General features: G+C 43.4%; 3 protein-coding genes across 6 annotated transcripts in view; 1 reads left to right on the plus strand and 2 right to left on the minus strand.

The window, feature by feature from the left end:
- Positions 1 to 2,038: 2,038 nt before the first annotated feature.
- nadkb (NAD kinase b) lies at positions 2,039 to 51,954 on the plus strand. Of its 4 annotated transcripts, none has more exons than XM_078564351.1 (12): positions 2,039 to 2,237; positions 9,009 to 9,308; positions 20,494 to 20,577; positions 25,424 to 25,553; positions 31,984 to 32,092; positions 32,580 to 32,665; positions 37,995 to 38,097; positions 40,540 to 40,700; positions 45,456 to 45,555; positions 46,864 to 47,021; positions 48,289 to 48,371; positions 50,027 to 51,954. In XM_078564351.1, exons 2-12 carry the CDS (start codon positions 9,016 to 9,018, stop codon positions 50,184 to 50,186), a joined length of 1,467 nt encoding a protein of 488 aa, XP_078420477.1. In that variant the 5' UTR covers positions 2,039 to 2,237; positions 9,009 to 9,015; the 3' UTR covers positions 50,187 to 51,954. The 4 variants fall into 4 exon arrangements, with proteins under 4 accessions (XP_078420477.1, XP_078420478.1, XP_078420479.1 ...); XM_078564352.1 differs by having other exon boundaries at positions 2,062 to 2,237; positions 9,009 to 9,258; XM_078564353.1 differs by having other exon boundaries at positions 2,066 to 2,237; positions 9,009 to 9,280.
- A 521-nt stretch (positions 51,955 to 52,475) lies between these two features.
- On the minus strand, positions 52,476 to 107,595 carry sec62 (SEC62 homolog, preprotein translocation factor). The gene is made up of 9 exons (XM_078564356.1): positions 107,485 to 107,595; positions 78,979 to 79,087; positions 77,238 to 77,343; positions 76,123 to 76,330; positions 64,280 to 64,375; positions 59,368 to 59,428; positions 58,577 to 58,696; positions 56,635 to 57,096; positions 52,476 to 52,840 (listed from the first exon to the last, which is right to left on the minus strand). The coding sequence occupies exons 1-9, from the start codon at positions 107,587 to 107,589 to the stop codon at positions 52,824 to 52,826; spliced, it is 1,284 nt and encodes a 427-aa protein (XP_078420482.1). The 5' UTR covers positions 107,590 to 107,595; the 3' UTR covers positions 52,476 to 52,823.
- A 21,240-nt stretch (positions 107,596 to 128,835) lies between these two features.
- The window catches only part of samd7 (sterile alpha motif domain containing 7), a 22,320-nt gene continuing 6,976 nt past the window's right edge, over positions 128,836 to 144,179 (minus strand). Inside the window, exons 3-8 of the mRNA XM_078564585.1 lie at positions 143,846 to 143,967; positions 142,270 to 142,348; positions 139,753 to 140,450; positions 136,155 to 136,273; positions 134,369 to 134,479; positions 128,836 to 129,180 (exon numbers count right to left, since the gene is read on the minus strand). Coding sequence (XP_078420711.1) covers positions 128,923 to 129,180; positions 134,369 to 134,479; positions 136,155 to 136,273; positions 139,753 to 140,450; positions 142,270 to 142,348; positions 143,846 to 143,967 — 1,387 coding nt within the window. The 3' untranslated portion in view covers positions 128,836 to 128,922. The remainder of the gene's footprint in view (positions 129,181 to 134,368; positions 134,480 to 136,154; positions 136,274 to 139,752; positions 140,451 to 142,269; positions 142,349 to 143,845; positions 143,968 to 144,179) is intronic.

A 144,179-nucleotide genomic window follows, 5' to 3' on the forward strand; every position in this document is an offset into this window, starting at 1 on the left:
TTAAGAAGGAAATAGATAGATTTCTAGACTCCAAAGGCATAAAGGGGTATGGGGAGAGAACGGGAGTATGACATTGAGATAGAAGATCAGCCATGATCACATTAAATGGCGTAGCAGGTTTGAAGGGCCGAGTAACCTACTCCTGCTTCTATTTTTCAATGTTTCTATACGATAAAGTACTCTGCACTATATATGGGGTCACTTGACCTGGGGGTTGAAGGTCAGATAGCACATGTTGGAGCCTGTCTTGATAGAGTTCAGACACTGCAGATATGTGTTCATGCAAGGAAAATGTGTTATCAATAAAGTTAGCTCAGCTACAATGTTGATGGCATTTGTGCATAATTTAAAAACAAAAACCAAGAAACAAGACATAGAAGACAACAACAAACCACTGCAGTACTTTACCAAATATAATCAGGGACCAAACCAATGGAAGTCTATAGCTGTCAATCCTTTTTAGTGCATGGTACCTGAAGGAGGAGGAGGTTTCCTATTGTAGTAACCATAGTTTTGATAAACAGGACTGTGGCTTTAAGAATAATCCAGTGGTGAAAGATTACATGACCTGTGTAAACCAATCAATTAGCAGCATGGTGAACCTCTAGGAGAGACTTCTTTTAGTTATAGAATTTGATGCACACATATAATTGCTACTGTTGTCTCATAAATAAAGTTCAATGTTTCCACCAAGAAAAGTTACCTGGAAAATCAACTCTATAACACCTATAACATCCAGCCATCGCCCCTTGATGTTCAATGGCATTACCATCACTGAATCCCCCACTATCAACATCCTGGGAGTTACCATTGACCAGAAACTGAACTGGGCTAGACATATAAATACTGTGGCTACAAGAGCAGGTCAGAGGCTAGGAATCATGCGATGAGTAACTCACCTCCTGACTCCCCAAAGCCTGTCCACCATCTACAAGGCCTAAGTCAGGAATGTGATGGAATACTCCCCGCTTGCCTGGATGAGTGCAGCTCCCACAACACTGAAGAAGCTGGACACTATCCAGGACAAAGCTGTCTGCTTGATTGGCACCACATCCACAAACATTCACTCCCTCCACCACTGACGCACAGTAGCAGCAGTGTGTACTATCTACAAGATGCATTGCAGAAATTCACCAATGCTCCTTAGACAGCACCTTCCAAACCCACGACTGCTACCATCTAGAAGGACAAAGGCAGCAGATAGATGGGAACACCACCTACTGGAAGTTCCCCTCCAAATCACTCACCATCTCGACTTGGAAATATATCACCGTTTCTTCACTGTTGCTGAGTCAAAATCCTGGAACTTCCTCCCCAGCAGCACTGTGGGTGTATCTACACCACGTGGACTGCAGCAGTTCAAGAAGGCAGCGTGGTGACACCAACTTCTCAAGGGCAACTAGGGATGGGTAATAAATGCTGGCCTACCCAGCGAAGCCCACATCCCGTGAATGAATTAAAAAAAACCCTACATTACAATGCTTCAAAGGCACTTAATTGGCTGGAAGGCACTTTAGAATGTTCTTGTGGGTGGGTTAAAGGGTGTAATCTAAATGCAAGTGTTTCTTTACTGTTCAGTTCCAAGGAGGTCAAATTGGACTGTATCTCTCTCCACAGATGCTGTCAGACTCCAGCACTTTCTGTTTCTATTTCAGACCTCCAGCATGCGCAGTATTTTGCTTATATTTTCGTGTTTCTTTCCTGTGATGTGTGGAGGATAAATAGCAACATGGACTGGTTGGGCCAAACATGATATATTTTGGAGGATTTTTATTTAACATGTGCAATTAAAACATAATTCAGTGATTTGCAGGCACAAGCGCACCCCAATTAAAAATAGTTAATGTTGCTGATTGGGAAGAAAATGTTCAGCGTCTCACACTGAAACGCCAATCAGAGCGGAGCAGCATCGTCCAATCAGAGCAGGGCCTGCTCTCGCAGCCCATTGGATAGACTTAGGAGGACCAATCAGCGGGCGCTGTTTCGGTAACCAATCCCGAGAGACGTAACTGAGGTGCAGCGGCGAATGGGAGCCGCCGTTCTTGACGCGTGGGCGGTGAGGGACGCGGTCGAATTGTGGGACCGAGTAACGGCGGCGACGGCGGCGGGAGCTGGGAGGGACACGGTGAGGCCGTTGGGTCCGGCCGGGCCGCGGCAGCTGCTGCCGCTCTCACCTCCCCCCATCCACCCCCCCTGTGTTTCAGGCGCTCGGCGTCTGGATTCTCCTCGATCCGCAGGTAAAACGATGGAGAAAAGTTTCCCTCCCCCCCTTGGCCCACAGGCCTTCATCCTGTCCCAGTCACCCACTTAATGTGAATAATGGTCATCGATGTAAATTTAATTCTGTCAATCATTAGCTTTAGATATTAGATTGTATTGCAAATGTAAATATTTACAGTGTCAAATGTAAACGTGACACTTAAATGTTAATGATACTTGGTACATTTAAATGTGTTAATGCCAAAGCAAAATTTGAGTGCTGGAATAAAAACAGTGTAAACTCTCAGCAGCAACAAAAATACCTGGAAAAACTCAGCATCTGCGGAGAGGAACACAGTTAACGTTTCGAGTCCTCATGACCCTTCAGCAGAGCTGGCTTATATTTCACCCCTTTTCTATTTTTCCTTAGTTCTGTTGAAGGGTCATGAGGACTCGAAACGTCAACTTTGTTCTTCTCCGCCGATGCTGCCAGACCTGCTGAGTTTTTCCAGGTAATTCTGTTTTTGTTGTGAAATATAAGCTGGTTTAAGGGGGTGGGGGGGGGAACAAGAAACTCTCAGCAGGCCTGGCCACCTCTGTGGTGAGAGACTTCATACTTCAGGTTGATGACCTTTCTGAAAACGTGACTAGAGAGCTGGACGGAACCGTTTGGGGAATGTCAATTCAAATCCCGCCAGGGCAATTTGAGAATCAGCATATTTTCTCTTTACGTGGTGTATTTTAATGTTGAATTTAAATATTTCAGTGCGATTAATTGAAATGTGCTGTCAAGAATTGAAATACTTATCACTATTTACCGTGTCTGGTAGCAGTTATGCTACTGGACTAATAGTCCTGAGGCCAGGAGGTCCAAAGAAAGTGTTCAATTCCCACCACTGCAGCTAGCAAATTTAAATTTGGTGAAATAAGTAATTAAATCTGGAATTAAAAAGTTGGATTTAGTAATGGGAACTAAGGTTGATGTAAAAACCCATCCGGTTCACTTAATGGCCTTTTGCAAGTTGGTTGCCATTGTTTGGCCTCTGCAGTACTGTGGCTGACTCTCCTGAAATGGCCTAGCTATACCAAACTATTATGACAAAGAACAAAAAAATCAGACCATCTGGCAGTGATCTAGGCAGTTGATTCAGACATGACAAAGGCACACCTAGCCCAGGTGAGCTCTGCAAAGTCCTCTTTGCTAACATTTGGGGTCTTGTGCCCAATTGAGAAAGCCATCTGACAGCAACAGCCTGGCATGGTCCTACTCAGAATCATACCTCATGGTCAATATTCCGGACTCATCCAGGCATAATGATGGAGATGCCCAGTAGGAACGGTGACACTGTGGTATAGAGTTGGGAGAGAGTGGCCCTGGGAGTTCTCAGCATATGATTCAGTAGCCCATAAAGCCTCAAAGCACCAAACCAAACATGGAGAATGAACCCACCTACTGATTTAACACTTACCCGCCTTCCTCAGCTGATGAACCCGTACTCTGCGTTGAACACCGCTTGGAAGAAGCTTTGAAACAAGGGCACAATATATTCTGGGTGGGAAACTTCAATGTCAAGGGTGACTCTGTAACACCACTAATGACCAAGCTGGCCAGGTCCTGATGAACACATCTGCCAGACTGAGCTTACAGTAGGTGCTGCAGCAGGAACCAACAAGGGAGGAAAAAAACCTCTTTGACCTCGTCCTCGTCTATATATTGCGGATGCATCTATCCATGGCGATCTTGGTAGGAGTAGCCACTGCACATTACTTGTGTAGATGAAGCCCTGCCTTCACAATGAGGACTTACTCCATTGTATTGTGTGGCACTACCAGTATGCTAAATGGGATAAATAGGCTTCTGCAATACAGGAATACATAGATGCCAAACAACTGAAGCAGCATGCTGTAGTCAGAGCTAAGCGATCCCATAATTAGTGGAGCTGATGAAAGCTCTGCAGTGACCCATTAAGTTGCAAATGGTGATGGACAATTAAGTAACTATCCAGAGGCTCTCTGAATATCTCCATCTTCAACAATGGCAGAGTTTAGCAAGAAAATGCTGAAGTGTTAGCAGATATTTTTAGCCGGAAGTGCCAAATAGATGATCCATCTCTGCGTCCTGTTAAGAAGTCAGTCTTGAGTAAAGTCAATTCACTCCACGTGATATCAAGAAATGGTTGAGTGCAGTGGACTCAAAAGGCTATGGATCATAACAACTGACTGGTGGCAGTGCTGAAAATGTGTGCTCCAGAGCTAACTGTACCTCTAGCCAAACTGCCCCAGTACAGTGACAACACTGCCATCTACCTGACAAGGTAGAAAATTGTCCAGCTATGTCCTGGCCACAAAAAGCGAGACCAATCCAAACCGGCCAACTAACCTGGGAGTATTGTGTACAGTTTTGGTCTCCTTTGCTAAGGAAGGATATATTTGCCATAGAGGGAATGCAATGAAAGTTCACCAGACTGATCCCTGAGATGACAGGATTTTTTTTCTTCTTTATTCTTTCATGGGGTGTGGGTGTCGCTGGCAAGGCTAGCATTTGTTCCCCATCCCTAACTGCCCCTTGAACTATGTGGATTGCATTTCAAAGGGCAGTTAAAAGTCAAGCACATTGCTGTGGATCTGGGGTCACATGTAGGTCAGACGAGGGATGAATGGTAGATTTCCTTCCTGAATGGACATTAGCAAACCAGATTGATTGTAAAAACCCATGATAGCTGTCATGGTCAGAGTTACTGAGACTAGCTTTATATTCTAGATTTATTACTTGAATATAAATTTCTCCATATCCCATGGTGTCCTAGGGGGGAATATTTGCTAGAGTGGTTGGGGAGGGTTTAAACTAAAATGGCAGGGGGATGGGAACCTATGCAAGAAGTCAGAGGAGGGGGAATCAAGGACAAGAACAAAAGGCAAAGGGGAGTAAGAAAGGTGATAGGCAGAGAAATCAAGGGCAAGGATCAGGGCCTCAGTGAAAAATAGTGGGAACGGGACAAGTAATGTTAAAAAACGATTTTTCCCCCTCTTTGTTTTTTCCAATAACTTATATAGATTTTTCTTTTCCCACCTATTTCCATTATTTTTAAATGTATTTCCATCCATTGTTTTATCTCTACCTTTTAGCCTTTTTTGATTCCTTCCCCCCACCCCACCCCCACTAGGGCCATCTGTACCTTGCCTGTCCTGCTTTCTACCCTTAATTAGCACATTCCTTTAGATAATATCACCATCTTCAACACCTCTTTGTCCTTTTGTCTGTGACATCTTTTGGTTATCTCCACCTATCACTGGTCCTGTACCTAGCTCTTCTTGTCCTAACAGCCCCCCCCCAAACCAGCTTATATTTCACTCCTACTCTTTTTAAATAGTTCTGTTGAAGAGTCATGCGGACTCGAAATGTCAGCTGTGCTCTTCTCCACCGATGCTGCCAGACCTGCTGAGTTTTTCCAGGTGTTTTTGTTTTGGATTTCCAGCATCCGCAGTTCTTTGCTTTTATCTTAATGTTAATAAGACAAGCCTTAAGGCTTTGTGCCTTAACGCAAGGAGCATTCGCAATAAAGTGGATGAATTAACTGCGCAAATAGATGTAAACAGGTATGATATAGTCGGGATTATGGAGACGTGGCTGCAGGGTGACCAGGGATGGGAACTGAACATCCAGGGGTATTCGGTATTTAGGAAGGACAGACAAAAAGGAAGAGGCAGTGGAGTTGCGTTGCTGGTTAAAGAGGAAATTAACGCAATAGTGAGGAAAGATGTTAGCTCTGATGTGGAATCTGGATGGGTAGAGCTGAGAAACACTAAGGGGTAAAAAAATGTTAGTGGGGGTTGTGTATAAATCCCCAAACTGTAGTGGTGACGTTGGAAATGGCATTAAACAGGAAATTAGAGACGCATGCAATAAATGAACATCTGTAATTATGGGTGACTTTAATCTGCATATAGATTGGGCAAATCAAATTAGTAACAATGCTGTAGAGGAGGAATTCCTAGAGCGATATGGGATGTTTTTCTGGACCAACGTTGAACCAACTAGAGAACAGGCCATCCTAGACTGCGTATTGTGTAATGAGAAAGGAATAATTGGCAATCTAGTTGTGCGAGGTCCCTTGGGGATGAGCGACCATAATATGATAGAATTCTTCATCAAGATGGAGAGTGGTGTAGTTGATTCTGAGACTAGGGCCCTGAAAAAAGGAAACTACGATGGTATGAGGCACAAGTTGGCTATGGATTGGGAAATGTTACTTAAAGGGTTGCCAGTGGATCGGCAATGGCAAACATTCAAAGAGCACATGGGTGAACTGCAAAAATTGTTTATTCCTGTCTGGCGCAAAAGTAAAACAGGAAAGGTGGCCAAACCATAGCTTACAAGGGAAATTAGAGCAGTATTAGATCCAAGGAAGAGGCATACAAATTGGCTTAAAAAAACAACAGACCTGAGGATTGGGAGCAGTTTAGAATTCAGCAAAGGAGGACCAAGGGATTGATTAAGAAGGGGGAAAATAGTACGAGAGTAAGCTTGCAGGGAACATAAAAACTGACTGTAAAAGTTTCTATAGGTATGTGAAGAGAAAAAGATTGGTGAAGACAAAAGTAGGCTCATTACAGGCAGAAACAGGAATTTATAATGGGGAACAAAGAAATGGCTGACCAACTAAATACGTACTTTGATAAAAGCAAAAAACTGCGGATGCTGGAAATCCAAAACAAAAACAAAAATACCTGGAAAAACTCAGCAGGTCTGGCAGCATCTGCGGAGAGGAACACAGTTAACGTTTCGAGTCCGTATGACTCTTCAACAGAACTAAGTAAAAATAGAAAAGAGGTGAAATATAAGCACCTCTTTTCTATTTTTACTTAGTTCAGTTGAAGAGTCATACGGACTCGAAACGTTAACTGTGTTCCTCTCCGCAGATGCTGCCAGACCAGCTGAGTCTTTCCAGGTATTTTTACTTTTGTTTTAAATATATACTTTGGTTCTGTCTTCACAAAGGAGGACACAAATAACATACCAGAAATGTTGGAGAACACAGGGTTTAGTGAGAGGGAGGAACTGAAAAATCAGTATTAGTAGGGAAATCGTATTGGGGAAATTGATGGGATTGAAGGCCGATAAATCCCCAGGGTCTGATAATCTACATCCCAGGGTACTTAAGGAAGTAGCGCTAGAAATAGTGGATGCATTGATGATCATCTTCCGAGATTCTATAGACTCTGGAACAGTTCCTACAGATTGAAGTGTAGCTAATGTAACCCCGTTATTTAAAAAGGGAGGTAGAGAGAAAACAGGGAATTATAAACCAGTCAGCCTGACGTTTGTAGTGGGGAAAATTCTAGAATCTATTATAAAAGGTTTAATAGCTGGGCACTTGGAAAACAGTGGCAGAATTGGACAGAGTCAACATGGATTTACGAAAGGGAAATCATGCTTGACGACAAGTCTACTGGAATTTTTCGAGGATGTAACTAGTAGAGTTGATGAGGGGGAGCCAGTGGGTGTGGTTTATTTGGACTTTCAGATGGCTTTCGACACAGACCCACATAAGAGATTAGCGTGTAAAATTAAAGCGCATGGGATTGCGGGTATTGTATTGAGATGGATAGAAAACTGGTTGGCAGATAGGAAACAAAGAAGGAATAAATGAGACTTTTTCTGAATGGCAGGCAGTGACGCGTGGGGTACCGCAGGGATCGGTGCTGGGACCCCAGCTATTCACAATATATATTAATGATTTAGATGAGGGAATTAAATGTAATATCTCCAAATTTGCAGATGACACAAAGCTGGGTGGGAGAGTGAGCTGTGAGGCGGATGCAGAGATGCTTCAATGTGGTTTGGACAAGCTGAGTGAGTGGGCAAATGTATGGCAGATGCAGTATAATGTGGATAAATGTGAGGTTATCCGCTTTGGTAGCAAAAACAGGAAGGCAGATTATTATCTGAATGGCTATAAATTGAGAGAGGGGAATATGCAATGAGACCTGGGTGTCCTCCTACACCAGTCGCTGAAGGTAAGCATGCAGGTGCAGCAGGCAGTAAAGGAGGCAGATGATATGTTGGCCTTCGTAGAGAGAGGCTTCAAGTACAGGAGCAGGGATGTCTTGTTGCAATTGTACAGGGCCTTGGTGAGACCGCACCTGGAATATTGTGTGCAGCTCACCACCACCTTCTGGAGAGCAATTGGGGATGGACAATATACATCGGTCATGCCAGTGATCCCCACATTCAATGAATGAATTAAAAGAAAAAGTGCTCTGTCCCAGAGTGGGTCCTAACTCATGTCTCTTGCATGTGATTTTTGAACCACTTAACAGGGAGGAGTAGCAGTTGTGGTTTCCCTTTGCCTTCCTCATGGATTTTTACCTTTGGAATATTTTCTCCTAGGTGCACTTTAGTCAAGACTAGGAAACCCGAGCAACCCTTAAACTTTACGCAAAGGATAACTGCCTGCAGTCATAGGGCAGATGCATCAGGAGTCAGTTCATAGCTGATGCTTTGTTCTTCACTCACTGGGCTGTCGAGGAGCCTGAACCCAACCTTTATAACTCCGAGATAACCATATAGCAACAGAACCAGTGGTCATTCCCTGTTTGGATGCAAACACCCTGGTAAAGATCAAATTCCTAATCTCCGCCCGCCTGGGGTTGTTTTCGGTGGGGTTCGCCTTCTGACCTAGAGGCAGGATTGCTACCACCATTTTGATGTTTTAACTATTTTTGATATTTCAAATTGTGCAAATAATGTAAATTATGTTGGTGTTTTATTTTTAATGTAAATCATTTTATTTTGTACCCCCCATTAGTTGTACAATGGATGAAGCAGATAAAGGCGGTGCCCTGAATGGGGAAGAAACGCTCTCAACCCCCTCAGAGTCTAGGCCTCAGCCTGAACCTGAACGTGGGCCTTGTCCTGGCGAGGAGAATTGGGATCGTACTCGATGTGGACGCTCGTCCAAGAAGCGAGAGGAGACATCACCATCGACCGCTGAAAAGTTGGACTCTATCTCACCAACAAAGAAACGGGACCAAATGTCACCCAAGAGGCGGGAGCAGGTAGAAAAATCACCGCGGAAAAGTAAGACCCATCGAAAGGGTGGACACAGGTACAGTAATGGTACCTGCATGGGGATAGCTAGCACCCTCGCCCTCCTGGGAACATAGTCAGCACCCTCACCCTTTAGGAACAGCCAGCATTTTGATATCTTGGGGAAAGTAGTAATTTCAACCGCTAGGAACAACCAGTACTGTAACTTCGGAGAGGGTGTATGGAAGATTTACCTGAATGGTACCAGGATGACTTCTGTTATGTGGAGAGATTAGAAAAGTTGGGAATGCCCTTCTTGGAGTAGAGAAGGGGGGGTTTTATATATGTGTTGAAAATTATGTGGCATTTTGCTAGAGTAAATGAGAAACTGTTAAATTAGAGGACGTAAATTTAAGATAATTGGCAAAAGAACCAGAGGGCAGATCAGGAGATTGTATTTTATGTAACATGTTATGACCTTGGCTACACATCTGAAGGGGTGGTGAAAAAAAGATCCATTCAGAACTGGATATGTATTTGAAAGAAAAAATTGCAGATCTATGGGGGAAGTGCAGGGGTGTGGATCTAATTGGATAGCTCTTTCAAATAGCTGACGCAGGTATGGTGGAGCAAATGGCCTCTTTCTATGCTGTGCTATTCCATGATTCACTGTGACCCCCTGTGAACAGCCTTTTCTTGTCCCATAAGACAATATTCCCTTTCAAATGTTGTTGTTGTGTGAGCCAGCTTTTCAAAGTTGAGAAGATTTTCTTTGGCTACACAGAAATGACATTTAATACAGAACAGGTACTGTGCGGTACCTTCTAGAGTGCTATGCAGCGAAGTACATATGCAGCGTAACAGGAACATTGCTATGGGGATCTGTGGCACCCAATCAATACGACTAAAGGCTGTATGGTTCGGTTCACGTACGCTGCAGATGACCACCTGGCACAAATTATAATTCCCCTTTGCCTTTGCAATTAATTTCTTGCGTGGAGCCCCTCTTTCAGCAGTTTAAAGTTCAATATTTAGGAGTGAATACTGGAATATTGCACCGTAAACTCTCAGGCAGGTTTGTCGTCTCAATTTCTCTGCTTCTCTCACCCACTCTAACCTGTCTCTCTCTGAACTTGCTGCACTCTGGTCTCTCAGGTCCAACCCTGACATTGTCATCAACCCTGCTGACAAGGGTGGTGCTGTTGTTTTCTGGCGCATTGACCTCTACCTCGCAGAGGCTGAGTGTCAACTCGCAGACACTTTCTCCCTCCCCCTGGACCATGACCCCACCGCTGAACATCAAGCCATTGTTTCTAGGACTGTCACTGACCTCATCTCCTGTGGAGATCTTCCTTCCTCAGCTTCCAACCTGATAGTCTCCCAACTTCAGACGGCCCGCTTCTACCTCCTACCCAAAATCCACAAACAGGACTGTCCTGGCAGACCGATTGTGTCATTCTGTTCCTGCCCCACGGAACTCATTTCTTGCTATCTTGACTCCATTCTCTCTCCCCTTGTCATGTCTCTTCCCACCTACATCCGTGATTCCTCTGACACCCTACATCACATCAACAATTTCCAGTTCCCTGGCTCCAACCGCCTCCTCTTCACTATGGACGTCCAATCCCTCTACACCTCCATCCCCCACTGGGATGGTCTGAGAGCTCTCCACTTCTTCCTCGAATAGAGGCCCGAACAATCCCCATCCACCACTACTCTCCTCCGTCTGGCTGAACTTGTTCTCTCACTGAACAATTTCTCCTTAAACTCGTCTCATTTCCTCTAAATAAAAAGTGTGGCTATGGGTACCCGCATGGGCCCCAACTATGCCTGTCTCTTTATGGGGTATGTGGAACATTCCTTGTTCCAGTCCTACTCCGGCCCCCTCCCACAACTCTTTCTCCGGTACATTGATGACTGCTTCGGTGATGCTTCGTGCTTTCGTTGGGACCTGGAAAAATTTATTAATTTTGCTTCCAATTTCCACCCCTCCATCATTTTCACATGGTTCATCTCTGACACTTCCCTTCCCTTCCTTGACCTCTTTGTCTCAAGTTCTGGCGATAGACTATCCACCAATATTCATTACAAGCCTACTGACTCCCACAGCTACCTTGACTACAGCTCCTCACACCCCGCTTCCTGTAAGGACTCCATCCCATTCTCTCAGTTCCTTCGCCTCTGTCGCATCTGTTCTGATGATGCCACTTTCCAAAACAGTTCCTCTGACATGTCTTCCTTCTTCCTTGACCGAGGTTTTCCACCCACGGTGGTTGACAAGGCCCTCAACCGTGTCCAGCCCATCTCCTGCGCATCCGCCCTCACACCTTTCTCTCCCTCCCAGAAACATGATAGGGTCCCCCTTGTCCTCACTTATCACCCCACCAGCCTCCGCATTCAAAGGATCATCCTCCGCCATTTCTGTCAACTCCAGCATGATGCCACCACCAAAAACATCTTCCCTTCACCCCCCCGGCGGCATTCCGCAGGGATCGTTCCCTCCGGGACACCCTGGTCCACTCCTCCATCACCCCCTACACCTCAACCCCCTCCCACAGCACCTTCCCATGCAACCGCAGAAGGTGCAACACCTGCCCCTTTACTTCCCTTCTCCTCACCGTCCAAGGGCCCAAACACTCCTTTCAAGTGAAGCAGCATTTCAGTTGCACTTCCCTCAATTTGGTCTACTGCATTCGCTGCTCCCAACGCGGTTTCCTCTACATTGGAGAGACCAAACGCATACTGGGTGACCGCTTTGCGGAACAATTTCGGTCTGTCCGCAAGCATGACCCAGACCTCCCTGTCGCATGCCATTTCAACACACCACCCTGCTCTCATGCCCACATGTCCATCCTTGGCCTGTTTCCACCCCTCCATCATTTTCACATGGTCCAGCTCTACCTGTCCCACCCCACTTTAAACCACTTCTTTTCTATTTTTCCTTTAGTTCTGTTGAAGTGTCATACAGACTCGAAACATTAACTGTATTCTTCTCCGCAGATGCTTGTCAGATCTGAGTTTTTCCAGGTATTTTTGTTTTTGTTAAAAACCTGCTGACCACTTTAAAACAAAATAACCCACTTTAAAAAAAAAAACAACAACAAATCAACGCAGCGTGGATGATTTTTATTTCAGGCAATGTTGGAACCAAGCAGTGAATGACTCTTATCTCCATAAGAATTCACACTATTCTTTGAATTCAGGCAACACGGTGATCTATGAAGTCAGTGAAGTTGAAGTTCCAGCCTAAAGGCACCTTAAACAGAAACAAGATGTCTTTTCTTTCACTTGCGCCCTCAATCAGTCACTGGAGCAGTATATATTTGTGTGTTGCCGGGGAGAACTGTCAGATTCACCTGTGATGCTTTTTGGTTATAAATCATTAGCTAGACTCGTGAAGAATAGCAAGTCCATGGACTGCATCCTAGTAAGTGCCTGTACCTTTAGGCTTGTGGGGAATAGGGCTAGGACCCAGAAATGTAGCAAGACAGCCACCAAATGAGCTAAGAAGTGTGGCCCTCTTCCATGAAGTTCGACGTAGAGCTTTCAGGTTTTCCAGGTCAATATTTATACCTCAACCAACACCAAGTTACAAATGATCTGGTCATTTATCACATTGCTGAAAAAAGAGACACGTCGAAGTTTATTGTCTTGCACTCATCGGGACACTCGCAAGACTATCAATATAAGGGGGAAAACAAAAATTTATATTGCATGTGAAGAGAGCGCTAATTGTTTGGCAAGTGACATTGCCATGGACAATGCACCACTGATGCTTGCAAAACTCAAAATACAGCATACAGCATTAGATGTGATTCTGCGATTGGACAACATTTGATCCTAAATGATCCTCAATGTTCTAAGGATTACATTGACAACCAATTTAAGATTCAGTTGGGCTCGCAATGTGGCTCATATGTATGTTCTGGAAGCTACACATTAATACACAGGGCCCTGTCCTTTGTAGACAGAATATACATTGCACCTATTTCAGCTAAACAAAATAAGTGACAGCTGTTCGCTGACCCATTCCTCAGGGCAATGCCTTGACCAATCAGGGTAAAGCTGCCTGGTTTAAATTTCAAACACTGCTTGGCAGTTGACTGTCCGTCACCATCAGTGGTGCATTTTCCATGGCAGGGAGGGTGTTTTTTTTGCATCCAACTTGTTCTGTCATAATACAAATAAACCTTGGGTCTGAACTTCCTTGGAGTGACAGTCAGCATTGGATTGCCACTCCATGCCCAAACACTTAACTCCTTACCTGATTTGACGACTCGACCCTATCTCGCCCAGCTTTCCAAGTCAGGCCGGGAGAGATCTGGGCAGTGCAGCACAGGCCCAGTGTTGAAGTGCAGGAGAGTTGAAGTGAAGGAGGCCATGCCCCCTGTTTTACGGCACTAGCTGCCATAAAACAGGTAAGTTTAAAGGTCTGTTGAAATTTAAAGGTCCTTGACAGGCCAGGGAGAAGGTAAGTTTAATTAAGTGGAGAGGGGATGGGGGGGGGGATTTTTTTCTCATTCATGGGATCTGGGTTTTGCTGGCCAGGCCAGCATTTGTTGCCCAACCTTAATTACCCTTATTCAGAGGGCATTTAAGAGTCAACCGCAATGTGTGTCTAGAGTCACGCGTAGGCCAGACCAGGTAAGGGCGGCAGATTTCCTTCCCTAAAGGACATTAGTAAATCAGATGAGTTTTTAACGACAATCAGCAATGGTTTCATGGTCATCATCAGACTCTTAGTTCTAGATTTTTATTTAATTCACATTTCATCATCTGCCATGGTGGGATTTGAACCCTGGGCCCCCAGAGTGTCTCCAGAATGCAAGCCCAGTGACAATACAACCATGCCACCATCCCCCCAGAGATCTGGTCAGTGGGGTGGGGTCGGAGGTCGGGTCGGGCGGGGGGTGGCGGTCGGGTTGGATGGGGTTTGGGGGTCGGGTGGGGCGGGGGTGAGGTTGGGTTGGGTGGGATCGGACGTCGGGTCAGGGGGATTGCAGGTTGGAGGGGGAGATGGGAGGTTGGACTTCTGGGGTGGGGGAGCAGTTGGAATTGAGCCCCGGGTTAGGTCCGGTCGGGCCTGGGGTGGGGGTGAGAGTTGGGCGCTCTTGGTGGGGCAGTGGGGAGGGTGGGGTTGGAGGAGTCCTGTATGGGTGGGGAGAATCTTTGGTTGGGGGGGCGGTGGTTGGTGGAGGGTGTAGGGGAGTGACGAAAGGTTGGGGAGTGGGGGAAATCCCCTGGGGGGTTGGGAGGTGTGGGGGTAGCCCTGTGGGTGGGGTAGACCTCTGAGGGGCCGGAAAGGTGAGGATGAGGCAGTTGAGGGGTGTGGGATGAGTCCCCTGGGGGGGGGATAGGTCTGTACAATAATTACCCAGAAGATTGAAGTGTTTTTTAACCCGTTTAACTTTCTCTAGGTAATTTGATGTAATTCAGTTGGAAGCATCAGTGTTTGTGACTTAAAATGCATTTTTGGATGGCCCCCAGTACAAGGCAATTTCCCAAGGAATGTTTACAGTTCTGGGCAGTTGCCGTGCAAACCTTACCTGTAAATTTCAAAGTGGATCCCCCAGTGCCTCTTTGGGGTGCCCCTGCTCCTGCCACAATCCAAGGATGGAAGTTAAGGCCCCTCATTTGAGTAAAATCTAAGTTGGTGTATGTTTCTCCTATTTAAATGAAAGTTCGCTCATGATATCGGGTGAATGTTATTATAACTAGTGACCAACTAGTATCGATGTTAGGACTGTGTTTTCGGTGAGTGTTTATGCAATCGTCCATTACTTTCCAGCTCCAAAGTACTTTATGAAGCCTCCTTCCAACCACCTTCGTCTAATTTCATCAGTGTATCCTATTACTTTCTCCCTCATGCTTACCTAGCTTTCCCTTAAGTGCATCTGTGCTATATATTTCAGCTATTTCTTGTGTTAGTGAGTTCCACATTTTAACTATTCTGAGTAAAGCTGTTTCTCCTGAGTTCCTTATTGAGTTTATCAGTGACTATTTTGTATGTAGGGCTCCTAGTTCTGGTCTCCCACATGCATCTAACCTATCAAACCCTTTCATAATTTTAAAGATCTCTATCAGGTTATCCCTCAGTTTTTTATTTTCTAGAGAAAAGAGCCCCAGCCCATTCAATCTTTTCTGATTGGTATAACACCTCAGTTCTGGCATCATTTTAGTAAATCTGTTTGGCAGCTTCTCCAGTGCCTCTATGACCTTTCATATAGTATGGAGATCAGAACTGCACAGCAATCTTAAACTTGTACAGACCACCCTTTTTAACATAACTTCCTTGATTTTTAATTTTATCCCTGTAGAAATGAACTCCTGTGCTTTGGTTGTTTTTTAATGGCCTTATCAACCCAAGAACCCCCTGTTCCTTGATGCCTTTTAGGCATTTTTCCTCGAACTATGTGGCTTGCTTTTCCCCCTATCTCTCATTTATGTTGAAGTTCATTCGCCAATTTCACACCCGTTCTACAAGTTTATTAATGCCTTCCTGTGTTTTGTTGCAGTTCTTCTCTGTATTAACTACACCTCCCACAATTTGATGTCATTCATGAATTTTGAAATTGTATTTCCAATTCTTGAGTCCAAATCCTTTATGTAAATGGTGAACAGTAGTGTTCCCAGAACGAATCCTTCTGGAACATCATTTATTGTAATTTGTAAGTTTGAGCAAATTCATTTAACCCCTATTCTGTTTTCTGTTTTGTTGCCAGCTAGCTATCCATTCTGCGAGCTGCCCCTGTGACTTTGATAAGGTACCACATTATAGACTCACGAAGGGAGTTTTAGATATACATTGCATCTACTACATTACCCTTTTCTACCCTTTCTGTTACTTCAAAGAATTCAATGAGATTGGTCAAGCATGACCTACCCTTTTGGAATTGGTTATTATATTTTCAGTTTCAAGATGCTTCTCTGTTGCATCTTTGAGTAAGGATTTCACTATCTACTGTGATACACAATTGAGAGGGAGTGCCCTGGGAGTCCTGAGCATTGACTTCGGACAACATGAAGTCTCATGGCATTGGGTCAAACATGGGCAAGGAAACCTCCTACTGATTACCACCTACTGCCCTCCCTCAGCTGATGAATGGGTACTCCTCTTACTGGGCGCCCCCCCCCCCCCAAGCTGATGAATCAGTACTCCTCCATGTTGAACACCAGAAGCACTGAGGTGGCAAGGGAACAGAATGTACTCTGATTGGGGCTCATCAAGGTCCATCACCGAGTTGCTTGGCAGCACTGACCGAGCTAGCTGAGTCCTGAAGGGCCTAACTGTGAGACTAGGTCTGCGGCAGGTCGTGAGGGAACCAAGAGGGAAAGAGCTACTTGACCTTGTCCTCACCAACCTACCTGTCGCAGATACATCCATCCATGATGTTATTAGTAGGAGTGACCATCGCACAGTCCTTGAGAAGTCGTCCTGTCTTCACATGGAGGATACTCTCCATCGTGTTGTGTGGCATTACCACTGTGCTGAATGGGATAAATTTCGAATAGATCTAGCAACTCAAAACTGGGCATCTATGAGACACTGTGGGCCATCAACAGCAGCAGAATTGTGTACAATCACAATCTGTAACCTCATGGCCTGGCACACCCCTCACTCTACCATTACCGTCAAGCTGGGGGATCAACCCTGGTTCAATGAAGAGTGCAGAAGGGCATGCCAGGAGCAGCACCAGACGTACCTAATAATGAGCTGTCAACCTGGTGAAACTTCAACACAGGACTAATTGCATGCTAAACAGCATAAGCAACAAGTATTAGACGGAGCTAAGAGACCCCCCCAACCAACAGATCAGGTCTAAGCTCTAATCCTGCCCCATCCAGTCCATGAGTGATGGTGGACAATTAAATAATTAACCTGAGGAGGAGGTTCCATAAATATAACTGTTTAATGATTGGAGAGTCCAGCAGATTTGTGTGAAAGGCAAGGCTGAAGCTTTTGCAACCATCTTCAGCCAGAAGTGCCAAGTAAATGATCCATCTGTGCTTTCTCCTGCGGTCCCCAGCATCGCAGATGCCCGTCTTTGGCCAATTCGATTCACTCCATGTGATATCAAAAAACAGCTGAAGGCACTGGTTGCGACAAAGGCTTTGGGCCCTGACAACAAGCTGAAGCATTGAAGACTTGTGCTCCAGGATGAGCCTCGCCCCTAGCCAAGTTGTTTCAGTACAGCTGCAACAGTAGTCTACCTGGCAATATGGGAAATTGCCCAGGTATGGCCTGTCTACAAAATGCAGGACAAATCCAACCCAATCACTTACTGCCCCATCAGTCTACTCTTGATCATATAAATGATGGAAAGTGTTGTCAACAGTGCAATCAAGTGGCACTTACACAGCAATAACCTGCTCACTGAAACTCCAGTTTGAATTCTACCAGGCCATTCAGTTCCTGACCTCATTACAGCCTTGGTATAAACATGGACCAAAGAGCTGAACTCAAGGGGTGAGGGTGGCTGCCCTTGAAATCAAGGCAGAAATTGACTGAGAATAGCATCAAGGAACCCTAGCAAAACTGAAGTCAATGAGAATCTGGGGGAAAACTCATAGCAAGCACAAAGGAAGGTGTTTGTGGTTGTTAGAGGTAAATCATCTTCATCCCAGGACATTGCTGCACAAGTTCCTCAGGGTAATATCCCAGTCCCAACCTCCTTCAGCTGCTTCATCAATGGCCTTCCTGCCATCATAACATCAGAAGTGTGGGGATCTGTCTATTGCATGCTGGGCAAGATGCAGGCTTGGGCTGATAAGTGGCAAGTAACATTTCATACTAGGCAATAACTATCTCCAACAAGAAAGTATCTAACCATCTTCCCCCTGAGAGCCAATGGCATTACCATCACTGAACCCCCTATTATCGACATCCTGGGGGTCATCCCATTGACCAGAAACTGAACTGAACGAGCCATACAAATACTGTGGCTACATGAGCGGGTCAGAGGCTAGGAATCCTGCGGTGAGTTTGTCCACCATCTGCAGTTAGGAGTGTGATGGAATACTCTCCACTTGCCTGGATGAGTACATCTGCAAAGACCCCACCCAGGGCAAAGCAGCCTGCTTGATTGGCATCCTGTCTATCACCTTAAGCATTTACACCCTCCACCACTGACACACAGTGGTAGTAGTATGTACTATCTACGAGATGCACTGCAGCAATTCATGAAGGCCCCTTTGACAGGACCTTCCAGACCCGCAGCCTTCACCACCTAGAACGCTGAGGGCAACAGATGCATGGGAACACCACCAACTGCAAGTTCTCCTCCAAGCCGCACAGCACCCTGACTTGGAACTATATTGCCTTTCCTTCACTGTTGCTGGGTCAAAACCCTGGGACCCCCCAACAGCACTGTGGGTGTACCTACACCATGTGGACTGCAGCAGTTCAAGAAGGCAGCTCCCCCATCACCTCAAGAGCAATTAGGGATGGGCAGCTAGATGGCTAGCCTAGCCAATGACGTCCACATCCTGTGAAAGAATTTTTAAAAAATTCCTGTCACCCAAGTTAAGCTAATTGATCTTGATCCCTTGACTTGTTTGACCTCCCTTTTTATGTGAGTACGGAATTTTATTTTTACAAATCAAACCTACAGGCAGTGAAACTCCTTTTGGGTGATGGCTCAAGACAGGTGATGGTGAACCGGAGCGTGACTTACATTTCTCAGGACATTCTTTCCATTGAAGTTAGTGGGGAAGATCATTGGGTGAAGGCTAAAACAGGCTGTTGATTTGCTACTACCCTGTTTAAGCTATTGCCTATGTTGAATTTTGTCCCAAAATCTAAAATATGCAGTGACTGTGCTTGAATAAATGTTGTGCATTTTTCCTCAGAACTTAAGTTTAAAGGGGAAAGTTTTAAAATAGAAATACTGAATCAGATTTTTTTTCATTTGCCTGTTTCCTTCCTTCCTTTGCATTTCTGTTCTGTACTGCATATTACTTATTTTATCTCCAATTTCTTTCATAATGCAGAGAAAAAAGGTAAGGCACACTGTCAAGTTCCTGAGTTCACGTTGTCTTTGAAGTGTTTGTCTGGTAATGGGAAGGCAAAGACGAGAATGCCTCTGCCCAGTCAATTGCCTTAGAAGTAACTGACTGCTGCATATGCAAATACGGCAGCCATTCTACTCCAGTACTGTTCCACAAACAATCGTAAGCGGGGTGATCAGTTACTTTATATTTTTGGTTATACAGGTTGAAAGAAGAATGCCCAGTGCACTGGGACAAAGAAGGAATTTGCATTTGGATAACATGTTTGACAATCTCAGGATGTCCCTCAAATGAAGTTTTTTTTTTAATGCACTTATTTTTGCTATTACAATGTAGGGTATGTGACCGCAAATTGAGTGATCTGATAATCTGTCTTCAATTGAATTATGTTGTTGAGGGATTAACTTGGGAGAACTACCCTGCTTTTTTTTTTTTGAATTGTGCTGTTGGATCTTTTACGTCCACTTGAGATTGTAGATTGAGCCTTTGTTCAATATGTCACCCAAAAGGTAGTGCCTCTGCCAGTGCTGCATGTCAAGATGAACTGCAGGGTAAACGGAATTCAGATAGGATGTGAATGGGTGAAGCAGTTTCTCCTGAATTCTTTATACAAACCCAGAGAGTGATTAGAATGTGCAACTGACTAATACAAGGTGGTGTTGGGGCAAATAGCATAAATTAAGGGGAAGCTAGAAAAGTAATTGAGGGAGTAAGGTATGGAAAGATATACTGGTAGGATGAGATGAAGTCGGGTGGGAGGAGATATGTGGAAAATAAACCTAGGTCAGTTGGACTGAATGGCCTGCTTCTGTGTTGTTAATTTTATGTACATCAATGCCAGTTTTTAATAAGGAATGCAGTATTAGAAGCTGCTGCCCAGATGCAGAGTTCCTGCGTTCCTAATTTCTAGCATGGCCTGTTTTTACAAAATCCCTTCATGGCCTAAATAAAACTGATTTGCTATGTGGTAGTGACCCTCTGCGTTAACGGTGCAATGCAGCTGCTGCCTTATCAAAAAATTTGTGGGCTTAGCCTTGTTTTGTTTGCAGCTGTCCAGCCTGCCCTTGACTTATGAACCAGTGTACTATGTTTGTGCATTTTTGGTTCATATCTCTGTTCGAGCTGCTGTTTCTTTTGGCTCTTTGCAGAGGTTGGGGAGGGAGGCAGAGGACTGGGCGTGAAAGACAAAAACCAATGATGGAAACTGATATTGTAGAAAAGGAACAAACTAAGTGTACCTCCTCCTCTCCTTTCAGACATGCACACTTCCTCCATGGCCCGTCTCCTGATACACACTTTGGACCTAAAGCCTCTATTCTGCAGAACTCCACCAGCATTATGTAAGTAAAAAACATTTTTTCCCCTCTTCCCCTCTTAAATTTGGTTGAACAGAATTCTGGATAATTGAGTTTCATCTTGTCTTTTGGAGTCAGTTTCTTGACTCTCAAAGCAGCAGCTATATTGTGCTGTTGGGGGAGTTTGAGGTCAATGAATGCATTTTTTGCATCACTCTGAGAAACAGTACTGGGTGCAAATAGGAACAACATTTAACTGCTGTCAGATCTAAGAGGTTGCCTTGCGTCGCTTTGGAGTTTGTGTTAGTGTAAAGGCATATTTCAAAAGTGCTCAGGTGATGCCTTCAGAGGCTGAGCCACCGCCTTGAGGAATGGGATTGTGGTCATCCTTGAGCAAGCAAGGTGCTGCCGTCAGATGAGGTAAGTAGCAAGTGCTGGTGACGCTCGCCATCTGTGTTGTTACTTTATCTTGGACAAAGACGTAGCTTGTTCGTACGGAGCCACCCTTTGTCGTCCTAGAAATATCCCTGGCTTGAACCGCCCATTACTTTATTTTCGCACAAGTGCAAATATATGCACATCTTCAGATTGGTCTCTGCAACTAAACAGGATGAATTCAGAACACAGGTAAGCACAATGGTTTGCAGAACCAAATCCAGTGAAGTAGCTGCACAATTAAGTGATTAGTCGTGTTGTCTTTATGCCTGACCTACCAGTACAGTGCTGTGGGTGGGCAACCTCAGTTGTTCTACCTGCTCAATTTCCAGCCACATGATACTTCTTCCCACGAAGCAAATTTTCTTAATGATGTTCATTAGTGGAAGGTGAAGAAGAGACATCACCATTCATGCTGCAAGAGGGCTAATTTTAATCTAACTTGCTGGGCAGGAAGCCCATGGGATTGGATGGGATGCCAGTTTTATTTCCTGCTTATTGATTGCAGTGGAGAGCAAAATTGGGCAGGGCATAAAATCAGCATTGCACCTGATCCTGTCAATTCCCCAATTTTAACAAAAGTTGTCCCCCAGTAGTTTACACAACAGGGAATGGGTGTAAGTAAAGATAAAAGCAGAAAAGGCTAGAATTGCTGCAGTGCAGAGGGCAAAAGAAAGGCTAGGGTTTTGGCTAGAGACTTTTTGTCAGAACTTTTTTTATTTCATATCCATAGAAAACTGGAGACCCATTTGTTAGGTGAAGTGTCCAGAGTTGATTCGGCTACTCGGCAACAACTGTCAAATGATATTCGACGTTTGCTGACCCATCAACTGACCCAGCAACCGAGAATGACCTATTTCTGAAGAGTCATATTCAATTCAAAATATTAACTTTTTTTTCCCCCTCCATACAGGCCTGCTGAATATTTCCAGAATTTTCTGTTTTTATTTCGGATTTCCAGCATTCGCAGTATTTTGAGAATTACCTGCAGTTTTTGTGAAATGTTTACTAGATTTTCTTTTTGAACAAGGGTATCCACAGATGGGTTCAAAGCTGTTTTTTTAGAAGGGTAAAAGGATTACATATAAACATATGAATTAGGAGCAGGAGTAGGCCACTCGGCCCCTTGAGCCTGCTCCGCTGCTCAATAAGATCATGGCTGATCTCAACCCCACATTCCTGCCTACCCCTGATAACCTTTCACCCCCTTGTTAATCAAGAATCTATCTAGCTCTGTCTTAAAAATATTCAAAGACCCTGATTCCACTGCCTTTTGAGGAAGCAAGTTCCAAAGACACTCAACCCTCAAACAAAAAATTTCTCCTCCTCTGTCTTAAATGAGCGACCCTTATTTTTAAACAGTGACCCCCAGTTCTAGATTCTCCCACAGAAGGAAATATTCTCTCCACATCCACCCTGTCAAGACCCCTCAGGATCTTAAAGGTTTCAATTAAGTCACCTCTTGCTCTTCTAAATTTCAGTGGATATAAGCCTAACCTGCCCAACCTTTCCTCATAAGACAGCCCACCCATTCCTGGTATTAGTCCAGTAAACCTTCTCTGAACTGCTAATGCATTTACGTCTTTCTTTAAATAAGGGGACCAGTACTGTACACAATACTCCAGATGTGGTCTCACCAATGCCCTGTATGACTGAAGCATAACCTCCCTACTTTTGTATTCATTTCCCCTCACAATAAATGATAATATTCTACTTGGTTTCCCAATTACCTGCAAACTAACCTTTTGTGATTTGTGCACTAGGGCACCCAGGTCCTGCCGAGTCCCAGAACTCTGCAATCTCTCACCATTTAGATAATCATTTTTATTCTTCCTGCCAAAATGAACGATTTCACATTTGCCCACATATACTCCACTTGCCAGATCTTTGCCCACTCACTTAACCTATCTATATCTGTTTGTAGCCTCCTTACATCCTCTTCACAATTTACTTTCCTACCTATCTAGCAACCATTCCTTCGGTCCCTTCATCCAAGCCATTTATATAAATTGTAAAAAGTTGAGGCCCTAGCATTGAACCCTTTGGCACACCACACGTCACATCCTGCCAACCAGAAAAACATCCAACTATGCCAAATCTCTGCTTCCTGTTAGCTGGCCAATCTTCTATCCATGCCAATATGTTACCCCCTACACCATGAGCTTTTATTTTCGGCAATAACTTTTGATGTGGCACTTTATCAAATACATTCTGGCATTTTATGCTTGGGTTTTCGAACACACGGTACTTTTTGCTTTTAGCCCTGGAGATTTCCAGAATCACTGCTTCATCCTAATTAAAAGTACCAGCCCTGGCAGTTTCAAGGATTGAAACAGAAAATCATATACCTAAACCTTTATTGTTTTTAACTTGCGTTTCCTCCCCATTCATGTCCCAGCTGCCTGTCACCCAGAAAGCGCTGGCAACGATTGGTGGTTCTTGATTCTCTTCCTGAGTAGAGGCGCATGAGAAGCACATGCTTGCGTTTTTTTTCCCACAGCTAGTTTTTCCTGGAACAGGTTGCTGGCCTGTCACCTGTAGAGCTATGGCTTGAGGGGAGCCACTCGCATCAAGCATGGCTGACCAGGAGACTGGTCCCCTCTTAGCACCTGCCATTGGAAGGATATGAACGCACATTCTGTGGTCGTCAAGTTCTGGAGTGGGATTTGAACCCAGAGCTACAGGCTCAGAGGCAGGGATGCTACCCAGTATGCCGCAAGACCTCCTACAGTGTTTGATTAATCCCAGTTGATTTCACTCCCTGATTATGGAGTGGAGCTGACGGTGGTAGTGGTGTACTAGACTAGGTTCCATGCTGTGAATGGAGAGCTGCACTATGTAGTATGGCTCCGAGTCATACAAAGTAGCTTGTCTGCTTCGCTCCTTGGCCTGTGCAGAGTCAGCAGACCTCAGCCTAGGAGTCATGTGATTGGCCTTGTAATCCAGAAGAAACCAACTGGAGTTCCTTTACCATCCATCAACTCTGACTGAAAGTAGATAATGTGTGGATGTCAAGAGAATGTGGACTGGCCTCTGCTATAAAGCCCAAAAAACCTATTGGTGCACTTTGTCTGGGCTCAAACATAAAATAAGGGCACTTGAGGGCTGATTGTAATTGCCCAGCACTCTGCATCAGTCGGTGCTTCGAGGATGTAAAGGATGCAAGCTGAACAAGAAAATAGAAATTAAGGAAGAAGTACAGTGACCTGTAGCCTGAATTATGTCCACACTGTTTTGACTTGGTTATCTCTTTAAGAGCGCAGCACAATCTATTTCCTGTATCCTGTATTATACCATGCAATATGCAGCATTATACATAAGTGAAGTTGAAATTGATTACCAGAGAGCTAGTCTTATTTTAAATACTGCAGTTTTGTATTTGGTTTTCTGCTTGAACTACCCATCTTTTCATCATACTCTTCTTTTGAAACAAACTGCTCATACTTGGATTTGGTACTGATACCTTGTGAATTTGGTCACACCAATCCTATGTAGCACTTGGCCATGATTTACATTGGGCCCTTTGAACGTTGGCTAACTTTATTTTACTGTGGTTGGATGGGAACTCCCTGACCTAACACTGTTGCGAGAGCACTTGCACCACATTGATTGTAGCGGTTCAGGAAGGTAGTTCACCATCACCACCTTGGCCTCTAAGGATGGACAATAAATGCTGCCCTTGCCAGTGACGTTCAGATTGCCCGACTCTTGCCCCGACTTGACTTAACTGCTGCCGAAGAGGGTCTTCTATACCTTTATTCCCTCTAGACTTGACTATTCTAACACACAATCCTGACCAGCTGGCATTTTCCACACACTGTAAACTTGAGGTCATCCAAAGTCTGATGTCAAAGCCCTAACTTGCACCAAGGGCCTTTCAACCATCACTACTGTATTCGCTGACCTACACTGACTCCCAGTTAAGCAATGCTTTGATTTAAAAATTCTTATCTTTGTTTTTTTACATCATTTTCTGGCCTTGCTGCCCCCTGTCCTTAACCTCTTCCAGGCCTACATCCCTCACATCTCTCCTCCATTTCGGGCCTCTTGCACATCTGTGATTTTAATTGCACCACATTGTCTTCAGCTGCCAATGTCCTAAGCTCTGGAATTCCCCCTTTAAACTTCTTCTATTCTGTACCTCTCTCCTGTTTAATGTGTTCTTTAAAAGCTACCTCTAACCAATCTTTTGGTAACATTTCCTTATATGACTCAGTGTCAAATGTTGTTTGACACTGCTCCTGTGAAGCTTTTTGGAGTGTCTTACAGCATTAAATACACTATGTAAACGCAAGCTGAATCAGTACCTTTGGGAGAGGGGTAAAAATGTTTATAAAGTCATGGGTACCTTGTTATTGTGGTGGAATATGGTCTCTGTATCCATGTGGGATCCTCAGTTTGTTGAAAGGCTTCATTTTATTTAGTTCTAATTTTATTTAGTTCTAATTCTGTTTAGGCATATTCAGGATCCAACTAGTCAAAGGCTGACTTGGGACAAGCCACCGACAAATGTACTGGTCATCAAAAAAGTCAAGGATGAAGCACTTTTGGAGCCATTCAAAGAATTGTGTACCTTCCTCATTGAGGTGAGACAGACACTTGATACGTTATCATACCTTTTGGTGGCGGGTTAGTACTGAACATTATTTTACTGTAATAAAAACATAAAATGCTGGAAGCGCTCGGGTCGGACAGCATCTGTGGAGAGAGAAAGTGTTACTGTTTCTGGTTTATGACTTTTCTTCAGAACTGGAATAAGTTGGAAATGTAATAGGTTTTAAGCAAGCATAGAGGAAGAAAAAGTAGGTGGGGGAAAGAACCAAAGGGAAGCTGTGAAATAGTGAAAGACAGGAGAGATTAAATGATGAGGGATAATGGTGCAAGGCAAAGTATGTTAATGGGACAAATAAAGAAACAAAGGATGGGAGTGAAGGAGGTGTAAATGGCTATAGCTGAATCTTTACCAATAGCTGCTGCCTGAAAAAATCTGGGAGCAGAGGTCATGATGAAATTGAACTTGGCAGGCCATAAAGTGCCAAATCGAAAGATGAAGTATCTGCTTCCTGAGCTTACATTGAGCTTCATTGGAACACTGCAGGAGCCAAGAACAGAGGTCAGGGCACTCCTTTCGGGTGCAGCAGCACTTCACTTGCACCTCCTTCAATTTGGCCTACTGTATTCGTTGCTCCCAATGTGGTTTCCTCTACACTGGGGTGACCACTTTGCGGAACACCTCCAATCTGCCCACAAGCATGACCCAGACCTTCCTGTTGCTTGCCATTTCAACATGCCATCCTGCTTTCATGGCCACATGTTTGTGCTTGGCCTTCTGCAATGCTCCAGTGAAGCCCAACCCAAACTGGAGGAACAGCACCTCATCTTCCGATTAGGCACTTTACAGCCTTCTGAACTTAACATTGAGTTCACCAACTTCAGATCATGAACTCTCTCCTCTATCCTCACCCCTTTTTTAATCCTCTTTTTTCTGCATTCATTTTTATTTTTTATCCACTTATTTTTATTTTTATTAATTTATCCATGGTTTTACCCCCTTTTTTATCCCCCTTCTATCCCATTTTCTATCCTTTTTCCCCCACTCCATCCCCAAAAGGGCCATCTGTTACTTTTTCCATGTTGCTCTTTCATACAATGTTACCCTTGTTCTGCTATTATCACACTCTGCCTTCATACCTTTATGCCACTATCAGTGCCTTTTTTAGCCTTTTATCACTGCCATTAACACTCCCTTTTATCCTTTAGTTCATGACATCTTTGTCAATCTCTCCTTAGCCCCCGCCTATTGCTGGCCTTCTATCTAGATTCACCTGCTCCACCCCCACTTAAGCAGTATAAATTTCATCACATTTCCACTTCTCTTCACCTCTGACGAAGTATCATATGTATCAGTGTATCGAAATGTTAACTCTGTTTCTCTCGCCATAGATGCTGCTAGACCTGCTGGGTTTTTCCAGCATTTTCTGTTTTTGCTTGTGACAGAGGTCAGATTGAGTGTGATGGAGAATTAAAAGGACAGGGTCAGGGTTGCAGACTGAGCAAAGGTGTTGTGCTGAGACCTTTTCCAATGTGTGTTTTTCTCTCCAGTGTCAAAGAGACCATGTTATAAACAACGAATACAGGATGCTAAATTGAAAGAAGTCCAAGTTAGTCATTGTTTCATCTGGCCAGAGTGGGCTCCTGGTTGGTGGGAAGAGAGGAGGCTAATGGACATGCAGGTGTAGCATCCCCTTTGCTTGCATGAGAAGGTGGGTTGGGAAGGGGGAGGGTGCGGTGTTGCAGGTAATTGAGGAATGGAGCAAGCTGTTGTGGCTTGGTCTCCTCGGAATGCTGAAAGGAGAAGGGAAGATGTGTTTTTGGTGGTGGCATCATGTTGGAAATGTTGGAAGGGTTGAATGTGGCAGTTGTGTGGTGTAAATTGATAGTGTGAACCTTTTTGTGTTTCTGAGTGGAAAGGGAAGAGGTAAAAACAGAAATGTGGCAAATGGAATGAACATATTGAGTCGATTCCTTGGTTAAGGAAAAAGCTAGGTGTATTGGAAACGCTGGCATGGAAGGTTGCACAGTTAGAACAGATGCAACAGAAATTAAGAAACTTGGAGAACAGAATAGAAGTGGGTGTGAGGAAGTGCTGCCAAGGTAGCTGTGGGAGTCATTGATACAGCTTAGCCCTAGAAATAGTGATAGAAAAGCCAAGGAAGGGAAGAGTTTGAGATGGACCATGTAATGGCAAGAGAAGGAAATTGGAGAAACAAAGTTGATGGAAATTTTCTGGGCAATGGCACTGATTACTGTAATCAGTGCACTGGGAAAAAGAGGTGAGGGAGAGGACCCGCATAGGATTAGAACAAACATGGATCCACATATCCCATGAAAAGGCAGGCATAGCGAGGACTCATATGGGTTCCCAACATCTTTTATTTGAAGGAAGTGATGTCCTTTAAAGGAGTTGTTGCTCACTATAAGAGCAAGTTCAGCCAACCTGAGGACAACATTCCCTCTAACTTTATTTGGAGTGTGCAGCCCTTTTAAATTTTATGTGGCTGTGCATGTGTTAAAGGTTGGTCTGCACAATGATTTTCAGATTGCTCAACAGCTGCGCAGCTTAAGAAAGAACATTGGTAGAGGAGAATGGTGCGCAGATAAGGACTTGTTATGCCGCTGTTCGGTTGGAGATGGTATAGAGTATTTGGACACATATGGTGAAAGGAGATGTTTAGTGCCAGGAAACTGGAAACAATAGAAAAGGCTCGAGGAACTCAATGATTTTCTCCTGTGCTCTTGTATTTCTAAGTGACGGAGGGCATCTGAAGATTGTGGATTTAGGTGGGAAGAGACTGGACAAGGGGAGTCTAGACGGGAAGAAATCAGTTCTGTGGGGCAGGCTGAAATGATGTCTACTTGGGAAGGAGGTGGAAGCAGACTCTGAGATTGGGGGACTGAGGTAGGAAGCTGTGAAGGGAGATCTCCAGTGGAGATAAGGTCAGTGACAGTCTTGGAAATTATGCTCGGTGGTAGGGTCATGGTCCAGGGGAATTTTTTTTAATCATTCCTGGGATGTGGCCATTCCTGGCTGGGCAAGCATTTATTGCCCCATCCCTAATTACCCTTGAGAAGGTGGTGGTGAGCTGCCTTTTGAACCGCTGCTGTCCATGTGGTATAGGTACACCCACAGTGCTGTTAGAAAGAGTGTTCCAGGATTTTGACCCAGTGACAGTGAAGGAACGGTGATATATTTCCAAGTCAAGATGGTGAGTGATTTGGAGGGGAACTTCCAGGTGGTGGCGTTCCCATGTGTCTGCTGCCCTTGTCCTTCTAGATGGTAGTGGTCATGAGTTTGGAAGATACTGTCTAAGGAATATTAGTGAGTTTGTGCAGTGCATCTTTAGATGGTACACACTGCAGCCACTGTGCGTTAGTGGTGGAGGGAGTGAATGTTTGTGGATGTGGTGCCAATCAAGCGGCTGCTTTGCCCTGGTTGGTGTCAAGCTTCTTGTGTTGTTAGACTCATCCAGGCAAGTGGAGTGTGTTCCATCACGCTCCTCACTGCCTTGTAGATGGTGGACAGGCTTTGGGGAGTCAGGGGGAGAGTTACTCATCGCAAGATTCTTAGCCTCTGACCCTGCTTTTGTAGCCACATTATTTATATGGCTAGTCCATTTCAGTTTCTGGTCAATGGTAACCCCCAGGATGATGTTAGTGGGGGATTCAGCGAATGCAATACCATTGAGTGTCAAGGGGCAATGTTAGGAAGTAGTGCTAGAGAGCTGGGGTTGGAGCCTGAGCAAGGTAGAGATTGGTCCACCAAGCAAAAACAGCACCAGCCTTGGTAACAGTTTTAATGACACTGCTAGGGATTGAGAACCTGAGAATGGAGTGCAGAAATTTCTGAGGGGATATGTTAGTGAGTGAGGGGAGCAGAGAAATTGATTGCTGCTTTCACACTGGCAGTTCCTAATCACAGAATCACAGATTTTTAACGGCACAGAAGGAGGCCATTTGGCCCATCATGTCCTGGCTCGCCAAATGAGTATTATGACCTAGAGTCATTGCCCTGCCTTTTCCCTGTACCCCTGCGCATTGTTTCTATTCAAATAATCATCTAATTCCCTCTTGAATGCCTTGATTGAACCTGCCTCCACTACACTTCCAGGCAGTGCAGCCCAGACCCGAACCACTCATTGTGTGAAAAAGTATTTTCTCACATTTGCTTCTTTTGCAAATCACTTCAAATCTGTGCCCCCTCATTCTTGATCTTTTTTACGAGCAGGAACAGCTTCTCATCTACTCTGTCCAGCCCCCTCATGATTTTGAACATCTCTATCAAATCTCCTCTGAGCCCCCTCCTCTCCAAGGAGAACAGTCCCAACCTCTCCAATCTATCCTCATAGCTGAAGTTTCTCATCCCTGGAACCATTCTTGTAAACCTCTTCTGCACTCTCTCCAATTTGCTCACATCCTTCCTATAATGTGGAGCCCAGAACTATACATAATATTCCAGCTGAGGTCTAACAAGTGTCTTATATAAATTCAGTATAACCTCTTTGCTCTTGTACTCTATGCCCCTATTAATAAAGCTCAGGATACTATATGCTTTATTAACTGCTTTTTCCAACTGTCCTGCCACCTTCAATGATCTATGCACATATACACCCAGGTCTTTCTGCTCCTGCACCCCCTTCAGAATTTCACCTCTTATGTTATATTGTCTGTCCATGTTCTTCCTACCAAAATGCATCACCTCACTTCTCCACATTGAATTTCATCTACCGCCTATCTGCCCAGTCCACCAACTTGTCTATGTCCTCTTGGAATTCTACGCTGTCCTCCTCGCAGTTTGCAACAATCCCAAGCTTTGTGTCATCCGCAAACTTTGAAATCGTCCTCTGCACACCAAGGTCTAAATCAGTAAAATGTATCAGGGAAGAAAAGGTCCCAATACTGACCCCTGGGGAACTCCACTACAAACTTTCCTCCAGCCCAAAAAATATCCATTGACCATTACTGTCTGCTTATTTTTCAGCCAATTTTGTATTCACATTGCTACTGTCCCTTTTATTCCATGAAAGGATCCAGAGAGGTTAAGGGGCCAGATGGAGGGGTCCAAGAATTAGGAAGATAAGAGAGAGGTCTGCTATGCGTGGGCAAGATTCCTGGCCAAAGATATGAGCATAGAGGCAAAGAGGATGGAAGAGTTGAGTGTTGTGTCGAGCTTGAAATTGAGGTGGAGTGCACGGTGAAGCTGAGGCCTTTGCTGAGTACTTTACTTTCCTGTTTGTAGTGCTGGATTAATATGGAACACAACTGCCCTGATTATTATGACAGGTTAATATGAAACACTTACTAGTCTGTTTATGGTGGCATGTCAGTAGGAAGCACTACTTTTCGAATTAAACCTCAACTACAGGACTGTGGTGAATCCTGGTACTTTTTACCTTATTTTAGTTAGTGCCCCTTTGAATCTTGCCACAACAAATGATTAGGAAAAGAATAGTAGTAGTTCAGATACCAGCACCAAGCTAATTGAGATATCCTCATGGGTTTCATCAACTGTTGACTTAGTAATTCAAAAAGTGATATGATGCTGAGAGACTGATTCAATTTGCATGTGATTGACAGTTCCTTGTTGAGAGATCAGATCCAGCAAAATCCAGGAAGGTTTTAGCTATGCTTTTCTAGGATCTAATAAATACCTTTTCGTTTAATTGGGCAAACTTGAAAAATCCTACAAAGGCAGTCGTTTGAAATCTCGTACAAGTTGCCAGTCAGTACTTATCAGTTTTGTTCCCTGGCAACATAGGCACTGGAACAGATCATTCAGTCCCCTTCAGCCTGTTCTTCTATTCAGTTAGATCATGGCTTATCTGCTCCTTGACTCAATTTATTTGTCTCTTTTCCATGTCCCTTGAGGCTGATTTCAAACATATGTGCATTCTGACAGCTTATGAAAAATCTTCATGAAAAGAGAATGTCCTTCCAGCAATGAGAAGATTTATTTTGTGAATATAAACTTCTTTTGAGGATGATAGCTATTTTTCAGTGATTTGCACATTTCCCTTGGGCACCATGATGTTTGAGAAACAACAGATTTCTGACTATACAAAGTGATTTTGCTGTTTTTTTTGTAATCTTGCCAAATGAAACCAGAATACTACATATTATAGCACAAATGATGGCACTCTCCAGAGAACTTATTACCAGTCTCTACTGTTTGCAGATCTGCCATCATAAGTAGATTAGATTCCAACTGACACAAGTGTTGCTGTGTTGCAAAGCAAGATGGTACAGGTGAGTTGCATTTAGAGGAATAATAACCTGTGTATGGGTTTAAATGGTACACTTGTTCTCCTCCTGCTTCCCACACTTATGAGTAGACTGAGAGTACCTTCCAGCAAAGTGTTCCATGGCAGCATTTGTTCACAGCAAGGGAACTGGATGGGATTGTTGGCCTTACAAGTGAATTGTGCTTTTTTTCATATTTTCTTTTTCCTCTTGACCCAGGAGAAGCACTTGGTAGTATTTGTTGAGAAAAAGGTGGTGGATGATGCAGCACTCGCTAAAGATACAAACTTTGAACCCATCAGGCAGCAGCTCAGCCCTTTTCGAGAAGGTGAGATGGGGGAAGAAGGTAACTTCACTGTTTGTAGACTACCATGCTGAGCAGGTCTATAAATGCTGGAAATGCACACCAGATCAGTCATCCCATGAAAAGAGAAAAGCTAGGGTAAATATTGAAAAGTGAGGAAGAGTTTACCTGAGAAGAGAGAAATTCTGTATAGAGACCCTTTTCTGAAAACCCAGTGTTACCTGAACTGTTGGCCTAACTTTCCCTTATTCAGCTGCTAATGGACTCTAACGTGTAATTTCTCGATTGGCTATTGTATCAAGAAGTCGATGAACTTTGAGCTTTTAATTTGTACTCCATACGGTGTTCCTCATCTATTCCTGAATATCGGTCTGACCCTGTGCTAAAAATGTAATTGGAAGACAAGAAATGACCCTGTAAATTGTCCAGACATTTTTCAGGTATTGCCATCTTATTTCTGAAATAACGGCTGGAATGAGAGATTAACTTGCCCATTTTGTTTAAATCTCAGGTTACGACGAGTTGTCTGGCTGCATAGACCTAATCATTTGTCTGGGTGGTGACGGCACACTGCTATATGCCTCCTCGCTCTTCCAGGTATCAGGCCATTCTTCTCTGAAATGTTTGTGGCTCTTTTATTTTAGCATTTTATCACAGGACTCAGTAAAGCTAGATTAAAGGGCAAGTGTCTCTACTGATGCATGCAAATAATCAAGAAATTCAGAAGCTCACCACAGTTACTGGGAAATCTTGTGTTTGGTGTCTGGACAATTTGTGTGCACTCTGGCTAGTGTGCAACTAAAGTGATCTATATTTGAGGAGTTCCCTATCTTTGTACCTAAAGACTCCAGGGGAAAAGACTATGACCCACTTATAGAAGCTTCAGCACTTACTTCACACTCCAGTGAACTTCAAGTTTTGAATTCAGTCTATGCTGACTGTTCCAAGGTATGCTACTATAGCACACAGACAAGGATTGGAGACTTGTGAGAGGGGAGCAGTGTCAGAGGGATCATGAAGAATGGTAGCATTGGGTCAGGAGGAAGATGTGTTCTCTGGTGTTGGAACTTTTTCCCTTTGTTTCTGAGCTGGATTTAAAAGGAAATGAGAATGGCTGAGAGAAAGTTTACTCATTCTGATTACCATTGCAGTCCCTCGATGAAATGGGATTCATTTCCAGACTACTGGACATAATTACTGCATGTATTTTTAAAAAGTTGTAAAGCTGTGCAGTTCGTCTCCAGATAGCCAGCTAGTGAAGGATAGTACTGGGGCCAGTCTTCACTCATCCTTATTTCATTTTGAGAATTAAACATTACAAATTTACACCTCTGAACTTACCACCTCACAGTATCAATAGGTGTCACTTTATATGTGCTCAAATGAAGCCCAGTTAATGTTCACCACCTGCATATAATTAAACACAATTAATAGACAATTAACATGCACCAGCAAAGACCCAAGTTCCAGCAGTGTTAAAAGCCCCCTATGTACAGACTGTTTTCAATTCATTTCTGATCCTTGCACCATAAAGATGAGCTTATTTGAAGTAGTGAGGCATCCTCTGGTCCTCATCATGAACTGGTTCCCTTCTTTGCCAGTGTCCTGATGGTATTGACTCCTTTGTCATTTTGGTTGCATGACCACACTCTTTCAGCCATGTTTACTTGGGCAGGGATTAGCAGTAAGCCATTCAACTCAGACCTATGTTCTCGCAACTGAGTGGGATCCTCTCCTTAGCTGACATCCGGCGATATGTGACATTTCCAACAGGAGTCGCCAGATGACTTGGATGATTGACCCTCCTTAAACTTAATGCATTGCCTACTGTACCACCCCAGGTTTTCGAACGGGTGCAGCTATCAGCAAGATAATTCATATGAATAGTGATAAAAGATAATAAATGATCTGTTAGACTAATAGGTGTAGTCTACAGACCACCTGATCGTGGAAGGGAAGAAGAAATATGCAGACATATTAGGGAATTGAGTAAGAAAACAGAATAATAATCATGGATTTTAATTACCCTGATATTAATAGACAGAAGAGGTATGTAAAGGCAATAAGAGAATGGAATATGTTGAGGACTCCTTTCTAAGCCAATATGTTAAAAGCCCAACCAGGGAAGAAATGCTATTGGATCCAGTAATGGGAATGAAGCAGAGCAGTAAGGGAACATCCCGGTTACAGTGACCATAATGTATGCTTTAAGATGATTATAATGAAATACATATATGTATGAGTAAAAACAAGTTAATAGATTGGAGAAAAGCTGATTGAGAAGCTGAGAATAGAACTTGAGGGAAAATAAAATGGGCAACTATGTTGGCAACAGTGATGTAGAACAGTAATGGGAGACATTTAAAAGTGTTCAGCGGAGTGCAGGGAAAATATATTCTACTAAAAGGAAAGAACAAACTAAACACTATTGGGGCATTGTGAATAAATAAAGACATAAGGGAACAATTGAGGGTCAGGAAAGAGGCATACATTAAATACATAGAGATCAGAGGAGTGCGTCAGAGAAAATACAAAAAGGTTAGAAGTTTAAAAAAAAAAGAAATTTAAAAAAAAACTTTATAATGGCAGATCTGCAGACATTAGGGACTGGTAATAAGTTCTCTGGAAGGCAAAGAGGAACTATGAAATTAAATTATCAAGGAACATAAAACACAATAGTAAAATATTTTACAGGCATATCAACAAAAAAGGCTGTGATGGGAATAGGACCAAGGGATAGACAGGATCTTCTCACAGGTAGCGTGAGAGAGAGAGAGAGAGAGGAGAAATATTAAAGAAAAATTCCACTTCGGTATTTACCAGGAACAGGTGGACATGACATTGAATGATGCAATGAGCAATGAAATAAGTGCAATTAAAAATGAAAAAAAGGATGTGTTGAATAAGCTGAACAAACTGAGGTTAAAGATAAAGCCATTTGTCTGGATGGATGGCATTCACATATTTTTAAAGAATCTAGGGAAGAGATAGCAGAGGCATTACTATTCATAATTAATAATACATTAAAAAAAGATATAGTGCCAGAGGACTAGCGGATAGCTAATGCCATTCCTTTTTAAGAAGGAGAACTGAACAAGTCCAGGGGAGTTATAGATCAGTCAGTTCAACATCAGTGGTAGGAAAAATAATGGAATCCTTACAAAAGGAGAGAATAGAAAAATCATTTAAAAATTAGGAAAATCACAATGAATAATCAGCGTGGATTTCAAAAGCGAAAAGCTTGCTGACCAACCTTACTGAAATTTTTGAGGAAGTAACAAAGAGTAGACAATGGGATTGTGGTGGTTGTAATTTATCTGGATTTTCAAAAGGTGCCCTATAAATCAATGAATAAGGTCAGAGAAGGCAAAGTCAGCGGATAGGCGGTAGAATGGATTGCTAGCTGGCCTCAAGCCACAAAGCAGAGTGCGATAATAAAGGATAGGTATTCAGAGTGGCAGAAGGTGGGTAGTGGTGTCCTACACGGATCAGTGCTGAGACCAGTGCTATTCACAATTTACTTTAACATTTTGGATCTTGGAATCAAAAGCACAATTTCTAAATTTGTGGATGACACCTTGGGGTGGGAGGGGATAGTCAGTACTGAGGAGGACTGCAACAAATTACAGAAGGACATTAATAAACTTGTAGAATGGGCAAATAATTGCCAAATGAACTTCAGCACAGATAAATGGGATCTTGGAGTACAAATACATCAGTCATTAATAGTTACACCACAGGTTAGCAAGACCATAGAAAGAGCAAACCAAGTACTAGGTTTTGTTCCTAGAAGGATAGAATTGAAAAGTAGGAAAGTTATGCTCAAGCTTAATCGAACCTTTGTCAGACCAGACTTTAAATGCTGCATGCAATTCTGGTCACCATATTATAAAAAGGATATAGAGGCACTGGAGAGTGTGCAGAGACGTTTTACGAGGATGATGCCATAAATTATTGGGGATGAATGTCAGGAAAGGATTGACAGGCTGTGTCTCTTTTCTCTTGAAAAAAGAAGGCTGAATGGTGACCTTATGGAGGCCTTTAAAATGATAAGTTTTGATAGAGTGGATTTTTATGATCCCAGCTGATGTTACTACTGGACAAGCCAGACCTCGGGGTGGAACCTGGCTTGATAGATCCTAACTTTGAGTTTTTCTTTAGAAACGTGGAGGGGGGTGGCTACTGAACAGTCACGGAAGTCAGCTAATAAACTTTTAACAAAAGAATAAAACATTTATTAAATGAGAAAAGATGAACTATATTACAACATTCCTTCACCCCCAGCTATACTTTTACAGATATATACAAATTTGTAAGGATAACACAAGTTATAAAAACTATCATTACACTCTAATATTCACAGTAAGTACACAGACCATGTAAGCCAGTAGGCGACCTGCATTCTGAAACCAAGTGACAGATGCCACCCCAAACAGGTGCTATGACCCCTCTCATCAACTCCCCCCAGATGCTTGTCACACTGTGAGCCCAACCGGTCTCACTGAACTCATTCTTTCACACGAGGGTTTGCAATCTCCACTCTCCAAGAACGTGCTTTGGAACCTTCTCCCAAACGATGCTTTCTCTCAGATACCTTCCACAAAGTTCCAACTCCAGTGTTTTGAACCCTCCTTCCAATGGTCCTCTCCCCTAGATCGCTACAGGCATTCAAGCTTTGTCTTCCATGCACTCTCTCAGAAACTTAGCCGTGCCAACAGAACACCACTGCCTCTCAGGCCCATAATGCGTCACCAAGCTTTGGCTGTCTCCTTGGATCTTCTGGTTTCTTACAAGCCTATTTTGCTTTAAGTCTGCCTCCTGCAGCTTTCTCACTTTCTGCTTGGAGCCTTCCTCTGCTCTTAACTCTTAACTTCACTTAATAGGACCTTTTCCAGATTCCTATTCTTTTCCTTTGACTAGAAGGTTCTCTTGGGACTTTATATTTTTGTCCCACTCCCTGGTTTTTGGGACCTTCTGTTATGGGAAATCTGCTCTCTGTAGTTCCCTCTCCCTGTCCAACTCCTCCTGGCTCCTGGTTTCAGCTGAACTGAAACTACTTATCTGTTTTTTTCTGTCTCTGTGGGTCCCTCTCTCTAGACCCCTGTTGCTAGGCAACAGCATAGTTTTTCTACTTTGTTTTTAACTTCCCTTCAAGAGTCTTAAAACCTCATTTAGAATGGAGGCACCTTTTAAAGTGAAACCAAAACTCAAGTTCCCCCTTTTCTTAACACACATACCGAAGTACAAATTAAACTTAAACATAAAGCTAAAGCTTATTCCTAACTCCCACAAATATAAATATAACATATTTAAACTATCTCTTCCTAAAAAGATAGAGAGAAAGTTGTTTCTTATGGATTATAGCCTAACTAGAGGCCATCATTATATGATGGTCATCAAGAGACCCAATAAGGACTTGAGAAGAAACTTCTTCACCCAAGGAGTGGTAAGAATGTGGAACTCTACCACAGGAAGTGGTCGAAGTGAATAGTATAGTTGCATTTAAGGGGACACTAGACAAGCATATGAAAGCGAGGGGAAGAGATGGTTACAGTGGTAGATGTGGATGAGAGAAGATGGGAGGAGGCTGAAATGGAGCATGAACACTTGTATGGACTGGTAGGGCAAAATGGCCTGTTTGTGTCTTATATCCTATATAATCCTATATCCTACATAATCCTATGTACAGCAGACCCACAGATGAGATGAGGAAAACACCCACTGGTAGAGAACTTTGGGAACCAGAAGTCCAAGATCATCTGTTTTCCCAGTGCTGCTGAAAATTTGCACTGTGATGTAACTGACTGTTGGCGTGTAGGTGCTCATGGGTCCCAGATGAAAGCAGATATGGAGTTATTTTTTATTACGCTCAGTATGAACGTGGAAGCTCGGTTTTATATGGCTAACTGTACTGTGGTTTTTCCAGACCAGCGTCCCTCCTGTCATGGCATTTCACCTTGGCTCACTTGGATTTCTCACACCTTTCAAATTTGAGTCTTACAGAACAGAAGTGACTAATGTGATTGAAGGTAAGAATGGAATGTCTTGGAACCTTTTTTCCTGTGTGGAATGCTGTCAGCCTTTGTTAGATAGTAGGTCCAAGGTTCAGTTTGACTTTTATTTGATGGTAAAATTAATTTCTCTATCAGAAGGATTCCAGAAAACCATGATATATGTAAACTTGCCCAACTGTATTGAAAAACACCCAGAAATAAGATTATAGATTCCGTCTTTGTAGACTTGGGTGGTGTCTGGAGAGAGAATTATGAGCTATATGGCACTTGGCTGACATACTGATGCGTTACTGATCTATTGGCTGTGGCAGTGGTGGGACCGATTTGAGATGATGCATTAAGATGACCATGGAAACGTATTGATTTGAGATATTTTCTTTTCTCCCCTTCAGTATGTCTGGTAACCCAGTTGTGCTGCTTGTTGTCAGCAGTCTTTAGACAGGCTGTTACAATTAAATTAATTCTGCTTCTTGCCAAATTGTGGTACAGTTGGCAGTTTGCATTGTGGGACTGAGCAAATAGTGGTAAATCAGTGGGTAACTGAATTGGCAGACTAGTGATTTTTGAATGGCTTGGTTGATGTTGGCAGTAAAGGTATTGTAAAGTTACAATGAATTAAAATAATGTAATGTTACAGCTTAGAAATGGGCCATTTGGCACTTCAAGTCTGTACCACTTTTTCCTCACGTTGCAGTTGGTCTAACCCCACTTTTTCCTGTATCATTCCTCATAGCCATCATTATGCCTCAACTGCAAGGAACTGTTTTAAAATTATTTTTGGAAGATTAATGGACTTTAGATATGAAAGAATGAAACCTACAATTGCCGGTGGTGCAGGTGACATTGTGAAGGGGAGACTGTAACATGTACAGATGCAGAGCAAATATTACAGCTTTTGTAAAGTAAATTGTGCTTTTATATTAGAGTGCAGACATTGGCAGTACTCTGGTTTACCATGGGTGTAGGTCATTGTGTTCCATCATACCATTAGATCATTGTTAAGCAAGGGGGTGAAAGCTTATTGGAGCCAGGCGGGATTGTGGAGTTGAAGTTATAATTGGATCAGCCATGATCTTATTGAATGGCAGAGCAGGCTTGAGGAGCTGAGTGGCCTACTTCTCCTAATTTGTATTTTCGTATGTATGGTACCTCAACTCCATCTACCAACATTTGATCTGTATCTTTGGTACCTTTGCCTAATAAAAATGTTCTTGATTGCAGTTGTGAACATGTCAATTGACCCTCAACATCGACAGCCTTGTAGTGAGGAGAAATCCACATTTCCACTTCCCTTTGTTTGAAAATGTTCTTGATTTCACTCCTGACTGGCTTAGCTTTAATGTTAAGATTAGGCTTCCTTGTTCTGGATTGCCTGAGCAGAGGAAATAGCTTCTCTGTATGTACCCTATTGAACCCTTTTATTATTTCTCTATTAAATCACTGAAGAAGTCATACAGACTCTAAATGTTGACTCTGTTTCTCTCTCCGCAGATGCTGCCAGACCTGCTGAGTTTTTCCAGCATTTTCTGTTTGTTTCAGATTTCCAGTAACTGCAATATTTTTGCTTTTATCTTAGTGTGTTACTGTCCAGTGGTTTCACTGTTCCTGGACCATGGAGGGGGTAGCTTTGCTGTGGCTTTCCTGCTGATGGCTTTCCACAGACTCCTTCTGAATGATGTGGGCAGTGGTCCCAGTGTTCGAGTTACTAGTTAACCCTGTTCAGCAGCCCAAACCACTTTTATTATGACCAATATAAATGTCGTCTTATACCAGGTGTAGAGATGCAGGATATCCATGTACTAAATCCTGACCTGGGCTCCGTATATCTTTCTTTACACTTCCCAGACTTCAAGACTGCTAATTGCAGAATTTATTTCTGTATCAGTAGTAAGTCTCGGGTCATGAAATGGTAGGTTATGGTGACCACAATTATTGTTTCCAGATTTGATCATTGATATTGGAAAATGTTCAAGTCTCAGTGCAAGTACAGAGAAAAGTCTCAAAACTGATTAATGTCAGCACTGAGCAACAAAGTGAAGCTTGGCCCCCTCTGTTTTGAAGGGAAGTAACTGAGAGGGGACCTGGGAGAGGGCTTGTAAGTTGGTAAATGGTACCCAAGAAGCAAGCTTTACTTCAAGGTATGCCATGAAAGTAGGTGAAAGTGAAAATAGAAAGTAAAAATAGACAGATTTAATGCTCTGGGTGTTCTTCACATGCTGAGCAACCAATGCTTGGGATGGACTTCTGATCGAGTACTAGAGGTAAAAACCTTGATTAAAGGACGGTGGGATTCAGTGATGGGAGGTGGTTCAAAATGTGTTTATTTTAGATAGATGAGCCAAGGTGACCTGCTGCTTCCTAATCTGCACTTGTCTTGCTATTTTAACTAGTAGGAGAGTGATCAATACTGGAAATCTCAGTGAATGCAGCTTATTTTGGTACCTTGTCTTTGATCAGGAGATGCCAGGATAATTCTGAGGAGTCGCCTGAAGGTGAAGGTGGTTAAGGAATTAAAAACAGCAGAAGTGGAGAGGCAGTACCAAATGCAGGATAACGGACTGGTCCCACAGAGTCATATTGACAACGAGGCAGGAAAAGTCTTCATGCAAGTACTACATGTATGTGTAGACATGACCATTAATGCTTCTGCAAACTCCTACCCTTAATGGAATGTAGGAGGGGAAAATGAGGCCTAAATCGTAAATTAGAGAAAATGCAACCACCATTTTGTTTGTACCAAACTATAAAGTGAATAGAAATTTTAAAAATATAAATGTTCCAAGATATAGTAATCCCATGTACTCTTCATGATAGCAAGTTCTATATTCTCTCAATTATTTGGAGAAAGTAGTTTCTCCTGAATTCCTGATTCAGTAATAAATCTAATCATATTTATGACCCCTAGTTTTGCTCTCCGGACTCCATCTGTGTTGCTTTGAGAAAAACTGTTTCTTAGTATAAACATTTGATATGTGGAATGTCCTGTCCCAAAAGGCCATTGATGCAAAGTGTTTAAAAGGGAGTTGGGTGCTTATCTAGGAAACAAACTCATCGATTAAATGGAGGAGTGGAAATTAAAAAGGTGGAGGATTTTAATGCCAATCCCACGATCACTATTTTATTTCAGAAATTGAATTCAAATTCTTGAACTGCCATTTGAATTTGCACTTATGGGATTATTAGTCTATGGGTTACTAGTCCAGTAATATAACCATACCCGGAGTGATTAAAGTATTCGTTGTGCAGCATTCTGCAGCTGAAATGTTCAGTGCTAAGGTTAATTAGTTGCATGTTCATCCTCTTGCCCTCCTTTAAGGCGCTACTTAAATCTGCCTCTTTGACCAAGCTTTTGTTCACCTGTTCTTATTTCTCCTACGGTACTTAAAATAGAATTGGCCATTCAGCCTTTCAAGGTTGTTCTGCCATTCGATGAGATCATGCCTTGACTCCATATCTCTTTTTACCCTTGGCTAGCAAAAATCGATTGATCTCAGATTTAAAATGATTAATTGAGCTAGCACTTACTGCTTTTTGTGAGAGAGAGTTTTGTGCTTCTTCTACCCTTTGTGTGAAGGAAGTGTTTTTTAACTTCTCTTCTGAATGGCCTGGCTCTCGTTTTCAGGTGATCTCCCCTTGTTCTAAACTGGGCCAGTGGAAAATAATTTCTTTATCTACTTTATCTACAATCAATTCCTTTCAAAATCCTAAAGGTGACATTCAAATCATTCCTTAACCTTCTATTCTCCAGGGAATACAAGCCTGGTTTATGTAATGTCATAGATAACTCACTGAGGCCTGGAAACATTCTGAATCTGTGCTGCCCTCCTTCCATGGCTAATGTAGCCAACATAGATGTAAGTTTTTTTTTTTCTGATTTTGCTTCTCTGAGATGCCTTGGGATATTTTGTTATGTTAACTGCTGTATAAATGCAAGATGTTAGTGAATGTTGAGGCAAGGTGTGTGGACAGCTTAAGGGGGTGAGAGGAAATTAATTTAAAAAATTGGGCAGAAATAAATTACATTTCTAATTTTTTGTCCCCCTCCTGATCTTGCAAGGTCAAAGTCTTGTGTTTTTAATAGAGATGTGCATGGATTCCACAAACAGTGATGACCTGACTGCTACGTGCATGCACTTTCTCTTATACTTGATGCTGAGGCAGTGCAAGTTGTAGCCAGTAGGTGGAGCTGGAGCTTGTGAATATTTCTGCTTCACTGATGAGAGGTGTTGTCAACATGCTGATTTGCTAATGGGGGCAAATGAATGTACGTAAAGTTCAGCATATTGGTGTCCAGACCCTTCCCTGTATAAACTGTTAACCAAAGCAGAGCTCCGTACCTGAGTACTTCGAGCACTGTGCCATCTGAACATTAAAACGCATGAGGCGTGCCCTGTTGGCAAATGTAAATAGGATCCAACAAACTCTGGGAGTATTTTAAAGTTTTATTTTTAAATTCCCTTCTCACTCTTAGGTTAAACTGCAGCTAGTTTCAAAGCTGAATTTGCCACCTCTGGCTGGTCTTGTATTTCATTTGATCAGCAGTGTTGGGACGAGATCAGCTATTTCAAGCTGGAATTCTGTCAGGTTCTGCATCTGTGTGATGAGAAAAGCTATCTTGAACAAACAGAAAACTTGCACTAGAACTTGCTGCAGTACATTCTGTGTAATGTGACATTCTAATCTTGTTAAATAAAAATTTAATTTGGATAACAACCTGCAGCTAAACACTGAGGATCCACTGAGCAACTAATGCAGCTCTGCCTAAATGAGTGTAGCTTGATCTGTAAATAAGGTTGGTTAGAAATTCCACACTTCACTGTTGCTAGGAGATGGCTGTTTCCAGTGTTTTAATGAAACTGATGTACTCAGTGTTAACAAAGAATGCAGTCCCTTTAGCTAAAAGATGTATTTTTTCCTTTCATGCTGGTAGATTTCCAGTAACATGAATGCATTGATCTACCATTTTATAAAAGAAAGGAGCGAAAACCATGTAAAGTAGGTCATTGATTTTACAGCACAGGAGGAGCCCATTTGGCCCATTGTGACTCTGCTGGCTCTCTTTTTCAACTCTTTATTCACATCCCTTTTAAAAAGCTATGAATTTTGCTTCCACTTCTGTTTATAGTAGCCTAACAATCTTCTGGGTTTTTAAAAAATCAGCTCTATATGTTAAAAGAAATTCCATATTCCTCCCAACTCCTATGTTCTGTTGGTGATACTTATCCTCTCTAATTACTAACTCAATGACTGAAACCTTTTCAGTTCCCTTCATAATTTTGAACAACTGTCTGTAAATCCCTTCAGTACTGTCATCCTGCTCAATTAGTGTTCCCAAAGCACAACCCAGTATTCTTCTATAACCCAACTAATGATTTGTGTAGGTTTAAAATTCTTTCTTGTACATTCAATGCCCCATTTGTAAAACCATGAATGCCGCATCTTTTCATTTTGTTTTACACTGATATCAACTTCACTTCCTGCTTCTAAAAGTCTCTATCTCTAAGCCCCTAGGTTTCCCTGCTCCTTTTTAAAGTTTGTCCTGTTACTAAAGAGGAGCTATGCACTGTTAAGGCCAAAGGTTCAGGATATTCAGATTTTAATCGTTATTGTTTGGTCACGGAGCTTTGCATCTTGCTGCATTTGGACATGAACTGCTTCAGTACCTGAGGAGTTGCGAATGGTGCTCAACATTGTGCAATCATCAGTAAACATGCCCACTTCTGACCTTATGTTGGAAGGAAGGTCATCGATGAAGCAGCTGAAGATGGTTGGGCCTAGGACACTACCCTGAGGAACTCCTGCAGTGATGTCCTGGAGCTGAGGTGACTGACCTCCAACAGCCACAACCAACTTCCTTTGTGCTAGGTATGACTCCAACCAGTGGAGAGTTTTCCCCCTGATTCTCGTTGACTCCAGCTTTGCTAGGGCTCCTTGATGCCATACTCTGTCAAATGCGGCCTTGGTGTCAAGGGCAGTCACTCTCCCTTCACCTCGGGAGCTCAGCTCTTTTTTTTGTCTGCAGCTATGATCTGACTATACAGTGTCTTGTGAAAATTCAAACTTGATTGCTTGCTTTATTTTCTATATTCCCATTTGTCTACCTCATGACCTTTTCTTTTGTTTTCCCATCTTTGAAGATGTACATATTGAATCTTTCTGTTTCTGTACCAAACCTCCTGCCATTTGATTTATTATCATTGTCCTTTTTCAGAAAGCACTTGAGTGTATTTCTCTACATGAACTACATCTGCCACCTCCTTGTCCACCTTTCTCTCTCTGCTAACCTGTGCTTTTCTGTGATTTGCATTCTACTAGTTAACCCAGTGCCCTAATTTGGATGTCAGCAAATATCTGTCATCTTGTGCCTATTTCCAAATCATTTACATAAATGGTCCACAGTACAGTCCACATCTTAACAATCCATTTGCCCATTACAAAGTGCAAGTTAGTTGGAATAACTTCACTGCTGCCATGTATCCTTGATTTTGTTTAAGTTGTAATAGATTTGGGTTGTTTTGTAGTTTTCGTAAGTAATTGAAGAGAATCCAGGCACCATTGAAATATTTATTTGGCCTTTGTGATCTGAAATATTTTTATATACAAGGTGTATATTTTTATTATGGGTATACTGTATTCTTTATTCATTCTTTGGATGTGAGCCTTACTGGCAAGACCAATGTTTATTGTCCATCCCTAATTGTTCTTGAGAAGGTGGTGGTGAGTTGCCTCTTGAACCGCTGTATTCCATGTCTTGTAGGGCAACCCACAGTGTTGTTGGGGAGAGAGTGCCAGGATTTTGACCCAATGACAGTGAAGGAATGGAGATATAGTTCCAAATCAGGATGTTGTAAGACTTGAGGGGAGCTTGCAGGTTATAGCATTATCTGCTGCCCTTGTTTTTCTAGGTGATAGAGGTGTTTGAAAGGTGCTGTTGAAGGAGGCTTGGTGAATTGGGGGAGTGTATCTTGTACTATACCAATGGTAAAAGAGTGAATTTTTAAGGTGGCGGTGGATGGGGTGTCAAGCAAGCGGGCTGCTTTGTCCTGTGTTGTTGGAGCTGTGCTCACCAGGCAAGTGGAGAGTATTCCATCACACTCCTGATGTGTTCCTTGTAGATGGTGGACAGGAGGTGAGTTACTTGCTGCAGAATTCCCAGTCTCTGATCTGCTCTTGTAGCCAGAGTGTTTACATGGCCTGTCCAGTTAAGTTTCAGTATAAGTAACACTAGTAATGTGATGCGAAATATTTTTATGTAGAGCGCATTGTGATGTACTGTAGTATCCTTTGTTTGATGTGATCCTTTTTCCTCCAGTCTAAGCCTATCATTTGATGTTGCCATGGGCATTGATTCTTCTGAATGGATGTTGTTGCAGGTGCTGAATGAGGTGGTGGTGGATCGAGGCCCCTCCTCATATCTCTCGAATGTGGACTTGTACCTGGATGGGAGACTCATTACGTCTGTGCAGGGAGATGGTAGGATGAATAATGTATTTTTGTAACTTATTTACATGCTAGTTGTAAATTTTTGGAAGCAGTTGGTGAGCCAACATTTTTAAGAAGTGGGTTATTCTTTCTGCACCCATTGTCTTTTCCTCCCTTTCTCAGCTCAGATATTGCATGGGTTAGATATCACACGATACTTCTTTGGATCATCCGACCATGCATGCAGCAAGACCTGGGCAACATCCAGGCTCAGAATGATAAGTGGCAAGTCACATTCGTGCCGCACCAGGTGATAACCATCTCCAACAAGAGAGAATCTAACCATCTTCTCTTGCTGTTCAACAGCATTACCATCGTTGGATCCCCCACCATCAACATCTTGGGGGTTAGCATTGACAAGAAATGGAACTGCAACAGCCATAAAAAATATATAAATACTGTGACTTCAAGTATGTTAAACAAATACTAAAAATGAATATTAAAAAATCTAAATCACTAGGACTTATTGAGTAAGAAATTGAGGCCAAGTTCCAGAGGGCAATAGTAACTGATTAATCCATCTAATGCTCGTCCACCAAGAACATGCTGTCCATAAGTCATCCTCCTTCAGGAACTTACCTGGCTTCCCTTTGACAGACCATAGTTAATTAACTCCTGCCCAGTTTCAGTGAACAGCGATTCTGAGTAGAAATAACATTCTAAATGTATGTCCATAGCCCTACCATTCCTCTCCATCTCAAGCAATTCACACAGCTGCTCAGTTACATAGAATTGCTTAGAATGTACAGCGTGGAAACAGGCAATTTGGCCCAAGCCAGTGTTTATCCTCTACATGTGCCTTCTCACATCTTACTTCATTTAACCCCTCTATTCTTCGATTCTCTTCTCCTTCATGTACTTACCCAGTTTCCCCTTGAATGTACCAATGCAGTTCACTTCAACCACTCCCTGTGGTAGCAGGTTTCTCATTCACACCACTGAGTAAAGAAAAAAACAAAATACTGTGGATGCTGAAAATCTAAAACAAAAACAGAAAATGCTGGAAAAACTCAGCAGGCCTGACGGCATTTGTGGAGCATGAAAAACACAGTTAACGTTTCAAGTCCATATGACCCTTCTTCAGAGCTGAAATGTTCAGCTCGAATGTTAACTTTGTTTTTCTCTCTCCACAGATGCTGTCAGACCTGCTGAGTTTTTCCAGCATTTTCTGTTTTGGCTCTGGGTAAAGAAGTTGCTCTACCTCTCTTGTTTTCTGAATGTGAACTGGATGTTTGGGGTTGTTGCCTCGTCTGTGGGTGCGACGATATTTATTGGACAGCTGTTTGATTGTGTCTTCAGGTGTCATTGTGTCCACTCCGACTGGTAGCACAGCGTACGCTGCAGCAGCAGGAGCTTCTATGATGCACCCAAATGTCCCAGCCATCATGATCACGCCTATCTGCCCTCATTCGCTCTCGTTCCGGCCTATTGTAGTTCCGGCAGGAATGGAACTAAAGGTGAGCGTGTGTAGACTCAGCGATGTGTACACGTTATCAGGAACAGAGTTTGAGTACACTGCAGTCAGTCCAGAGGCTGTTGCTTTATTCAAACTTTTGTTTAACAAGATTAACCCTTGGGATGAGAGGACTGTTCTGTGAGGAGCAATTGAATAAAATGGGCCAAAAGCCTCTGTTGTTTAAAAGAATGAGAGGTGATCTCATTGAAAGGTATAAAACTCTTGGTGGACTTGACTGGGTAGATACTAAGTGGTTTCTTCACCTGGACAGTCTGGTTTAGGATAAGATGTCAGCCATTTTGGACTGAGATGAGAAATTTCTTCACTCAGACTTGTCAATCTTTGGAATTCTGCCAGAGGACTGCGTGTACTCAGTCTTAAGGGAATCAAGGGATATGGGGATCAGCAGGCTAGTGAAGTTGATGTAAATGTTTCAGCCATGATCTTGTTGAATGACAGGGCAGGCCCAATAGGCTGTGTGGCCTATTCCAGCTCCTATATTGCAAGTTCTTAATTTATTTTTTAAATTACAGCTTATCTTTTAGCTCCTGTTATAGGTCAGTGGGTAAATGAACCATTTGAAAAGAACTTGCCTGTAAGTAGTGTTAGTCCCAGCCTCAGAACGTCCAAAAGCACTTCCCAGTCATTGAAATAGTTTCTGAAGTGTAGTCACGGTTAGAATGTTTGGAAACTTAGCAGCCAATTTGTGCACAGTAAGACCACAAACAGCAATGTGATAGTGATCTGATAATCTAATTTAGTTATTGGTTGAGGGGTAATTATCCACCTTGGAGGCAGGAGGGGCCTTTGTTTAATGTCTGTTATGAAAGACAACACTTTCAACAGTGCTGCACTCCCTGAACTGTCAGCCTGGATTATGTGCTCAATGCATAATATTTGATAGAGAATCATGATATAATCTGGTCTGACCTTTGTGCTGAGCTAGCTAGTTTCAGCAGGAGTAGCAGCTGGGCCCTACAATTGACCAGGATGAGGTTGGGTTACTTAGCTGTGCTTTTGCAGTGTACGTCTAGCCTTTGGAGAGCAGGGAAGGAAATTGGAGAAATTCAGTTAAAGTTGCCTCGACCTCAAAATATCTGTTATCAAGCTGAATTCAAGTTACCTGCATTAAGCCATCCAGTTGGGTTCTGAGAGGAAAGCATGTTATGAAAAATGTTAAATGCAGAGTCCCAGAAAATGCAGTGAACTTGTCTGGAATCTGTGAAATAAACTGAGCTTACAGGCCGCATTGTGTTTGCTTTCTAAAGATAATGTTGTCGCCTGATACCAGGAATGCAGCATGGGTCTCGTTTGATGGCAGGAGGAGACAGGAAATTCAACATACTGACAGGCAAGTATAGTACTATAGTTACCTTCTCTTCTATCCTCTTCTCTTTGCAAGAACTGTCTTTCATACTAATAGTCGCCAGATGTGCCACATGGGTATAATCACTGGGGTGTTGGTGAGTGGGGTGACCGTTTAAAATCAATGCTCCATGGTATAGCTGTTAACTGACTACATGGTGGACCAATTGAGATTCTGTCCTATTTTAAGGTTACAGTATTTTTTTGTCCAGTGCCTTTTTTAAGTTCCCTAAAACAAAGATGTACATCACCTATCTTTGGCCTTCCTCAATACTGATTTAGAGATATGCAGACTTGCGTCAAAACAGCTGCAACTGGGCAAACCTGATTATGGTAAAATGCAGCACCCCAAGCCAAATTCTGCTCATTCTTGCTGACCTTCATTAGCTCCCAATCCTCCAACTCGCCAAATTGAAAATCCCTGTTTGTAAACTCTGTCATAGCTTCACCCCACCAACCCTTTGCAACCCCTTCTAGCTCGTGTCCATGTATCTTCCAGAGTCACTGTCCCTCACTTCAGGTGGGTGACACCCTTTGCCTCACTAGGGCCTTTAGGTGCCTCTGTTTTATTCTCTGGAGCTCCCTTCTGCAATCCTTCCATTGATCTATACACTCTTGGCCTTTAAAAGCTGCTGGAGTACTTGATTTTTAACCATATACTTCTGATTACATTTCCTAAACATCTCATTGCTCAACAAGCACTTCATTTGTGATGCATTTCTCATTTGTGAGGTAGTTTTAAGGAGTAACTTAAAAGAGAGGGGCAGAGAATTTTGGGAGGGAATTTCAGATTTTATCACCTAGGCAGCTGAAGGCATGATTGACAGTGGTGGACTGATCAAAATTGGGAGGCTAGAATTAGAATACAAGAGCTCTTGGATTATACCCCTGCTCTTCTTTGAATTGTGCGTTGGAAACTCTTGCATCCACCTAAGCTGGCAGGCAGGTTCTGGGTTTGACTTTCACCTGAAAGATTTAAGTTTTGATGACCTTCAGCTTGATGGCCTATAACCAGTTTGAGTTGGCCAGTGCGTAGGAAAGTGACAGAAGTCCTTTTTGGCTATCTTCAGCCTGAGTTTGCTGTGCCTGTCATTTTGGATGCTGAGGAGAGTTCACTTCAGTGCAGAGCCCACAGCCTCGGTCAATTCTAACAATGCTAAATATAAACAGAAAACACTCAGCAGGTCAGATACTATCTGTGGAAAGAGAAACAGAGTTAACATTTCTGGTCAATGGCCTTTCAACAGATCTAGAAAAATTTAGAGATTTAACAGGTTTTAAGCAAGTGCAAAACCAGGCAAAAGTTTGGGGCAGTGGGGTAGGAAAGAAAAAGGAAAGATTGTGATAGTGTGGAGGGCAGGTGTGATTAAATGACAAAAGGAATGATTGTGCAAGGTAAAAGGGGTGGTAATAGGATATATGAAGAGTCTAGGGGAGCTGTAAATTGTAACAGCAGAACCATTACCAGTAGCTGCTATCTGAAAAAATGGGAGTGGTGGTTATAATCCAACGTTGTTGAACTCATTGTTGAAGCTATAAAATGCCTGATTGAAAGATGAGGTAATGCTCATTTAATTTCATTGTAACTGTGGAAGGCTGATAGAGTGGGATAACATGCTGCTGTTTTGTGATTTTTTTTAGCATAACAGTAACAACGTCATGCTACCCGGTGCCATCTATCTGCTGCTATGACCTTGTGTATGATTGGTTCGAGAGCCTGGCTGAGTGCCTGCACTGGAATGTGCGCAAAAAGCAGTCGCGCTTTGAAGAAATCACGGATTCTTCAGACACTGAGTGTTAGTCCACAATGGGTGCATACCTTTCCCAAACTCCCACTCCTCACGTAGCAAAACATAACACTTTGTTCTAAGCTTATTGGATCCTTATCCATCCTGTTTGTATTGTTAAATGAAAGACAGTATTCTGTATCTGATTGTAGAGTATATTAACATTCCGTCGGGTATGACCTTTCTGCCTCCCTCTGCCCCACCCATACCTCAATCGTCCTGGAGTATTCACTGGGTTTGGAGTCAAAGTTGGGGAAGAGTAACGAAGATGCACCAACTCGCTTCAGAATAGGCTTGAATTCATGTTGCAATCTTTTAAGGCGTGTTTATTGGTAACTATCAGTTATCAAGTTTGTACAGTGGAATGTGTCCTTACAGCAATTAATTAATTTACTTATTGCAGATGTGCTGTAAAAAAAAAAAAATTGGCTCACAAGGTGTCTTTGTTGATGAGCCTTAATGCCTGGGGTGTCCCTGTTGTGCACCCTGCTGATTGAGCTCAGCATTTGGGATGCTCATTAATATTGACCTTGCTGAGAGAGAAGCAGAATATGTCTCCACTTTGCCTTTATTCACTGGTGCTCATGGGAAGCTTTGATGAAGATGGAAAAAGTTGAGATGACAAATGTGAAAATGGGTCATTTTTAAGAAAAGCACCGTTCCAAGATGGTCAATTTTAGTTGCTGCCTTAAGTTAATGTTATATTGATAACTTACTACAAAGATGAACTGTGTTCAGATGCCCTGCTGAAAATAGAAAATACTTGAATTTTATATTGTACATTATCACATTACCGTGAAAGTAACTCATCATTTAGAGTAGCATTTGCAGCATTTTGCTTTTATCATTGTCAGAGTAACTATTGTACAAAAATTTAGTGAAAATACACCAGCCTTTTAGTTCAGAATTTATTGTATTTTTTTGCCTAGCCAGGTTGTATGTAAAGGAAGCTGATTGGTACAATATAGTAACTTGTGTTTCTTAAAAATCAACACTTGGGTGAATTTACAACTATCATTTTGCATTTGAACCACAGTGAGCTCAGCAGTTGTATGATTCACATCTGATTTAATTCAGGCTGGTTTGATTACTCAAAGTGCTGTTGGAATGGAATGACACTGGGCTGCAATATTTTGTTCCTTTTGGTTGTGTAGTGGATCAGCACACAAGAATTATTTGCTGGCATCCAAACTGAATTCCAGCCCAAACTGCTGAGGTACAGGTATCTTCACTGTGACCTGAGAGGGTTACATCTGAACTGAGTTTGGGCTAGTTCTGTTTGTCCACAACTCAAAACAAGACAAATTATCAGTCTCTGGTGTAGCTCTGCTAGGGCCAAATTAGTGCAGGAAGTAGTGTTGTTCAGAGAATATAGATGAGGCTGGAGGCAGACCCATATATTGTAACTGTCATGTTTGTGTTTTACCCTAAATCTGACAAAAGCTGTACCTGAACCTGATTACTGATGCTGATAGTAAGTGATGGAAGTTCATTATTTGCATTCAAAACACTGCCCCCATGAAATTGAGGGATAACTAAAGTGATGTCCAGATGGAATTAGTTTTATTGTTTTGTTTGATTAAATTTAAATACTATTTCCATGTTAGAGTATCAAACAATATAAATACTTTATATTTTCGTAGTGGATAAAGGGACATTACAATGGGGAAGATTTTGAACTTATTGCAGACATACTTGTGACATAGCCACAGAACAAGTAACATTTTCAGTTAAAGTATACAAACTTACCAAAACCATTTTCAATAAAGAATTTTAAATAAACCATTCTCTATTTTCTTTGTCAGATTGGAAAAAAAAGTAACTGGAGCTAACTTCAACATATGGGTTGGTAATTGGTTGGGGACTAAATAGTGGCAGAAGTAAAGGGTTCATTCTGAGTGGTGGAATGTGAAAATGGCCCCAGGGGTCTGTACTGGTGCTTGGGTTTTTCACTATTAGACTTGAATGAAGCAATAGAAAGTTGTATATAGAGATTTGCAGATTACATTGAGGCACAGTAAAGTGCCTTGATTGATCCTATCTGGAAGACTGTTAAGTATTTGGACAATGAAACTCAAAGAATATACTGACCTTTGAAAGGGGTACAGTCTGGACTCATGAAAGTACCAGGACTTAAAGCCAAGTTTGTCATATCTATATAATTTAATACTTTATTATTTTTGACAGGTGATTTAACAATGGTGTTTAAAGGGATTCAATTAGATTTATACAGAGAAACTACTTTCCCTGATGCTGTAACCAAGGATAAGGTCTTAAAATAAAAGCTAAGTGTTATGAGGATGTGCTTTTTAAAGGTACAATTTATTTTTCATTTTTCTGGCTGGGTTTCAAAGAACTGGAACCTTTTAAGAGACAGACAGTGACAAGATCCACAATCTTGCATTCCACCAAGTGGGATAAAATAAAACAAACAACCCCCACCCTGAGCCATCAAAATTCAATTTACATTTTGAGATAACAGAATTTCTCTGGAATAGAGAGTCAGCAAGGTACTTTAAAGACTGCTTACCAAGCAGGAGAGAGGAGGAAAAAAGACTATGCTGCACCAGACACAGGCTGCTGAAGCTGTGTCCCTCTCTCTTGGAAGTATTGTGCCTGTTTTGCAAAGTAACCATCTTGAGAGGAGAAATCTAATGTGAACCAAGACCTTTTGGGAATAAAATGTGGAATGTAAAACCATAGCCAGGTAGACAATGGAACAAAATAGATGCAGTGTGGTATCTCTACATCAAAATCCTCCAAGGAACAGCTAACTGTATACTTTTCCACAAACACCAGTAAAGATAGCAGTGTGTGTGTGGGCCCAGATAAATATGAGACATGAATGGTGGCTGTCATTTACCTAGTTTGTTCTTAATTCAGGAAATTGTTTCAATAAACTAAGCACATCCTCTCTAGTCACAAAAAACCGATAATGGTCAAACCTGGAATGGGAGAATAAAGGAGTCATTTCACCCCTCCTCGTGGTCGTAACATAAGCACTTAGGACTGAAATCAGGAAGCAGTCTTTCACAAAGGATAGAGATCAAGAGATTGATGGATAAAGGTATCAAGGAATGCGAAGCAAAAGTAGGTTAATGGAGTATCAAGACACACACTGCCACCTTCTCATCAACCAGGGTTAGTGAATAAATGCTGGCCTTGCCTGTGACCATTGTCATCTATAAAGGATGATCTGTGGGAAGCAGTTGGTCAGGATTAAATAAAGGAGGCTGCAAGATTACAGATCTAGGGGTAGATTTTCCTCTTCAGCCTAGGGACAGAAGTGTTGATTTTTAAAAAGGAGCTGTTTTTCACAATTGCTCAACTATTAAATGTATGGAAAATCCTGGAGCTGCTTGTCCCTGATCGCGTGGTAAGCACTACTATGTCAACCTCCCATATTCTAGCACTGAAGAGGAAATGTTACCCCACACTCTGCAGTTTAATCATTTTCGCAAGTTAGAACATTACAGCACACAGGGCATTCAGCCTATTGTGCTCTTTTAAAGAGCTATCCAATTAGACCCACTCCCCCTGCTCATTTCGCCATAACCCTGCAAGTTCTCCTTAAGTATTTATCCAAATTAATTTTGAGAGTTATTGAAACAGCTTTCGTCCAATACACTTTTTGGACAGCACATTCCAAATAACTCTGCAAATGTTTCCTTGTTCTTTTGAAATTATCTTACATAGGAACTTCAATCAGAATTTTTTTTTATGAGGAAACTGGACATACTAGAGTTCACAGCAGGGAACAATCTTTTGTCTGAAAGAAACGGGTTCCTGTGTTTTCTTGCTTATTGCCAATTTTTAAAAGGTGAGAAATTTTGCCATTTCACCTAATTTGTATTATCAGAATTAGACAAAAGGAAAATGCACAGACACACATTTCATTTTTTAATTGTATTTACTTCAAATAGCTAAAACAGTTATTGTTTAAATAATGTTCCAGTAATCATAAAGACAAGTCTTTAAATTATATATCAATCCAAATATGGACATAACTGGGTTTGAACAAGAGCAAGGAGCAAGCATTTCCACCCCCCCCCCCCCTTTCTCTCTCTCTGCTGCAATATACACAAAATAGCACTGGCCTGTAGCTACACTATACGATGTACAAATACTCAAATACCATTTGAGAGCAGGTTGAGATACTACCAGAAAAACCACTGGCACGCTGGCAAATCTTTCTCCAAGAAAGACACATGATAACAGAAAAAAATGCTTTTATCATCTCATTAGGAAAAGCATATGAATATAGAAAATTTCTACACTACCAAGTATTTCTTTTCTGTGCTATTAGTTTAATTAAACAGTTAACTACAAAGTTGTGTGGTCCACTTTCAGGTTACTCTGTGAAATGTCAGAGCTCAGTTAATTACTGCACGGCAAGCAGATGCTGGAAACCAATTAAATTCCACATTTAACTCGATCCATCAGCTACCAATAATGCGGCAGAGGTCTAATGATGCGGGAAGGCTTGAAACTGACTAGAAATATATTTAAATTGGAAAATGTTCAGTGTGTGCGTGCTTGAGCTAAGGAGATGGAAACCAATTTCTGCAGCTTGCAAAATGCGTTATATGTTGAGATCAGTGAGTAGTGAAAGTAGGATTCATTTTACAAAATACAGAGCAATATATCAATGCTGTTTACAACTGCAGCAAGCTTTCCATTTTCCTGCCTTAACATCTCCAGTCTTTGCAAACCCTTAACAGCTATGGATTGTGTGGCACCAGTGCGAAAGTCAGCATCTCTCTGGATCGCAATGATCTTGTACACTCAGAATTACGTGAAGATTACAGTAAGACTAGTGTTCATATTGTTGAACTAGGTTTTTCTCAAAGTCACTTCTGCATGACTCCTAGAAGGTATGTTTTACACAGCTAAAGAAGCTTAGAAGCCGAAGGTGCACCTCTCAGCCTTTATTTTCTGTTCCCACTTTCTCCCAGCTATCATGGGCAAGGGCCTAGAGTAATAATATCTAATCCTAAACTTGGAAGGGGCAGCTGCACCATGGATGCAGTTTTAACAAGCCAGCTTCCTAAACTATCACCTATTTTCCCATGTATATACCTCTGAATAAAAATGGCACCTAGTTATAAGCCCCATAGTAAGGTTCTCTCTCTATTAAATACTGTATCTTCATACACTTCACCTGTTCTGTCCATTAGCTAAGCTTATACTACAAAATAATTATCTGCATTTAATATAAAAACAAAGTGCTGGAAAAACTCAGTAGGTCTGGCAGCATCTGTGGAGAGAGAAACAAATGTTAACATTTCAAGTCCAGTATGACTCTTTGAAGTCATATTGGAGTCAAAATGTTAACTCTTGTTTCTCTCTCCACTGATACTGCCAGACCTGCTGCTGAGCTTTTCCAGTACTTTGTTTTTATTTCAGATCCTCAGCATCCACAGTATTTTGCTTATATTTTACATGTCTGCATTTCCTGTTGTACAATTATAAATGGACATTCACCTTAAAAGCTGGCAGAAGTGATGAACAAGTGAATTTTAATTACTACACAAAGAGTTAAGCGTTGGTGTTTGATTCTGAAATGAGACGTTTTAATGGTTTTCAGATTCCAGCAGCTCAAGAAACAGCTGTATCCTATTATACAGAATTAAGTTACTTTGTATTGTTTCTTTCTGGTTTATAAGCCACCAAACCACCACAAAAGGTCAGTAAGAAGCTACACTTTGTACAAATTTTGCTTTGCAGCATTGGGCAGTGCTCTGCTTCCCGCTAACAGCTGATCACCGGTCAAACGTGTAGTGAAAATGAATTTATTTTTCACCTGCACATTTTCCAAACCTCAATGGATTCTTTTGGGTGTTTAAGTGCAAATTTCCTGAATGTAGCAAGACTCATACCTTTTTGCACCACCTTCCAGTGTGCAGGCCGTGTACCAAAGCTTCAGGCTCCAAATGCATGTGACATCTGCACTGATGCCTGTGAACTTCAGGTCAGAAGAGACTGGGGGTGCCTCAAACACTGATATTCACCTCCTCAAGCAGTGACAAACAGCAGAACCAATTTAAGACCTGTTGTCTCTCAATACATTCAGCTGAGTAAGAATATACACAGACATGATTTACCAAATGTAATCCTTTCAGACCACTGGGTTGATTGGGCTTTGTATGAGTTTTTGAAATATCATGATGCACACACTATGCTGTGGAATATAATTTGTCTTGGCATGTGAAATATGCAAGCTTTTCCAGGGTACCTCTAACTCTCTCCTCTGCCGAAATATCATGGCTTATGATCATTGTGACTAGGTGAGGGAATTTCAAAAGGCTATGATTATCATGCAGTTTTAACATTTCACAACATTTCATTGTGGCATCCACAGTGGTCCGGGTACATGTCTCCATCCCAATGTGGAACTGTTTTCAACATCAGCTACTCGTGCTTGGTTGCTGGAGATGGAATTGTCCCTGTTCTACGACTTACTGTGTAATGGCTGTGTCTCTTCGTCTTCCTCCTCCTCCTCTTCCTCCTCTTCTTCATCATCTGTTGGCTGGTCCAGTTCCTCTTTAGTGATCATTTCAAAGTCATTCCCATTGCCACTGCTGTGCTGGGAGCCGTCGTCATCCCTTCGGTCACTGTCTGTGTCTGACTGCCGTTCCCTGGCTGAATTACTTGCTGTCGTCGCCTCTGCTCCTGTTGCTGCTTCTGCTTTTGTCTCTCCCTCTTCTCCCTCCTTCCCCTCATCGCCATCGGGCTGTGGCTGTTTCTGGGGGTCGGTCTCCTCGCCTGATTTCTTGGAGTCCGATTTGGGCCCCTTGTACTCGTGTGTGTACAGGGGTCTGAAGGAGTCAATGAAACCAACGTCCGCTGTCAGGTTTGGCAAGAACCAGAAGTGATGTCGGCCACCGGTAAGGAGCCAGATTAAAAGGAAGAGGATGCACCGAGCTGCAAAGAGAATCAAATAGGTATCAAGTTATGCGATAGCTTAAAATGAAAGTTAAAAGATACAGTGTTTTTCTGTACCTGACTCCTCTTTGTCAAAAAAACTTTTGCTTTCTGGATAAAAGATTTAATTTCTTCTATACTTTAAGGGATTTTGAGAGAAAAGACAGGAGAAGCTGTTTCCATTGGTGGCAGGTGTTGGTAACTAGAGGACACAGATTTCAGATAATTGGTAAAAAAATACTGGAGAGGCAGTATAGTCGGACAGATGAGGGGACCTTTCTTTAAAAAACGCAGTGATCTGGAATGTGCTGCCTGAAAAGGCTGTGGAAGCAGATTCAGTAGTAACTTTTAAAAGGGAAATGCATATATACTGGAAATGGAAAAAATATGCAGGGCTATGGGAAAATGAAGAGTTGGGAGAGTGGGTCTAATTGGATAAGCTCTCCCACAGGTCTGATGAGTCAAATGGCATTGTTCTGCGCTGTGATACAAGGAGTCCTCAAGGCGTGATCTGACCACAGCACTATAGCATTAGATTACAATTTCCTATTGTGTGAACATCAGTGGTGACTCACAGTCCTGATTCTCTTTTCAACATGTCATAGTCAACTAACTCAACCAACTGCAAATTAGTTTTAAAAAATGAGATTACCAGCTACACCCTTTGTGGCATTTAGAACCATGATTGAAAGTGAAACAGTTCACAGAATTTGAATGGCACAGAGTTGGCTGTTCGGCCCATCATGTCTGCACTGGTTCTCCAAATGAGTATTATAACCTATTGCCATTGCCCTTCCTTTCCCCATACCCCTTCTATTCAAATAATCATCTAAAGCCCCGTTGAATGCCTTGATTGAACCTGCCTCCACCACACTTCCAGGCCGTGCATTTCAAACCCGAACCACTCGTGTGAAAAAGTTTTTTCTCGCGTCACATTTGTTTCTTTTGCAAATCACTTTAAATCTGTACCCTCTCGTTCTTGATCCTTTTACAAATGGGAACAGCTTCTCCCTTTCTACTCTGTCCAGCCCCCTCATGATTTTGAACATCTCAATCAAATCTCCTCTCAGCCTTCTTCTCTCCTAGGAGAACAGTCCCAACCTCACAAATCTATCCTCATAGCTGAAGTTTCTCATCTCTGGAACCATTCTTGTAAACCTCTTCTGCACTCTCTCCGATGTGTTCACATCCTTCCTATAATGTGGCGCCCAGAACTGTACACAATACTCCAGCTGAGGTCTAATGAGTGTCTTATATAAATTCAGCATAACCTCCATGCTCTTGTACTCTATGCCCCTATTAATACAAAATCACCAATTTACTTTTCTTAAGAAATGGAATTAACTTCGATATTCCTTCGATTTCCTTAATATCTTGACAGTTTTTCTTCAGACACGGTGAAATCTACTCATCTTCAACCTTTCAAATGAATCAGCAGCTATTTTAAGATGCAAAGTCTTTGAACATAAATCTTACTCACCTACAGCAAGGAGGAGGATGCTGGCAACAAAACAGCCTGCTGCAACACTGAGATAGTAAACACCTACTCGCATTTCTGCAGGCCACAGAGGGAAGAGTGTGGCAGCTATCACTGCAATTACTGTTAAGTGATCAAACACACAAACGGGTTAGTGTCATTGCCTGCTGCTAAATTAGAGTCAGTGGGGGTAGGCGGGCCGGAGGTGAGGGCCCAGGGGAAAGGGTTGGCCGAGGAGGAGGGGCAAGAGAAGAATTTCTGGGGGGCTAGGGGAACAAAGGGGCCGGGGTGGGGGTGGTGGTGGAAGGAAGGAGGGGGGACAGAGGGACCATTTTGGGGGGGGGTGGGGGGAGAGGAGCGGAGAGGCGGGGGAGAGGAGCGGAGAGGCGGGACAGAGGGGCCATGACTGGTGGGGGGTGCGGGGTGGATGGGGACAGAGTTGCCGTGGGAGTGGGGCCACGGGATGGGGAGCACGGGGTGGGGGGCCACAGGGCATGGGGAGGGGGAGGGGCATGGGGAGGGGGGCCATGGGAGGGAAGGGCCACGGGCAGGGGGCGCATGAGGAGGGCCACGGGCAGGGGGAAGGAGCCACAGTGGGGGGTGGTGAAGGGCGGAGGGGCCATGTGGGGAGAAAGGGTGGATGGAGGATCCCTGGGGGGGGGGGGGGGGCAGGGGGGAAGGGGGGGCAGAAGGGCCATGAGAGGGGCGGCGGAGGGGAGGGATATACACAAAATCACACACACACACACACCTATAAAATCTGTTGGTATTTGATTGACCTTTGAGCTATTTACCTAATATTAGTCCCATTGCAAATGTCTTGAAATGAACAGGATCGTAGATCCACACGTATACCTGAAAAAATCATAGTAAATGGCAAACTGAGGATTCCTCCCAACATCAAAGCAACAGAATCCTACGTCTCCGCACAGGCTTGACAGGCAGAAGAATGACGTTTGGAAAGCAGAGCTACATGAGGAATTGCATATCACGTCCTCGAAATCAACCTATTCCGTTCTTCTCTGGAAAGGTGACATTTATTGATCCCAGTAGTGGGTGCAAAAGATAGGTGATCACATTAGCAACAGCCTTTTTCCAAATAACTTTGTTGCACTCATTGCTGGAGGAATGAACAAATTATATTTTGCCTCTCCAGTGTCATGTTTGCCACGCCAGGCATTGTTAGACATGAAGTAAAACTCCCTCAGTGCCTAGACTTGTTAGAAATTGTACTCGTACCAAAATAATTTCACATAGGATTCCTGCAGCTGACAAGCAGGTGAAAATTCTTTCAAGTTATCAACAGTCACAGATTGCAAATCTTTCGAGTACAATCACAGTTCTTGGTTTCCGGGAGTGGGACATGAACCCACAACCCTCTGATTCAAAGGCGAGGGTGCTATGAACTGAGCCACAGCTGACACCTCAAATGTGAACCGAGGTACCAGACAGAAGAAATGAGTATCTAGTCCTAATCAATTATTCAGACAATAGGTCATTCAGCCCATCGTTCCTGTGTCAACTCTCTATACAAACGTCAGTGAGAATAGGACAGGGCTCAGCTGTGATCCAAATGTTCACCGTCACTGGAGGTGACTGGAGACCTGTGACCGTCTGCAGAACTTCACTTCAGCAGTGAGTCAACAGCTTTGGGAGGTAAGGGAGAAAGCTGGGGCAGGAAATGGAGCAGTTCCAATCACAATTAAATGACTGAAAGCATCCTTTTGGGTCAATGTTGTGTTTCCACGTTAATGATTCCAGGTAAAACATCCTTTCTGCGTTCAGTTATAACATTTAAGAATAATGGCCCAGAACTTCTGATCTGGATTGTGAGTTGGTTGACAGACTGGAAACAGAGAGTGGGAATAAATGGGTCGTTTTCTGGGTGGCAGATGGTGAGTAGTGGTGTACCGCAGGGATCAGTGCTTGGGCCCCAGCTATTCACAATGTATATATAAATGACTTGGAAGAGGGAAGCAAATTGAAATTTCCAAATTTCCTGACGACACAAAACTGGGCGGGGTTGTGAGGAGGTTGTAAGGAGGCTTCAGGGCGATTTAGACAAGTGTGAGTGGGCAAACATATGGCAGATGCAGTAAAATGTGAAGTTATACGCTTCGGGGTGAAAAACAGAAAGGCAGAGTGAGTATATTGGGAAATGTGGATGTATAAAGGGATCTGGGTGTCCTTGTACACCAGTCAATGAAAGGTGCAGCAAGCAATTAGGAAGGGAAATGGTATGTTGGCCTTCATTGCAAGAGTATTTGAGTTCAGAAGTAGGGATGTCTTACTGCAGTTACACAAGGTCTTGGTGAGGCCACACCTGGAGTATTGCGTACAGTTTTGGTCTCCCTATCTAAGAAAGGATATACTTGTCATAGAGGGAGTGCAGCGAAGGTTCACAAGGCTGATACTGGGGATGGCAGGACTGTCATATGAGGAGAGATTGGTTCGACTGGGCCTGTATTCACTAGAGTTTAGAAGAATGAGAGGGGATCTGATTGAAACATATCAAATTTTAGCAGGGCTAGACAGGCTGGGTGCTGGGAGGGTGTTTCCCCTGGTTGGGGAGTCGAGAACCAGGGGCCACAGTCTCAGGGTATGGGGCAGGCCATTTAGGGCTGTGGTGAGGAAAAATTTCTTCATTCGGGGGGTGGTCAACCTGTGGAATTCTCTACCACAGGCGGCTGCAGAGGCCGGGTCACTGAGTATATTCAAGAAAGAAATTCATAAGTTTTTGGATATTAGGGGCATCAAGGGGTATGAAGAGAAAGTGGGAACGTGGCATTGAGATAGAGGATTAGCCATGATCATACTGAACGGTGGAGCAGGCTTGAAGGCCGAGTGGCCTACTCCTGCTCCTAGTTTCTATTTCTGGACGGTTGTACTCTGGAGGTACTCCCCCAAAACGAAATACAATGGGGTACTTTTCCACCCGCACTCCCCCAAATGCAATGGGGTACCCCCCCACCCCAAAATGCAATGGGGTACCTCCCCCCGAAATGCAATAGATACCTCGCCCCCTCCAAAATGCAAATGGGCTACCTTCCCTCCATAAATGCAATAGGGTACCCCCACCCCCAAATATAATGGGCCTCCCCCCACAAATGCAATGGGGTACCTTCTCCCCCACCCAAAATGCGATGGGATCTACTCCCCACTCTCAAAATGTGATAGGGTCCCCCTACCCCCACCCACCCAAACAGCGATAGGGTCCCCCTACCCCCACCTACGCAAACAGCGATAGGGTCCCCCTACCCCCACCCACCCAAAATGTTATGGGAACCCCCCCAACACCCACGGCCCACTCCCCCACCCACCCAAAATGCGACGGGGTACCCTGACCCAAGATGCGATGGGGGTCCTCTCGGAAGTCCCGACTCTCTGACTGCAGGGGAACTGCCCAGGAAGTTTGGGCGATGGGCAATTCCCCCACATCTGGAACCCTCCGAAACTGAGTGAGAGTCTTAAACTTTGGGTGGTTCTGACTTGCTTTCCAGAATAGTTACTCAGGAAAAGTTACAAGGTTTAAGACCAGTTCTAACTCCTACTGACCCCTGACGCCCCAGTGGACGCCTGGACTATCCCTCCCTACTTGACTATCACCTCCGACTCCCAGTCAACCTGATTACCCTTGCGACACCCAGGCTACATCCACCGACCACCTGACTACACCTCCAACCTGCACCCACCCCCCAACCACTCACCCGACTACCTGACTACACCCCAACGTGACTACCCCAGCCTGACCCACTTCCACCAACTACTCTCCTGACCACTGACAACAGCCCCTGACCTGACTAACCCCTGACCACCTGACTTCTCCAGCGACCCCAGTCCCAACCTACCCCCTCAACCACTTACCTGTCACCCTACTCCTTCACTTGCTTACCTGCACCCCCATCCCCTCACCTGCCCCCTCACCTGCCACCTGACACACCCACCTGCCACTCAACCTCCTCACCTACTTACCTGCCACCCTACCCCCTCACCCACCCACCTGCCACCCTACCCCCTCACCCACCTACTTGCCACCATACCCTGCACCCACTTACCTTACATACTTACCTTCTCTCTGTAGCTTCTCAAAGTGGCTTAGGGACTTTTAATCTCTGTACTTACCAAAATATGGCAGTTAGAGCCATAAAAGAGAGCGTAGCTTGGCTTCCCCTGACCATCCTGCCCCATGGAGGATGACTCCGAGTACAGATACGCTTTGCATTTCTAAAGTGGCCCGGCTTGGAAGTTTTTGCCCAGAAATGCAGAGGTCCACCTCAGTGCAAAAAACAGCAATGGAGTGGCAATCTGACAGTGATTGCTACTTCTCGGAAGATTCGCCCTAATACTGCGCTTTTACTGAGGTCCAGGAAATGATTAACGAATGCCGCTAAAGGCTACAATTCAGAACTCATCATGTGAACAATACAAAAGACTACTGCAATAGTCCATCAGCTCTGCGCAACATCATAAACAAATTAGAAATAAGAATTTAAGTCATTTAATAGACCCGCCTCACTGTACTCAAGTACAAACGCAAAATACTGCAGATGCTGGAAATCTGAAGTGCAAACAGAAAGTGCTGGAAATACTTAGTACTTAGTCAGGCAGCATTTTTTTTTATTCATTCATGGGATGTGGTCTTTGCTGGCTGGGCCAGCATTTATTGTCCATACCTAGTTGCCCTTGAGAAGGTGGTGGTGAGCTACCTTCTTGAACCGCTGCAGTGGAGAGAGAAACTATTATTGTTTCAGGTTGATGCTGCCTGGCCTAAGTATTTCCAGCATACTTGGCTTCTATCACTGCAATCAAGTCTTTCTTGGATTCCAATGGCTAAATTATGAAGAGCGATTACATAAACTGGGGTTGTATTCTCTGGAATTTAAAAATTAAGGATTGATTGGATCAAAGGTTTCAAGAAATTAAGGAGAACTGCTAGGGTAGATGGAGAGAAATTATTTCTCATAGCTGGGGAGTCTAGCACCAGGGGACATCGCCTAAAAATTAAATCCAAGTCTGCTAGGAATTAAGTTAGGAAACACTTGTACACATAAAGGGTGAAGAGGTTTGGAACTCTCTTCTGCAAATGGCAGTTGATGCTAGGTCAATTGTTAATTTTAAATCTGAGCTGGATAGATTTCTATTATCCAAAGGTATTCAGGGTTATGGGGCAAGGGTGGCTATATGGAGTTAGGTCACAAATCATCCATGGTCTCCCAATGGCAGAACACGCTCAAGGGGGTAAATGGCCTCATCCTGCTCCAAAATGCCTTTGTCACAGACAGTCCCTGCTAACAAAATACACAGAACTCTTCCTCTCTGTGCTAATTGCAAGAACAATCTTATTCAAAATATAAAACATAGCAACTCAAGAACAGATGCAAACTTTATTGAATTCAATTTAAAAAACTATTAAAAAGTCCTACCTAGGAAACATGAAATGTGCGGATAATGTCAATGAAGATAAATCTGGCTTTACTGCAGAGTATTCTTGGGGTGAAGGTTAAATTTCGTCAGGTGGATAACAGAATGGCTGCTTTTTGTACAACTGCTGAATTTTCCCTTTCATGGTGGGGCTGAGGGGGAGGGGGCGGAGGAGACAGCAGGTGAATGCAATCGGTTTTAGATTGCATTCACTAAATACTGGCATAGATAGGGTGGGCTAAATGGTCTTCTTGCAGGCCAGAAACCTCAATGGACATTCTTTACCTCATTCCCATCAAGGAAAAGCTGATCATTGTGTGGTTCCAATTTAAATTTTCTTTTTGTCTCTTTCTTTTTCTTTGGCGTTCCTGGAGCTTCATCCTAACAAAACAATCAAATGGTAAGTTACTGACAGACAAGTGTTGACTGAGGACATCCTGTTACTTTGGTACTCAGAGCCCTAAATAAATATGCTGCCTTCATGAGTATACATATTTGCATAGAATTTACAGCACAGAAACATGTAACTCAGCTCAACAAATCTATGCTTCACATGAGCCTCCTCCCACCCTATCAACATATCCTTCTATTGCATTCTCCATCATGTGTTTATCTTGCTTTCCCTTAAAATCCATCAATGCTATTTGTTTCCAATAGTTCATAGATCTGTGCCCTAGCAAGGCCAGCATTTATTGCCATCCCTAACTACCCTTGAAAAGATGGTGCTGAGTCACCTTCTTGAACTGCTGCAGTCCATGTGGTGAAGTTAGGAATGGAGTTTCAGGATTTTGACACTGACAGTAAAGGAATGGTGAAATAGTTCAAAGTATGGATAGTGTGTGACTTGGAGGGAAACTTGCAGGCGGTGGTGTTCTCATGCATCAGCTGCCCTTGTTCTTCTAGGTGGTAGAGGTCACAGGCTTGGAAGTTGTTGTTGAAGATGGTTGGCATCTTGGTATGCTACATTGTATGCCGGAGGTGGAGGGAGTGAATGGTTAAGGTGGAGGATAGAGTGCCAATTAAGCAGGCAGTTTTCTCCTGGTTGGTATCGAGGCTCTTGCATGTATTTTGTGCTGCATTCAACCAGGCAAATGGAGAGAATTCCTTCACACTTCTGACTTGTGCCTTGTAGATGGTGGACAGGCTCTGGGGAGTCAGAAGATGAATTACAGATTGCAGAACGGATAAAAGAGCGCGAGCAGAGCGGCGGAGACACAGGATAAAAGAGTGCAAGGAGAGTGGCGGAGACACAGGATAAAAGAGCGCGAGGAGAGCGGCGGAGACACAGGATAAAAGAGTGCGAGGAGAGCGGAGACAGGATAAAAGAGCGCGAGGAGAGTGGCGGAGACGCAGGATAAAAGAGCACGAGGAGAGCGGAGACACAGGATAAAAGAGCGCGAGGAGAGCGGCGGAGACACAGGGTAAGAGAGCGTGAGGAGAGTGGCGGAGACACAGGATAAAAGAGCACGAGGATGGTGGCGGAGACACAGGATAAAAGAGCACAAGGAGAGCGGAGACACAGGATAAAAGAGTGCGAGGAGAGCGGCGGAGACGAAGGATAAAAGAGCGTGAGGAGAGCGGCGGAGACGCAGGATAAAAGAGCACGAGGATGGCGGCGGAGACACAGGATAAAAGAGCACAAGGACAGCGGAGACACAGGATAAAAGAGCACAAGGAGAGCGGAGACACAGGATAAAAGAGCACAAGGAGAGCGGAGACACAGGATAAAAGAGCGCGATCAGAGCGGAGACACAGGATAAAAGAGCACAAGAAGAGTTCCAGGGAGCAGAGTCGGAGGGCAGAGTTTCAGAGAGGTGAGGCTAAAAATCTTACCTTGGGGATTCGTGGACCTCGGGTCTTAAAAAAAATTAAAAGTGGCGACACGGTAAATCTGTGACCTGATTGGCTGGTAGAGAATCTACACTGAATTTGAAACTAAAACATTGTTAAACTAATTAAACCAAATAAATTAATCACTTAATTAATAAGTAGAGGGTATCTATACCAGAATCAGGGGATTACTGTTCTTAGAATTTAGCATTTATAGTAGAAATCTAGCCCGAGGGAACGTATAGTTAATAAGGAGTCAATAAGCAGTAATTAGATTTAAATTAATTTATCAAATAGTTCTAGAAATGGCAGTTGCTGGGGTGAAGTGCTTCACCCGTGGGATTTGGGAAATCTTTGACGCTTCAAATGTCCCGGACAACTACATCTGCAGGAAGTGTACCTAATTGCAGCTCCTCACAGATCGCATGGATCAGTTGGAGCAGTAGTTGGATGCACTTAGGAGTATTCAGATGGTGGAAAGTGTCATTGACAGGAGTTTTGGAGACGTGGTCACACCCAAGGTACAGACAAGATAGATGGGTGACCGCTAGAAGGGGCAGGCAGTCAGTGCAGAAATCCCCTGTGGCTGTCCCCCTCTCTAACAGGTATACCATTTATAGTCAGGGGCTCAGACAGGCACTTCTGTGGTCGTGAAAGAGACACCAGGATGGTATGTTGTCTCCCTGGAGCCAGGGTCCAAGATGTCTCTGATCGGGTACGGGACATTCTGAAGGGGGAGGGAAAACAGCCAGAGGTCGTGGTACACATTGGTACTAACAACATAGGCAGGAAGAGTGACGAGGTCCTGCAGCGGGAGTTCAGGGAGTTAGGCAGAAAGTTAAAAAAACAGGACCTCTAGGGTTGTAATCTCAGGATTACTCCCTGTGCCACGTGCCAGTGAGGCTAGAAATAGGAAGATAGTGCAGCTGAACATGTGGCTGAACAGATGGTGTAGGAGGGAGGGTTTCCGATATCTGGATCAGTGGGATCTCTTCCGGGGCAGGTGGGACCTGTACAAGAAGGACGGGTTGCATCTAAACTGGAGGGGCACCAATATCCTGGTGGTGAGGTTTGCTAGCATCACTCGGGAGGGTTTAAACTAGTATGGCAGGTGGGTGGGAACCAGAGCAATAGGTCAGCAGGTGAAATAAATGACTGGGAACCAGTGAATATGGCCAGGAGGACTAAGAGGAAGGGCAGGCAGGGAGAAATTACTGAACACAGTGGGACTGGGGGTCTGAAATGCATTTGTTTCAATGCGAGAAGTTTAACAGACAAGGCAGATGAGCTTAGAGTTTGGATTAGTACTTGAGATTATGATGTTATTGCTATTACAGAGACTTGGTTGAAGCATGGACAGGATTGGCAGATAAACGTTCCAGGATTTAGATGTTTCAGGCAGGATAGAGGGGGATGTAGAAGAGGTGGGGGAATTGCACTGCTGGTAAAGGGGAATATCACAGCTGTACGACAGGAGTACACCTCGTTGGACTCATGCAGTATGGGTAGAGCTCCGGAATAGGAAGGGCGCAGTCACAATGTTGGGGGTTTACTATAGGCCTCCCAATTGCTGGCGGGAGATTGAGGAACAGTTATGTAGGCAGGTTTTGGAAAGATGTAAAAGCAATAGGGTTGTTATGGTGGGTGATTTTAACTTTCCCTATATTGACTGGGAATCACTTAGTGCTAGGGGTTTGGATGGTGCAGAATTTGTAAGGTCCATCCAGGAGGGCTTCCTGAGACAATATGTAGATAGTCCAACTAGGGAAGGGGCAATACTGGACCTGGTATTAGGGAATGAACCCGGCCAGATGGTCGAAGTTTCGGTAGGGGAGCATTTTGGGAAAAGTGACCATAATTCAGTTAGTTTCAAGGTATTGGTGGATAAGGTAACAGGAGTCCTTGGGTTAAGGTGCTTAATTGGGGGAAGGCTAATTATAACAATATTAGGCAGGAACTGAGGAATCTAGACTGGAGGCGGATGTTTGAAGGCAAATCAACAACTGACATGTGGGGGGGCTTTCAAACGTCAGTTGATAAGAATTCAGAACCGGCATGTTCCTGCTAGGATGAAGGATAAGCATGGCAAGTTTCAGGAACCTTGGATAACGCAGGATATTGTGAGATTAGTCAAAAAGAAAAGGGAAGCAATCGTAAAGGCTAGAAGGCTGGGAACAGATGAAGCCCGTGGAGAATATAAAGAAAGTAGGAAGAAACTTAAGCAAGGAGTCAGGAGGCTAAAAGGGGTCATGAAAAGTCACTGGCAACCAGGATTAAGGAAAATCCCAAGGCCTTTTATTCATATGTAAAAAGCAAGAGGGTAGCCAGGGAAAGGGTGGGCCTACTCAGGGACAGAGGTGGGAATCTGTGTGTGGAGCCAGAAGAAATGGGAGAGATACTAAATGAATACTTCTCATCAGTATTCACCAAAGAGAAGGACTTAGCGGTTGATTTGTCTAGGGAAGAGTGTGTAGATAGCCTGGATCATGTTGAGATCAAAAAAGAGGTGTTAGGCGTCTTGAAGAATATTAAAGTGGATAAGTCCCCAGGGGCAGATGGGATCTACCCCAGAGTTCTGAGGGAGGCAAGGGAGGAGATTGCTGGGGCCTTGACAGAAATCTTTGTATCCTCACTGGCTACGGGTGAGGTCCCAGAGGACTGGAGAATGGCCAATGTTGTTGCATTGTTTAAGAAGGGTAGCAGGGATAATCCAGGAAATTACAGGCCAGTGAGCCTTACGTCAGTGGTAGGGAAATTATTGGAAAAGATTCTTCGTGACAGGATTTACTACCATTTGGAAGCAAATGGGCGTATTAGTGAGAGGCAGCATGGTTTTGTGAAGGAGAGGTCATGTCTCACTAACTTGATCGAGTTTTTCGAGGAAGTGACAAAGATGATCGACGATGGAAGGGCAGTGGATGTTATATACATGGATTTCAGTAAGGCCTTTGACAAGGTCCCTCATGGCAGACTGGTACAGAAGGTAAAATCGCACGGGATCAGAGGTGAGCTGGCAAGATGGATACAGAATTGGCTTGGTCATAGAGGCCAAAGGGTAGCAGTGGAAGGGTGCTTTTCTGAATGGAGAGCTGTGGCAAGTGGAGATCTGCAGGGATCAGTGCTGGGACCTTTGCTGTTTGTAGTATACATAAATGATTTGGAAGAAAATGTAACTGGGCCAATCAGTAAGTTTGCAGATGACACTAAGGTTGGAGGAGCTGCAGATAGTGAAGAGGATTGTCAAAGGAGACAACTGGATATAGATCGGTTGGAGACTTGGGCAGAGAAATGGCAGATGGAGCTTAATCCGGACAAATGCGAGGTAATGCATTTTGGAAGGTCTAATATAGGCAGGAATTATACAGTAAATGGCAGAACCCTTAAGTGCATTGACGGGCAGAGGGATCAGGGTGTACAGGTCCACAGGTCACTGAAAGTGGCAACGCAGGTGGATAAGGTAGTCAGGAAGGCATATGGCATGCTTGCCTTCATTGGCAGGGGTATTGAGTATAAAAGCTGGGAAGTCATGCTGCAGCTGTATAGAACCTTGGTTAGGCCACACTTGGAATATTGCATGCAATTCTGGTCGCTACATTACCAGAAGTATATTGAGGCGTTGGAGAGGGTGCAGAGGAGGTTTACCAGGATGCTGCCTGGTCTGGAGGTTATTAGCTATGAGGAGAGGTTGGAGAAATTCGGATTGTTCTCACTAGAGCGACGGAGATTGAGGGGCGACTTGATAAGAAGTTTACAAAATTATGAGTGGCATGGACAGAGTAGATAGTCAGAAGCTTTTTCCCAGGGTGGAAGAGTCAATTACTAGGGGACATAGATTTAAGGTGAGAGGAGAAAAGTATAGAGGAGATGTGCGGGGCAAGTTTTTTACGCAGAGGGTAGTGAGTGTGGTGGAAACAGGTACGATAGTGGTGTTTAAGAGGCAGCTTGACAAATACATGAATTGGATAGGAATAGAGGGATACAGACCCCTGAAGTGCAAAATGTTTTAGTTGACGAGCAATATGATCGGCGCAGGCTTGGAGGGCCGAAGGGCCTGTTCCTGTGCTGTACTTTTCTTTGTTTGTTCTTAATTCCTGACCTGACTTGCTTTTGTAGCTACAGTATTAATATACCTGGTCAAGTGAAGTTTCTGGTCAATAACCCTAGGACATTGATGGTGGTGGATTCAGCAATGATAATGCTGTTGAATGTCAAGGGGAAATGGTCAGATATTCTCTTATTGGAGATGGTCATTGCCTAGCGTGAATGTTACTTGCCACTTATCATGCCAAAGCTGAATGTTGTCCAACTCTTGCTGCTTGCAGAAACAGAATGTTTCGGTATCTGAGGAATTGTGAAAGGTACTGAACACTGTGCAATTATCAGCGAACATTCCCATTTCTCAAAGAGGTTGGTGGAGTTACAAAAAAATGATTTGCAATTAAAACAGTTATATCAGAAAGCTTATTCAGAAACAGAAGCAAAATGTATTCCAGTATGTTATTATCTTCGAGGAGATATTTTAATGAGAAAGTGGAGGTCGGATCATATCTCAGCAAATGAAAGCTGGAGGGAGCTGCATATGATCGTTATCCCATTATTGTATAGAAATGAGATTCTGGGGATTGCTCACAAAATTCCAATGCGGGGTCATTTAGGAATTAGGAAAACACAGGAAAAGATACAGATGGTTTTTTTTTTGGCCAGGATTGCATAGGGATGTAGTCAAATTCTGTAGAACCTGTCAAACATGTCAAGTAACAGGAAAATCACAAGCAGTGATTAAGCTGGCGCCTTTAATCCCAATATCAGCATTTGAAGAACCTTTTATCAGGGTCATGATTGATTGTGTAGGACCCTTCCCTAAGACTAAAAGTGGAAATCAGTATTTACTGACAATAATGGATGTATCTATCAGGTTTCTTGAAGGGGGATACCTTTAAGAAATATTACAGTAAGATGATTGTGGAGGAGTTAATTACATTTTTTACAAGAGATAGTTTACCTAAAGAAATACAAAGTCAGATCAGGGGTCAAATTTCATGTTGCAGCTGTTTAAGGAAGTAATGAACAATTTGGGGATAAAACAGTTTAAGTCAATAGCTTATCAATGGGAGTCACAGGAGCTTTGGAAAGATGGCATCAAACTTTAAAAACTATGATGAGAGCACACTGTCAGGATTATGCACGGGACTGGGATACAGGAATTCCATTTTGATTATTTGCTAGTTGTGGGGAGCAGACTTGAAGCAAAGTTGCCTTGAGAGAGGCCTAAAGATCTGAGAGTGCAGCTGATGGTCAGTGACTCCGTTGCGCGGGCCATTAAGGCCTTTTGGAGCAGTGGTGTTCTGCTTGGCATGGTCGAATATCTGAGTGTGTGTGTGGAAGGTGAAGCCTGAGTGTACGCGGAGATCCAGGGGAAATATGCATCGGAAGGCGAAGTTGAAACACTGGAGGTGGATCCTTGTTGAGGGGGCCAGAGTGGAAGTTTTGTTTGGGAGAGAATTCCAAGGTGAATTCTTCAAACGTGGAGATTGGAAGCCCTCGTGAGAAAGACAAGAGTTTCCATGAGACCAGTTGGCTCATGGCGTAACAAGCTGTAACAAGTCAGGGGGGATTGTTGAGAAATCCATAAAATCTGCTTTGGTTGCACCTGCCATTTACTTTGGAGTGTGGTGTGTCTGACCACAGTTTGCCTCTTAATTCACATGTGCTGCATACTTACCCTGAATATTAGAGTAAAAGATAGATATTGTAAATTGTGTTATCCTTACGAATTTGTATACATCTGTAAAGCTTTAGTTGGGGTGAAGGAATAGCATGATTTGAAACATTTACTGGTGCTTGGATTGAAATCTTTCCAACCTTTTTTGTCCAGTGTAATATAGTTCATTTTTCCTGTTTAATAGACGTTTTATTCTTTGTGTTAAAAGTAGACTAGCAGACTCCTGTGAATGCGTTCAGTAACTGCCCTCCATGCCAGGTTCGACCCTGGGGTCTGACTTGCGCAGTAGTAACATCAGCTGGGATCATAACACACAGGCAGAGTTTTGAATGGCCTCAAGGGTGGAATGCAGATGACCAGCCAAGAATGGGTTGGAATAGTCAAGTCTAAAGGTAACGAGGACATGAATGAGGGTTTCAGCAGCAGATGAGCTGAGATATGTGAAGGCAGGCAATGTTATAGAGGTGGAAAACGGCTGCCTTAGTGATGGCATGGCTATGAGGTCAGAAACTCATCCTGGGGTCAAATGTGATACCAAGGTTGCAGACAGACTGGCTTACTCTCCGATTGCTGTCAGGAAGAGGGATGGAGTCAGTTGCTAGGGAACAGAGTTTGGAGTGAGGACCAAAAACAATGGCTTCAGTCTTCCCAATGTTTAACTAGAGGAAATTTCTGTTCATCTGGTAATCGAAGTGAGACAGGCAGCCTGTTAATTAAGCAACAGTGGAGGAGTCGAGAGAGGTAGTGGTGAGGGAGAGCTGAGTGTCGTCAACATACATGTGAAAACTAACACTGTGCTTTCAGATGATGTCCCTGAGGGGAAGCATGTGGATGGAAAATAGGAGGGGCCAAGGACGGATCCTTGGGGACACTAGATGTAACAGTGTGGGAGCAGGTATAGAAGCCATTGCAAGTGATATTCCAGCTATGATTAGATAGACAAGAATCAGACCCATCTAGACGAAAGTGGAGAAACGTTTGAGAAGTATGGCATGATTGCACGATGTTAACCATTCACAGTGACTCAGATACTGAAGCAGTCCTTGTCCATAAGAACAGGGCAATATCCAGGCTTGAACTGACAAGTGGCAAGTAACATTCGCGCCACACAAGTGCCAGGCAATTACCACCTCCAACAAGAGAGAATCTAACATCACCCATGGCAACGGCTGCAAATAGGTTGAAAAGGGAAAGTTCACCTTTGTCACAGTCACATAGGACATAATTTGCGGCTTTGATGAGAGCTGTTTCGGTACTGTGGCAGGGGTGGAAAGCTGATTGGAGAGATTCAAACATAAGAGCTCCGGAAGGATGGGAACAGATTGGGAAATGACAACAGGTTCAAGGGCTTTGGAGAGGAAAGGGCTTTTCGAGATGGAATGCTATTTTGCAAGGGCAGTGAAGTCAAGGGTTCGTTTATTGAGGACCTCTCACCCCTTTTCGAGAGAAAAGAGCTCCAGCCTGTTCAATCTTTCTTTTAAAACCTGTAATTGTGTTTTCACAGAATAAAAAACAATGTTGCAAGCTTTCAACCCCTCATTATCTAGTTTTACGTTTTCAGGTTGCTGGTCAGATATAGCCATTTTGTGCAGAACATTTTTTCAATCTTTCATGGGATGTGGGCTTCACTGGCTAGGCCAGTATTTATTGCCCACCTGCAATTGCCCTTGAAAAGGTGGTGGTGAGCTGCCTTCTTGAAGTGCTGCAGTCCATGTGACATAGGTACACCCACAGTGCTGTTAGGGAGTTCCAGGATTTTGACCTAGCAACAGTGAAGGAATGGCGATATATTTCCAAGTCAGGTTGGTGTGTGGCTTGGAGGGGAACTTGCAGGTGGTGGTATTCCCTTGCATCTGCTGTTCTTGTCCTTCTAAGTGGTAGCGGTTGTGGGTTTGGATGGACTGTCCAAGGAGCCTTGGTGAGTAGCTGCAGTGCATCTTGTAGATGGCACACACTGCTGCCACTGTGCAGTGGTGGAGGGAGTGACTGTTTGTGAGTGGGGTGCCAAGCCCCAAGGGGGATTTATCCTGGATGGTGTCGAGCTTCTTCACTGTTGTTGGAGCTGCACTCATCCAGGCAAGTGGAAGTATTTCATCACACTCCTGACTTGCGCCTTGTAGATGATAGTCAGGCTTTGGGGAGTCAGGTGGTGACTTACTCGCCACAGGATTCCTAGCCTCTGACCTGCGCTTGTAGCCACAATATTTATATGGCTAGCCCAGTTCAGTTTCTGGTCAATTATAACCCTCAGGGTGTTGATAGTGGGGGATTCAGTGATGGTAATGCCACTGAATGTCAAGGGGTGATGGTTAGATTCTCTCTTGTTGGAGGTGGTAATTGCCTGGCACTTGTGTGGTGTGAATGTTACTTGGATATTGACCTGTTCTTGTTGCATATGGACATGGACTGCTTCAGTATCTGAGTCACCGTGAACGGTTAACATCATGCAATCGTCAGTGAACATCCCCACTCTGACCTTATGATGGAAGGTCACTAATGAAGCAGCTGAAGATGGTTGGGCCTAGGACACTGCCCTGAGGACTGCTGCAGTGATGTCCTCAGTTTATTGACCTCTAATAACCACAACAATCTTCCTTTGTGCTAGGTATGACTCCATCCAGTGGAGAGTTTTCCCCCTGATTCCCACTGACTTCAGTTTAGCTGTGGCTCATTGATGCCATGCTCGGTCAAATGCTGCCTTGATGTCAGGGGCAGTCACTCTCATCTCACCTCTGGAGTTCAGCTCTTTTGTCTATGTTTGAACCAAGGCTGTAATGAGGTCAGGAACTGAGTGATCCTGGCGGAACCCACTGAGTATCAGTGAGCAGATTATTGCTAAGCAAGTGCCTGCTGCTTGATAACACCGTTGATGAGCCCTTCCATCACTTTACTGATGATCGAGAGTAGACTGATAAGGTGGTGGTTGGCTGGGTTGAATTTGTCCTGCTTTTTGAACATAGTACAGAACATACCAGGGCAATTTTCCACATTGCTGGGTAAATGCCAGTATTTTAGCTGTACAGGAACAGTTTGACTAGGGGTGTGGCAAGCTCTGGGGCACAAGTCTTCAGTAATATTGCCGGAAATGTATGTTTCTCCCACATTGGACCACGCTTCCCCATCCTGATTATCTATAAAAGGTTTATATCAGATAAACTGGCTGTTGTCAGATGCATCAGATGAGCAGCTTGATGACAGGATGCACATGAAGAGGAAGGCTTCGGAATGTGGTAGAATTACACAACCTCCCTTTGAGCTGGAAATCGTGAGCAAACCAGATAAATTCAGAACTTGAGAAAGCATTTGCATTATTAAAATTGAATCCTTTTTTTTAATGCATGTAGATGAACTCATCTAGGAACAGTTTCCAGCTCTTTCTGCAAAAGCAATATGAACTCAAGGAAGGAAAACCAATTAGCAACTTTGGCAAAAATCCAATTCAAGTTACTGAGGTGGCAAAAAATGTTCAAGATCATAAAGTTTCGCACATGAGTTAATGATTCCTATTGCAGTCATTTGCAAAAACAAATTCAAAGCCTGAGGAAATTTGTTACTTAAGTTTTGTGAAAGGTTAAGGGTGGGGGAGGGAGAGAGAAGTAGTTATGTGCACTAACTGCTCAAAGTTATGAAAGGAATATAAAATAAAAGGTGACTTCAGCATGTTAACGACTGAGTGGAGAAAGGGGTATAAAGTCAGCACTTAGAAGTGGACAATTAGAAGAAATGTTTTTACGCAGAATGTGATTAGGATAATGGAATATATTATTCCAAGTAGTTCTTGAAGTAAAGTCACTCCTGACATTTTTAAGTGAGTTAGATAAACAGAAAAATGGGATTAGAGTAGACAATTCTGTTGTGGAACTAATACCGGTACCGGCATGATGGGCTGAATAGCCACTCCATTTGCTGAAATGTGAGATTCTATCACAATGAAACTGAGTGAATTTATTGATGTGATGCAATGATAAAATGCTCATTTTCTAAATTGCAGTGTCATCAACGATATCAAAGGCATTTAAAATTAATCAGGTTATGAAAAGAACAAGCAACAATGCAACAAGGGTACAAGATGATAATGGACGAGCAATTAGGCCCATTTTATTTCACCCATCTCGAATTATCCTAAAGGCCTCCCCACCACCTTACTTCCACTGCTGAAATTAAACTGTTTCTCAAATAGTTTCACGGTTTTGGGCTCCACTACTTTACCTTGAAGTCTATTCCATGTGCTAGTCACTCTGTGAAGAAAATTTGTTGCCAATTTTGGCCTCTTCTGCATCCCCCATTTCCATCACTCCACCATTGGTGTCTGTGCCTTTCAGGCCTGGGCGCTAAGGTTTGGAATTCCCTCCTAAAACTTTGCTTTTCTTCTCCTTTAAGTCACTTCTTAAAATCTCTTTGATCAAGCTTTCGGTCACCTGTCCTAATAGCTCCTTACTTGGCTCGGTGTCAGATTTTGCTTGATAACGCTCCTGTGTTTTGGGATGTTTCACTATGTTAAAAGTGCTACATAAAGGCACTGGTGGAGTTATGCCGAACACTTGGGCATATTTCACTCAGGAATCAGGTCTCTTACCTTTTTTTCCTTCTTGCTTTCTTCTTTTTCACTGTCTTTTTTCTTCTCTTTCTTACTCTTTTCTTCCTTTGTGATTTCCTTCTTGCTCTTCTTTTCCTCTTCTTTGCTGCTGTCATTTTTCACTTTCTCTTTCTCCTTTTTGATTTCCTTCTCAGACTTCTTTTTCATCACTTTCAATGCGCGGTGGAAGAACTGCTTCTTAAGGAGCCTGTCGGCATCACAGGGGAAAAGGGATTATTTCTGTTCAGTGGAAAAATACGTTTTCCCCTTCTTTTCCCTGCTGATGCTTATTCTTGCAGAGGGAGAGTTGTGGATGTATCTGCTGCTCCCTGGCACCTCAATTTGCTGGTCAATATGTATTCCTCAACCAAGAACGTGAAAACAAATTAATCTGGTCATTATCTCATTGCTGTTTGTGGGAGCTTGCTGTGCACAAATTGGCAGCTGTTTAATACATTTCAACAGTGACTACACTGCAAAAACTATTTCATTGGCTGTAAAACACCTTGGGTTGTCCTGAGGTTGTGACAGGAGCTATATAAATGAAAGTCCTCTCTTTACTAAACTTCCACTGGAAAATTCTTTCAGGAGAAATCCTGGAATCATGTTACTATTTCTGTGGTCACTTTTATTGAACTGAGAAATGTTGTAGTTTTGACACTCACTGTTACGGATGGGGTTGTATGTCTTTATCTAGTGTACATGAATAAATAGCCATCTTTTTGGATGACATGTTAAACGGATTTTCTTAAATGGAAAGGGACTGGAAAGCTTACCACCATACAGTGTAGCCAGGATCCTCCTACCCATTGGGGTACTGACTTATAGAATTATCTGGTGCTGTGGGGGTTGGAATCCAACCCTCAACCCCCATCACTCTCAACCTTTCAGATCCTGGTAATAAGCCAGAGTACAGAGGACCAGCCTGCCTTAGGTATCGGGTTACTGAGTTTACCACTGGTTCCAATCTCCAATCACAAATCATGTGATCATGGAGCCACTACACCTCTGTGCTTACTAACCACATGCGCATCCTACTGACTCAAGGAAGCCTGATGATATTAACAAGAGGAAAACAGAGTTTGCAAATTTAGGAATTAAAAAATTCCACCCACCTGTTGCAGTATTCGACAACTGATTCCCTGGTTGTAAAGACAGCCTCCTCTCCTTTCTTTGATTTTGCCCATTTCGAATCCAGCAAGCAGTCTACTGCTTTGGAAGCTGAAAGGTGACGACAGTGTTACAAAGTATTTACAGCACAGAAACAGGCCATTCAGCCCAACAGGTTCATGTCAGGGTTTATGAGTCTCCTCCCACCCCTTCTCATCTAACCTCATCGACATATCCTTCTATTCCTTTCTCCCTCATGTATTTATCTATTGTCCCTTTAAATGCATCTATATTAATCTCAACTACTTCTTTTGGTAGAGAGCTCCCCATTCTAATCTGTCTCTGGGTAAAGACGTTTCTCTCAAATGTCTTATTGGATTTATTAGTGGCTATCTATAATTTTGGTCCTTAGTTCTGGTCTCACCTGCAAGTGGAAGCATTCTCTCTATATCTAATCTATCAAACCCCTTCATAATCTTAAAGACCTCAATCAGCTCACTCCTCAATCTTCTCTTTTCTAGAGTAAATGGGACATAGCCTGTTCAATCTTTCCTGATAGTTCTCAGTTCTAGTGTTATTCTAATAAATGCTTTTTCTCACTTGCTCCCATGGTCTCTTTACTCTTTTTAAGACATGGAGACCAGTACTGATTTCAATACTCAAAGTGTGGTCAAATCAAGGTTCATTAAAGATAAACTTCTCTGCTTTCTACTCCCTCTGGAAATGAACCCCAGTGCTTTATGTGGTGCACCAAAGGGTGCGCAGTAAGTTCCTAAAAACATATCACACTCACTCAAGATGGACACTAGAATCAGCTGGAGATGGGGGACAGGCGTTACATGTAACAGAGTCATGATTTATTTATTTGCTGGGAAATTCTTCATTCATTATGCTCAGTTTACTACATAGGGAAGAAAGGGTCTGTAGGGATATGGAGCTAAGGCTGCTAAAATGGAGTTGAGGTGCTGTATATTCTACTTACTTTTTTTTTTAACAAATGTGGGGAAGATGAATTACGGGCATTACAAAAACTTTTAGGAGGAACCTAAAAGTTGGTTTCAGCCAAATTCTCAACATGGCAACAGGTTCAAGTTTCATGGGGCACAAATTAAAACTTATGTAGTCATCAGGATGAGAACTCTTCAAATGGATTTATTTTATGCAAAGTATAATGAACTTATGGCATAAATCATGAGGGAAGGACTTATGAAGCAATGTGTTCAAGAGACAAGTGGAAAGATTTCCCCAGAGAGAGGAGTGGGCGTTGAAGGATAAGGTGAAAAGGCAGAAAGGCAAAGTTGACATTAACGAGAACGCAGAAACTCATCAGATCTAACAGCATTTGCTTTGGAGTATAGCATTTATTGCACCTGCCAGGATACTCACAATTATTTGAGGACAACTGAAGATTTCAAGATTGAGATTGACGGATTATTAGGTAAGGGTATCAGGGCATCTGGAGCCAAGGTGGATAAATGGACTCAAGGTATAAATCGGCCATGATCTAACTGAATGCTGGACCACGCTTGAAATGATCTACTTCTGTTCTTACAATCACAGCCATGATTACTTCAGGAGTTATCCTCAATGTCACAGGCTGTATTTAATGGACACCAATTGAGTGACTTTGCCCAGAGATTTTGGATGCACACACAGGTACCAACACACACATACAAGCACATGTACACACACACGTATGCATTTTGCAGTTGACTAAACTGTTTTTAATTTTTGCACTGATCTTACCAATGAAATAATCAACTCTGTGACCCATCATGGTGGTGGACTTGGTTGGGCAATTGAAACGTAAATACTTGGCCACCGCTTTCTCCTCTTTAGTTGGTTCTCCAACCTCCTTGAAAACAGAAGACATTTACACATGATGAGCACATTCAGATGGGCGCTTTTGAATTTAGACATAATGATGTTTTTGACTTGAGACTGCCCTTTCTAAGTACAGCTCACAACCAGAGTCATGATTAAGCTGAAATTGGACCTTAACTAACAAGTACACTGAAGAACAATGTGTAAAAAAAGAAGCAAAAAGTCAGTGCACCATACAACCTTTGCTGAAATGGACAGTCCTACATAGTTCTTCAGAGAAGTAATTTAACTGAAGTTACGCACACAGGTGAAATAATTACTCAGTATTTCAAGAACTTACATTTTAACATTGTGGCAATCATAAACCGAACAATATAGCACCAAGCTAAAACATTTTGTCAGTGACCAATCCTTATTATGGTGGAACATTGTCCAGGTTATGCCCCATCCACAAAAAGGTCAAATCCAATTGGGCCACTTACTGCCCCATGAGCCTACTCGCAATTTTCAGCAAAGTAATGGAAGGTGTCATCAACAGTGCAACACACAACACTTACTCATGAATAACCTGCTCACTGATGTTCAGTTTGTACTCTGCCAGGAGCACTTGGCTCCAGGCCTCATTACAGCCTTGGTCCAAACAGGCATCCATGCTATTTGCCTCAACCATTCTATCTGATAGCAAGTTCCATATCCTCACTACTTTTAGGGTAAAGAAGTTTCTCCTGAATTTCTTATTGGATTTATTAGTGACTATCTTATATTTATGGTCCCCATTTTTGGATATCCCTAAAAGTGGAAACATTCCTATGTCTACCGTATCAAAACTTTCATAATTTTAGAGACAAATTAAGTTAGAAAACAGATTATATATGGTCATAAGTTGACAAAAGGATACTGGTTCACTTACTTTCTGAAATGGAATTTTAAAAAAACGTTTAGAAGTTTGCCAACTTCAACTTTGGAAAACAATTACTTTTCAATTAACATTTTTTTAAACTGAACAGTGTCCGAAACCCTACCTTCTCCTGAAAAATAAAATTATTAATTATAGATAACTTAAATGCATCTGAAGCTGATCATTCCTGCAGGTATTCTGCTATGCTATTGGTTTAAGGAGACGCCTCATGAAATCTGCATCTGAGTGGTAATACACCCTAGACGGGGTGTAAAAATATATGCTAGGCTGGCATGTTTAATGAGATCCCTGCTGGTTACTTATCTACTTGCTAAAAAATGATCTTCAGGTCCACTAACCCCACAACAATTAATACTAGGCTCAAAATGACTGCCACTTAATGTGTTCATTAGAAGCACAGGATGGCACATCACCAGGTATCTAGAAATGATATTAAAGGCAAAGCACTAGTAGTCCGCTCTAATCCCACTTAACTCAGTTGTTTCATTCAAATGAAGTGACAGTTTAATTCTTTTCAAGCACTAAACTCCTAGTTTCTAATTGCTAATTCAGTTTCTTCTATTATGCGCACATCCAAAGTAATAAAGTTCACAAGGAATTTGTAAAACCCCATATTAATTCACATTACTGGGTAATTCTTTTTTTTCCCTAAATGGAACAAATGACTTTGAATAATCAGAAGCAGACTGGACAGGGGTGATCTAAATGTGGGAGGGGAGTCTCTCTCAATGAAAAACATGTTTGTTCTCCACACAATTAATGATCAATGAACAAAGCTGAATTACGTGCTCTAATTGAACAGTACACATCTTGTGGCTCAGTTCATAGCACCCTCGACTTTGAATCAGAGGGTTGTGGGTTCATGTCCCACTCCCGGAAACGAAGAACTGTGATTGTACTCGAAAGAGTTGCAATCTGCGACTGTTGATAACTCGAAAGAGTTTCAACCCTTTTCCGGAGGTGTCAGCTGTGGCTCAGTTCATAGCACCCTCGCCCTTGAATCAGAGAGTTGTAGGTTCATGTCCCACTCCCGGAAACCAAGAACTGTAATTGTACTCGAAAGAGTTGCAATCTGTGACTGTTGATAACTCGAAAGAGTTTCAACCCTTTTCCATCAAGGCAGGAACTTTAGGCTGTGATGCGCTTGAGAAAAACTTGGAAAGCAACTTTTTTGCACTGCAAAAATGAACGAGATCTACCAAGGAACTGCCAGATGCCAACATTAATGACAAGTTCTATTCGGTTAAAATTGAGGCTTTGGCCTGCACTGTTGCTTTAATTAGAGCCCACTTATGCTTCACACATTCTCATCAAGGACACAGCTGATGGAGCTCCAGAACAAATGATGACTTTTTTCCCCTACCAGCTCCCAACAGTACCAGCAGACACTGATGAGCTCAGAAGGGCGATGCCCTCATCATAAAAACTGCTTCAAAGCTGCTTATCTTTGCATTTGAGGCAATCATACGGGAATTCGAGAAGCCATGTCACGTCTTGCCAATTTCAGCCAGCAGTCCCTTATTTAAAGGCTGTTCTGAGAATCACATTGCAAAATCAAAAATATTTCATTTAAAGAAAATAAAATGCTTAGTTTTATACTGACTTGTGGCTTATACCTGGCTTATACCTATCCTTTAGCTATTAAATTCAGCAACCTGATTGCACCAACAAAAAAATGTTCCCAAAAACATAAACTTTTTAAAAACAATTTTTAGGGAACAAAAGAGCTGATCCTGAGCAACAACAATTTTTATTTAGTGGTTTAACATACGAAAAGATCAAGAAAACATTTGTGCTTTATCAGCTGCAGCTCAAAATTTGCAAGTAAAATCCAATTGGCAAACAGTTTGCATTTACAAGATCTGCTGGCACCACCCCTCGCCTCAAAAAAATACCTCTGGACTCCACTGTCCAAGCAAACTACCGTCCCACATCCCCATAGCACCCTCGCCTTTGAATCAGAGGGTTGTGGGTTCATGTCCCACTCCTGGAAACCAAGAACTGTGATTGTACTCAAAAGAGTTGCAATCTGTGACTGTTGATAACTCGAAAGAGTATCCTCTACATTGACGAGACCAAACGCATATTGGGTGACTGCCTCGTGGAGCACCTCCGCTCAAGTTTGCAAGCATGACCCCAAGCTTCTGGTTATTCGCCATTTTAATTCACCACCTTGTCCTCATGCTCACATTTCTGTCTGCGGCCTGCTGCAGTTTTCCAGTGAAGCTCAATGCAAGCTTGAGGAACAGCAACCCATCTTCTGTAGTCACTTTATAGCCTACTGGACTCATCATTGTACTTAACGACATTGGGCCATGAACTCTGTCCCTCATTTTGAATCTCGTTTTTCACTTTTGCTTTCAGACAGAGCTGTTCGTTATTTTTCCCATTCACACTCACTCTGGGCAAATACTTTGTTTCTTTACCACAACTATTGCCACTCCCTTTTCTTTTAGTTCCATGACATTTACAATTTTTTAAATTCTGTTTTTTTGATGGGATGTCAGGGTTATTGGTGAGGCCAGCATTTGTTGCTCATCCCTAAATGCCCTTGAATTGAGTGGCTTATGAGGGCAGTGAAGAGTCAATCCTATTGCTGTGGATCTGGAGTCACATATTGGCCAGACCAGGTGAGGAGGCAGATTTCCTTCCCTAAAGGAGATGAGTTTTCTTTCCTAAACCAGATGGTTTTTTTTAGTGATGATTGATGATAGTTTGCTGGTGACCATTACTGTGACCATTTCAATTCCAGATTTTATTATTCTACCAGCTGCTACGGTGGGATTTGAACCCATGTCCCACAGCATTAATAAAAAAAAACCAGAAAGTGCTAGAAAAACTCAGGTCTGGCAGAATCTGTGGAGAGAAACAGAGATAACATTGAGTCCAATATGACTCTTCTTCTGAAGTGAAGAGGTAGGAAGGTGATGGGTTTTATGCTGTTGAAAAAGTGGGGAGGGGCAGGTGGAGCAAAAGAGAAGATCAGGGATAGGTTAGAGGGTGGGAGGATTAAATGACAAAGCTGTCATGGAACACAAGGCAATGGGGAGTAGTAATGATAGTATTAAGACACAAAGCATTGGCCCAGAGTAGAATAAAGGTCAGCTCCATCTGGAAGCAAAATAACAATGTATTAATAGCAGAATAAAGGTCAACGCTGTCTGAAAGCAAAAACATGAGAAGATACAGACTGGCACTTGAGGGACAAAAATTCAAAATGGATGACAGAGTTCATGGTCTAAAGTTGTTGAACTCAATGTTGAGTCCTGAAGGCTGTAAAGTGCCTAATCAGAAGATGAGGTGCTGGCCCTCCAGCTTCCGTTGGACTTCACTGGAACATCGTAACAGGCAGAGGCCAGAAATATGAGGTGTTCTGCAAAGTGGTCCCCCAGTCTGTGTTTGGTCTCCCCAGTGTAGAGGAAACTGCATTGGCAACAGGGAATGCTGTAGACCAAATTGAAACAAGTACACATATATTGTTGCTTCATGGGGAAGGAGTGTTTGGAGCCTTGGACAGTGAGGAGGGAGGTGGTAAAGGGACAGGTGTTACACCTCCTGTGTTTGCACGAGAAGGTGACGTGGGAAGGGGATGAGGTATGGGAGGTGATAAGAGGATTGGACCAGGGTGTCAGAGTTGGAGCTGCCCCTTCGGAATGCTGACAGAGGTGGTGAGGGGGAAGATCTGTTTCGTGGTGGCATCATGCTGGGGTTGGCAGAAATCGTGGAGGATAATCCTTTGAATACGAAGGTTGGTGGGGTGGGAAGGGAGGACAAGAGGAACCCTATTGTGTTTCTGGGAGGGAGGGGGTGGGGTGAGGGCAGAAGCGCAGGAGATGGCGAGGGCAGAAGCGCAGGAGATGGTGAGGGCAGAAGCGCAGGAGATGGCGAGGGCAGAAGCGCAGGAGATGGCGAGGGCAGAAGCGCAGGAGATGGCGAGGGCAGAAGCGCAGGAGATGGCGAGGGCAGTAGCGCAGGAGATGGCGAGGGCAGAAGCGCAGGAGATGGCGAGGGCAGAAGCGCAGGAGATGGCGAGGGCAGAAGCGCAGGAGATGGCGAGGGCAGAAGCGCAGGAGATGGCGAGGGCAGAAGCGCAGGAGATGGCGAGGGCAGAAGCGCAGGAGATGGCGAGGGCAGAAGCGCAGGAGATGGCGAGGGCAGAAGCGCAGGAGATGGTGAAGGCAGAAGTGCAGGAGATGGTGAGGACATGGTGAGGGCCTTATCAACCACAACGTGGCGGGGGAGTTGAATCCTAGGCTGAGGTTGAGCTCACCATGACCTTCTCAAGGACAACTTGGGCTGGGCAATAAATGCTGGCCAAGCCAGCGAAGCCCACATACCATGAATGAATTACAAAAAAGAAAAAAGGGAGACATCAAAAGCGCTGTTGTGGAAGGTAGCATCATCAGAACAGATGCAACGGAGATGGAGAAACTGGGTGAATGGAATGGTATCCTTACAGGAAGCAGGTCGTGAGGAGATGTAGTCAAGGTAGCTATGGCAGTCGATGGGCTTATAATGAATATTGGTGGACAGTCTATGCCCAGAAATGCAGACAGAGAAGTCAGGGAAATATTGGAGATTGACCATGTGAAGGTGAGAGCGAGGTGGAAATTGGAAGCAAAGCTGATGGATTTTTCCAGTTCCAGACGAGAACACAAAACAGTACCAACATAGTCATCGATGTACTGGAAACAGAGTTGTGGGAGGGGACATTTGCCTGGGTCTCCGGATTACAACATTGCCATTTAATCTCTCCTGCCCTCTATCCGATCCCAGACTTCCCGTTTTGTTATTCCTCCTCTTTCTCCCTCTCAATGGCATAAAACCAACCACATTTCTACCTTCCTTCAGTTCTGAAGTCATATTCAGCTCAAAACATGAAATTTGTTTCTCTGTCCACAAATGCTGCCAGACCTGCTGAGTATTTCCAGCACTTTGTTTTTATTTCAGATTTCCAACATCTGCTGTATTAAGCTCCTTTTAACTTTCTCTGTTCTAAGGAGAAAACTCCAGTTACATAGATACATAGAAACTAGGGGCAGGAATAGGCCATCTGGCCCTTAGAGCCTGCTCCGCCATTCAGTATGATCATGGCTGATCCTCTATCTCAACGCCATATTCCCACTTTCTCTCCATGCCCTTTGATGCCTTTAATATCCAAAAATTTATCAATTTCTTTCTTGAACATATTCGGTGACCCGGCCTCCACAGCCTTCTGTGGTAGAAAATTCTGAGTGCAAATTTTTTTTGCTCATCTCAATCTTAAATGGCCGGCCCCGTATGCTGAGATTGTGGTCCCTGGTTCTAGACTCCCCAGCCAGGGGAAACATCCTCCCTGCATCTAGTCTGTCTAACTCTGTTAGAATTTTATGTGTTTCAATCAGATATCCTCTCATTCTTCTAAACTCGTGAATACAGGCCCAGTTGAACCAATCTCTCCTCATACGACAGTTCTGCCATCACCGGTAGTAGCCCAATGAACCTTCGCTGCAGTCCCTCTATAGCAAGTATATCCTTTCTTAAATAGGGAGACCAAAACTGTACGCAATACTCCAGGTGTGGTCTCACCAAGGCCTTGTATAACTGCAATAAGACATCCCTGCTTCTGAACTCAAATCCTCTTGCAATGAAGGCCAACATACCATTTGCCTTCCTAATTGCTTGCTGCACCTGCCTAGTGTACAAGGACACCCAGATCCCTTTGTACATCCACATTTCCCAATATATCACCATTTAAATAATATTCTGCCTTTCTGTTTTTCACATCGAAGTGTATAACTTCACATTTATCCACGTTATACTGCATCTGCCATGTGTTTGACCACACACACAACTTGTCTAAATCGCCCTGAAGCCTCCTTGCAACCTCCTCACAACCCCGCCCAGTTTTGTGTCATCAGCAAACTTGGAAATATTGCATTTGGTTTCCTCATCCAAGTCATTTATATATATCATGAATAGCTGGGGCCCAAGCACTGATCCCTGCAGTGTACCACCACTTGCCATCCAGAAAAAGACCCATTTATTCCCACATTGTTTCCGGTCTGTCAACCAATGCTCAATCCATGCCAGTATATTACCCCCGATCCCATGTGCTTTAATTTTGCCCACTAGCCTCTTATGTGGGACTTTTATCAAAAGCCTTCTTGGAATCCAAATACACCACATCCACTCGTTCTTCCTCATCTATTCTACTAGTTACATCCTCAAAAAACTCCAGTAGATTAGTTAAGCGTGATTTCCCTTTCATAAACCTATGTTGACTTTGTCTAATCCCGTTAATGCTTTCCAAGTGTTCTGTTACCACATCTTTTGTAAATTTCTCCAGTCCCTCGAAGTAGCTGAAGTCTTTCATTCCTGGCACCGTTCTAGTTAATCCCCTCATAGAATCATAGAATTTTTAAACACAGAAGGTGGCCATTTGGCCATTGTGTCCGTGCTGGCTCTCTTAAGAAGCAATTCACATACTGCCACACCCCCTCCCTCCATCCCTGCACATTCCTCCTTTTGAAATATTTAGATAACGCAGAAAAATTTATGTCACAGGAGGCCATTCTGCCAATTGTGTCTGCGCTGGCCGAAAAACAAGTCACCCAGCCATTTTCCAGCACTTGGTCTGTAGCCCTGAAGTTACTGGACTTAGGTGCATATCCAGTCACGTTTTAAATGAGTTGATGGTTTCTGCCTCTACTACCCTTTCAGGCAGTGAGTTCCATCCCCCACACAACCGTATGGGTGAAATAATTTTTCCTCATCTCTGCTCTAATCCTTCTGCCAATCACTTAAAATTTCTGCCCCCTAGTCACTGACCTCTCTGCTGAGGGAAATAGGTCCTTCCCATCTACTCTTTCCAGACCCCTCAACAACCTTGTACATCTCAATCAAATCTCCCCTCAGCCTCTTCCTGTTCCAAGGAAAACAACCCCAGCCTATCCAATCTTTCCTCATAGCTGAAATTTTCCAGTCCTGGCAACATCCTCATAAATCTCCTGTGTACCTTCTCTCGTGCAATTACATCCTTTCTGTAATGCAGTGACCAGAACTGTATGCAGTACTCAAGTTGTGGCCTATCTAGTGTTTTATATGGCTGCAGCATAATCTCCTTGCTCTTATATTTTATACCTTGGCTGATAAAGGAAAGTATAACATATGCCTTCTTAACCACCTTATCGACTTGTCCTGCTACCATCAGGGATCTGTGGACATGCACTCCAAGGTCTCTCACTTCCTCTACACCACTCAGTACCCTCTCATTTATTGTGTATTCCATGCCTTGTTTGACCTCCTGAAATGCATCACCTCACATTTCTCTAGGTTGAATTCCATTTGCCACTTTTCTGCCACCAGACCAGTCCATTGACATCTTCTTGCAGTCTACGGCTAACCTCCTCACAATCAACCACAAGGACAATGTGTGTGTTATCGGCAAATTTCTTGATCATGTCTCACACATTTAAGTCCAAATCATTAATATATACTACAGAAAGCGGGGAACCTAGTACTGAGCTCTGCAGAACACCACAGGAAACAGCCATCCAGTCGCAAAAACACCTGTCAACCATTACCCTTTGTTTCCTGCCACTGAGCCAATTTGTTACCCATCTTGCTACATTCCTCTGGATCCCATGGGCTCTTACTTTGTTAAAACCAGTCTGACATGTGGGACCTTGTCAAAAGCCTTGCTAAAATCCATGTAGACCACATCAACTGCACTACCCTCATCAATCCTCCTTGTTACTTCCTCAAAAAATCTAATCAAGTTAGTTAGACACAATCTTTCCTTAACAAATCCATGCTGACACTCCTTGATTACTCTGTGCCTTTCTAAGTGACAGTTTATCCTGTGTCTCAGAATTGATTCCAATAATTTGCCCACTACTGAGGTTAAACTGTCTGGCCTGTAATTATTCGGTCTATCCTTTGTTCTCAAATTTTTAAACAAAGGTACATGAGCAGTCCTTCAGCCCTCCAGCACCACACCTGCATCCAGTAAGGATTGGAAAATAATGGTCAGAGCATCCACTATTTCCTCCTTAGCTTCTTTTAACAGCTTGGGGTACATTTCATCTGGCCCTGGTGACTAATCCACTTTCAAGGATAATAATACCCTTAATACTTCCTCTCTCTCTGTGTTTATCACATCCCTCTGTCTCCTCTCCTACAGTCATAGAACCATAGAGTCATTTGTGGCAGGAGGCCATTCGGCCCATTAAGTCCAGGTCGGCTCCCCACGGAGCAATCCAGTCAGTCCCACTCCCCTGCTCGGTACCCAAAGCCCTGCAAGTTTATTTCCATCAATTGCCCATCCAATTTCATTTTGAAATCATTCATCATCTCTGCTTCTACCACCCTCGTGGGCAGCGAGTTCCAGGTCACTATCACTTGTGTAAAAAAGCTTTCTCACATTCCTCCTACATCTCTTGCCCAAAATCTTAAATCGGAACCCTAATGTCTTCCAATGGGAAGAGTTTCTCCTTGCTACCTTATCTAAGCCTGTCCTAATCTTGCACACCTCTCAAATCTCACCTCAATCGCCTTTGCTCCAGAGAACAACTGGCCTTTCGAACTTAACCTTGTAACTAAATCCACCACACCCCACCCGCCAAGCCCCATTCCTCGAGCCTCCCTGGTAAATCTCCTCTGCACCCTCTCAAGGACCTTCCTGAAGTGTGGTGACCAGAACTGGACACAATATTCTAGTTGGGGCTTAACCAGAGCTTTATCTTGGCTTAGCGTAATGTCCCAACTTTTGTACTCAATGCCTCTGCTTATGAAAGCAAAGGATTCCATATGCTTTACTAACCACTCTCACAGTATGTTCTGCCACCTTCAAAGATCAATGATGATCTTGACATCCTTCCTAAAGTGTGGTGGCCAGAATTGATCATGATACTCCAGCTGAGCCCGAAGCAGTTATTTACAAAGTTCCATCAGAACGTCCTTGGTTTTTGTACTATATGCCTCTATTTATAAATCCAAGGATCTTGTATGCCCTTTTCATCTTGTCCTGACAACCTTCAAAGACCTGTGTATATACACCAACCTCCGCCAACTTAAAAGTGTACCATTTAGTTTATGTTGGCTCTCCTCATTAACATTCCCTCTAATATTATTTTTGGAGTGCTGGGTCAATTTGTTTAACTGTGCTTTCCCTGGAATTTACTTTTTTAACCCGGCTGCAAACGCATGGTGATTTAAATGGGCCGACGTGTGTAGCCTGCACAGGAACATTTGGACTGTTGCACGATGGACAGCTTAAAGAGAACGTTACTCCATATTTTTCTTACAAAAATGAATTACTTGACACTTTTTTGCATTAAATTAAATTTGCCTGCCCAGTAGTCTGTCTATACCCTCCTGAAGTCTGTTATTATCCTCCTCACTCTTTGCTACATTTTCGAGTTTCGTGTCATCTGTAAATTTTGAGATGATGTCACGTATATCCCAGTTATCAATATACATGAAAAAGAGCAGTGATTTTAGTACTGACCCCTGGGGTCATCACTGCACACTTCCCTCCAGTCTGAAAAGTAGACTGGATCTCTATTGTAAAAAACACAACATATTCACTGACTACAAATGTCTATCAGACATAGTCTAATGCAAATTTTTGCATATCGCTCTTGAAAAAAAGTATATACAGGAATAAGTAGTAATTTGGAATGTACAAACTCTGTAGCTGCTGAAAGTTCTGCAGCAACAATGTCTGGAACCTCTTAGCCGACCTGTGTTGGGGCATGTAGTTAGTGTGAGCTGTGGTTTAGTGGGCAGCACTCTCACCTCTGAATCAGAAATTTGTGGGTTTAAGTTCCCCTCCAGAGATTTGAGCACAAAATGCAGACTGACACTCCCAGAGGACATGCTTTAACTGAGGTCTCAACTGTCCTTCCAGGTGGATGTTAAAGATCCTTTGGCACTATTTTGACAAAGAACTGGGGAGTTCTTCCTTTGCCTTGGCCAATATTTATCCCTCAGCTAACATCATTAAAAGAGCAGATCTGGCCATTATTACATAGTTGTTTGTGGAGGGTTGCTGTGCTTTCTACATTACATTACAGAACAATCATGATACGCTTCAAAGGTACTTAATTGGATTTAAGTTAGGAAATCTGCTAAAGAATGTGCAAGAGAGGCTCCCATCAGAATCATGAGAATTTTTGGAGTTCAGCGCAGTTTGAACATTGAACATCAGTTATTAATAAAGGAAGACATTTTGAAAAAAATAATTCTCGCAAATTGACAGCCCTTATGTGGTTATGTAATGTACATGCCATTCATTACAGATCAGGTGGGACAATGATTAACGTAGGCTCTGTAATGTGTTAGGGAATTTCAGTTCCAGAATGTTTTAACTGGTGGACTGGAAAAGAAAAATGAAAGCGCCCGAGGCTACTTCATAACCATAACAGTGGTGAATTGGATCATTCTGCTTCACCTCAATCATATTGCTAATGGTATAAATAATTAAAGTTTGGGTGTGGAGTGGGGGGTGGGGGGGGGTAGTAAAATTATTTATCTGGCGACAAATTAATATCCCTAACATTTAAAAAAAGCTATTAAATTTTGAACAAAACAGTACTTGCCTTTTCTCTCAGTTCAAGGCTTGTTTTTTTTTACATTAATTACATACCTTTCAAACAAGTCTGCAGATATGGGTATTTAACTATGGAAATAATCTCCACCCTTGGGAAATTAGCCTTAAACCTTGTGACCCAAGTCACATAGTGACTCTCCTTGCTGCTGAAAACTTGAGTTATCAACATCTATGGCTCAATGGGTAGCATTCCCACCTCCAAATCATAAATTCAAATCCCACTCCAGGGACTTGAGCACACCCTCCAGTCTGACACTCCCAAAGCAGTATTGAGGATACTTTGTGGACTTTGGTTCATTCGAAAATAGCATGGTGTGGATTCCATTAGATTACAACCATGATCCACAAGAAGTGATTGGATAAGAAATGGCTAGGTGATGGCAAACCTAATAAAGACGGGAAATCAACTGGAAAATATAAGACGCCATTGTTTAGGAAAAAAAGAGTTTGGAAACATTATGTACTGAAGTCAAGTTCATAAAGAGCTGTTGGCAGCAAGCTAGCTTTTAAATCCTGGTTTCAGATGAGAGGTACAGGCCAAGGGGCTCCTGGCAGCAAGTACTGCACCGGGAAGGACAAGGGTTTTCTGGCAGCTGGTACTATACTGGGAGGCATAGGTCAAGAGGGCCCATAAAATTGGTTCCCCAAGTTAGCTGAGGGGCAGTGCTATTTGAGAGGCACATGAAATGAGGCTTGGCCTATGCTCCGAAAACTGTTCCAATGTCAACTGAAACAAAACTTCATTTGTCTTGCTGTGGGAAACAAAAGGATTCTGGAGCGCTGGCAAGTGTTGACGTGAGCTTGGTGGATTCCACAGGATGCAGTGTCTGTATTGAGCCATACAAACTGTCTCCCTTGTAGTTCCTGGAAATGTCTTTATGCATGAGATGAGGATCTACACAATGCACAAATCGAAGGATGCATTTGCAAAGCCCGAGACTCTCCCATCTATTCGCCTCTCCGATTCTAGTTGTTGCTGGGCAGCCAGTCAATTCTTCACAAAGCAACCAAACAGAGCTATTTAAGCTGTGACCCAGCAGCAGGCAGGACTGGAAAAGCCTTCAGTTGCGACAGATCAGAATGAATTTCAGAAAATACATAGGCTACCCGATTTCCTTCAGCCAGCAGGATAATTGGAAATATCCAATAAACAAAACAGGCCCTGCGTGCAACTCGTCAGTTTCTTGAGCAATAGTAATGAGCAGAGTCTTGATGCACACAGTTGTTGATAAGCAAATGGGTGCTTAGTGCAATGTCAGCAGCAGGCAGGCAAGGACTCATTAGTTCTACAAATCTTGGTACAGTTATGTCTGAATGCGTATGGAAAAGATTTTGCTATAGTTTTTCTGTTAACAATGATCAGGGTTTCCTGATCATAAAATTTATATGCACCAAAAGGCTTTTGCATAATGTCTGTATTTAGCCCACAGTTCTAGAAGTGTTACCAAATTGGGAAGAAAATCCATACCCAGAACCAAATTGCAAGCCGAGCTACTCCATTTTCAGCCCCCTCTTAAATTTGGCACACAGTTTGGATTTCCGCCCTGTCAAATGGGGCCAAAGTCTCCTTACTCTGCTTGCTGTATTGATTCTGTGCAAAGCGGAGCCAGCACTGAATTGCCAGGTGGCCTCAAGGAAGCCGTCCAGCTGGTAGTGGGCAAAATCAGCAGCAGCTTGTGGGCCCGACATCACTAATCCCAAACATACTTGACAGACATTGTCATGGAGTGTTGTTGGAGTTGCACTCATCCAGTGGGCAAGCTTTGGGGAGACAGGAACTGAGTTACTCGCTGCAGAATTCCCAACCCCTGACTCTGCTCCTGTAACCACAGCATCCATATGGTTGGCCTAGCTGAGTTTCTGGTCAATGGTAATTTCGAGGATGTTGATCTGGGGGGGCACAGCAATGGTAATGCCATTGAGCGTCAAGGGGAGGTGGTTAGTTTCTCCCTTGTTGGAGCTGGTAATTGACAGGCACGTGTGTGTTGCAAATGGTCAACAGATAGGGTGTTGAAAGCTCAGGTCAGGGTCAGAAGAAACGGCAAGGTTGAAAACAGTCTGATTCAAGTGCCATCAGTGGCCAGTGACAGTGATGGAGCCGGTGGCTAGGGAATCAAGTTTGTGGCGGGGACCAAAGACAATGGCTTCAGTCTTTCCAATACTTACTTGGAGGAAACTTTTATTCGTCCAACAGTGAATGTGGAAGGGACTTTGATGACTGATACAAGAGGTGTGAATGGGTGAGGAGTTGGAGGTTATGGAACCACTTTGGTTCACGTATTCATCTCTTATCACGACGGGTGGAAGACAAACTCAAATGAATTTCTGTAGCATTGTTACGCTGATGAGATAGCGGAGGCACAGGTTGGGATTGTCAGAATCCATCAATGCCCCCAGAACAGTGCTCAAAACTGACCCAAACCTCATTTTAGAGAAATTTGTGGAAACAGGTATCCAAGAACAAATATTTGGGGAAAAAAGCCCCACAATACTGTAGAAAAGTATACTAACCAACTGAGAACAAATCAATCACTTCAAAAAAATGCAAAAGCAGGGTCATAAAATGATGCAAGTAAAATGTAACTGCTTTAATCTACTGATTCCCCCTGCCTTTTCTGGAGCAACAGGTGCAATGGTAGCACCCCTAGTGTTGCTCACACAGTGGATTGAGGGTTCTGGGGATATCGCATAAGGACTTCTAAAATCTTTTTGAACTTAAAAGCAAACCTGTTGAACCAAGCTCTTGGTCGCCTGTCCTAATATTTCCGGATGTGTCTCAGTGTCAAATCTTTGTCCGATAATGCTCTTGCGAAGAACCTTGGAACATTTTACTATGTTAAAGGTGCTATAAAAATGCAAGCTTCTGTTGAATTAAAAAATAATCACTCTCCCCACTGAGATTTTGCTTATACACATGACAAGAGGAGATCTATAGCACTGCTCGGAGTTACCCGGGGAGTGAAATCATATCTATCTGCTTGTGGACAGTTCCATCTGCTAAAGCCCAAACTTAACCCAGCGACAGTGAATTACCATTAGCCCATTACAGCACAGCAGGCATGGTGGTTTCACATCAGCCAAGCCGACATCCAGTTGCTTGAACAAAGTGTGCTTATATAGGAACTTGGATAAGAGTGCAATTCTGCACACACTGAATATTTCTAAAATTATACCATACATGTTTATTATACCATACAGTCAAACATGAAAATAAACCAAGTGTTGCATAGGCTTAGAACTGGTACTCTCATACAATAGATAATCGTTGTATTTATGTGAGTATTGAAGGTGCCACCTTTATGATGAGATGTTTAAACAAGGCCTCGTCTGCTCTCTCAAGTGGACAAAACAAATCCTATTCTGAACAGCAGAGGATGTCTCCCCAGTGTCCTCTCCAATTAGTCCTCAGCCAACATCACTAAGAAACAGATTATCTTATTCTGGCTTGTGGGAACTCAGTGTACACAAATTATCTGCCATTTTTCCTATATTACACTCCTTAAAAAAAAGTACTTCATTGGCAAAAGTACCTTGAGACATTGAGGTCATGAATGGCGGCGCTTCATAAATGCATGTCTTTCTTTTAATGCACTTAAAACCTATATTATGTTCTTTCAGTTCCTCAAATTGCAGTCACCTTCAGGCCCCTGAAGCTATACAATAGCAACTTGTACTTTAAAATTCTCATCCTTATTTTTCAAATCCCTCAATGGCCTTACCACTCTCCATCTCTGGGATTTCCATCATTCCCACAGAGACTCGTGCTCCTCTAATTCTGGCTTCTTAGGGGAGATGGTGGTGCAGTGGTAATGTCACTGGACTAGTAATCTCGCGGCCCAGGCTAATGTTCTGGGGACATGGGTTTAAATTCCACCACAGCAGCTTTAAATTTAAATGGAATTTAAATTCAATTAAGAAAAAAAGTTTGGAACTGAAAGCTAGTCTCAGTAATGGTGATCATGAAACTATCAATTGTTGTAAAAACTCATCTGTTTCTTTAAGCTCCTTTAGGGAAGGAAATCTGACAACCTTACCTGGTCTGGCTTACATATGACTCCAGACCCACTGCAATGTGGATGAACGCCATCCGAAATGGCCTAGCAAGGTGCTCAATTCAAATGTAATTAGGGTTGGGCAACAAATGCTGGTCTTGCCAGTGACATCCACATCTTGTGAAAGAATAAAAAGCATCTAACTATTGTTGGCCATGCCTTTAGCTGCCATGGCTCTAAGTTCTTCCTCCCTAAACCCTGCCAGCTTTCTTTCCTCCTTTAGGATGCTTCCTAAAAAATCTACCTCTTCCACCAAACTTTTGGTTATTTGCCCTAATCTCTCATGTGATTCAATGTCAATTTTGTATTATAAATGCTCCTCCAAAATGCTTTGGAATATTAAAGGCAATATATTAAATGCAAGTTGTTGTTGGTGCTATATAACTCAAAATGCTCTCCCTAAACACAAACCAGGCTTGGAAGGACTAAAATGGGATTGCTGGCTTTCAATTCAAGATGACAAATGGGGAAAATTTCATCACATGCACCATACACTGAAATCCTAGTGACAAAACCAGATTAGGAACTGGCTACAGTATCACAACACTGAAGCAGACAGTAAATGTCAAAAAATGATGCAAAACAACCAGCCTCTGACCTAGAGTTCAGGATGGTTTCCAAGCTGTTCCTGCAACAACACACATTTAGCATATTGGGTACAAGGGGTAGACGTGATCTAGAGAGATAAGTGCACAAGCAGCAACTGCCTGTCGGTTGGTGGGACGACAGGGTAATTGAACACACGGGAATTTCAAACAGTAAGTGAGAGATCAGAAGTTTTGGGATATCAAGAAGTCATCAACTAATGTGAGTGAACAAAATTATCAACAGTCTGTAAACAGGATGACATGTGGGAGAACTCACTGGACCAGAAAGAAAGAACAACATAGCACAATAGCTGGGAGAAATTATATAATCAGCAGTGAGAAGGTACCGGATATTAGTTTCTGGGATGTGGGTAATGCTGGTAAAGCCACATTTAATGCCCATGAAGAGCAGCCTAAGAATTTAGGGCACTTCAGCAGGCAAAACCAGTGCGAAATTGGAATAATGTGCAGGCTTGGACAGAGTGGCAGGAAGAATAACAGAGAAGCATATTATCTAAATGGTGAGAGATTGCAGAACTCTGAGATGCAGAGAGATCTGGGTGTCTTAGTGCACAAATCGCAAAAGGCTAGTATGCAGGTACAGCAAGTAATAAGAAAAGCTAATAGAATGTTATCATTTATGTCGAGGGGAATTGAATACAAAAGTAGGGAGGTTATGCTTCAGTTATACAGAGCACTAGTGAGACCACATTGGAGTACTGTGTATAGTATTGGTCGCCTTATTTAAGGAAGGATGTAAATGCATTGGAAACAGTTCAGAGAAGGTTTATCAGACTAAAACCTGGAATTGGGCGGGTTGTCTTATGAGGAAAAATTCAACAGGCTACGCTTGTATCTGCTGGAGTTTAGAAGAGTAAGAGGCGATTTGATTGAAACATATAAGATCCTGAGGGGTCTTGACAGGGTGGATGTGCAGAGGATGTTTCCTCTTCTGGGAAAATCTAGAGCTAGGGGTCACTGTTTAAAATAAAACTGAGATGAGGTGAAATTATTTCTCTCAGAGGGTCGTGAGTCTTTGGAACTCTCTTCCTGAAAAGGCAGTGGAAGCAGAGTCTTTGGATATTTTTAAGGCAGAGGTGGATAGCTTCTTGGTAAGCAAGGGGGTGATAGGTTATCAGGGGTAGGCAGGATGGAGATTTCGGGTTACTATCAGATCAGCCACGATCTTATTAAATGGCAGAGCAGGCTTGCGGGGCCAAATGGCCTACTCCTGCTCCTCGTTCGTATTTGGATTTTACTACAATAAGGCAACTTGCAATTATTTTTTCCTCATGTCAGTCCACATATTACCTTAACCACTAAGCTATTGCACACAAGCGCCAATCCACTACACTACCATATTCTAGTATCTTAGTCTTACACTGCTGAACACTAGCACCAAGCCAATACACTAGCACATCCCAATACCTTAACCATTATGCTACACAAGCACCAAATCACTACCCTACTGTACCCAAGTACCAAGCTGAGACATTACCATCCTTTAGATATTCAATGACGGGGGTTGGTGGAATGGGCCTGATGGGATGATATGCAGCCAAATGTGTGAATTCATCTCATTCACATATTGAGGATAGAAACATAGAAAATAGGAGTAGGTCATTTGGCCCTTCGAGCCTGCTCTGCCGTTCAATACGATCATGGCTGATTCTCTATCTCAACGCCATAATCCCGCTCTCTTCCCTTACCCCTTGATGCCTTTAGAGTCTAGAAATCTATCCATTTCCTTCTTAAATATATTCAGTGACTAGACCTCCACAGCCTTCAGTTCACCACTCTCTGCATAAGACCATAAGACATAGGAGCAGAAATTAGGCCATTCGGCCCATCGAGTCTGCTCCTCCGTTCAATCATGGCTGATAAGTTTCTCAACCCCATTTTTCCACCTTCTCCCCGTAACCTTTGATTCCCTTACCAATCAAGAACCTATCTATCCCGGTCTTAAATACACTCAATGACCTGGCCTCCACAGCCTTCTGTGGCAATGAATTCCATAGATTCACCACTCTCTGGCTAAAGAAGTTTCTCCTCATCTCTGTTCTAAAAGGTCTTCCCTTTATTCTGAGGCTGTGCCCTCAGGTCCTAGTCTCTCCTACTAATGGAAACATCTTCCCCATGTCCACTCTATCTAGGCCTTTTAGTATTCTGTAAGTTTCAATCAGATCCCCCCCCTCGTCCTTCTAAACTCCATCGAGTATAGACCCAGAGTCCTCAAACGTTCCTCATATGTTAAGCCTTTCATTCATGGGATCGTTCTCGTGAACCTCCTCTGGACCCACTCCTGGGCCAGAACATCCTTCCTGAGATACGGGGCCCAAAATTGCTCACAATATTCTAAATGTGGTCTGACCAGGGCCTTATAAAGCCTCAGCAGCGCATCCCTGCTTTTATATTCTAGCCCTCTCGAAATAAATGCCAACATTGCATTTGTCTTCCTAACTACCGACTCAACCTGCAAGTTAACCGTAACAGAATCCTGGACTAGGACACCCAAGTCCCTTTGCACTCCAGATTTCTGAATTCTCTCCCCATTTAGAAAGTAGTCTATGCCTCTGTTCTTCCTACCAAAGTGCATGACCTCACACTTCCCCACGTTGTATTCCATCTGCCACTTCTTTGCCCATTCTCCTAACCTGTCCAAATCCTTCTGCAGCCTCTCCACCTCCTCAATACTACCTGTCCCTCCACCTATCTTTGTATCATCTGCAAACTTAGCCAGGATGCCCTCAGTTCCTTCATCGAGATCATTAATGTATAAAGTGAAAAGTTGTGGCCCCAACACTGACCCCTGCGGAACTCCACTAGTCACCGGCCGCCAGCCTGAGAAGGACCCCCTTATCCCCACTCTCTGCCTCCTGCCAGACAGCCAATCTTCTATCCATGCTAGTACCTTGCCTCTAACACCATGGGCTCTTATCCTACTGAGCAGCCTCTTGTGCGGCACCTTGTCAAAGGCCTTCTGGAAATCCAAGTAGATAACATCCATTGGCTCTCCTTTGTCTAGCCTACTCGTTACCGCCTTAAAGAATTCTAACAGATTTGTCAGGCATGAAGAAGTTTCTACTCATGTCAGTTCTAAATGGCCTACCCCGTACCCTGAGATTGTGATCCCTTGTTCTAGACCCCCCAGCAAGAGGAAACATCATCTCTGCATCCAGCCTGTCCAGCCCTGTCAGAATTTTACTCGTTTCAATGAGATCCCCTCTCATTCTTCTAAACTGCAGTGATCTCCAATTACTCATCACCATTCACCATTAATGCAAATCACAAGCCAGTGTGAAAGCTAATCTTTTTTTCTTGTAACAGATTAATTTTTCAAAGAGGATTGTTTGATGACTAAGAACAAGTTTAGCCGTTGAACAGAATTTGGAAATGTGACCTCTGAGGAACTGAGGAGACACTCCTGGAATGAAACCGCATGAAACTGCAATGTACTTGCTGACCAGGTACAGAGGGTCACTGCCTCAAGCAAATTAAATGCAGGAATCTGTGTCCTCGTTAAAAACACATTAATTTCAATAAATGTTCACTGGCATATTTTTACTGATTCTCCAGACTCCCTACTGTAGTGTGGCTCACTCACACAAATAGCATAATTGCTAAAATGCTACCCCTTTGAAAATGTTTACTAAAGTAGGATTACAGTACGACAGTCAAAAACACAATGGGGTTTTTACCAAGATGATCTATAAAGCAAAAAAAATTCTCCCAAGTACAGCAGGGTTGAAACTGGTCACAGGAGCATGAACATTTTCATCTCTTTCAGCGTTCTCCTGCATTGATGAAACTCCAATCTTCACAATATTTTACCGTTACACTCTCTCCTAACACACACAAAGCTTGTAAAGACAAAGCAGTGTTGCTCGGTGTTTTCAATTCAACAGGACAAGTTTGACGCTTCACATTTTATCCTACTTCTTTAAAAGAGGATTCATTGCAAGTTCTGTAGAACTCCGTTTGTGTGCAAGGAATGACCCTAATTTCACAGTGTAGTCCCTTGAAAACAACTACAATCTATATAGTGCATTTAATTTGGGAAACATCCCAAGGAATTTCACAGGATTCTCAAACAAAATTTGACACCCAGCCACATAAGGAGATATTTGGATAGATGTCCAACAGTTTGGTCAAAAGTAGCTTTTAAGGAGAGTGTCTTAAAGGTGAGAGCAAGGTGAAGAGGTTTAGGCAAGGAATTCCAGAGCTTAGAGCCCAGGCAGCTGAAGGCATGGTCACCAATGTGAAGCTATGAAAATTGGGGATTCACAAAGGGCCAGAATTGGAGGAGTGCAGAGATCTGCCAGTAGCAGGCCTGAATGAGTACAGAAATAGGAGGATAAAGCAGATGAATGCATGTCAGGAAAGACACTGAAAAAAGGGGAGGGGGGGGCCTTTAGATTCTTGGGACTGGCTCTGGTGTGGATAGGATCTGTACGTGCCAGACAGGCTGCACCTAAATAGAGCTGGGACTGAGTTCTTTGCAGGGTAATTTGCTAATGCTATTGGGGAGGGTTTAAACTAACTTGCCAGGGGCGTGGAACCAGGAGGTAATATCAGAGGGGAATTCCAAGGTGCACAGAATACTGGGAGAGATAGCACAAGAATAAGGAATAGTAAGGTTATAGGTGAAGTCAGAGTAAGGGAGCAGGCAATACCAAGTCTAAATCAGGGTTACTGTGCATGTGTGTAAATGCACAAAGTATGGTAAATAAGATTGAGAGTTATAGGTGCAGATTGCAATGTGGAAATACAATATCATCTCCATAACAGAGACCAGACCCAAAGGCGGCCAGGATTGGGTGTTCAATACTCCTTGATACAAGGTGTTCAGGAAAGACAAGAAAGGAAGAGGGAGGGGTGGCAGCATTGATTAAGAAGAGAATTGCAGTGCTGGAGAGAAAGTATGTCCCAGAGGAGTCAAGGACGGAATCTATTTGGCTAGAGCCAAGGAACAAAAATGGTCCAATTATATTGTTCGGTGTAACCTACAGGACCCAACTAGTGGGATGGATACAAAGGAACAAATTTGCAAAGAAATTACAGAGAGCTGGAAAAATTATGGAGCAGTTATAATGGGGAAGTTTAATTTTCCAAATATAGACCAGTACAGTGGTATGTAAAGAGCAGAGAGGGGCAAGAGTTCCTTGAGTGTGTTCAGGAAAATTTTCTGCAGCGGTATGTTTCCAGTCCAATGAGAAAGGAGGCACTGAGAGACCTGGTTCTGGGAATGAGGTGGGCCAAGTGGATCAAGTGTCGTAGGTGAACATTTTGTGAACAGTGATCATTGTATCATAAGTTTAGGCTGACTATGGAAAAGGCCAAAGGAAAATCCAGAGTAAGGATAATTAACAGATAGAAAGTCAAGTTCAATGGGGTAAGAACAGATCTGGACTAAATAATTTGAGTCAAAGGTTGGCATGAAAAACAGTAGCTGAGCAAAGGGCTACCTCAAGAGTTCAGGCACCAAGTTTTTTCCCTCGAAAAGGAAAGGTAGGGCAAACAAATCCAGAGCTCCCTGGATGACAAAAGAAATATAATTAAGAAAAAGGAGAAAACGTATGCTTATGACAGATGTCAGGTAGAAAACACAATTGAGAATAAGGCTGAATATAGAAAGTTCAGAGGGGAGGTGAAACAGCAAACAAGAGAAGCAAAGGGGGAGTATGAAAAGAGACTGGCAGATAACAAAAAAAGGAATCCCAAGTTTTCTACAGGCATATAAATAGTAAAAACATGGTAAGAGGAGAAGTAGGGACCAAAAAGAGGATTTACGCATGGAAGCAGATGGCATAGCTGAAGTATTAAATGAATACTTTGCATCTGTCTTTACCAAGGAAGAAGATGCTACCTAGGCCATGGTGAAAGAGGAGGTAATTCAGATGCTCGAAGGGTTTAAAATTGATAAGGTGTTGGTATTGAACGGTATCTGTACTTAAAGTTGATAAGGCACCAGGTTGATATGCATCCAAGGATACGGAGGGAAATGAGTGTGGAAATTGCAGAGGCACTGGCCATAATTCTTCAGTCTTCCTTAGACTCGGGTGGAGCCAGAAAGGCTGGACAATTGCAAATGTCACACCCTTATTCAAGAAAGGGTCTAAAGATAAGCCCAGCAACTACAGGCCAGTCAGTTTAACTTTGGTGGTGGGGAAACTTCTGGAAACAATAATTCAGGACAAAATTTATAGTCACATGGACAAATGTGGGTTAATTAAGGAAAGTCAGCATGGATTTCTTAAGGGAAAATCATGTTGAACTAACTTTCTAAAGTTTATTTGATGAGACAAGAGAGAGAGGATTGATGGGAACAATGCTATTGATGTGCTGTACATGTACTTTCAAAAGGCATTTGATATAGTGCCACACAACAGACTTGTGAACAAAGTTATAGCTCATGGAATAAAAGGGACAGTAGCAACATGGATATGAAATTGTGTGACAGAAATGAGTGACAGGAAACAAAGTAGTGGTTAATGGATGTTTTTCGGGCTGGAGGAAGGCAAGTAGTTGGGTTCCCCAGAGGTCAGTGTTGGGATTCTTGCTTTCCTTGATATATATTAATGACCTAGACTTTGGTGTACTAGGCACAATTTCAAAATTTGTGGATGATATGAAACCTAGAAGTATTGTAAACTGAGAGGAGGATAATATAGAACTTCAAAAGGACACAGACAAGTTGGTGGAATGGGTGGCAGATGAAGTTCAATGCAGAGAAATGTGAAGTGATTCATTTTGGAAGGAAGAACATGGTGAGACAATATAAAATAAAGGGGACAACTCTAAAGGGGGTGCAGGAGCAGAAGGACCTGGGTGTATATGTGCATAGGCCATTGAAGGTGGCAGGACAGGTTGCGAGAGCAGTTAATAAAGGAAATCGTATCCTAGGCTTTATCAATAGAGACATAGAGTCCAAGAGCAAGGTGGTCATGTTGAACTTGTATAAGACACTAATTCTGCCTCAGCTGGAGTATTACATCCAGTTCTGGGCACTGTATTCCAAGAAGGATGTGAAGGCATTGGAGAAAGTGCAGAAAAAATTAATAAGAATGATTCCAGGGATGAGGAACTTCAGTTATGAAGATAGATTGGAGAAGTTAGGACTGTTTTCCTTGGAGAAAAGGAAGATGAGGAGATCTGATAGAGGTGTTCAAAATAATGAGGGGTCTGGACAGAGTAGGTAGGGAGAAACTGTTCCCGCTCGTGAAAGGATTGAGAACAAGAGGGCGCAGATTTAAAATAATTGGCAAAAGAAGCAAAAGCAATATGAGAATTTTTTTTTTTCATGTTGTGAGTGGTTAAGGTTTGGAATGGACTGCCTGAGTATGGTGGAGACAGGTTCAATCAAAGCATTCAAAAGGAATTAGATTGTTATCTGAAAAGAAATAATGTGCAGGGCTATGGGGAGAGGGCAGGAGAATGGCACTAAGGGAATTGCTCGTTTAGAGAGCTGGTGCAGACATGATAGACCGAATGGACTCTTTCACGGCTGTAACAATTCTGTAATCTTGGAGGGCCATAGCGCTGGAGGAGTTTAAAGAGATAGGAAGGCCATGGAGGGGTTTAAAAACAAGAATGAGACCTTTAAAATTAAGGGAACCAGTTTGGGTCAGTGAGCACAGCAGTGATGGGTGAACAGAACTTGGTGTGATTTAGGAAACAGGCAACAAAGTTTTCTCAGAAGCCATAGAATCTTTCGACATCAGCACATTGAGTGTACAGTTTAAGCAACAGGAAGTGTTGGCTACCTTTACAAATCACTCAGCTGTTGCAGCTCTCAGTTCTTTTGAGTGAGACCAAATTTCCATCGCAGATCAGTCAGCCACTTGCAAGATAATGTACAAAGCACAACCTCCCTATCCTTAGCAATCCTGTACTCACTGACTTATAATGGCTCTTGATCTGGCAACAACTTGATAACCCTCCCCTCCCTATCTCTGTAACCCCCAGCAGCCCTACTCCGAGCTCTATGATCCTCCAATTCTGGTGTCTTGTGTATCCCGGATTTTCATTGCTCCAACATTGGCAGCAATGCCTTCAAGCATATAGGCCCTAAGCTCTGGAATTCTCTCCCTAAGCCTCTCTGCCTCACTCTCCTCCTTCAAGACACTCCTTTAAAAACTACCTCATTGACCAAACCCTTCACCATCTGTCCTAATATATTGTTCTGTAGCTCAATATCAAATTCTGTTTGATAATGCTCCTGTGAAGTGCCTTCTAATATTTTATGTTAAAGGCACTATTTTAATGGATGTTATAGCTGTTATTGTTTTTGAAATCCAAGTGAAGTCATAAACTGGCTCCAGACTCAATCTTTTCACTTGAAAAAAGCATGAAAGTCATTTCAACACTCTTACCCTGAATGCAATTAACAACTATACAACAGATATCTAAAGTGCCCCTGCAACCCCACCCCCCCGCCACCAAGTAGTTTACACCATCCAGAAAAGTGCTGAGAATTAATTTGAAGTGTTTGTGTCACTTGCACCTCCCTCATCTGCTGTAACTACCAATGTTACTTGGTGATCAGGCCATGCTGTTCAGGTAGGGAGGAGATTGTTACCATTACTGGTGAAATTAAATAAGGGTGGTGGAGTAAGAGGTCATTTGATGTATCTTTCAAAAAACCACAAGAGCTAATATGCCCAATTCATTACTTTAAATTACTCCAAGCACCATTTTAACCTCTTTCCGGACACATCTCAGGGACGGGAGACCAGGATCTTAGAATCAAACTCACAACAGTACAAAACAATACTGGCAACACAGGAACCATGGTAACAAGAAGTCAGTGACTCACTGGAGCGTGCATTCTAGAATTGCACGCAGTCGGAGCGCCCCAGGGTGCGGGGAATGCAGGGCCACGTTTTCACAGAGAGGGGAGTTCCAATCTCAATCATGCCTGTATGTATGGGAGGGGGAAGGAAAACATCCTCCCTTGCTCTCCCACCAGCTGAAGGCCAAGTGATTTCTCGATCCGGAGTTGAAAGGGACCATGACCAGCAGAACCGGGCTCCTTTGATTCCTGGCCCAACTCTCTCTCACTAAGCTCAGCCTCTTGCTCTCTCACATTGTACAAGAACTATGCTGCTGCAAAATACAGATCTGGCGATACTGCTGCTTGCAAATGCGATGGAAATACAAGATGTATGTTTTTAGCTTGTGTATTCAAACAAGTCCTGCATTTTATGTTGATGCAAGAGACAAGTGAACAGTCATACAATGTTACTTTACCCATGGCTTTGTTGCTGGAAAAATAAATAGCAGCTCAAAAAGAAAACAATTTCATTAATCTCTCTCAATTTAAGGTCAGCTATTATCTTCAAATATCTTTTCACAACTACGGATGTCCCAAAGTGCTTTACAGCCAATTAAGTACTTTTGAAGAGTAACTACTGTTGTAAGGTGGAAAACACAGCAGCCAATTTGTGCACAGTAAACTTCTAGAAACAGAACCGCGCCGATGACCAGAAAATCTGTTTTAACGAAGTTGCATATTGGCTGAACATTCAGGGAGAACTTCCCTGCTCTTCGTCAAATAGCACCATGAAATCTTTTACATCCATCTAAGTGGGGAAGACTGGGCCTTAGTTTAATGTCTCATCTGAAAGACAGCACCTCGCGCTCAGTGCTGCACTGTGACCATCAGCCTACATTTGTTCTGGAACATGAACCAATAACATTTTGACTCAGATGTGACACTTGCTGACACCATACAATGCACAGTGATTCTCTTAGTTAATAATGTCTACACAGTATAAATGTCAGTTAAGAACATACCATAAGCAGCCATGAAGAAAGTGACTATCAAACCAGGAAGGGATGGATGAATTGGACTGAAAGCAGCAGCAAAAAGCTTGGATTTATAAAACATCTTTTACCCTTGGCTCTTGCATAGTTTCTGCAAAGCATTTTCACTTGTGGGAGAGTGAAACTTGAGGCCATAAATATAGGGTTTCCCAAATAAATCCAATAAGGAATTCAGGAGAAACATCTTTACCCAGAGTGGTGAGAGCGTGAAATATTTTAACCACAGGGAGTGGTTGAGGCGAATAACAGATTAATTTGAGGGGGAATAATGCACCATCTTATCTTGTACCACATGCTATAACTGTACAGATGGAGTTTTTAAACACAGTCTGGTGACAGTGTCACAGGAGAGCAACACCTGTGTCACAATTACATCATCGCACCTGACTTGGTGCTAAACTCAGCACATACAACGGCGAGACAAATGGAATTTAAATCAACAAACCAGGAGCTAATAGTTTACAGCCCCTCAGTTCCTGATCCACCATGAGTTACCGCTTCACTTTGCCCCACTCTCACCTTCCCTTCTCCAGGTTTCTTCCTGTTCCAATGTGCCCTAACCCTATTCTTCACTCAGCCCCTCAGCATCCCACTCTCTCCCATCCCATTTCTCTGTCCCTCTACTATCTTCCCTTCTGCCTGTTCCTCTCTCCCTATGCACCCCACACACTCAGACCCCCTCACCCTTGTCCCTCATTTCTCCCACCCTCTTTCGCTATCCTCTGTTCCCTCGCACCCCATCCATCCTCTTACCGCCGCTCCTCTCCCAAACCCTCTCTCCCCTGCTGTGCCGTGCCCTGGCCCATACCTTCACTAACACAACTCTCCCCTTGCTCTCTTCCCTCACTTCTCTCCACCAGCCAGCCGCTCTTTCCCACTAAGACCCTCCGTGCGGCCAATCCCCACTCTCCCCCACCCCCAACAAATCACTCTCTCCTCCTCACGACCACCGCCCCCCCTCTCTCTCTTGCTATCCGCCTCTTTCTGACCCCCAAACCCTTCACCTCTCCCCCCAAACCGCTAATCTCTCCCCATTCCCCACACCCCTCTCCTAACACCCCCACCCCATCATGCCCTTCCTCATGCCCTCTCCCACCACCCACCCTCCCCCCTCTCCCACATCATTCTCCCCCTCTCCCCCCAATTCTCCCCCTCCCCCTCCATCATTCTCCCCCAATCCTCCCCATCGTTCTCCACCACCACCCCAATCCTCCCCATCGTTCTCCACCACCACCCCCAATCCTCCCCATCGTTCTCCACCACCCCCCCCAATCCTCCCCCATCGTTCTCCCCCCCCATCCCCAATCCCCCCCCACACCACCCCCAATCTCCCCCTACCACCCCCAATCCCCCCCCATCGTTCTCCCCCACCACCCCCAATCCCCCCCATCATTCTCCCCCACCCCCCCATCGTTCTCCCCCACCCCCCCATTCTCCCCCACCACCCCCAATCTCCCCCCATCGTTCTCCCCCACCACCCCCAATCCTCCCCCATCGTTCTCCCCCACCACCCCCAATACCCCCCCCACATCGTTCTCCCCCACCACCCCCAATCCCCCCCCATCATTCTCCCCCACCCCCCCATTCTCCCCCATTGTTCTCCCCCACCACCCCCAATCCCCCCCCCATCGTTCTCCCCCACCTCCCCCAATCCCCCCCCCACCACCCCCAATACCCCCCCATCGTTCTCCCCCACCACCCCCAATCCCCCCCATCACCCCCAATCCCCCCCACCACCCCCAATCCCCCCCCCACCACCCCCAATCCCCCCCCCACCACCCCCAATCCCCCCCCCACCACCCCCAATCCCCCCCCACCACCCCCAATCCCCTCCATCGTTCTCCCCCACCCCCCCATCGTTCCCCCCCACCACCCCCAATCCCCCCCCACCACCCCCAATCCCCCCCATCATTCTCCCCCACCCCCCCATTCTCCCCCATTGTTCTCCCCCACCACCCCCAATACCCCCCCACCACCCCCAATCCCCCCCCCACCACCCCCAATCCCCCCCCACCACCCCCAATCCCCCCCATCGTTCTCCCCCACCCCCCCATCGTTCCCCCCCACCACCCCCAATCCCCCCCCACCACCCCCAATCCCCCCCCACCACCCCCAATCCCCCCCCCCACCACCCCCAATCCCCCCCCCCACCACCCCCAATCCCCCCCCCCCACCACCCCCAATCCCCCCCCCCACCACCCCCAGTCCCCCCCCCACCACCCCCAATCCCCCCCCCACCACCCCCAATCCCCCCCCCATCATTCTCCCCCACCCCCCAATCCCCCCCCATCGTTCTCCCCCACCCCCCCCTATCTCCCCGCACCCCCTCCTGCTCCTCTCCCCCCGGCTCCGCCCTCACACCCCTCGCCCGAATCCTTCCCGCATTCAGCCTCTTGAATTCCGCTTTCCCTCCCCGGGATCAGTCCTGTTCCTGTTCCTATTCCCCGGTACCTGACTCCGCTTCTTCTGTTTGCGACGTTCCGCCATCTCCACGGCCCCAAGTGACGTGTACCGGGCAACCAAAGATCGCGAGACTCTGCAGCCGCACCCCAACATCGCCACCTGCCGCTCGCCAGCGGAACTGCAGTCACACCACCACCTGGCGCTCGCCAGCGGAACTGTGGTCACACCGCCACCTGCCGCTCGGCAGCAGAACTGCAGCCACATCGCCACCTACCGATCATAAGTGGAACTTCAGTCACACCGCCACCTACCGACTAGAAAGGGAACTGCAGCCACACCGCCACCAACCGTGTAGGAGCGGGAACTGCAGCCACACCGCCACCCGCCGACCGACTGGGGAACTGCAGCCACATTGCCACCTACCGATCGGAAGGGGAATCGCAGCCAGATCGCCACTCGCCGACGGGAAGGGGACCTGCAGTCACACCGCCACCTACCGCTCGTAAGGGGAACTGCACGCACACATACACCTACCGATCTGAAAGGTCACAATCTCCACACCGCCACCTACCGCTTGGGAGCGGGAACAGCAACCACGCCGCCAGTTCTGGACCGAGAACCTTTCAATCGATGACCTTCCGTCAGTTCTCAAAATGAAGCATAGCTTCCCACCCCCACCCCAAAGTAGGCTTTCCAACCTTGGTTGTATATATTTCAGGAGCTTTCATCATGGGACCTCCTGTCTTGAACTGCCCTGCCACCAGTGCCCACCCCAGATCCAACAGGTCCCTCCTCACAGCCCCAGGGACTGAACATGTCAATTGGAAAGCTGAATACTTGGCTGATTATCAAAACAACTTTTTCCTAACTTCAACACTTCTAGAACTAGTAAAGGAAAATAGTCAAAGGGAATGAAAGAAAACGCAGCTATACAAGCTCTGGAATTCCCTCCCTAAATCTCTTGGCCTGTCCCCCTCTCTTTCCTACCTAAAACCTACCTCTTTGGTCTAGCTTTTGGCCATCTGCTTTAATATCTCCTTCTGTGGCTTCGTGTCAAATTTTAGTTTTATAATGCCTTACGACGTTTTATATGTAAGGTTATTAATACAAATTCAAGTACAGATACAATTTGTGGTTGTCGATGCTTGTCCCAGATTGATCACAACAATGTCATTGAGAATAATCCTTAATTCCTACAAACTCCAGGATAATCTTGGAGGTTTTGAGCAACCAGACCTGTGTACCTGAGTTCTCCATGAGTCCATTTGCTTTTGTATTTTGGCTGCCGCTCCAGACCTGGGCCCGTTACTCTTTCCACTTTTCCCATTTCTTTTTAACTACTTTACCCCTTCTAAACCCCTCTTCTATTGTAATGCCCCCCCTTCACTTTATCTCAGGTACTTTACACCTCCAATTCCCTACAAAACTCTTCTAATTTCCTGCTCTCTATGCCATCCCATGCTTGCCTCTCTGTTAGACAAGCCTACAGCATGCCCACTGTGTTCCAAAAATAAGAATTATTTTGATGTGATCAGGTGCTATATACATATAAACATATATCTCTTTACATTTCATTTATTGGCTAAAATTGGCATATTAGAAATTATGGAACGCTGAAAGACTGATTAAATCCAACTCTTCTATAAATTATAACTCAATGCATCACAGATTTGACTAAAAGCCATTCAATATCCTAAAGTTCATTGTAAATACTCCATAATCTCCATGACGCAAAAGACCAGAACATTCATCGGTGTATCTCTGCTGTTCACCCCTGGCTAATGATTCGTTTTGGGGGTCAGTTCCATGAGTACCAGAGAAAGAAAAATAACAACATATACTGCATTCATATAGTTCCATTTACAACCTCAGGATGTCCCAAAGTGCTTTACAGTCAATGAAATATTTAAGAAGTGTTGTCACTGTGGTAATGCAAGGAAATACAGCAACTAATTTGTGCACTGCAGAAACTTACCAAGGCTCCTTCGACAGCACCTTCTAAACCTGCGACCACTACCATCTAGAAGGACAAGGGCAGCAGATAGATGGGAACACCACCACCTAGAAGTTCCTCTCCAAGCCACTCACCATCCTGACTTGGAAATATATCACCTTTCTTTCATTGTCGCTGGGTCAAAATCCTGGAACTTCCTCCCTAACAGCACTGTGGGTGTACCTACACCACAGGAACTGCAGCGGTTCAAGAAGGCAGCTCACTACCACCTTCTCAAGTCCTCACCAGAGATGCCCACATTCCGTAAATGAATTTTAAAAAAAAGCTCCCAAAAAGTGAAATTAAATTTATTAGCACATGAACCGTTTGATGTTGGTTGGAGGAGAAATGTTGGTTGGGATACCAGAAGAGCGTCCTGATTTTCTTTGAATAGTGCCGCTGTATCCTTTATGCCACATCACAGGCAGGAGAGAACTTTTTTTTGATCTCATTCTGGCATTTTGATTAAGTGTAGTTGCTGGTAACTTAACCAAGTGAACATTGTTTATGCTGAAGCAGGATATTTTGTGAAGGATAGAGGGATGACCATGTTCTCACTTGAGATCTACACCTTCCCACTTTTGATGAGAAAGTTGAGGTAGACTCTAAGATTTTTATCTGATTTTTTTCACTAATCTCTACCCAGTGTTGCTGAGGCTGATTGTGGCCCCTTTGCCTGATCTGCCGGAAATCAGAGTCAGCCAAGTTTTGCCTGTTTTGCTCAGTTCTGAAAAATGACAGATGTTTTTGCTTTGAGTTTCAGTTATAAAACAGGGTCTGCATCACATCAGAGACATTATGGACATATTATGAAGGAAAGTTGGAAATAACTGCAATAAGGCTATTTATTGGGGCAAATCATTATACTATTTGTAGAGGATAGTTCATTAATGAACCTTGCGTTTATTCTTTTGGAAAATGTGCAACATTGCCCATCACTCGTTGCCCGGAGGGATGGTATAAACCTTGTTCATGAAAGAGCAATTGTTTACACAATTTATTAGAATTTGTTAGTTTGATTTCCAACCCTTAATATGGTTTACAACATTTTCTGTTTATTTGGTATTCAACTATCTTACAGCAATACATTCAGAGAATTAAATAAGATTACCCCATCTGTCTTTCCTGAGTAGAAATGTAACTTTCATTGTTTCTTTGTGAATCCAACTCCCTTTACAACTGGTTGAGGAAAGTTTATGACCTTTATTGTCTCTCTCAGGAATAATGTTGGTGATAATTATGGCGTGACAAGTGTAATTGTGAACAAAACCTGCAGAGTTAATCCGCTTCCTTCAAAACAATAGATGCCAACTGTTTTCCGTCCTCTGCTACATTGTTTCATCCTTGGGCAGAATTGTCCCAGGTTTGCACTAAGTGCGGGTGTGAAAAAAGTCGTTTTACCTGGCAATGGCGGGTTTAGCACGGTATCGTCCCCTTCCCGACATGTCCCACCTCAGTGATAATGCATGCACAGGAAACGTGTCGGAATGCTGGCGGAGAGGCCTCTGATTTGCCCACCCCGCCATCACCTCAGGCCTTAGGTAATCCAAGCGCCATATTTAAAGGGCACACCTGCACAGAGCAAGTACTCTCTAGGGGATCGGAAGCTGCTGGAAGGTCATGGATGCCAAAGTGGGGAAACGTGCTGCCCCCAAATTTAGCGATGCCTCCCTTGAGCATCTAATAGACGCAGTAGAGTCCCGCTGTGGAGTCCTCTAACCCCAATCTGGATAAAGATCAGCAAGCAAGGTGACAAACCCAGCATGGGAGGCGGTGGCAATGGTGGTCAGTGCCAATGATATGCAAAAGAGGACAGCTACCCAGTGCCAAAAGAGGATGAATGATCTCCTCTGTTCCGCTAGGGTAAGTCACTCTTCTCATCAATCTCAACTCACACACTCACAAACCCATCACACATCCATAGGGATTTCACTCACTGCCAGTTCATTCACTTTCTCTCACACACCTTCATCTGCCCTGCAGATCATGTCCTCATCCCATCTATGGCACCACTCACCACCTACACATGCTAGGCATCCTTCTCATCTGCTTACACTGTCTCCAGCTATATTCATGCAGGACAAGCTGGCCCACAACAATAGGGAGAGGCCCCAGACTGGTGAAGGAATGCCCAACATCAAGGTCCTCACAGGCTTTGAAAATAGAGCCATCCAGCTGGCCGGCGAGGATCTGGACCGGTCCTGTGTTGACGGTGAGGTCGGTTCTGCTCAACCAAGTGAGGATCCAACAGTGCAACATCCATCAGACAACCACGCTGTGAGTGATGTGTCCTGTTTCTCAGGTCACTGCCATGCACTAATTATCTCTCCTTTCTTTCGCAGGCACATCTGGGAAGCAACTGAGGGAGTCCATGACCTAGGTCCTTCACTCAAGTCCCAAAGACACCTCGGAGGAAGAATCTGATGACACCTTAATTGAAGTTCTGCCACAGCGCTCACCCACACCCTCCACCAGCGCAGAGACATACACCTCGGTGGGACTTAATTCTAGAGTAGCCTCAGGGTCACAATCTGGTGAGCACATCATACTGTCTGATCTACAGCAGGCATCGGCAGGGACTTCCCAGGTTTCCGGCACTTGGAGATTGGCTGGAACCAGAAACCTGCTGAGTCTGAGTCAGATGAGGAGCCCCTGTACTTGGTCATACCTCAGTTGCTGGGACTGCGAAGGCAGGCTTGAGAACATCAGGAAGGGATGTACACTGCATTTCTCAGATTGCAAGGCACAATGGAGGAGTCCGTCCACCTTCAGGCGTGATAGCGCCGGAATGCCAAAGCACTGAGGTCAACACTGGTAGGATAGCGGCTGCCATGGAGACGTGGTCCAGGGCATTGGTCTTGCACTGCTGTAGGAGCAGCGCTCCATCACTGAGCCACTTGCAGGCACCCATTAGTGTGAAGGCGAGAGGGGTGTGGGGCATTCCGAGCTCACTCCAGCTGCCCTTTCCTCTCAAGGAGTCAGCCAGGGGCCCTCGGCCACCTACAGGGAGGAGGATTAGCAGGTGCACACCCCGAGGGCCATTAACCCAGGGGACTTTGGGAGTGTTCAGCCCATCCGGAATCCCGTCTTCCTGTGATCCCAGCAGCTCCAGCTCCACATTCCCTCCAAAGCAGGCCAGAGCCCTTCAGGTCTCGACCCTCCAGAGGACACCCACCAATGTCATCACAGTCAACAGGACGTAACAGTCAGCAGGCCACCTCCACCATTGCTGTGGATGTTGGGGAGGCACCAAGATGTAGCAGCAGAGTTAGAAGTCATGAAGATTTAGCACAACATGAGCATGGGTGTTAATCGCTTGTACTTAATGTTGACCATTGTAAGTACACTCCCAAGAATGACTCCTTGTCTATGGCTCCTTGTTATGATGAGAGTGTTCGTGTCAATCAGATGTGAAACCTTGGCTCCTGCACAAGATAAAGGCAGGTATCTCAGTCCAGGACCTCTTCCCTGTTTAGACCAAAGTGATGGTCCAGCTCCACACTCACTGGACACGTTACTGATACCTGCACCTCGATGGTGCCGGTCATTGCTGCCAGAATGTTGTGGGCAGGCGTCACAGAGTTCCGTCATTCTCTCTGTGAACTCTCCATCTCTTGAGGTGGGGCTGGCCCCCCCATTTCTTCAGCATCTGTGACTGGTGATGGTGTGCGCCTGAAGGGGTCAGATGCTGAAAGCTGACAAAGGAATCAGACAATCAAACTGGCTCACAGCAGGAGGGAAAGGTCACAGACAGGTGGAGGGATGCCGGAGATCAAAGTTCCGACAGAATTCGGAAACAAAGCCATCCAGCTGGCCAGCGTTTAAGGAACTATGAGGAACGTTTGAGAACTCTGGGTCTATACTCGATGGAGTTTAGAAGGATGAGGGGGGATCTGATTGAAACTTACAGAATACTGAAAGGCCTGGATAGAGTGGACGTGGGGAAGATGTTACCATTAGTAGGAGAGACTAGGACCTGAGGGCACAGCCTCAGGGTAAAGGGAAGACCTTTTAGAACAGAGATGAGTAGAAACTTCTTTAGCCGGAGAGTGATGAATCTATGGAATTCGTTGTCACAGAAGGCTGTGGAGGCCAGGTCATTGAGTGTATTTAAGACCGAGATAGATAAGTTCTTGATTGGTAAGGGGATCAAAGGTTACAGGGAGAAGGCGGGAGAATGGGTTTGAGAAACTTATCAGCCATGATTGAATGGCAGAGCAGACTTGATGGGCCGAATGGTCTAATTTCTGCTCCTATGTCTTATGGTCTTATGGGACCGGTCCTGTGCTGACGGTGAGGTCGGCGCCGCTGTACCAAGTGAGGATCCAGCAGTGCAACATCCATCATCAACCATGTCATGAGTGATGTGCCCTCTTTCAGAGGCCACTGCCATGCACTAATTACCTCTCCCTGTTTTCACAGGCACATCAGCCAAACAGCCGACAGAGTCCATGACCCAGGGCCTCCAATCAAGCCCCAAAGAAACCTCTAAAGAGGAATCTGAAGTCACCCTCCCTGAAGTCCCGTCACAGCGCCCACCCACATCCTCCACCAGCGCAGAGACACACACCTCGGTGGGACCTAGCTTTAAAGTAGCCCCAGGATCACAATCTGGTGAACACATCGCACTGTCTGATCCACAGCAGGTGGAGGCAGGGACTTCCCAGGTCCCCGGCACTCAGAGGACTGCTGGAGGCCAGAACGTTTCTGAATCCAAGTCAGATGACGAGCCTCTGGACTAGGTCATGTCACAGTGGCTGGAGCTGCAAAGACAAGCTCAGGAACATCAGGAAGGGATGTCCGCTGCACTCCTCAGATTGCAGGGCACGACGGAGGAGTCCAGCTGTCTTCAGGCTGAAGTGATAGCGTAGGCATTGCAACGCACCGAGGTCAACACTGGCAGGATGGTGGTTGCCATGGAGACCTTGGTTCAGGACGTGACTCCTGCACTGCTGCGTGGGCTGAACTCCATCGCCAATGCCATAGTTGGCCTCCAACAGTGTGTACGTGAGAGGGGTGCTGGGCAGCTCGATCTCACTGCAGCTACCCCTTCCGCTCATGGAGTCAGCCAGGGGGCCTCGGGCACCCATAGGGAGGAGGATCAGCAGGTGCACACTCTGGGGCCATCCACCCAGGTGACTCTGGGAGTGACCGGACCATCCGAATCCCCTCTTTCTGTGACCTCAACAGCTCCAGCTTCACAGGCCAAGGAGGGTGCCACTGCCACACAGCAGGACACCGAAAGCAGGCTGGGGCCCTCCAAGTCTCAGCCCTCCAGAGGACACCCGCCAAAATCATCACAGACAGGGCATCACAGTCAGCAGGCTGCCTCCACCTCTGCTGTGGATGTCCAGGGAGCACCAAGATGTAGCGGCAGAGTTAGGAAAGTTAGGTAAAAGTAGTTGCACAGCCTGGGCACGGGTGTCGATCACTTGTACATACTGTTTACTTTTGTCAATAAACTCCCAAGAATATCTCCCTGCCTATGGCTCCTTGTTCTGATGAGCAGTGTCCTTGTCACTCAGATGTGAAACCTTTCTGCACAGGATAAAGGCAGATGTCTCAGTCCAGGGCCTCTTCCCTGTGCTCTGTGCAGCCTTCAGACCACAGTGATGGTCCAGCCTCACACACCCTGGAAACATTATTGATGTCTGCACCTTGGCAGTGCTGGTCATTGTTGCTAGAATGTAGTGGGCAGGTACCACAGAGTTCTCTCATTCTCCTTGTGTGCTCTCAGTGTCTTTAAGGTGGGGCTGACCCCCATCACACCAGCATCTATGACCAGTGATGCTGTGCACCAGCTCCTGAAGGGCTGAGGTGCTGAAGGCGGAAACAGCATCAGATGCATCTAAAGTTTCATAGCTGCAACCCTATGATATGACCCTGATAACAGAGCGCAAGTGAACTGCCCTCGGCCAGACAGGAGTCAGGCATTCTCAGAGGCTATGTGAAGATTTATGGAGTGTCCTCACTGCAAATTGTCATCATCCTCCTGCCATCGAGCGGCTATTACTGCCTCCACTGCGTCTCCATGACAGGAGCATTCTCACAGAGGGTATGTGCACTGCCGTAAGCCAGACTGGAGTCAAACGTTCACAACTGCGATGTGAGGATCTATGGGGTCACCTCACTGCATGTCGTCATCATCCTCCACAAATCTGGCAGCTATGAAGGCCTCCCGAGTGCTCCTGCCTCGTCTAGCCAGTGTGAGAGCCTCATCCCTGTCATCGTCACCACCGAGGATCTCCTGGCCCTCACCCCCATTGGCGTTCTCCTCATCCAAAGAGACCTCCAGCTCCTCCATCTCTTCCTCGGCCAGCTCGTCTCCCTGTTGGAGTGCCCGGTTGTAAAGGGTGCAGCAAACGACAACAATGAGTGACACCCTCTGCGGACTGTATTGCAGGGCTTCACCAGACCGGTCCAGACACAGGAACCTCATCTTCAGCATCCTGATGGTCTGCTCCACCAAGTTTTGAGCTGCTGCATGAGCCTCATTATAGCGTCGCTCTGCTGCAGTCTGAGGCCGCCGCACTGGTGTCATCAGCCACGGCCCCTTGTTCTCAAGGAGCCAACCATGCAGCCTCTGTGGATGCTGGAAGACTGCAGGGATCCGCGAGCGACTCAGGATGTAGGTGCTGTGGTCACTCCCTGGAAATCATGCGCAAACACGCAGGATGCGTTTCTGGTGGTCTCATACCAGTTGCACATTCTCTGAGTGATCAACCCTTGCGGTTGATAAAGTTCACTGAGTGTAGCAACAGTGATCTGAGCACCACATGAGTGCAGTCAATCGCACCCTGCACCTGTGTGAATCCCGGGATCAGGGCGAATCCAATGGTCTTTGCATCCTGACTGTCCTGGTCCCGGGCTAAATGCACAAAGTTGTATTCCATGGAGAAGATGGCATCTGTGATCTCAAGGATGCATTTGTGGGTGGCGGATTGTGATATCCCACAGAGGTCACCTGTGGAGCCTTGAAAGGAGCCACTGGCGTAGAAATTGAGCGTCACGGTTACTTTCACAGCCACTGGCACTGGATGCCGTCCATGTCCCCTTGGCGCCAAGTCTTGCAGTAATTGGCAGATGTGAGCCACCAGGTCCCTGGACATGCACAGTCATCGGCGACACTGGTTCTCAGTCATCTGCAGGAATGGCAGGTGGCATCTATGACACTGAGTGTTGCTAGGCACTGACCAGCCGTGGCTCGCTGTCGCTCCTGGGCAGCATGTGGGGGAGCCCCTGCTGCCCCTTCTTCATGAGGTTGCTGCTCCTGCCTTTGCGCAGCCAGGAGCCTCAGTTGCTCTTTCCTCAGTCTTCTACAGTCTCTGTAGGCCATCAGGCAAAAAGCTAGGTCGCTAGGACCCATGACCGTGACGTGGTCCTCCTGCGGCATGAAAGAGAGAGAGACGCGGTTATCATGGGTGTACTTAGCATCTTTCCTGGCCCTGTGTGACTGCCCCTTAATGCTTCCTGGAGAGTGTTGGTCACCCCTCAGATGGCCAGAGATAAGTGCGCTGCATGGCTGCCTTGTCAAGCTGCGACGTGGGGTACACTGGTCCCACTTGCCTCCTGCTGAACCCGTCCGAAGAGGAGGGCAAAATCCTGGCCACAGTCTTAGCATTTCTTCCGGTTTCGGTGCCTTCACAATAGGCGATCTCCAGTTACCGCAAATCGACTCAATGTCATTTTGAAGCATGAGTTCAATTTCTTTCTGTACTTGTGATAACTTTGCTGGACTTATTCTATAAGGATGTTGCCTTGTCGAAGATGAACTTCTTACACTTACATCATGTATGGCTAAATTTCTCCTCCTAAGCTTATTCCCACAAATAGCTTTTTGTGATTGCAATAGCTTCTCCAAATCACTTTGACACTTCTCTGGGAGGTAACTCAATGTTACTTTTAAAATTTTAAGTACCTCTTCATTACGTAATTTTATTAGAGGAAAATCAATTTCAGGATCCTTCATTTCTACCTCTTTTTCCTTATCTAACACCACTAATTCCTCCTTTTGGTCCTCTTCGCTTTCAAAGTGCTTTTTAAGTATTGTCATGAAAATATCATAATTTTTATTGGGATTTATTGTAAAGTAGGAATAGTTGGGTCTGGATAGTGTGTGCGTGTGTGACTGTGTATGTGTGTGTTGTGGGGGGGGGATTTAATTGAATTAAAGGCAGCTGGTCTGAAGACTTTGATGTATCAGAAGAGCTGCATATGTTGTCTCTATTTTTAATGCCCGTATCCACCGGTTAAAATTACTTTGTTTTACTTTTTCAAACTCAATATAAGTCTGTCCAGGCTGTTTTCTCATATTCCTAAATTTCTGCCTTTATGCCTCAGGAACCAAGTCATATGCACTCAAAATAGCTTATCATAACTCATTGACATTTCTGCTGACAGTGAAACATATACCTCATGTGCTCTACCCACCAACCTGGATTGAAACAACAATGTCCAGTTTTCTTGTGGCCAGTTCATCTGTTTAGCTATCTTCTCAAATGAAATAAAGTATTCTTCTTCAACATCTTTTCCTTCAAACTTTGGAGGAGCTTGTACAAATTTAAACATCTCCCCATTGGGTTTTAAGTCAAAGGTTTTTTCATCAGCAAAACTTTCCTCAGAATCTGAGGTCTATTTTTTAACTTCCAGCCTTTGAAGCTTGTATACCCTTTCCCTTTCCTTCTCCCTTTCCCTTGCCTCCCTCTCTTTATCTTTCTCTCTTGCCTGAAATTCCAGTTCCAGCTTCCTTTCTTTCTCTGGCCTTTCTGCCTGCTTCTGTTGAAATGCCCTTTCCTTTTCTGCTGCCTCGAGCTCAAGTTTTTTCAGTTCCTTTGCTTGTTCAAGTTCAAGCTTCTTCATTTCTAACTGAAGTCTCACTGCCTCCAGCTGTGACTCACTAGTGTCAGGTATCATGTCTAACTTCACTGTCCCTTCAATTATATCTGCTTCCCTAGCCCCCACATGTAACCCCATTTGTAACTTACCCGCCAACTCTGTTAACTTATTCTTGGATACTTTCTGTAACCCAATCGGAGTTATATCTTCAACTTCCAAAAAAGAGTTGGCCATGGATACAGCCATTTTTGCAGTCAAAAATACTTCAAAAATACCTCACATCTACTCCTGAATTCAAGGTGCTTCTCATACTTATAACCTCAAGATTCACCAATTCCAAAAAATCAAAGAATTTCAAATATATCCCACAAAGAGCCCCCAGTTATTATGACACAGCTGATGGCAAATGCTGAACTGTTCAAATCCTAGAGGGGAGCTTGAAACAACTGTCATAACCAATTTTTGCAATTTGTATGTTTCGAGATGCAGGCTTTGAATTCAGTTATAATAAGACCACCGAGTTTCAAGAGGTTTTTATAGAACCAAATTAACATTTATTAATTAAAAGATTGTAAGCACACACATATGTCTACAAATTACTATGATAATAACTTCTAAAAAATTCCCTGATTATTCTGACTCCCAGTTACATCTCCATTAAGGCAACAGTAAAACACATAGACTTAAACAGACCCCTGGCAAAGCACACTCTGGACAGTCACATTCAAAATGAGTTTATTTCAGCTCTGGGTCCTTTCAGACAGTGGCTTGAGACTTACAGGCTGGAGGCTTCAGATCTTAGAATCCATCTTCCTTTACCAACAGCCTCCTCTTCCTTTATACATATTTTCCTCTTTGAATGCAAATTCTCATTGTATCACTAGGGTTTTTTTGAACTTTACCTCTTCTAACACCAATTTTATTAGTAAGCTTTGAAAAAAGTAAACACATTGTTTGGCTTCTTCTGGCTAGGTGCAAAATTGCACCCATGGTTTTGAATGGTTTATTTAAAAATGCAAATTGCCCCCTTTTCACTTCACCTTGTAATTTCTCTGTTTACCTAATTAACATTTCAAATCTACTTCTCTTCTATACATCAAAGCCTCTAGACCAGCTAGCTTTAATCCAATTAAGACACACACACATGCAAATACATAGACACAGACACCACTAAAACACTATTTTTAAATAATTTCCAATAACATTAGAGATATTATCATATCTTCTTGACAACCTCAACTGCAACTTATTCACCAATTCTATCAACTTACCCTTAGCTACTTTTTGTAACACAATCAGAGTTATATGTTCTACTTCCAAAAAAGCTTTAGCCATGGATACAGCCATTTTTGCAGTCTCGCCACTTTAAAATCCCTCACACCAACTCCTGAGTTAAAGTGCTTCTCGTCCTCGTAGCCTTAAGATTCACTAACTCCGAACCAATCAAGGAATTTCAAATACCTCGCAAAGAGCCCCCAATTTGTGATGACATGGCAGATGATGTATGCCAGGCAGACCAAATCTATCAGGGAAACTTGGTCGCACTATCACAATGGTTTTGCAATTTGTATTTATTAAGAGATGTGTATACTGAATTCAGAAGTAATAATTCCACAAAGACCTTTAGAGATTTTAAAAATTAAATTAAAATATTCATTTACAAAATATAAAAGATTTCAAGCACATACATAACACTCCAATTACTTACTACTATAATAACTCCTAAAATTCCAAATTAACCTGACTCCCAGTTACACTCCCTTTAAGGCAACAGTCCAAAATAGATTTTAGATTTAAAACAGAAATAGCAAATTAACAATACCCACTTGACAGTGGAATTTCAAATGGTTTTTCCCCAACTTCAGTTTTGTCATATAGCAGACTTATGCAAAAATGCTAACATACTCCTGTTAGATTTTACATGCCCTTCTAACACATAGCCTTTAATTCTCCTTTATATATGTTTCTCTCTTTTTAATATGTAAATTCTATTGTTCCATTTGTCTTTGAAACTGTATGTTCCCCACAATATAAAATTTTCATGTTGCCAATATATTGTCAGTAACCTTTGGGAAAAGTAAACACATTCCTTAGCCTTGCTTATCCTGTTAGTTGTAAACAGACCAAGATCCCTTTGAAATCCGAATCTCTTCATTTATCTAAAAATGCAAATTCGCTGAACACCTTCCATGCTAAGCCAGCATCCATGTTTACTCTTTAGCATGTCAAGCACCTAGCTTCTTTTGATGACTTCAAACTTGCAGTCTACTTCATTCTAAATGTAATTAAATCACATGCAAACCTAACTATACTTATCCCCATAAACCTACTTCACAATAAACCAGAAGAATGTTATGAAAATTATTATATTGTCATCACACTAGTGTGCAAGAACAGCAAGTAATTAGGAAAGCTAATAGAATATTATCATTTATTGCAAGGGGAATTGAATATAAAAGTAGGGAAGTTATGCTTCAGTTGTACAGGGCACTAGTGAGACCACATTTGAAGTACTGTGTACAGTATTTGTCACCTCATTTAAGGAAGGATGTAAAAGCATTTGTGCAGTTCAGAGAAGGTTTACCAGACTAATACCTGGAATGGGTGGTTGCCTTGTGAGGACAGGTTGGACAGGCTAGGCTTGTATCTGCTAGAAGAGTAAGAGGTGACTTGATTAAAACATATAAGTTCCTGAGCGGTCTTGACAGGGTGGATGTGGAGAGGATGTTTCCTCTTGTGGAAAATTCTAGAACTAGGGGTCACTGTTTAAAAATAAAATGTCGCCTATTTAAAATAGAAAAATAGAAGAGCAGATATGTTGGCAAATTTCAGAGAAGTGTAAAAATAATAGGGTAGTAATAGTGGGGGATTTCAACTTCCCCAACATTAACTGGGTTAGTCATAGTGTGATAGGTTTAGAGGGAGCAGAATTCTTAAAATGCATCCAGGAGAGCTTTTTAAGCCAGTACATAGAAGGTCAATCAAGAGAGGGGGCAGCCCTGGACTTAATTTTAGGGGATGAAGCCGGGCAAGTGGTAGAGGTATCAGTGGGGGAGCATTTTGCAGATAGTGGTCATAACTCCGATAGATTCAAGGTTGTTTTGGAAAAGGACAAGGATGGGCCGGAGATCAGAGTTCTAAATTGGGGGAAGGCCGATTTTAATAACATCAGATATGATTTGGTCAGAGTGGACTGGGAGCAGCTACTTTTAGGTAAACCTGTGTCAGAGCAGTGGGACTCATTCAAGAAGGAAATAGGGAGAGTACAGGGCCAACATATTCCAGTAAAGACAAAGGGTGGGACCAACAAATCCAGGAAACCCTGGATGTCGAGGGATATACAGGGTTGGATAAAGAGCAAAAGGGAGGCTTATGGCAGATATCGAGGGCTCAAACATCAGAAGCCCTAGAGGAGCATAGAATGTGTAGGAGAGGCTTTAAAAAAGAAATTAGGAGAGCAAAAAGCGGGCATGAAAAAACATTGGAAGGTGAAATAAAGGAAAATACAAAGTTATTTTACAAGTGCATTAAATGTAAGAAGATAACTAGGGGAAGAGTAGGGCCCATTAAGGACCATAGTGGTAATTTGTGTGTGGAGCCGGAAGACGCAGGGTTCTAAATTAATACTTTGTGTCAGTGTTCACAAGTGAGAGGGACGACGTGGGTATGGAAATCAGGCAGAAGGACTGTGATATAATTAAAGAAATCAGCAGAGAAAGGGAGGAGGTTCTAAGTGGTCTGGCAGGCTTAAAAGTAGATAAACCTCCAGGCCCAGATTAAATGTATCTCAAGCTTTTGAGTGAGGCAAGGGAGGAGATAGTAGGGGCGCTGGCAATAATTTTCAATACCTCTCTGGCCAGAGGAGAGGTGCCAGAGGACTGGAGGACAGCCAATGTGGTATCGTTATTGAAGAAGGGAGGAAGGGATAAGCCAGGAAACTACAGGCCAGTCAGTCTAACCTCAGTGGTGGGGAAACTATTGGAAGCAATTCTGAGGGACAGAATTAAACTACACTTGGAGAGGCAGGGATTAATCAAGGACAGTCAGCATGGTTTTGTTAAGGGGAGATCATGTCTGACCAATTTGATTGAATTTTTTGAAGAGGTGACCAGGTGTGTAGATGAGGGCAATGCATTTGATGTAGTCTACTTGGACTTCAGCAAGGCTTTTGATAAGGCCCTGCATGGGAGACTAATAACGAAGGCAATTCCAAGGCAATTTGGCAAGTTGGGTCCAGAATTGGCTGAGTGGCAGGAAGCAGAGGGTGATGGTCGAGGGGTGTTTTCGTGACTGGATGCCTGTGTCCAGTGGGGTTCCACCGGGATTGGTGTTGGGTCCCTTGCTGTTTGTGGTATGTATAAATGATTTAGACTTGAATGTAGGAGGGTTGATCAATAAGTTCACTGATGACACGAAAATTGGTGGGGTGATAAATAGTGAGGAGGATAGCCTTAGATTACAGGAGGATATAGGCAGGCTGGTCAGATGGGCTGATTGGTAGCTAATGGAATTTAATCCAGATAAGTGTGAGCTGATGCACTTGGGCAGGACAAACAAGGCATGGGAATACACGATGAATGGTAGGACCCTGGGAAGTACCGACGTGCAGAGGGACCTTGCTGTACATGTCCACCAGTCCCTTAAGGTAGCGGGATGGGTAGATAATGTTGTTAAGAAGGCATATGGGATACTTGCCTTTCTTAGCCAAGGCATAGAATATAAGAGCAGGGAGGTTATGCTCGAACTGTATAAAACATTGGTTAGGCCACAGCTAGAATATTGCGTGTAGTTATGGAATCCGCATTATAGGAAGGATGTGATTGCACTAGAGAGAGTGCAGAGGAGATTTACCAGGTTGTTGCCTGGTCTGGAGAGCATTATGAGGGGAGATTGGATAGACTGGGGTTATATTCCCTGGAGCAGAGGAGATTGAGAGGGGACATGATTGAGATGTATAAAATTATGAGGGGCATAGATAGGGTAGACAGGAAGGAACTTTTCCCCTTGGTGGAGGGATCAATAACCGGGGGCATAGATTTAAGGTAAGGGGCAGGAAATTTAGAGAGGATGTGAGGAAGAATTTTTTCACCCAAAGGGTGGTGGGATTCTGGAACTCACTGCCTGAAAGGGTGATGGAGGCTAAAACCCTCATAACATGTAAGAAGAATTTGGATGTGCACTTGCGATGCCATGGCATGGAAGGCTATGGGCCCAGTGCTGGAAAATGGGATTAGAATAGTTAGGCACTTGTTTGACCGGTGCAAACTTGATGGGCCGAAGAGCCTTTTTCTGTACTGTAGACCTCTATGACTCTCATTATGACTCTATATGTACATACATATGCACAACTAGTCTATCTTACAGTGATAGTAGGCCACTTCAGAACATATATAGAATCAATCACATAGTGTAGTCCCAGTCAGTTATGAGTTGCAGGTTACCTTCCTTGTCCTTCCTAGTAGGACATTAGTGAGCCAGTTGGGTACCTCATGACAAAATGGCAACTTTTGTGGTTATTAGTTACCAGATTTAGTGAACTAAATTTCACAACATGTCTTGGTGTGATTGTAAACTTGTGGGTGTAGATTTTTAATCCTAGGTGCTGACCTTGCAGATTGGCTGCCAATTATAAAAACCGCCTGGCTTTCATTCCTACTGTAATCTCCCAACAACAGTATATGCTAATTTGCTGCAGGTGACCCCAAAACATAGGAATAGGGAGGGGTCATTCATCCCCCGAGTCTGCTCTGCCATTCAATTCATCAAAGCTGATCTGCATCTCAACTGTATATACTTGCCTTTGCTCCATATCCCTTATTCCCTTACACAATAAAAGACTTCAGGTGAAGTGGAGTTAAGTGGCAGAGGTAATTAGAGTACACAAATATAATTCAGTTCCCATTTGTAAGTTCCAGGTTCTAATCTTATTTTTGTGTAATACTTTGATTTACATTATTATGTAAATTATTGTTGTTTGATTTATATTATTCTACAAGATGCACTGCAGCAATCATCAAGGCTCCTTAGACAGCAACTTTCAAACCTGCAACCTCTATCACCAAGAGTGATAAGGGCAGCAGATGCATGGGAATCCCACCACCTGCAAATTTCCCTCCAAGCCACACAATCCTGGCTTGGAGCTGTACCGCCATTCCTTTGCTGTTGCTGGGTCAAATTTCTGGAACTCCCTCTGTGACAGCACTGTGTGAATTCACTCATGGCTCACCACCACCTTCTCAAAAGAATCTAGGGATGGGCAAACACTTCCTTGCCATTCATGCTCACATCTCGTTAACGAATGCATAATTTTTGGAAAAGATCTAGATTATTTATCTTTAACGAGGCTTATGAGCCAGTCAGGATGGTTTTGTACTCTGCAGTGTTGAACATAACTTTTATTTCTTATTAGCACACCCCAAACTTTAACTACTGTATACATCAATTAGTATGTTAGGAACTGGGCCTAAAAACAATAAAAATGATTATTTTGGAAACACCCAAAATGTTATATTTATGCTCTAAATCAACAAATTAAATAAATTGTAGAAAAGCCGAAGAGGTGTTGTGGATATTTCTAACATCTTTATTTTTAAAGTAGTTCAGAAGATGGAACTTAACACCAAAAAGCAAAGGAAACAAGTTGGTTAAAGTTGGCCTTGTGTTTCAGGTGTGTGAACTCTTCATTCAGAAGATCAATTGTTGGGAACAGCTGAGTAAATCCCTTACATGCAACTGAAGGACTACCTCAGATTTAAGATACTTGAAATAGAGCATTGCCAGGATTGACATCTTTTGCCATCCCTACCCTGCACTACAGTGCATCAAACACGGGGTTGTCTTTCTTTGATGTTCTGATCATTATTGTGGCAGTTGACTCTGGACAGACCTGTGTGTAGTGTCACTGGAGTTCACAGGTATCAGCCATGGCTCTGTGGTAGCATTCTCTTCTCTGTGCTAGAAAATTGTGATTTCAAGTCTCATTCCATAGACTCCAGCACAAAAATCAAAGCCAACACATTCGGCCATGTCCTGAGGTACCATCATTTGGATGAGGCACTAAACCTCAGCCCTGTCTGCCCTCTCAGGTGATGTAAAAGATCCCATGGCACCATTTGGAAGAAGATCAGGGGAGTTCTCCCCAGTGTCCTGGTCAGTGTTTATTGCTCAACCAACATCACTAAGAAACAGGTTGCCTAATCATTATCTCGTTACTGTTTGTGGACCTTGTTGTCCGCAACAAACCCTCCCTAACAACACTGTGGGTGCACCTCTGCCAGAAGGACTGCAGTGGCTCAGGAGGGCGCTCACCAATATCTTCTGAAGGTCAGTTAGGGATGGGCAATAAATGTTGGCCTTGCCGGCAATGCCCACACCCTGTGAATGAATAGTAAAAAGGAAAATTGGCTCCTGTGTTTCCAACATTATGCCAGTAACTACACTTCAAAGGTTCTTAACTGGCTGCAAGGTGTTTTGAGACATCGCAAGGTCATGAAAGGCACTATGTAAATGCAAGTCTTTCTTTCTGGGATGCTCAAAGAAAAGGGGAAGAAATGCTCGAGGGTACAAAGAATATACTGGGTGTGTGTTACACACACCAAAGGCTGTGGATAGGAACTGATATTTGAATCTTAATACATTAATGAATTTGATTGAAGAATTGAGAATTATGAAGTGTTTGGATAAGCTAGCTAGGGGAAAGCTATTCCCATTGGTCAGTGAATTGGCAGCTGTTGGAGATAGGTTTAAAATCACCACCAAAGGAAAGAAGATTATGACTGAATTTGTTTTTTTTAAGTTGAGAAATGTTAGGACATGAATTTTGAACGGGAAACAGTGGTGGAAATGGAATTTATAATGGCTTTTAAAAGGCATGTAGATGAATCTTTAAGTTTTAAAAACAAAAAGTGTGAGGAAATGGTAGATGAATGGAATTAATTGGATACCTCTTTTAGAGAGCTGGCACTGACATGATGGGCTGAATGGCCTCCTTCTCTGCTGTAAAGTTCTGAGGTTCTATGAAAGCAGACTGTGCTATTTAGGAATCAGTATTAATTAAATTTTTAAAGCATTGAGGACTAGAAAGGAATCTACTCCTCTTACTGGTCTGTATACGTGGCACACAATCTTAAAAACTACAGGCAAACTGTGGCAACACCTTGTAGGGAGTGAAATGTGTTTGCTCAACAGCTGTGCAATTACCATGTAGAAAACTGGTTAAAAAGGCAGGCAGTCCAGGTGCAGTGCTATCTAATTTAAAATACTGCCCCAGTAGCTACCTAGAAACATTTAATTAAAAATATACATTTTTCAGTTAATCAAAATACCTTTGAATTTTAACCTTTAATGAGACCCATGGGAGTAAATCTTGACTGGTGTAAAATGAGTGATAGTGAGTCAGCAGACTGTTTTACATCTCAGTTTTTTCTCTGTCCGTAGGTTTCAATGGGGAGAGATGTAAAATGGGCTGTCGATTTGCTATCACCTGAATTACCTGAGCATACAAAGTCCAAATTGCCCCCAGTATGTGAAACTGCATATCCTGGACTGGGAGCAGCCCACATTACTTCAACGGTGTTGGACTGACTGAGGAGCCAACTTGGTGATGCCCAATCCTGGAAAACCTGGAGTTGGCAACTGCAATGGGCCATTTGTAGTAGAATGTAGGGATTTTCAAACTAAGCAAATATGAGCCAGTTGCAAAAGGCACTTACAGATTGTGTAGTCTTGAGATGAACACCTCATCCAAGGTAAGCTGGCTAATGCATTAGCACTGGCAGTGTGCCTTTCCAAAGAGGTGGAAGACTACAATATGATGAAAAGTAATTGGTGGCTCACAGGTTACACCTTAAAGAATGGCCTGGGCTGGGGTGGGCAGGGTGGGGAGAGACAGAAGAGAGTGAAAGAGAGAAAAGTTGAATGAGAATGAAGCATTGAGAGTGAATGAGAGGAGAAAAATAACAAGATGGAAAGGAAGGGGGAGGGAAAGAGAAAGGGAAAGGGAGAGTGAATCAGAGATAAAGCAAGAGAAAGAGTAAAAAGAGAAAATGTGAGAGTAAAAGGGAGCCATGTGAAGTGAAAAAAGAACTATAAAACAAGAGGAAGAAAGGGAAGAAGAGTGAGGAAAAGAGTGAATAGCGATAATTGGATTGGCTAACAGGCAGAAAACAAAGAGTAGGAATAAATGGGTCATTTTCGCATTAGCAGGCTGTGACTAGTGGGGTAACGCAAGAATCAGTACTTGGGCCCCAGCTGTTCACAATGATTTAGATGTGGGGACCAAATGTAATATTTCCAAGTTAGCGGATGATACAAAGCTAGGTGGGAATGTGTGTTGTGAGGAAGAAGTAAAGCAGCTGCAGGAGGATTTTGAAAGACTTAGAGAGTGGGCAAGAACATGGCAGATGGAATATAGTGTAAAAAAAATGTGAGGTTATCCACTTTGGTATAAGGAACAGATGAGCAGAGTATTTCCTAAATGGTAAGAGATTAGAAAGTGTAGATGTCCAAAGGGACCTGGGTGTCATTGTCCATAAGTCACTAAAACTAAATGCAGGTGCAGCAGGCAATTAGGAAGGCTAATGGAATGTTAGCCTTTATCGCAAGAGGATTTGAGTACAGGAGTGGCGAAGCCTTGCTTCAATTATATAGAAACTTGGTTAGACCGCACCTGGAGTATTGTGTACAGGCTTGGTCCCCTTACCTCAGAAAGGATATTATTTCCATCGAGGGAGTGCAATGAAGGTTCACCAGACTTGTTCCAGGGATGGCGGGACTGTCTTAAGAAGAGAGACTGGGGAAACCGGGCCTGTATTCTCTAGAGTTTCGAAGAATGAGAGGTGATCTCATTGAAACATACAAAATACCTAAAGGAATAGACAGGGTAGATGCAGGTAAGATGTATCCCCTGGTTGGGGAGTCTAGAACCGGGGGGCACAATTTTAAAATAAGGGGGAAGCCACTTAGGACGGAGATGAGGAGAAATTTATTTACTCAGAGGGTTGTGAATCTTTGGGATTCTCTACCCCAGAGGGCCGTGGAAGCTCAGTCATTGAGTATGTTTAAGGTAGAGATTGATAGATTTCTGATTAACAATAATGTAAAGGGTTATGGGGAAAGTGTGAGTAAAAGGCATTGAAGTGTTCGATCAGCCATGATTGTATTGAATGGCGGAGCAGGCTCGATTGGCCAAAGGGCCTTCTCCTGCTCTTATGTTCATAATGGGAAGAGAAAAGTGAGAAATAGTGAAAAATAGAGTGTAAAGAAACTTAAAAAGGAGTGACAGAAAGCAAGAAAGACTAAACATAGAGAAACAAGAAGGGAGTGAAAAATTGAAAGTGAGAAGGAAAGAATTGTAGTTGAGAATTAATGTTGTTAGTTTCTCCATACGTTCTGAAATTTCCACAGTTGCAATGATAAATCCCTGTTATATATTTAACTTAACTTAGAGCAATTTCTGTATCCATGTAAAATATTTTTGAGCCAAGTTGAACTATAAGCTTCTGGGGGGACCTACACCATTTGTTACTCACAGAATCACAGGTAGAGGCAACTTATTTACAATTTGAGAAAAACATCCCTAAGATTTGTGACTCAGGAATTTTATAGAAGGGTATTTTGCAAAACTCAAATGGAATACGACTGCAGCTCAACAATTTAACCTAAACCTTTTCAGAAGTCTGTCCATGACATTGCCCGTCAGGTGGTTTGTCTGTTTGTTCCATTGTACTCTGTTCTGGAACCCCGAGGTTCTCCTTTTCTCGCCCACATGGAGTTCCCAGCAGGTCAACACCTTCGGCAAAGGTCACGGGTGAAATTACATCTGAAGTCTGATTGATGGTTTCACCTGAAGCATGCTGCAGAGGCGCAGAGAGGGGCGAGTTCATCACATACAACACATTCCCTAAACGCCGAGACAGCTTGAATGAGAAGTAATAAAAAAAAGTTATTAGACTATTTGTAAATAAAGAGTGGGTGAGCGTATGGACTTCATTTAAAACAAAGATTGGGGAGACCTCATTTAAAAAGAGCATGGAGAGCAGCTGATGGTGAGTTGGATTGGTGAGTATTTCTAGTCTTTAGATTAAAATTAAGGTCTATAGTTAGTGGTTATATCTCTAGTCTTTATTTTCTCTTTCGCAAAAAATAGCTTGTTAAGTATAAGATTGATACTGGTGTAAATAATCAATTTCAATAAAGTGCAAAAAGCTGGGATACTAGAGTAATTAATTAATAAATTAAATAAAATAAGATAGCAATGGCAGGATGGGTGATGTGTTGCTGCTGAAGCATGTGGGAGCTGCTGGACACCAAGGTGATCAGGAGCCAACACATCCGTAGTAAGTGTTTACAGCTCGAGGAACTTCGGATCTGAGTTAAGGAGCTGGAGTCTGAGCTGCAGGAATTGCGTCACTTCAGGGAGGGGAAAGTTACCTGGACACTTTGCTTCAGGAGGCAGACACACTTCATAGGTTAGATAATTCGAATTTGGTCTGTGATCAGGGACAGGAGGATGTGACTGCAGATGAGGGCAGATATGGGGACCCAGGGGGTAGCGGTCAAGGAGCCTCAGCCCCTGCAATTGTCCAACAGTTATGAGGTCCTTGCAAGCTGTGTGGATGAGAGTGGGGACTGCAGGAAGGATGAGCAAACTGACCATGGCACCATGGTACAGGGAGCCATTCAACTGAGGGGAGGAAATAGGAACGTAGTAGTGGTAGGGGACAGTATAATTAAGGGGATAGATACTGTTCTCTGCAGCCATGAGCGTGAGTCCTGAAGGCTGTGTTGCCAGTCCAAAATGCTGTGTTGCCTGCTCAGTGCCAGGGTTAAGGACATCTCCTTAGGGCTGGAGAGGAACTTGGAGTGGGAGGGGAGAGATCCAGTTGTTGTCGTCCACGTTAGTACCAACGACATTGATAGGACTAGAAAGGAGGTTCTGCTGAAAGAATTTGAACAGTTAGGAGCTAAATTAAAAAGCAGAACCTCCAAGGTAATAATCTCGGGATTACTACCTGAACCACGGACAAACTGGCATGGGGTAAATAAAGTCAAGGAGTTAAATGCGTGGCTCAAAGATTGGTGTGGGGGAAATGGGTTTCAATTCATGTGGCACTGGCATCAGTACTGGGGTAGAAAGGAACTGTTCCAGTGGGATGGGCTTCACTTGAACCGTGCTGGGACCAGTATCCTGGCAAATCGAATAACTAGGGCTGTATAGAGAGCTTTAAACTAAATAGAAGTGGGGAGGGTTCTGGAGAGGGGATAAGTAGGCTTACAAAGCAAAAGGATGTGGCAGCATTACAGAGCAGCTACTTAGGTAATGAAACCAGAGTGTGACAGGAAGGGACAAAGTGTACAAACATAAAAAAACAGCAGCAAATAGGTTCAAAGAGGGAAAAATGGTAAAAAGGCAAAATTAATGGCTCTTTACTTAAATGCATGTAGTACTCAGAACAAAATAAATGAATTAACAACACAAATAGAGAATAATGGATATGATCTTTTAGCCATTACGGAGACATGGTTACAAGGAGATCAAAGCTGGGAACTAAATATTCAGGGATTTGTGACTTTTTGAAAGGACAGGCAGGAAGGAAAGGGTGGTGGGGTAGCTTTGTTAATACGAGATGGAATAAGTACTATAGCAAGAAATGATCTTGGATCGGAAGTTGTGAAATCCATATGGGTGGAGGTAAGAAATAACAAGGGGAAGAAGACACTGGTGGGAGTAGTCTATAGGCTCCCTAACAGTAGCTATGCTGTAGGACAGAGAATAAATCAGCAGATAATGAGGGTATGTAAAAAAGGCAGTATATTAATCATGGGTGACTTTAATCTTCACGTAGATTTGGAAAATCAAATTGGCAGAGATAGCCATGAGCAAGAATTCATAGAATGTATTCAGGACTGTTTCCTAGAACAATATGTTGTGGATTCAACCAGTGATCAGGCTATTTTGGATCTGGTAATGTGTAATGAGGCAGGTTTAATAAATGATCTCTGAGTAAAAGATCCCCTTGGAAACAGTGACCATAACATGGTAGAATTTAGCATTCAGTTTGAGAGTGAGAAACTTAGTTCAGAGATAACTGTGCTGAAGTTATGTAAGGGTAATTACAAAGGAATGAGGGCAAAGTTGGCTGGAGCAGACTGGGAAAGGAGTTTAGCAGAAAAGATGGTTGATGAGCAATGCCAGACGTTTAAGAAAGTAGTTCATGACTCGCAACAAAGATATATCCCAGTGAGAAAGAAGGATTCGAGGAAAGGGATAAACCAACCATGGTTAACCAAGGAAGTTAATGATAGTATCAAAGTGAAAGGAAAAACATACAATGTGGCAAAGATTAGACGGAAACCAAAGCATTGGGAAAGCTTTACAAACCAACAGAATATGACCAAGAGAAAAAGGGGGAGAAAATAAACTTTGAGGGTAAACTAGCGAGTAATATAAAAAAGGACTGTAAGAGCTTCTTTAAATATATAAAAGGGAAGAAAGAGGCCAAAGTCAATATAGGCCCCTTAGAGAATGAGGCTGGGGAAATAATAATGGGGAATCAGGAAATGGCAGAGGAGTTGAATAAATACTTTGCATCAGTCTTCAAGGTAGGAGACACTAATAGCGTTCCAAAAATACTAAATAATCATGGGGCAAAAAGGGGGAAGGAAATAAATACATTAACTATCACTAGAGAAAAAGTACTAGGGTAATTAATGGGGCTAAAGGCCGATAGGTCACCTGGACCTGATGTGTTGCATCCTAGGGTATTATAGGAAATAGCTGCAGAGATAATGCTTGCACTGGTAGTAATCTTCCAAGAATCCTTAGATTCTGGAAAGGTCCCAGAGGATTAGGAAACTGCCAATGTAACACCCTTATTCAAAAAAGGAGGGAGACAAAAAACAGGTAACTTTGGGCCAGTTAGTTTAACATCTGTCATTGGGAAGATGTTAGAATCTATAATCAAGGACGTAATAGCAGAGTATTTAGAAATGCATAATCTAATCAAGCAGAGTCAGCATGGCTTCATGAAGGGGAAATCATGCCAGACAAATTTATTAGAATTCTTTGAGGTGGTAACAAGCAGGATAGATAAAGGGGAACCAGTAGATGTAATTTATTTAGATTTCCAAAAGGCGTTCAGTAAGGTACCACATATAAAACTACTTAATAAGATAACAGCCCATGGTGTTGGGGGTACAATATTACCATGGATAGAGGACTGGCTATGTAATATAAGACAGAGAGTTGCGATACAGGGTGCATTTTCAGGATTTCAACCTGTGGAGTCTCACAGGGGTCAGTGCTGGGGCCACAATTATTTACAATATACATTAGACTTGGATGAGGGAAATGAATGTACTATCGCCAAGTTTGCTGATGACACAAAAATAGGTGGGAAGGCAAGTGGTGAGGATGGTACGATGAGTTTACAGAGGGATATAGACAGGTAAAGTGAATGGGCAAAAACTTGGCAGATGGAATATAATGTGGGAAAATGTGAGGTTATGCACTTTGGCAGGAAGAATAGAAGAGCTGAATATTACTTAAGTGGAGAAAGATTGAGGAAAGCTGCAGCACAGAGGGATTTGGGAGTCCTTGTGCATGAATCACAAAAAGCTAGCATACAAGTTCAGCAGGTAATAGGGAAGGCAAATGGAATGTTGGCCTTCATTTCAAAGGGAATGGAGTATAAAAATAGGTAAGTGTTGCTAAAACTATTCAAGGGATTAGTTGGAACACACCTAGAATTCTGTGAACAGTTTTGGTCCCCTTAACTAAGGAAAGATATACTGGCATTGGAGGCAGTCCAGGGAAGGTTCACTAGGTTGATCCCGGGGATGGAGGGATTTTCTTATGAGGAGAGGTTGAGTCGGTTGGGCCTGTATTCATTGGAGTTTAGAAGAGTGAGAGGCGGCCTTGTTGAAACATATAAGATTCTTATGGGGCTTGTCAGGGTAGATGTTGATAGGTTGTTTCCCCTTGTGGGAGAGTCTAGAGCCAGAGGGCATAATCTCAGAGTAAGGGGTCACCCATTTAAGACAGAGATAAGGAGGAATTTCTTCTCTCAGATTGTAGTCAATCTGTGGAAATCTTTACCGCAGAGGGCTGTAGAGGCTGGGTTGTTAAGTATATTCAAGGCTGAGATGGACAGATTTTTAATCATTAAGAGAATAAAGGGTAATGGGGAAAAGGCAGGAAAGTGGAGTTGAGGATTATCAGATCAGACATGATCTCATTGAATGGTGGCGCAGACTCGATGGGCTGAATGGCCTACTTCTGCTCCTATGTCTTATGCTTACGGAAATTATATTGTTTTACAATTAAATGGCTTTTTGCAATCAAAATCACTTTTAAAATATTCATTGTGCTGCTGTCTAGTTAAGACGTGATGAAAACATCTTATCATACCGCGTACTAACAAACCACGTACAATGAATTACTTTGTCATGTGATGGTTATTCTTATGCAGTTGAACAATCTGTCTATGCACATCAAGGTATCACAAACAGCGTTGAGAAAAATAAGCAGCTGCTCTGTTTTTGATAGTATTGTTTGAAGGAGGAATGATGGCCAGAGAATTGAGTGCACTATTCTTAAATTAGAACCTTTAGTCTATCTGAGCTACAAGAATAGGTGGCGCGGGCAAACCTGTCTTATCCAAAGAACATCACACCTTTGAGTATCAGGCTGGAATGCCAATTAGATTATATGTGGATATGGGACTTAAAGCTTCATTCATCTAACTCAAAGAAAGAAAGATCTTGCATTTATCTAGCTCTTTTCACAGCGTAAGGGTGTTCCAAAATGCTTTACAGCCATTGAAGTGCTTTTCTGGTGTGGCAATTGCTGTAAGAAACATTGCAGTCTAACATTATGTGCTCAAGTTAATTCTTAAGACCAAGGATGTGAGGGGGAAAGTAACAGATTATTTTAAATTTCCCATAATGAAAATGTATATTTGCTTGTTTGATGTAGCAGCAAAAATCCATTTATTATGTCAATAACTGGTTATGTGACCAATGACCGGAGTCTATTGCCCATCTAGATAGTTAATCGAGGTGGATACAGTTAGAGTTGATACTATATGACAGCTTGGAATGTACCTGCGATTGGATTTTCAATGCTGGTCCCAGCTTTAGACCCATCGTGTCTAGAAGATGTCCTTCCGTAAGGAGAGGGAGGGTCTCCCCATCAATGGCATGATCTTTGAAGGTCTAGGGATTTGGAAGATGAGAAGTACAAATGTTAAGTCTACAAACCAGTGAAGCATTCAGGTTCACCTTAATCAGAAGCAAGAAAGTGCAGTGGGTGGGAAAGAACAATTACATGGTTGCTGGAAAAACTACTTTTGAGTAATTTGATTGATCGGTTTTTGTTGCTTGCTGTCTCCTCATGGTGGCTTTGAAAAATAAAATAGATGGTTTAATTCCTCAGGTTCCTCCTGGTTATATGTGCCACTTACTTTTTGGTTCATAAATGAAACTGCTTCCATTCATTCAACCTTTTCTACTTAATTGTTGATTTTAATGATAATGGATAGTGATATACAAATTAGGATTTTGGAGTCAATAGTGATGTTTTGCTCTTGGCAAACATTAAAAAAAACATTTATACAACACCTTTAACAACCTCAGAATGTCCCAAAGTGCTTTACAACCAATTAAATAATTTAGCCACTGTTGTAATTTAGGAAGTTACGGGTTACCACAAATCTGTGCTTAAAGACATTAAACTGTGGGCAAAAGCAAAATACTGTAGTTACTGGATATCTGTAATAAAATCATAAAATGCTGTAAATAGTCAGCAGGACTGGTAGCATCAGTGGAACGGCAAATAGAGTTAATGGGCTAGATTTTAACTCTGGGGAGGGGCTAGGAATCGGAGGGGCCCACAAAATGGCATGTTGTTTTCCGCTGCCTCGCCATTTTACCAGCGGGGGAATTGTGAAGGATGGCCCTTGAACCACTTATATGGCCAAAATATGTCTTCCTATTGCTGCTGGCATTTTACCAGCAGTGGGTGGACACTTTGTCATTCCGGGAGACCACCTAGTGAACACTCACAGACTCCCTGCAGGCACGAGGTGGGGAGGCCCTCCTATCCGGGCACTCTTTGTCCATGGAGGTCTTCTCCATGGCTACAGTGCAACATGCCCTCACCAATCACCTCCTGCCCCCTCACTTTGCCCTACCTGACTGGCCCCGGCTCCCCCAGATCCCCCTACATGGTTGGGAGAGCAACGTCCTTCCAATGGCATCTTCTTCTTTCAGGTGCAGTCCGGACAGTGATCACACCGAGACTGCTGAGCTGCTTGCTCTCTGATTGGCCCACAGCTTCTGGGGGCAGGCTTCCATCCTTTAAAGTGATGGGAGCCCCGACGACAACTATTTAGTGTCAGGGCCCAGAAAAGTGTGGCCGGGGGTCCTGCAAACAACCAAAGTAGGGTTGGCGCTGGCTTTCTGGTTCGCTGTTGGAATGCCCGCCACAAAGATAAAATTCAGTCCAATCTTTCAGGTCGATGATCTTTCATCAGAACAGATGAAAGGTCATCGTCCTGAAATGTTAACTTGGTTTCTCTCTTCACAGATGCTGCCGAACTGAAAGCAAGTTTGACTATTCAGATGGGCTTAAAATTTCCCAGGACTTAAAATTTCCCATGCTGATATTTGAAATGGAGCATGGAACTTCTCCCATATCCTGACCAATTTTTATCCCTCAAGTAACAACGGGTTAACTAGCCATATATCTAGTTTGCTGTTTGTTGGATCTTGCTGTGTGTAAATTGGTAGCTACATTTTCCTCCATTGAAGCACTCAATAAATGCAAGTTATTGACGTAATGTGGAGCACCAAGATTGGCCATCATGGAATTGAAGGTGAAAACATTTACTTGAGCATAATCTGAGCAGCCCGGCAAGAGGCTGATGAAGTTGTAAACGTCATCCACTGTCCACTTTCGGATGTCTTCAACAGATGGGCCTTCTTCAGGCAAGAAGACGGCATGGGATCCTGCTGAACAAAAGATGCAAAGTTGTTATTTTGTTCCTGTGGGAATGAGAGGGGATGGGATAGAAGTGAAAATATTCCGTAATTAATCAATTCAAAACCTCATCGTTCATTTACAAACACTCTCAATGTGCATAATGAATGAAATGGTATTAGGCGATACTAACTTATGATGAAATTGATGCATTGTTTAAAATCCAGTTGCTATTTAACAATGGTGGTTAGCCTGTTAATTTTAGCAGAGTTAACACCATTGTTAAAACACCTGACAGAGGGATGTACGTTTTCAGTTAATATTTAAATTATACAAAGAAAATAATTTGAATTACAGCAATTTAAACAATTGGAAGTGTAAAGTGATACAAGAAAAGGCAATGTAAAATAAAGGATACAATTCTAAAGGGGGTGCAGCAGAGGGACCTGTGGGTATGTGTGGACAAATCTTTGAAGTGGCAGGATGAGAAAGCTTGGGCTTTATAAGTAAAGGTGCAAATCCATAAAGTACAACTTATCCTGAGACTGTGCCCCCATGTTCTAGATTCCCATGACAGATGAAATAACCTCTCAGTGTCTACCCTGTCAAGCCCCTTCAGAATCTTGTAGGTTTCAATGAGATCAACTCTCATGCCTCTAAGCTCCAGGAAATATATTTTGGATCCCGTGGATCCTCGTTGCTAGTTTGTTGGATCCTGTAGATTCTTGTTGCCAGTTTATTGTGAGTGGTGGCCGAGTTGGTGCTATTGATAGAGTTGATCAGCAGACACTTCTTAGATGGAAATTCTTAGTTTATTTACAAAGCTGCTCAGCAGCAACTAAACATGTGCTTACACTTCAAACTCTATCGCTACACTACTGACTACTAACTACTGAGGTAGTCCATGCTACACTCCTATTGGATGCTAAGATCATGTCATCTTCCTTTATAACATTCTTCTTAAAGGTATATTACACCTCAGATAAAGCCATAATTACCACAATATAGACCCAATTTCCTCAGCCCGTCATCATAGGAGAACAGTCTCATCTCAGGAACCAATCTCGTCAACCTTCGCCGTATTGCCTTCAATGCAAATATGTCCTTCCTTAAATTTAGAGAGCAAAACTGCATGAAGTATTCCAGGTGTGGTTCTCCCCAAAGCCCTGTACAATTCTAGCAAGATTTTCTTATTCTTGTACTTCAATCCCATTGTAATAAAGGCCAATATGGCATTTTCCTTCCTGATTGCTTGTTGTATCTGTAGACTAACTTTCTGTTGTCTTGTACAAGTACACCCAAGGCCCTCTGAATATCACATTTACAAGTTTCATGCCTTTTAAAAATTATTCTGCTTTTCTATTCTTGTGACCAAAGTGAATAACCTCACACTTCCCCACATTACACACCAGCTGTCACCTTGTTGCCGACTCACGTAACCTCTCTATATGTCTTTGACTCACTTAAATTGTCTATATCTCTTTGATTAGAGATAATTGGAATTAGAGAGGGTACAGAAAATATTTACAGGAATGGTTCCAGGGATGAGGGACTTCAGTTATGTGGGTAGCTTTGAGAAGCTGGGTCTGTTCTCCTTGGAGAAGAGAAGGTTAACATTTGATTTGATAGAGGTATTCAAAATCATGAGGGGTTTGGACAGAGTAGATAGTGAGAAACTGTTCCCATGGGAAAGGTTCAAGAACTAAAGGGCACCGATTAAAGGTGAATGGCAAAAGAACCAAAGTTGACATGAGGAAAACTTTTTTTACACATTGTTATGATCCCCGGCTGAGGTTACCCCTGGACAAGCCTGATCCCAGGGTGGAACCCAGCTTGATAGATCCTAACTTTTAATTTGTTTGTTTAGATTCGTGGAGAGGGGCCACTGAACAGAGTCACATAAGTCAGTTGATGATCTTTTAACAAAAGAATAAAACATTTATTCAACAAGAAAAGATGAATTATATTACAATACTCCTTCTATACCATTACAGATATATACAGATTTATAAGGGTAACAGAAGCTACAAAAGCTATCTTATACTCTAATGTCCGCAGTAAGTGCACAGGTCATGTATCAATAGGTATCCTGTGGTCAGACACAGCACACTCTGAAACCAAGTGACAGATGCCACCTTAACCAAATGCTATGGCTCTCTCCCCAACTCCCCCCAGGCGTTTGTCACACCATGAGCCAACCAGTCTCCCTGCACTCTGTCTTTCACACAAGGGTTTCCAATCTCCACTCTCCAAGACCTTACCTTGGATTCTTCTCCCAAACCGATATTTTCTCTCAGATGCCATCCTCTAGGATTCACCTCCAGGGTTTCAAACTCTCCTTCCAATGTTCCTTTCCCCTGGGTCACCACATGCATTCAAGCTGTCTTCCTTGCACTCCCTTTCACTGACTCAGCCGTCAACAGTATACCACTGCTTCACATGCCCATAGCAAAGAGTTACAGACTTTTAGTTGTCTCTTTGGACCTTCTTACCTCTTGCAAGCTATTCTCACTTTAAATCTGCTTTCTGCAGCTTTTGTCTCTTTAAATCAGAAGTATGGAGCCTTTTCCTCTTCCCCACACTCTTAACTTCATTAACAGGACCTTTCCAAGGTTCCTGTCCTTCCTTTGACTAGAAGGTCTTCTTGGAACTTGCTCTTGTTCCATTCCCCTGGATTTTTGGGGTTTTCCTTAGTTTGGGACTGGCTATCTGTCCCTTCTAGGTTGCTCCTGCTTGGCAGATTCAAAACCTGCTGAACTCCAACAGCTTCCAAAACAAAACTGCTGTTTCTCACTTTTCTGTGTGTGTTTGTGGGAGGGACCTGCCTTTCTGGACCCCTGTTGCTAGGCAATAGTCCAATTCTTCTACCCTTGTTTATTTACCTTAGCTTAAGTTGTAAAACTCTTATTAGAAATGCAAGCACCTTTTTCAAGTGAAACTAAAACTCCATTTGACCTTTCTTAACACACAGATACAGAAATACAACTCAAACTTAAACATTAAAGCTAAAACTCATTCCTAACACCTACAAGTGCCAATATAACTTACTTAAACTATCTCTAATTCCTAACAACAGATTGTGGTTAGGATCCAGAATATACTGCCTGAGTGTATGGAGAAGGCAGATTTAATCATGACTTTCCAAAGAGAATTGGATAATTAGCTGAAGAGAAAAGAGGTGGCTTCAGGGAAAAGCAGTGGAGTGGGACTGGCTGAGTTGCTTTTGAAGAGGGCTGGCATGGACACAATGGTCTGAATGGCCTTCTTCTCTGCTGTAACCACTCAATGATTCTATGATTCTAATTTACATTTGTATAGCTCCACATCATGTACCATGTTCTTGAGATACCCTAAGAGTTCATTAATATTGTGTTATGGAAGCAGAAGCAACACACAGACAGATCCACACTGCATACCATCACCATATGTGAAAGGAGTGGGGCTGAAGACAAAGTGAAGACCATTGATATAACTGAGACTTGCAATGTATTGGAAAATAATCTCCTACCTGATGTCGTTAGTGTACTTCCAGGTATCTGAAACCGGCAAGGTATTGTCGGTAGAGGCAATGCTGAAGGGAACATATACTTAGGAAAAGTGACAAAGCTATTGGACATTTCCTTCTCAGTTCGAGCATAAGAAATATTACTGTTGGCTGCCTCAGAGCAATTCTCATTGCTGCTGCCATGTTTTCTCAGTCTTTGCTCACAGTCTTTATGGCTACCACTTAATCCAAAAAGCCAGGGTAAGTTTGTGTCCATTTTGTTTTGGTTAGGTTTGGCCGATAGGTCTGACTTTGGTTCATATTCACATGTAGTCTCCTTTTCTTCAGGTGCTGTCACGGAGGTGCAATCTGGTTGCTTGCCTTCTGAATGGCCCTTGGAACTATTTAAATTACCTTCCACATTCTTCAGATAGGCTGTCCTTCTTGTGCCTCTCCGATTCCTATCTTTCTGCAATGTACTAATTGGAGGATATGGATTGGATGTCACCAACAAGCCATTATCAACACCAATGTCACCCAATGTACTTTGGTGGAGAAATGCTTCATTGGGTTGCTGGCCTTTGGATAGACTGTATCTGTTGTGGAATGTAATGGCATCTGTTGAAATGCCAGGATAAAGGAAAGGCACTTCCACTCCCAATGGTCCTTTTCGATGAGCGTTCTCCAGCTGTTTTTGATGCAGCATGGCATTCACTTCCAGCCTAGAATTGAATTCAACCACTTCAGATTTGATAATATTTCTGCCTCATAGTTATGATTTTAAAAAAGCTCAAACTATGACAAACATAACTTTTGACTTCCTCAATACAGGATGTAGACTAGGGGAAAAATTGCATAATCACACAAATGACCCCAAGGGGTAGATTTTCACCTTGCTGCCTGGGTATAAATCTGGTGTTGTGGATCAGTCACCCATTACAGGAAATCAATGGAAATGGAATTCGACGGTTTCTATAATTGGTGTCCTATCCACGATGAGCGTTTATAGACCTGGAGCAGGTAGAATAGATGTCTCCAAGTCTCAAATGTTTCAGTGACAAGGAAGTGTGTTAAAAGGTTGTTAACAATGTTAATTAGCTGTTGACAGCTCAATATCTTAATTTGAATTATAATGACATGCTCGCGTGTTTAAATGGGAGCCCCAAATGCTATAACTGGAAGGAAAGGATGCGGGGGTGAAATTGGTCTTCACAGCGGACAATGGAAAAGAAAATCAAGTGTAATGTAAAGTGGGTTGCTGATTTGCTGCCCCCCATTATGCACTCTCATGAAAGGCCAATTTCACCCAATTGCTTCATGAAGCACCATGAAGCTTAAAGAACAAGTTTTCATTCTCACTATGTCATTGTAGAGGGTAGACCGACCCATGGTCAGATGGTCAGCCTTGTAAAATGTCATGTATGTGACATTTGCATTCAACATTCGCACAACTCAAGTGCCAGGCAATGACTATCTCCAACAAGATAGTTTAACCACCTCCCCTTAACATTCAATGGCATCACCATTGCTGAATTCCCCATCGTTAAGAGCCTGGTGGGTCATCATCGACTGAAAACTACACTGGACCAGCCACTGAAATACTGTGGCTATAGAAGCAGGACAGAGGCTGGGAATTCTATAGTGGTTAACTCACCTCATGACTCCCCAAAGTCTTTCCACCACCTACAATGCACAAGTCAGAAGTAAGGTGGAATGTTACCTGGTTGTCTGGATGTGTACAGTTAAAACAACACTCAAGATGTTTGATGCCATCCAGGACAAAGCAGCCTGCCTAATTGGCACCCCCTTCACCACATTAAACAGTCACTTCTTCCACCATTGGTGCACCATGGCTGTGTGTGCACATCTACAAGATGTACTGCAGCATCTCACCAAGGCTGTTTTGATAACACCTTCCAAAACCATGAATTCTATTGCTTAGAAGGACAAGGAACAGGAGCACAGGAACACCACCACCTGCAAGTTCCACATCAAGTCACGCATCCTGACTTGAAACTATTTCACCACCCCTTCACTGTCGCTGGGTCAAAATTCTGGACCTCCCTCTCTAACATCACTGTAAGAGTACCTCCACCACATGGACTCCTGTGTTCAAGAAGTCTTCTCAAGGGCAATTGGAGTTGGACATCGCATGAATGAATAACAATATGTGCTAGGTTTCCTGAAGGTGTAGGCAGAAACTTGGGCTGTATCACCTGAGGACAATGCTTGCAATGGGGTTGCACAAGAAACAGAAGAGATGTCTTTTCTTTCACTAAAGGATGGCATAAATTCTTGTAAGAACTATTCCTAAGGAAGAGGTTAGAGGTAGAAAGTGGTGAGGCCATGGAGGGATTTGAAAACAAGGATGAGAATTTTAAAACTACATCAGACAAAAGCCTGAAGGTGTTGATGTTTATAGCAATTTTTCCTGTAGAAACAACACAGTGAATGGTGCATTTGACGAGTTGCAGAGAAAGCCCAGTGCTCAAAGGATAAACCAGCAAGCGCATCACTTGTAGATCACAAGACTCTGCTCACCTAACCAGGTTCTGCTTGTGAATCAATTCTTGGCGTCTGAGCATTGAGTCCATTGCTTCCGGCGGCAGAATATTGTGACCTTGAAAGCAAATATGTACAAAATTACTGGAGAAACCCTGGCTGCTATATAAATATCTGACAACTACAATACACCAATTTTAAATGTGAGATTGATAGATTTTTATTAATCAAAAGCTTTAAGGGACATGAAGGATGGGGTAAATGGCATTGGGGCACAGATCATCCATGATCTCATTGAATAGCGGAGCAGGCTTGCGTGGTTAAATGGCCTACTCCTGTTCCTATATTCCAGAGTTACCAACAGATTCAATGGTCTGCCCAATGACAGACTTAGCTAGGCCAAGAGAATATCTCACATGAACAATAAAAACTTAAAAAGCCAATTACATTTTTAACCAAAGGAAATCCAGCACAATCAATCATTTCCTCTGTGAATCACTTTCAAAGGTCAAAAGGAGGCCATTCAGCCCCTCAAGCTTGTTCTCACCATGCGATTAGAGCATGACTGAAGTACACCTTAACTCTATATCTGCCTTTGTGCCCTGAACTTACAAAAATTTAGCAATCTCAGTTCTAAAATTTACAATTGACCCACAGCTTCAACAGCTTTTTGGGGGAAGGGAATTCCGATATTTTGTCTACCCTTTACATGAAGAAGTGCTTGTTGATTTATAACCTCTTGAAGCTTTCACTATGCAATCTTGGTAGTGAGTTACAGGTTGGAATATAACCAAGGAGCTCAGATGTTTCATGTACAGAATATTGGATACCCAGGTGTGAGCTATACACTGCAAACTCATGAAGATGTACAGTTATTTGCAGATAGATTAACAGGCACCCAATTTGCAATCAAATAATGGATCACATCAAAATTCCAAAGATCTGTCAATTTCATTTGAGATGACAGAATTCTTTGGGTTTAATGTTCTTCCTGACCCACTGTCTTAAAAATCCAATTTCACAATATAGGAACATAACACGTACAGGTGGCATGGTGGTGCAGTGGTTAGCTCTGCTGCCTCACAGCTCCAGGGACCCAGGTTCAATCCTGACCTTGGGTGTCTTGTCTGTCTGTGTGTGGAGTTTGCACATTATCCCCATGTCTGGGTTTCTCCTACTGCTCTAGTTTCCTCCCACTGACCAAGATGTGCTAGTTAGGAAGGTTAGCTCTGGTAAATTGCCCCCCACCCCCTGTCTGTGTGTGTTTTGTGATGGACTGCAGCCCTGTCCTGGATGTACCCTGCCTAGTGCCCATTACCTGTCAGGATAGGCTCTGACTCCCTGAATTGGATAAGTGGTGCTGTAAATGTGAGTAATATAACACATTGAAGCATGAAAGAGCAATTTTATGGGAATGTTGGGGTGTGTACCCATTTAAATAACAAAATGCTTGGCTTTTTTATTTGTCAAACATTTGACTCAGATTAGTATTTTCCTGTTAGTCTCTTTATTCCAGTGTTAATTTCACCAATTTCCCTTTCTGGCAGGAGGTGGGAACCAAGCTAAACATTGAACTGTCACCCACACTGAGCTTTGAATGGATTTGTGTCTTTACCTGCCCCTGGGTAGGTACGGTTGGGTAATAGGCTTGTCTGGACCGAAGTGCCAAGTTGGGAACCCAGGTGGATTTGCCGTGTTTCAGGTGAACTAAGGATTTCAGAAGAAGGTAGGATGTTCCTGCAGGAAGAAGATGGTAAAAGTACAAGTTAAATCCGCTGTCATTGGCTAGATTTGTTTGAGATAATGGTTCAGCCATTTAGGACTGAGATGAGGAGAAACTCCTTCAGGTTGTGAATCTTTGGAATTCTCTACCCCAGAGGACTGTGGATGCTCAATCGATGAGTCAAACTGAGATCGATAGATGTTTGGGGACTAAGGGAATCAGGGGA

Source organism: Cetorhinus maximus, chromosome 19 (assembly GCF_964194155.1).
Source record: "Cetorhinus maximus chromosome 19, sCetMax3.hap1.1, whole genome shotgun sequence".
Lineage (NCBI taxonomy): Eukaryota > Metazoa > Chordata > Chondrichthyes > Lamniformes > Cetorhinidae > Cetorhinus > Cetorhinus maximus.

Excerpts from the sequence above, each read along its gene's own strand:
- nadkb (XM_078564351.1), top strand. The coding sequence starts at position 9,016 with ATGGATGAAGCAGATAAAGGCGGTGCCCTGAATGGGGAAGAAACGCTC. Across the intron at positions 9,309-20,493 it reads CATCGAAAGGGTGGACACAG|ACATGCACACTTCCTCCATG; the intron begins GTACAGTAATGG and ends CTCTCCTTTCAG. Across the intron at positions 20,578-25,423 it reads CAGAACTCCACCAGCATTAT|GCATATTCAGGATCCAACTA; the intron begins GTAAGTAAAAAA and ends AATTCTGTTTAG.
- sec62 (XM_078564356.1), bottom strand. The coding sequence starts at position 107,589 with ATGTTGGGGTGCGGCTGCAGAGTCTCGCGATCTTTGGTTGCCCGGTAC. Across the intron at positions 77,344-78,978 it reads CAGAGTTGATTATTTCATTG|CTTCCAAAGCAGTAGACTGC; the intron begins GTAAGATCAGTG and ends GTCACCTTTCAG. Across the intron at positions 64,376-76,122 it reads AAAGCAAGAAGGAAAAAAAG|GATGAAGCTCCAGGAACGCC; the intron begins GTAAGAGACCTG and ends TTGTTTTGTTAG.